At 42.2% G+C, this 121,896-nt stretch overlaps 5 protein-coding genes across 10 annotated transcripts; 3 read left to right on the top strand and 2 right to left on the bottom strand.

The window, feature by feature from the left end:
- Positions 1-3,752: 3,752 nt before the first annotated feature.
- LOC129836222 (zinc finger protein 318-like) lies at positions 3,753-30,060 on the top strand. 4 transcript variants are annotated; one of them, XR_008756632.1, is made up of 12 exons: positions 3,753-4,232; positions 13,022-14,206; positions 14,392-15,610; positions 17,531-17,613; positions 17,721-17,820; positions 17,925-18,244; positions 20,085-20,279; positions 21,047-21,146; positions 22,886-23,004; positions 24,117-26,943; positions 27,057-27,093; positions 27,180-30,060. XR_008756632.1 is itself a non-coding variant. In XM_055902091.1 (10 exons), exons 1-10 carry the CDS (start codon positions 3,954-3,956, stop codon positions 26,649-26,651), a joined length of 6,135 nt encoding a protein of 2,044 aa, XP_055758066.1. In that variant the 5' UTR covers positions 3,753-3,953; the 3' UTR covers positions 26,652-30,060. The 4 variants fall into 4 exon arrangements, 1 of the variants encoding a protein (XP_055758066.1); XR_008756631.1 differs by having other exon boundaries at positions 27,057-30,060; XR_008756630.1 differs by having other exon boundaries at positions 24,117-27,093.
- Positions 30,061-31,201: 1,141 nt separating this feature from the next.
- LOC129836225 (serine/threonine-protein phosphatase 2A 56 kDa regulatory subunit delta isoform-like) lies at positions 31,202-77,456 on the top strand. 2 transcript variants are annotated; one of them, XM_055902095.1, is made up of 17 exons: positions 31,202-31,371; positions 32,518-32,601; positions 40,047-40,218; positions 65,003-65,202; positions 66,527-66,637; positions 66,790-66,882; positions 67,500-67,630; positions 67,999-68,058; positions 68,150-68,258; positions 68,379-68,432; positions 71,177-71,347; positions 71,609-71,736; positions 72,055-72,156; positions 72,335-72,407; positions 75,170-75,208; positions 75,331-75,471; positions 75,893-77,456. In XM_055902095.1, exons 1-17 carry the CDS (start codon positions 31,345-31,347, stop codon positions 76,028-76,030), a joined length of 1,833 nt encoding a protein of 610 aa, XP_055758070.1. In that variant the 5' UTR covers positions 31,202-31,344; the 3' UTR covers positions 76,031-77,456. The 2 variants fall into 2 exon arrangements, with proteins under 2 accessions (XP_055758070.1, XP_055758072.1); XM_055902097.1 differs by having other exon boundaries at positions 31,205-31,371; positions 75,331-75,447.
- Positions 77,457-82,783: 5,327 nt separating this feature from the next.
- LOC129836220 (male-enhanced antigen 1-like) lies at positions 82,784-85,279 on the bottom strand. 2 transcript variants are annotated; one of them, XM_055902088.1, is made up of 4 exons: positions 85,171-85,279; positions 83,729-84,045; positions 83,482-83,587; positions 82,784-83,306 (listed from the first exon to the last, which is right to left on the bottom strand). In XM_055902088.1, exons 2-4 carry the CDS (start codon positions 84,011-84,013, stop codon positions 83,143-83,145), a joined length of 555 nt encoding a protein of 184 aa, XP_055758063.1. In that variant the 5' UTR covers positions 84,014-84,045; positions 85,171-85,279; the 3' UTR covers positions 82,784-83,142. The 2 variants fall into 2 exon arrangements, with proteins under 2 accessions (XP_055758063.1, XP_055758064.1); XM_055902089.1 differs by having other exon boundaries at positions 83,729-84,041; positions 85,171-85,257.
- Positions 85,280-85,466: 187 nt separating this feature from the next.
- dnph1 (2'-deoxynucleoside 5'-phosphate N-hydrolase 1) lies at positions 85,467-87,088 on the top strand. The gene is made up of 4 exons (XM_055902090.1): positions 85,467-85,828; positions 86,050-86,121; positions 86,409-86,519; positions 86,707-87,088. The coding sequence occupies exons 1-4, from the start codon at positions 85,693-85,695 to the stop codon at positions 86,823-86,825; spliced, it is 438 nt and encodes a 145-aa protein (XP_055758065.1). The 5' UTR covers positions 85,467-85,692; the 3' UTR covers positions 86,826-87,088.
- Positions 87,089-94,186: 7,098 nt separating this feature from the next.
- Positions 94,187-111,649, bottom strand: dlk2 (delta-like 2 homolog (Drosophila)). Its single transcript, XM_055902086.1, has 6 exons — positions 111,484-111,649; positions 106,933-107,025; positions 102,002-102,059; positions 98,123-98,253; positions 97,877-98,024; positions 94,187-97,159 (listed from the first exon to the last, which is right to left on the bottom strand). The coding sequence occupies exons 2-6, from the start codon at positions 107,009-107,011 to the stop codon at positions 96,358-96,360; spliced, it is 1,218 nt and encodes a 405-aa protein (XP_055758061.1). The 5' UTR covers positions 107,012-107,025; positions 111,484-111,649; the 3' UTR covers positions 94,187-96,357.
- Positions 111,650-121,896: the final 10,247 nt, after the last annotated feature.

Raw genomic sequence — 121,896 nt, 5'->3', positions numbered from 1 at the left:
CATCTCGAAAACAAAACGTTTATTCTTTCAGTGAAATACGGAACCGTTCCGTATTTTATCTAACGGGTGGCATCCATAAATCTAAATATTCCTGTTACATTGCACAACCTTCAATGTTATGTCACAATTACGTAAAATTCCGGCAAATTAGTTCGCAATGAGCCAGGCGGCCCAAACTGTTGCATATACTCTGACTCTGCGTGCAATGAACGCAAGAAATGACACAATTTCACCTGGTTAATATTGCCTGCTAACCTGGATTTCTTTTAGCTAAATATGCAGGTTTAAAAATATATACTTCTGTGTATTGATTTTAAGAAAGGCATTGATGTTTATGGTTAGGTACATGTTGGAGCAACGACAGTCCTTTTTCGCGAATGCGCACTGCATTGATTATATGCAACACAGGACACGCTAGATAAACTAGTAATATCATCAACCATGTGTAGTTATAACTAGTGATTATGATTGATTGATTGTTTTTTATAAGATAAGTTTAATGCTAGCTAGCAACTTACGTTGGCTTCTTACTGCATTCGCGTAACAGGCGGGCTCCTTGTGAGGCAGGTGGTTAGAGCGTTGGACTAGTTAACCATAAGGTTGCAAGATTGAATCCCTGAGCTGACAAGATAAAAATCTGTCGTTCTGCCCCTGAACAAGGCAGTTAACCCACCGTTCCTAGGCCGTCATTGAAAATAAGAATGTGTTCTTAACTGACTTGCCTAGTTAAATAAAGGTGTAAAAAAATATAATAATAATCGGCGTCCAAAATGACCGATTTCCGATTATTATGAAAACTTGAAATCGGCCCTAATTAATCGGCCATTCCGATTAATCGGTCGACCTCTAATCTCAACATCAACTGTTCAGAGGAGACTGCGTGAATCAGGCCTTCATGGTCGAATTGCTGCAAAGAAACAACTACTAAAGGACACCAATAATAAGAAGAGACTTGATTGGGCCAAGAAACACGAGTAATGGAGATTAGACCGGTGGAAATCTGTCCTTTGGTCTGATGAGTCCAAATTTGAGATTTTTGCTTCCAACCATCGTGTCTTTGTGAGGCGCAGAGTAGGTCAACGGAGGATCTCCGCATGTGTGGTTCCCACCGTGAAGCATTGAGGAGATGTGGGGGTGCTTTGCTGGTGACACTGTGATTTATTTAGAATTCAAGGCACACTTAACCAGCATGGCTACCACAGCATTCTGCAGCGATACGCCATCCCATCTGGTTTGTACTTAATTGGACTATCATTTGTTTTTCAACAGGACAATGACCCAACACACCTCCAGGCTGTGTAAGGACAATTTGACCAAGAAGGAGAGTGATGAAGTTCTGCATCATATGACCTGGCCTCCACAATCACCCGACCTCAACCCAATTGAGATGGTTTGGGATGAGTTGGACCGCAGAGTGAAGGAAAAGCAGCCAACAAGTGCTCAGCATATGTCGGAACTCCTTCAAGACTGCTGGAAAAACATTCCTCATGAAAGTGGTTGAGAGAAAGCATTACACACTCTTGGCAATCATCAAGTGGCGCAGCGGTCTAAGGCACTGCATCTCAGTGCTACAGGCTTCACTACAGACACCCTGGTTCGAATTCAGGCTGTATCACAACCGGCCATGATTGGGAGTCCCATAGGGTGGCGCACAATTGGCCCAGCGTTGTCTGGGTTTGGCTGGTGTAGGCCATCATTGTGAATAAGAATTTGTTCTGAACTGACTTGCCTCGTTAAATAAAGGTTAAAGTCAAAGGGTTGCTACTTTGAAGTGTTTAACACTTTCTTGGTTACTACATGATTCCCTGTGTGTTATTTCATAGTTTTGTCTTCACTATTATTCTACAATGTAGAAAATAGTAAAAAGTAAAGAATGAGTAGGTGTGTAAACTTTTGACTGGTACTGTGTGTATATTTATATATATTACATACACTTAGGTTGGAGTCATTAAACTCATTTTTCAACCACTCCACAAATTTCTTGTTAACAAACTATAGTTTTGGCAAGTCGGTTAGGACATCTACTTTGTGCATGACACAAGTAATTTTGTTTACAGACAGATTATTTCACTTATTATTCACTGTATCACAATTCCAGTGGGTCAGAGGTTTACATACACTAAGTTGATTGTGCCTTTAAACAGCTTGGAAAATTCCAGAAAATTATGTCATGGTTTTAGAAGCTTCTGAAAGGCTAACTGACATCATTTGAGACATCATTTGTGTACATGTGGATGTATTTCAAGGCTTACCTTCAAACTCAGTGCCTCTTTGCTTGACATCATGGGAAAATCAAAAGAAATCAGCCAAGACCTCAGAAAAGACATTGTAGACCTCAACAAGTCTGGTTCATCCTTGGGAGCAATTTCCAAACGCATGAAGGTACCACGTTCATCTGTACTAACAATAGTACGCAAGTATGAACACCATGGTACCACGCAGCCGTCATACCACTCAGGAAGGAGACGTGTTCTGTCTCCTAGAGATGAACGTACTTTGGTGCGAAAGTGTAAATCAATCGCAGAACAACAGCAAAGAACCTTGTGAAGATGCTGGAGGAAACGGGTACAAAATTATATATTTTCCACAGTAAAACGAGTCCTATATTGACATGACCTGAAAGGCTGCTAAGCAAGGAAGAAGTCACTGTTCCAAAACCGCCATAAAAAAGCCAGGCTACGGTTTGCAACTGCACATGGGGACAAAGATTGTACTTTTTTGAGAAATGTCCTCTAGTCTGATGAAACAAAAATAGAACTGTTTGGCCATAAGGACCATCGTTATGTTTGGAGGGAAAAGGGGGATGCTTGCGAGCCGAAAAACACCTTCCCAACTGTGAAGCATCGGGGTAGCAGCATCATGTTGTGGGGGTGCACTTCACAAAATAGATGGCAACATGAGGGAGGAAAATTATGTGGATATATTGAAGCAACATCTCAAGACATCAGTCAGGAAGTTAAAGCTTGGTCGCAAATGGGTCTTCCAAATGGACAATGACCCCAAGCATACTTCCAAAGTTGTGGCAAAATGGCTTAAGGACAACAAAGTCAAGGTATTGGAGTGGCCATCACAAAGCCCTGACCTCAATCCTATAGAAAATGTGTGGACAGAACTGAAAAAGTGTGTGCGAGCAAGGAGGCCTACAAACCTGACTCAGTTACACCAGGAGGAAAGGGCCAAAATTCACCCAACTTATTGTGGGAAACTTGTGGAAGGCTACCCAAAACGTTTGACCCAAGTTAAACAATTTGAAGGCAATGCTACCAAATACTAATTGAGTGTATGCAAACTTCTGACTCACTGAGAATGTGATGAAAGAAATAAAAGCTGAGATAAATCATTCTCTCTACTATTATTCTGACATTTCACATTCTTAAAATAAAGTGGTGATCCTAACTGACCTAAAACAAGACATTTTTACTCGGATTTACATGTCAGGAATTGTGAAAAACGGAGTTTAAATGTATTTGGCTAAGGCATATGTAAACTTCCGACTTCAACTGTGTGTGTATGTATATATATATTTCGGGAATGGAGAGGACGGTCTGTTATTTTACGGACTATTGTCGGAATTAGCATGGCTCTTTTATTTTTTTAGTAGTATGGGATTGGGTAGGACTCGGACGATTTAGGTTTTTGTTGTATTTTGTTTAAAATAACCGTGATCGACCACACACTCCATCACAGTAGGTGGCGGCATGCACCGTTCACGTTTGTTGGCGGACCGCTAAAATATGAAAGAAGAAAACAAGGTTTTTCGGTTCAATCAGGCCGGAAATCGTAACACATTGAGTGCTGTGTTCGTCAAACAAACTGAAATAGCTACATGGTAGTTAGAATGTTATCACTAGCTGCAGACATACAGTAAGTAATATAAAACGGCAATGTGTATTAAATCTATTCGGTAGTAAGTGGCTGTAATTGATAGGAAAAGTCAAATTTAACAGTTAAATATGTATCGTGGACGGCCTCCACCTCGAGGAGGGTATCCGCCGCCGTACGAGGGCCGTGGCCCACCGCCCCGTGGTCTTACGCCTGGCAGGCCGTATCCTCGGCCTCCGTTTAGAGAAGAACGAGGAAGGCCCAGACCGCCGTTTGAGGGTTACCATGACGGACCACCTCCAGACCCATACAGACGTTCTCCACCGCGCAGGAGGTATACTTCAGCTGGTTCAGGAAGTCGCAGAGGACCAGGTGGTGAATACTGGGGCAGCGGCCCTCCCCAAAGAGAAGTAAGTACAATCATTATTTGCACGTTACTGCTACCTGACCAGCTTACCACTAGTTAATTACATTGTTAAACGCAGCTATACATTTTTTGCGTTACTAGGCTAGTTAGCATAACCATTTGATCACTGTTTATTGTTTAATGAATCAGTAACGTTATCTGGTGTGTATTCATTACGTCTCGCAACGGAAACCGTTTAAGAACCAATCGGAAGGTAACTGTGGGGTCGACCTTAATTTGTCCAATAGAAACTCATTTGTCTCAAAACATTTTCCCGTTTGGAGTAAACGGTTTCTGTTTGAAATAAATCAAGCAACAGACGAAACGTTTTGCAACTTAATCGACATAAGGAATATACTCCTGTGTAGGGGAGGAGACAATGAGTATGACAAGTCTCCTCTATCCCAGTTAGCAACCATTCAGTTTTCCATTAGACAGTTCTGCAAGTCAAAGTACGTTTGTTACTCCCCAAATATGGAGTTTCTCTGAGCAACTTTCATCTTTTACTGCCATCATGCCTGGTATGTACTTCCAAAAAATGTCAACATTTACAAGCACCCAAAAAATGTCAAAATTAAAATTTACAAGCACCCCCAAAAAGTATTGTTTTTGACCAAATCTCTTCAGAAAGATTTACTCTAAAAACATTGTCTACTTAATCTATTTAAATACAGGGGTGAAAGTAAGGAGGTCTGGTACAGTGTCCAGGCAAAATCAATAGTGGGTGTACGCCATACCTGTAAAACCTTAGCCTATCCCAATAATGAAAACAATTGCTCATTCATCCCCCCTGTAACTATTCCCCAGGTCGTTGCTGTAAATGAGAAGGTGTTCTCAGTCAACTTACCTGGTTAAATAAAATACATAAAAACAAATGTCAAGAAAACTGTAGGCTATTACTCCATTATTTATAATTACCGTAAGTGTCAGAGGCAGGAAAAATTTCAAATTGAAACTGGTGGACAGCCTACGCTCCAAAATGCAATGTGGTTCGACAAGAACACAACATTTTTGCCAAGGCAGAGATGAATGACGGACACGAGACGTGCACAGACAGCAGTGGAGGCATTCATTCTGGCCTAATGACCATCACCAAATGTCATTACATTTTTGGTGTTTTGTGTAACAGATGTCTCTTTCCATTCACCACTGTTTGGAGGTTGGAAATATGTTGCTTGTGGATGAACATGCGTGGGTAACCTAGTAAAAGAGCCCTTTTGAAGTGATTGTTTGACAATCAAATGAAAACATCATGACTGGTTGGGTTTATGCCACAATAAATGGTAATACATTTTAAAACTCATGTTGTGTATGACTAGGCCCACAGATGCTATTGAATTAATAGGTATTCTAAATATAATTCTCTGATTTAGGCCCCATGGCCGGCCTGCCCATTATGCAGGATCAGGTAGCTGCCTAGAGCGTCAGTTTGACGAGGGTGGCATTGTCTGTGCCCAGTGCGCGCCTCCAGGGTGCTGTTGGAGAGACGCAGCGCTGGGGCACTCCACAAACACTGCATCACGTTCATTTAAACATCAGTTATGTAGCCTACGGTAGAAAGAGTAGTAGGCTATGTGGTTTTTCTGTATCCAATAGACTGGAGACTAAATGTATTACAATGTCATGAGATAATAATAACAAGTGTCTTAACTTATTAATGGGGAGGGAGAGTGCAGGAGAAAGTCAACCAAAAAGGCATGCGGGTGGATGTCAGCTTTGGAGCGGCTGCAGCATAATCAGAGGTGGACAGCAAATGGTGCTAAAAGTAATTAATTTCAACAATTGTTCTTTATTTTAATTTGACTTCACTAACAACATGAGAGCTTTGTTGTAGCCTATTTCTTCCTATGAAATAAGAGGTAGGCCTACTTGTTTGGCAGATGCAGTTATGCTATCCATAGATTTACCAGTATAACCAAACTGCCAATACTGTTACCATGCACTCCGTAAATACATCCGTGTCTGAGAAGGGCTTGATGTTTGGTTAAAACCATGGGTCAAATTGAGTGAGGGTATGCCATACCTAGGGTTGCAAAGGGTTGGAAACTTTCCGGTATATTTCTGGAAATTTTCCGTGGGAAGTTAAGCCCTGGAATTTGGGGAATTTTGCTTAAATTCATCAAAAAAGTTAGCTTATAACAGTAAACCTTTTTTGTGGTATACACACAAGGCAATTCTAGGTTTTGTGGCATATTTTGGTTTAACTATCCCCAATTCAATAGAATTGCAACTCTACATGCACAGTGCATTAATCCATCACATGTACAGTGCATTCTTCCATCACATGTGCAGCTGATTCTCAAAATCTTGCACACTAATGAGATGCTATTGAGCCCACACTACTACACTGTCTGAGCCAAGGACTACATGCTTTCTGGTAAGTTTTGATTACAATTCTGGGTGGGGTGAAATACATTTTATGACATCATTTTTTGTTAACTAGTAAATAGTAGCCTACAACAAAGTGTGTTTAAATAATTTCTAACTTGTTAACAATTTCTGCTAGTTAGTTTTTGCTACCATGTGGGTTTTTAGCTTGCTTGAGCCTGCTAACTGAGTGTTAATTCCCCTGTTTCCATACGTGTTTCATTTTAAAACATTTATCTTACAAAGGAGTTGTTTAATCTAACTGCTGAACTATTTATCTGTACATAGAATTGTATTTGGGTTGTTTTTACTCATTTGTTTCTAATCTTTACAGGACAATGCCACGGGAACTATCTGATGTGTGGAGACATTTCACTGCAGCTAATGTAGAAGGAAAAGCTGTGTACATTTGCAAATACTGTGCCAAATCCTATTTGAAGAATGCAACAAAGCTGCAGAATGATCTGGCCAAGTGTATAAAGTTCCCTCAGCCCTCACAACAAGCAACCTCTGACAAAAGTCCCTCTACTTCTATTCGAGGTGAAAATTATGAATCAGACACCTTATCGATAGCAACAGCTCATTGTCCTCCTGGAATCAGAAGTTTGTTTGATTCAATGGAGTCCTACCCTCACATCACACCCATTGGCTGTGCTGCTCATGCATTGAATCTGCTCCTCAAAGACATCATGGCACTGAAAACAATGGATACACTCTACAAGAGAGCCAAGGAAATGGTTAGGTAGGTGAAGGGTCATCAAGTTATAGCAGCAATCTACCTCACCAAGCAAAGTGAGAAGAATAAGAGCACCACATTGAAGCTGCCCAGCAACACCCGTTGGGGTGGTGGTATTATCATGTTTGACAGTCTCCTGGAGGGGAAGGAGTATCTCCAAGAAATGGCTATATCACAGTCTGCCGATATAGACAGCCCCATCAAGAGGATCCTCCTGGATGATGTATTTTGGGAGAGAGTGGTAAGCAGCCTGAAACTCCTGAAACCTATAGCAGTAGCCATTGCACGGATTGAGGGAGACAATGCCATCCTGTCTGATGTTCAGTCTCTGCTTGCAGATGTAAGAGAAGAAATCAATACTGCCCTGCCCACTTCACTGTTGCTCCAAGCAGAGGAAACTTCAGTTCTGAAATACATCAAAAAGCGTGAAGACTTCTGCCTGAAGCCCATACATGCCGCAGCGTACATGTTGGACCCCAAGTATGCTGGCAAGAGCATCCTGTCTGGTGCAGAGATCAACACGGCCTATGGTGTCATCACTACCGTGTCTCGCCACCTTGGCCTAGATGAGGATACGGTTCTTGGCAGTCTGGCGAAGTACACTTCCAAGCAAGGGCTTTGGGATGGAGATGCAATTTGGCAGTCGTGTCAACATATCTCATCTGCCACCTGTTGGAAGTGGACTTTGTGGATCTGAGGCTCTTTCCCCTGTTGCCTCATCATCCTCCAAATCCCACCAACATCAGCCGTGTCGGAGCGCAACTGGTCCTTGTTTGGGAACACACACACCAAAGCACGCAACAGGCTGACCAATACAAGGGTGGAAAAATTGGTGGCCATCCGGGTAAATTTGAGGCTTTTTGAGCCTGACAACGAGCCATCCTCAACAGGGTTTGAGAGTGACAGTGAAGATGAGGCGTCAGAGTGGACATTGAGGAGGTCCAGGGAGAAGACATGTAGGCCTGAGAGGAAGACAACCAAAGTTTCTAGACTATCATTTTACAGATGTATATTGAAAAAAATTTTGGGAGATGGATCATTCAATATTCCCTTTTGTTGTTCAGTGAAATCATTCCATGGGAAGAGTCGACTTATTTAATTAAAATTCAATTTGTAACTAAATATTTGTTTTCTATTAGAAGGAATTAATCTTAAGTAGACATAATTGTAAATGATAAGGTAACAGGTTTATGTTTCTGTCTCCATATGATATGGTTAATATATCCAATGCAAAAAGCATCTAATTTTAAATGGTATTAATATTAATTTGCATATTCCTGTTAATTCCCACGGAAAGTTTCCCAAAATGGGGTACGTGTGTGTCAGAGCTGTGTGTAAGTAGACCTATGCAAACAATTTGGGATTTTCAACACATTAATGTTTCTTATAAAAAGAAGTTGCGCAGTTAGGCTCTCCTCAACTCTTAGCCAAATAAGTATTTATATCAGCTCTCTTAATTACAATGAAGAGCAAGACGTGCCGCTCTGTTCCAGGCCAGCTGCAGCTTAACTAGGCCTTTCGTTGCAGCACTTGACCACACGACTGAATAATCACAATAAGACAAAACTAGAGCCTGCAGGACTTGCTTTTTGTAGTGTGGTGTCCAAAAAGCAGAGCATCTGTTTATTACGTACAGAACTCTCCCCATCTTTACATCCATTGAATCTACATGTTTTGACAATGACAATCTATGGTAAAGTCAAGTAATTTAGTCTACTCAAGTTGTTCAGCCACACCATTAATTACCAGATTCAGCTGAGGTCTAGAACTTAGAGAATGATTTGTACCAAATACAAAGCTTTTAGTTTTAGAAGTGTTCTGGACCAGTTTATTACTTGCCACCCATTCCAAGACAGACTGCAACTCTTTAAGCATTTCAAAGGACTTCATTACAGACAGAAATACTCCTCAGTTTCATCAACTGTCTGGGTGGCTGGTCTCTGACGATCCCCCAGATTAAGAAGCTGGATGTGGAGGTCTTGCTGGTGTGGTTACACATGGTCTGCGCTTGTGAGGCCGATTTGGACATACTGACAAATTCTTTAAAATAAGGATGCACGATATATCTGTGAACATATCAGAATCATCCGATACCGATATTTGCATTTTTAGCTAATAAAAATAAACACCATGGGACCACGCAGCCGTCATACCGCTCAGGAAGGAGACGCGTTCTGTCTCCTAGAGATGAACGTACTTTGGTGCGAAAAGTGCAAATCAATCCCAGAACAACAGCAAAGGACCTTGTGAAGATGCTGGAGGAAACAGGTACACAAGTATCTATATCCACAGTAAAACGTGTCCTATATCGACCTAACCTGAAAGGCCGCTCAGCAAGGAAGAAGCCACTGCTCAAAAACAGCCAGACTACATTTTGCAACTGCACACGGAGACAAAGATTGTACTTTTTGGAAGAATGTCCTCTGGTCTGATGAAACAAAAATAGAACTGTTTGGCCGTAATTACCATTGTTATGTTGTTAGGAAAAAGGGGGATGTTTGCAAGCTGAAGAACACCATCCCAACCGTGAAGCGTGGGGGTGGCAGCATCATGTTGTGGGGATGCTTTGCTGCAGGATGAACTGGTGCACTTCACAAAATAGATGGCAACATGAGGGAGGAAAATTATGTGGATATATTGAAGCAACATCTCAAGACATCGGTCAGGAAGTTAAAGCTTGGTCACAAATTGGTCTTCCAAATGGACAATGACCCCAAGCATACTTCCAAAGTTGTGGCAAAATGGCTTAAGGACAACAAAGTCAAGGTATTGGAGTGGCCATCACAAAGCCCTGATCTCAATCCTATAGAAAATTTGTGGGCAGAACTGAAAAAGTGTGTGTGAGCAAGGAGGCCTACAAACCTGACTCAGTTCCACCAGCTCTGTCAGGAGGAATGGGCTAAAATTCACCCAACTTATTGTAGGAAGCTTGTGGAAGGCTACCCGAAACGTTTGACCCAAGTTAAACAATTTAAAGGCAATGCTACCAAATACTAATTGAGTGTATGTAAACCTCTGACCCACTGGGAATGTGATGAAAGAAAATAAAAGCTGAAATAAATCATTCTCTCAATTATTCTGACATTTCACATTTAAAAAAAATAGAGGTGATCTTAACTGACCTTACACTGAATTTTTACTAGGAGATAATTTCAGGAGTTGTGAAAAACTGAGTTTAAATATATTTGGCTAAGGTGTATGTAAACTTCCGACTTCAACTGTAGTTAACTAGCTACCTAACTATAGCTATTGAAACAGATGTAGTGATATTTGACGTGTTTTTTTGACATGCAAAGACCCAAACGGCGTTCCATAGAAATCCTGGTTGAAAATGAAACGATTGAACAAATGAACAACGAAACAGCACAGCAAGTAAGTGAAATAAATAGGTTTTGATTATGTTTTATTGGTAATGGGAACATAAATAAATGCCAACACCAACTTTTTGGTGTGTGTGTAACCTTCAACTAGGCAAGCCAGTTAACCTCTCTTGGGTACGTGAGACGTTAGCGTCCCACCTCTTCAACAGCCAGTGAAACTGCTGGGCGCCAAATTCAAATACAGAAATACTCATTATAAAAATTCAGAAAACAAAACATATTTTACATAGGTTTAAAGATTAACTTATTGTGAATCCAACCACGGTGTCAGATTTGAAAAATGCTTTACGGCGAAAGCATACCTTAGGATTATTTGAGAACATAGCCCACTAGGCAAATCATTACAAACAGTAACCAGCCAAGTAGAACAGTTACACAAGTCAGAAATAGAGATAAAATTAATCCCTTACCTTTGATGATCTTCATATGGTTGCACTCAGCAGACATTCATTTACTCAATAAATGTTCCTTTTGTTCTTTAAAGTCTCTTTATATCCAAAAACCTCCGTTTTGTTCGCATTTTCTTCAGTAATCCACAGGCTCAAACGCAGTCAAAACAGGAAGACAAAAAAATCCATATTGTATCCGTAAAGTTCATAGAAACATGTCAAACGATGTTTATATTCAGTCCTCAGGTTGTTTTTAGCCTAAATAATCGATAATATTTCAACCGGACAATAACGTCGTCAATTTAAAAGGTAAACAAGAAAGGCACTCTCTCGGTCTCGCGCATGAAAAAGCTCTGTGACACTTTAGGGTCCACTCATTCAGACGGCTCTTACTTCCTCATTTTTCAGAATACAAGCCTGAAACAATTTCTAAAGACTGTTGACATCTAGTGGAAGGCATAGAAACTGCAATTTGAGTCCTAAGTCAATGGATACTGTAATGGCATTGAATAGAAAACTACAAAACCAAAAGAAAACAGCTTCCTGAATGGATTTTTCTCAGGTTTTCGCCTGCCAAATCAGTTCTGTTATACTCAGACACTTTTAACCGTTTTGGAAACTTTAGAGTGTTTTCTATCCAAATCTACCAGTTATATGCATATCATATCTTCTGGGCCTGAGAAGCAGGCAGTTTAATTTGGGCATGCATTTCATCCAAAATTCAGAATGCTGCCCCCTACCCTAGAGAAGTTTTAAGAACAAATTCTTATTTACAATGACAGCCCAGATGACGCCGGGCCAATTGTGAGCCGCACAATCATGGCCAGATGTGATACAGCCCAGATTTGAACCAGGGACTGTGTTAACTATTTAACTGTACTAGAATGCTTAAGGCCGCTAAAATTGTAAATATCGGTGGCGTTTTTTTTTGGCAAGGGAAATGTCAGATATCGGTAACGGCCAAAAATGTCATATCGGTGCATCACTACTCTAAAGTGACGTTAGAGGCCATCTGTGGCATTGTGTTGTCACAACTGCACATTTTATTGTCCTTTTAATGTTCCCAGCACAATGTGTAATGATTGTGCCGTTTAATCAGCTTCTTGCTATGCCATACCTGTTAGGTGTATGGAATTTCATAGCAAAGGAGAAATGCTTGCTAACAGGGATAAACAAATTTGTGCACAACATTTGAGAAATGAGCTTTTTGTGCATATGGAACATTTCTGGGATCTTTTATTTCAGCTCATGAAACATGGGACCAACACTTTACACGTTGCGTTTATATTTTTGTTCAGTATAAAGCCAAAGTGGTGTGGCGCAGCCACCTGATTGAAAAGTGCTGTGGCAAATGCTGCCTCGCCACACGTTTCCCGGCCAGCCCTGGTTGTAGGTAATGAAATAAATTACCTTTCGGGATACTGTACCAACCTGTGCGTAGCAGTAATGGGTGATTTTATTGGTGCCGAAGAGGTGGATTTTTACACGTGCTAAAAAACAATATATAGATTATTTCCAGACATTTTTTTTGGTTGCTTGTAAATGTTTAACAATTTTTTTGGGAAGTACGTATCGGTTGCTCACAAACTCCATATTTGGTGAGCAACGAATGTATTTTGACAATGTTTGCAGAGCTGTCTAAGGGGGAAATGAATGGTATCTACCTGGGCTCGAGAAGACTTAACATTCATTGTCTCCTCCTACCCTGATACTGGTTAAATTGTTAGCTAGCTAGCTAACATTAGCTACACGTGCAATTTTATTTATTTCTTTACATTGGAACTGGAAGTTAGTCCCGTCCCTTGCACTGGCTCATATTGCCTTTTTTACTGGAGCAATGCATCAATTGCACAAAATGCTGTCTTATCATTTCAAAATCCCAGTGTTATGAAACTGATTACATGTCTATTTCTGTCATTAGAGATCTCCATCTCCCCGTGGTGGCATCCCCACTGACCACAGTCTAGTAATCACTGTGGGCAATGAGTTGACTGGACCACCTGGGGCAGGGCTACCCTCAAGAGACTACCCTCCTTACCTGCCAAAGAGGTCCAGTTATGACGGCCCTGATGACCGTGGCCCCAGGAGGCAGAGTCCCTGCAGGGGGAGAAGCCGTCCTCGTAGCCGCAGCCCGGGCTTCGGGGGACGGAGCAAGAGCCGTCCTCGTAGCCGCAGCCCGGGCTTCGGGGGACGGAGCAAGAGCCGTCCTCGTAGCCGCAGCCCGGGCTTCGGGGGACGGAGCAAGAGCCGTCCTCGTAGCCGCAGCCCGGGCTTCGGGGGACGGAGCAAGAGCCGTCTTCGTAGCCGCAGCCCGGGAATCGAGGGACGGAGCAAGAGCCGTCCTCGTAGCCGCAGCCCGGGAATCGGGGGACGGAGCAAGAGCCGTCCTCGTAGCCGCAGCCCGGGAATCGGGGGACGGAGCAAGAGCCGTCCTCGTAGCCGCAGCCCGGGAATCGGGGGACGGAGCAAGAGCCGTCCTCGTAGCCGCAGCCCGGGAATCGGGGGACGTAGTAAGAGCCGTCCTCGTAGCCGCAGCCCGGGAATCGGGGGACGGAGTAAGAGCCGTCCTCGAAGTCGCAGCCCTGCAATAGGGGGACAGAGCAAAAGCCGCGCTCGAAGCCGCAGTCCTGAAATGGGGGGACGGAGCAAAAGCCGTGTCAGAAGTCGCAGCCCTGAAATGAAGGGACGGAGCAAAAGCCGGGCCCGAAGCCGCAGTCCTGAAATGGGGGGACGAAGCAAAAGCCGGGCCCGAAGCAAAAGCCCTGAAATGGGGGGACGGAGCAAGAGTCGTGGAAGGAGCAAGAGCCGTCCACCAAGCAGGTCCCGAAGCAGGAGTGGGAGTCATGGCCAGAGCTATGGACGGGCCCGCAGTATGAGCAGAGCGAAGACTGCTGGTCAACGCAGGAGCCGCAGTGTCAGTACTAGCAGCACCAGCAGTAGCAGGAGCAGCAGGGGAGGTGATAATAACTTAAAGAAGACGAGTGGGTTCAAGGAGCTGGAGTTGGCCCGTCGCCGCAAAGAGATGGAAGACATGCTGAATATTCCTACAAAGTCCATCCTGAAGAGGCGCATGGACTCTGAGACTGACTCCCCGTCATATGTGCAGGTAGTGGACATGTCATTTTATTACTATGTTAAATTAATTATGTTGCATATAGCTGTGTATTGTGTTACCCATCTCTATACTCACTCTAACCCTGTCATCCCACAAGGCTTTTTTTTTCTTCATCCAAATTATTATTCATGATAAATTTGGTCATCATAGATTATTCTTTTGTTTTTGTTTTGCAGAACAGTGATTCTCCAAGAGTTGACCCTGCTGGTGAGGCTGAGGCAGAGCGTCTTCTCTCAGCTATGAAAGGCATGGACCCTATCATGTTGGCCACAATGCTGGGGGAGCTGAGGGATGACCCACAGATGTCCCAGGGTAGGCTGGACCACAGTGGGATTGCAGGGATCCTTGACCTGTTGGGAGGTGCACCTGCACTGCAGGAGGAGAAAAGGAAGAGGGTACCAGACATTGACGATGAGGAGAAGTTCCTTTATGGAGATGAAGATGATGTAGAGCGGGGCAGGGCTCCAGCAGAAGCTCCCCGTCAGCACAGTCTGTCAGAGCTCTATGGTGATATTATGAGTGAGCCGGCACGCTATGGCACCTCACCGCACCTAGAGAGCCATCCTGGTATTGTAGATCCGAGAAGCTCTCGTCAGCAACAGATGGACATGAGGTATCGGCATCAAAGCAGGTCCTCTGCCATCCCTGACCATAATATCAAGGTTGAAGAGCCTAATGACTACCCACCAGGAACAGGGCCACTGGAAGGGAAGGAGAAGCAAGACGTGGAGGAGTACGAGAAGATCCAGGACCTCCTCAAAACCATCGGGCTGGACCTGGGGGTGACAGAGATCAGCAAGATGGCTGCCAGGACTCAGGAGCGTCTGCATGGAAAGAGGCCCCCTCCGAAAACCCCCTCACGTCGACCTGGCAAGAGGCGGGATTGCCGTGACTCTTCAGGAAGCTCAGACAGGAGCAGGGGCAGGCGTAGGAGCTGCAGTCGTAGCAGCTCTAGCAGTCGTAGCGACAACCACAGCCCGAGCCGTAGTAGCAGCCGTGATAACAGCAGGAGCCGGAAGAAGTCACCCCCATCTGACAGGCACAGCGCCCATGGGAAGACTCGAGGTGGCAGAGAGGTGAGGACTGAGGACAGTAGCTGGGGGCAGAAGGCTTCACAAGCCCCTGAAACTACTCCAGTGCCACCTACCCACCCATCTCTCTCCATGCCTGCCTACGCCCAGGCGCATGGTCTGGTACCACCCAACTATCCACCTCCTGGCTATGGGCAGTATGGGAACTGGCCTTACATGCCCCAACAGTGGCCCATGTACCCACCTCCATCTATGGGCATGCCACCTCAATCTCCTATTGAAGATTTTCCGAAAGCTCCGCCTTTTGACAGACCATACCTTAAAGTTATCCAGCCAGAGTTGCACCAGGGGGGTGATAGAAAGGGTGAGAAGAAACTAATGGCATTGAATAAGTGGATGTTTTCATGACTTGTTCATTCCCCATCAATATATACTGTACCAGTCAAAGGTTTGGACATACCTACTCATTCCAGGGTTTTTCTTAATTTTTACTATTATTCTACATTGTAGAATAATAGTGAAGACATCAAAACTATGAATTAACACATATGGAATCATGTAGTAACCAAGAAAGTGTTAAACAAATCAAAATATATTTTAGATTTTTAGATTCTTCAAAGTAGCCACCCTTTGCCTTGATGACAGCTTTGCACTCTTGGCATTCTCTCAACCAGCTTCACCTGGAATGCTTTTCCAACATTCTTGAAGGAGTAGCCACCCTTTGACTTTAACCTTTATTTATCTAGGCAAGTCAGTTCAGAACATTGCTGTCATTGTTATTTACAATGACAACCTTCACTGGCCAAACCCGGACGACGCTGGGCCAATTGTGCGCCACCCTATGGGACTCCCAATCATGGCCGGTTGTGATACAGCCTGGATTCGAACCAGGGTGTCTGTAGTGAAGCCTCTAGCACTGAGATACAGTGCCTTAGACCACTGCGCCACTTGATGATTGCCAAGAGTGTGTAACGCTTTCTCTCAACCACTTTCATGAGGAATGCTTATCCAACAGTCTTGAAGGAGTTCCGACATATGCTGAGCACTTGTTGGCTGCTTTTCCTTCACTCTGCGGTCCAACGCATCCCAAACCATCTCAATTGGGTTGACGTCGTGTGATTGTGGAGGCCAGGTCATATGATGCAGCACTCCATCACTCTCCTTGGTCAAATAGTCCTTACACAGCCTGGAGGTGTGTTGGGTCATTGTCCAGTTGAAAAACAAATGATACTCCCACTAACCCAGATGGGATGGCGTATTGCTGTGGTAGCCATGCTGGTTGTGTGCCTTGAATTCTAAATAAACCACCTCCTCCATGCTTCACGGTGGGAACCACACTTGCGGAGCGTGATCATCCGTTGACCTACTCTGCATCTCACAAAGACACGGCGGTTGGAACCAAAAATCTCAAATTTGGACACATCAGACCAAAGGATAGATTTCCACTGGTCTAATGTCCATTGCTCGTGTTTCTTGGCCCAAGCAAGTCTCTTCTTACTATTGTTGTCTTTTTAGTAGTGGTTTCTTTGCAGCAATTTGACCACGAAGGCCTGATTCACGCAGTCTCCTCTGAACAGTTGATGTTGATGTGTCTGTTACTTGAAATCTGAAGCATTTATTTGGGCTGCAATTTCTGAGGCTGGTTACTCTAATGAACGTATCCACTGCAGCAGAGGTAACTCTGGGTCTTCCTTTCCTCTGGCGGTCATGAGAGCCAGTTTCATCATAGCTCTTGATGATTTTTGCGACTGCTTTCAAAGTTCTTGTAATTTTCCGGTTTGACTGACCTTCGTGTCTTAAAGTAATGATGGGCTGTTGTTTCTCTTTGCTTATTTGAGCTGTTCTTGCCATATGGACTTGGGTTTTTTACCAAATAGAGCTATCTTCTGTATTACACCCCTACCTTGTCACAATACAACTGATTGGCTCAAACGCATTAAGAAGGAAAGAAATTAACTTTTAACAAGGCACACCTGTTAATTGAACTGGATTCCAGGTGACTACCTCAGGAAGCTGGTCGAGAGATTGCCAAGAGTGTGCAAAGCTGTCATAAAATATATTTGGAATTGTTTAACACTTTCTTGGTTACTACATGATTCCATATGTGTTATTTCATTGTTTTGATGTCTTCACTATTATTCTACATTGTAGAAAATAGTCAAAATTAAGAAAATCCCTGCAATGAGTAGGTATGTCCAAACCTTTGACTGGTACAGTATATATTTTTGTAATCAATGAAACTGCAGCACATAACTGTCTAATTTTGTACATTCTTCCTGTATAGCATCATCCAATATGTCCCCTCTAGATAATGGCAAGGACAGGAGGGTTTTAGAGGAGCGAAATAATGAAAGCCAAAAACAAAAGGTGGAGTATTCAGCTATCCAATTCAATTCAAATGCCATTTGACACTGTTTTGGCTGGTTTTGTTTTCTTTCCATACACTCGTTCTCTAATGATTCTCCATTCTGTAGGTTCTTGAAGAACGGGAAAAACTGAGACGAGACAGAGAGATCCGCATGAAAAAGAAAGATTATCTCATGAAGGAACTAGAGAGATTGCGGAAACAGCAAGGTACTTCAATCATCTCATTCCTTTCCTATATTTCTTTGTATTTTAATTCATAAATGTTCATTAGGTTTTTGTACAGTTGGATATTAAATGCATTGTCTTGGTAGGGGAGCTTCTGCGCAAAAAGCGCCGTGAAAAGGATGGCCACAAGGACCCGTTACTGTCTGAGATCAGTCGGCTGCAGGAAGAGGTCATGACTCAGATTGCTGAGCTCCGCAAAGAGCACGAGGTAGCAGAGAAGAAAAGATCCGAGCTTGACAAGGTGGCTCTCATTCTCGGTCTACAACCAAATGACAAGCCCCGGCGAGAGGGTAGGGGTTCTGCGGACCTTGAGCAGTCAACACACCCACCACCTCCAGAGAAAGAGAAGAAAAAGGAGCGTGCTCACATCCGAGAGAAATCACCTGTGGCCCATGCCTCTGCTAAGGTAGAATTCCGTAAGCTGCTCCAGGCACAAGCCAGAGAGCTGAAGTACTGGTAGAACCTTAACCTTCATTGCTGCAGAAACATAATTATTTTGCTGAAATTGACATGCAGCCTTTGCTTTATCATAGAATATCAGTCTAAATGACTTGTTGAATAACTATTCAAAAGGGCCGGTTTGGATTTAAATGTCTACTTGCCCTTGTCTGATCCATTTAAATATCAGTAAGCAGTATTTACTTTGAATACCTGGCATTTAGCCTTCTGCTTATACATCAGATATGGGGTTAATCAATGTTGGTGCAACTACTCAGTCTAACCTGGACAAACCGTGTGCTCTGTCATATGTTGGTGTTGCTCAAGAGGCAGAGTTGGATCACTCCTCGATTTAAAAGTTCCCTCTTTGTATGCCAATGTCTGCCCCAACTGATCTCATAACTGGTCTGCAAATACATGCATGTTTACAAATGAATGTGTTTTATACCTGCAACCTAGGTGGAACCTGTTCACTTTCATATGGCCAACAGTTGTGATTTAAGCTTAAGCTCTTCCTATATTTTACAATATTTTTTGGAGCTCACTGTATTTGTTGTTTATGAAAGACCACAACCATATCAAACTTTTTCTCTGAAATTGTTTCTGGAGATGCCAAACTCAGTAAGATGTTTGCGTTAGAAGCTTGGATTTAGGGTATTTACATTCATAAATTGAAAGGCGGCCATCTTTTTCCCTAGTTTGTAATTTAACTGTAATTTATTCAAAAGCATTTTTCACAATCAACATGTAGCTAGAAGATTAGAGATTAGTTGGGATGAATACTTTGCATACAGAGAGGGATCCTAATTATGTGGCCTGTTTTAATCATTTTCATTGGCTCTAATTCTTTCAAATATGTGTTTTAAAAAGAGTGTTAATAGGGTGGTCACTCATCTCTAATTTCTCGTTCAAAAAACGTAATAAGGTATTTAATTTAAGTTATTAAATATGGAAACCGTGTATCGTTTGAAGACAAAAAATAAACCAAAATGTAACATTTTCATCTTCACAGTAGAGTGGAGTGGTATCTTAAAAGTCAAATGGATTTTAATGGTGAGGGTGCATACACTTGTAGGAATTCAAATATGACGTCATGGTTTTACCACTAACTCCATGGAGTTTTTAAACTACGGCGCGTAACATGGTTCAGTGCCCCAATAAATCAGCACAATATACTTTTTCCGATTTTTTTCAAATTGCCTGCGTCTTGGCGTTTAACTTGGATCATGTATACTGGGCTTATGACGATACAAAGAAGAGTAACGGAGAGCAACGTACAATACGGCAAACTTGGTAAACAAGGAATTTGTTGTACGTGTGTGGGTGCCGCAATCTTTATGACCTCTGCTATTGGAAACTCGACTCTGAATTTTAGCTGTTTGGTTGAGATGAGTAAATCTCTTTAAATATCATACTTGATGTTTTTCCACTCTACACTCATGGTCTGTGAACAGCACTCATTGAGTCTATTTCTCTCGACTGCTTTGCTCTGCTCACAAATTAGTACTTAATGTGATTGTTGACCATTAATTGGTGGAGATTAGCGTACAAGGATACGACATGAGTCCTATATTAGCCTTAAACAGGATTCTCTGATAACTCACGAGTAACTCCCTCAAGGCTGGAACACAGATCGCCTATGTTGCCAAGGTAAGAGATTTTGAACACTTCAATGTTTGGGGATCATCGTAAAATTCTCTTTATCGAACATCTGTTTTAATTTTTAACACTCAATGTATTTTTTTGTCTGCTTCCTCTAGGCTTATTTAGATATTTTGCTGACTTGTGTAACTTCTGTTCTTCATTAGGCAGCATTGTCGTCCTCAAGAGCCTCTCCTGAAAAAACGAAGAAGAAAGCCCCCGCCAGTACCCAGCCTCCTGAGACTCCAGCAGACCAGTTTGAATACTATGACGCTGGGAACCACTGGTGCAAAAGCTGCAATGTCACCTGTGGTTCCATGTTCGATTTTTTCACGCACTTGCACAGCAAATCGCACCGAAAGGTTTGTGTACTATTTGTAGAATGTCCCAATAAGACTCCAGCTTCAGCAGTTCCGTGCTCAGGAGTTCTGCTGTGGAACCAGTCACATATCATACAGACTACAGAGAACAACCAAACTATCCTTGCTAAGCCACTCAGTAAACAAACGCTGTGAGCTAGCTACAGTGTTGCTGAATGTAGTCTTATTAATATATTTTGCAAGTGGTTAGGAAGCCATGCTGTACTTGCGCTTCAGCCATGCTGGTAACTGCAAGATAAACAATAAGATTGCATGGCCAGAACTACTGCTTTATAATACAGTATTAGCTAGCATTGTGTGACTGGTTTGGTGATGGTATGATAGATAGCTAGTTGAGTTTACATTTTAACTTTATATTTAAATTGCTTTCTGATAAACACTCAGATGGACTCATCTCTTTACAGGCCTTGTTACCTATGAAGTCAGCTAGCTAGCTAGTTAGTTAGCTACCTTGAAAAGGAATGCAGCAGACTCCTGAATATGATGCTGAAAGCCTATTGGCTGTTGTCGGCAAGGATCTCTTGAGAACAGAGCTGAGGGACTGATCGGCTGCAGCTGTACCCTTCTTGGATATTCGATCATACTCAGTGAATTGAAGAGCTTTTGTTTACTATCATGAGTGCTGTCTCCTGTTCCCGTTTTTTGTCCCTCATCACTGGTCTGATTTCCTTTTACCTTTTCATTTGAACTGTTCAGTCCCTTGTATTTTTACAGCAGATTGGTTATGCTTTTTTTTTGCCACTTTGCAGACTCAGGATCCTTACAATCGACCGTGGGCTTCAAGTTCCTCCAACAATGTGAAGAATAAGATTCACTCTTCAGGAGAGAAAATGACTAAACCTGCTAAAGGTACAAACTTCAATCTTTTATATTTTCCCTTTTTCTAAATATTTATTAGGTACTGTTAAATGTTGTTAGCAATCTTTTACTGCCACAGTTTGCAGACACTGAATTCAAAATATGCATAAGAAATAAGCATCGATTTCTATATGCAATGTAAAGGGGATCATATTTTGGGCAACCTTTAGTCAAGTACCAATGTCTACAGTGGGTATCATAAGTATTCACCTCCTTGGATTTCTTTACATTTTGTACTACACAATGGAATTAAAATGGATTTGTAAACATTTTGTGAACGATCTTCAAAAAGTAACATTTGTCAATGTCCAAATAATTATATATTTTAAATTTATGAAAAGTTAAACTAATATTCCTTGATTAGATAAGTATTCGCCTTGAGTCAATACATGTTAGAAACACCTTTAGCAGGGATTACAGCTGTGATTCTTCTTGGGTACGTCTTTATTAAAAGCTTTGCAAACCTGGATTGTGCATTATTTGCCCATTTTTATTATTTTCAAAATTCTTCAAGCTCTGTCAAGGTGTTGGGGATCATGGCTGTACCGCAATTTAAGTCTTGCCATACATTTTAAAGAATATTTAAGTCAACTAACTTGGCCTCTCAGGAACATTCACTGTCCTCTTAGTAAGTGACTCGTGTAGATTTGGCCTTTTGTTGTAGGTTATTGTCCTGTTGAAAGGTGATTCCTCCCCCAGTGTCTGGTGTAAAGCAGCCTGAAGCAGGTTTTCTTCTAGGATTTTGCCTGTGCTTAGCATCATCCCATTTATTTTTATCTGGAAAAACTCCCCAGTCTTTGCTGATGTCAAGCATACCATGATGCAGCCACCACCATGCTTGAAAATAACCAGGCAGTTACTCAGTGACGTGTTGGATTTAGCCAAAACATAACGTTTTGCATTTAGGCCAAAAAGTGTATTCCTTTGCTGTGTTTTCTTGCACTAACTATATAGTGCCTTGTTGCATACATGATGCATGTTTTGGAATACTTTTATTCTGTATATTTATATTGTTCTTTTCACTCTGTCATTTAGGTCATTATTGTGGAGTGACTACAATATTGTTGATCCGTCCTCCGTTTTCTCCCATCACAGCCATTGAACTCTCTGTAGCTGTTTTAAAATCACCAGTGGTTTCTTGGTGACATCCCTGAGCAGTTTCCTTCCTGTCCTGCAGCCCAATTCAGGATGATGACTGTCTTTGTTGTGTCTGGGTGGTTTAGTACATCATCCACAGTATAATTATTAAAGAGATATTCAATGTCTGATTTGTTATTACCCATCTACCAATCACTGCCCTTTATGAGGGTTTCGAAAAGCTCCCTGGTATTTGTAGTTAAATCTGTGCTTGAAATTAAATTCTTGACTGAGGGAACTTAGATGTAGTATTTTTTTTTATTTTATTCATTTGTAAATATTTGTAGAATTTTCTTTCCACTTTGACGTTGAGTATTTTGTCTAGATCAATTACAAAAATAATCGCAATTAAATCTGTTTCATTCCCACTTTGTAATGTCATTTATTTTGAAAAATTCCATGGGGGTTGAGTACTTATGATATATACAAATGTTGATGTTATGTGTATATGTATGCTTACGGAACAGACATAAATGTAATAATCTACTTTTACAATAGGTTTTCTTCCATGGAGAGCATAGTAAAGGTAAAAATCTGTGATTGTTCCCTGTGGCCATTAGGTGTTTTTAAAAATGTCTCTTTTTTTCTCATAGGATCTGAGTTTTTGGTGCCAGTGAGGGGATATTATTGCCAGCTGTGCGAGGAGTTTTGCGGGGATGCAATTTGCGCTGAAGATCATTCCACAAGTCAAACTCACAATGAGAAATACAAGGTAGGCCATTTCTAGTTGGGAGTAGGGCATTATTTCACCATGAGGTACATTCCATCTGAAATTCAGCACTCTGGTTTGGACTCCTGGAGCGTTTGGGAGAATTCTACAAAATGTTTTGTATAATCCTTGAAAGTAACTGTTTCAGGGTGCGATTTGCAAGACTCACATTTAACATGATGTTAGCAAGCTAGCTAGCTTGTTTACAACGGGTAAAAAGTTCCTTGCAACTTGTGCTGCTGCGTCACATTGCCTGGTACTCTGGTCCTGAATCTTGGACCTGCTACTCGGGTACAGGATTCATTTCAGCCAAGGTTCATTTGCGTTTCAAACATGCTTTATAGCGCAGATCAGGGTACCAAACGCTCCAGGATCCTGATCAAACGTGACCTAAGGCTTTGTTTGGGAAATGCTTTTGTCATGCAATGTCCTCAAGTTACGTCTTGAACAGTAGATGTCGACTGATTTTATGATTTTAACGCCGAATACCGATTTATTGGAGGACCAAAAAAAGCTGATACCGATTAATCGGCCAATTTAATAAAAAATAAAAAAAGTTTTATATATGTATTTGTAATAATGACAATTACAACAATACTGATTTAACACTTTTTTTAAATTATTTAATATAATGCATAAAAATAAATTGTCTCAAATTAACATGTTTAAATAATGCAAAAGCACAATGTCGGAGAAGAAAGTAAAAGTGCAATATGTGCCATGTAAAAAAGCTAACATTTAAGTTCCTTGCTCAGAACATGAGAACATATGAAAGCTTCAAGTCATCCCAAAGTCTCCAGATTGTGTTGTTCAATGACTTGGTTTGAAGTTATAAGAGAATTTGGACATGATATTTAAAACATGCTAATATTGGGTACATTGGCTCACAATAGTTTTTGGTTAGAAAATGTTAATGTTAGTGTTTGATGTCAATGGCTAGGTAAACAAACTCAAATTGTATATTGCACTCTCTTTTGTCCATAAACCACTTACAAGGTAAGGAAACAAACATGTTTTTGTAATTTGGGTGGACTGTTCCCTGAAAGTCAAATTTTGGGACAGTTTGTTTACATTTCACTCTAATGACTTGAATATTTCTTTGGTCCTTCTGCCAGAAACGAATGTATGAGTATCCGCTCTACGAACAGAGAAGGAACCTGGATCGTCAGGCTGGACTCACGTTAGAAGTTAGTGACAAAAAGCACTCTGAGCTTAAACGTAAACACGAAGAGGAAGAGTCCAAAAAGAGCAAAGAGAAGGAGGAAGGGAAACCTAAACGCAGCAAAAAGGACAAGGAAAAGGAGGAGGAGAAGTCCAAACACAAAAGGGAGGATGAGGTGGAGAGAGTCAAGTACAGCAAAAATGAGGAAGAAGAGAGGTATTTGTACCGCAAGAGAGAGGAGGAGGAGCGGTACAAACATGGTAAGGAGGGAGGAGAGAGGCCCAAGTACAGTAAGAAGGAGGAGGACGAGAGATACAAGCATGGCAATGAGGAGGAGCGGTTCAAAAATCGCAGGGAAGAGGAGGAGTGGTTCAAAAATCGCAGGGAAGAGGAAGAGCGGCTCAAAAGCCGTAGAGAGGATGAAGACAAGTCTAGGTTTAGCAGGGTAGAGGAGAGACCCAAGTTTAGTTGGAGGGATAATGAGCAGGAGGAAGAGGAAGACCGGTCCAGATATGGGAAGTGGAAAGAGCCCAATCCCAAATGTAGCAAGAAAGAGGAGGAGAGGTATAGATCAGAGAGGGAGGAAGGGAAACCTAAGAATGAAAAGGAGGAAAGACAATCAAGGAAAGAGAAGGGTGGGTGTCAAAGGGAGGAGAAGTCAGGATCTAGAAAGCAGTCTGAACCTGAGAAAGCCAGTGACCCTCCCAAAGTGTTCTGTGGTCCTAATCCAGCATTGAGAGCAAAGCTGCGCAAGAAAAGTGAGGAAACTGCCAAAGTGGAGCCGAAGGCTCCATCTGCCTTCGGTAAGTTCAGCTGGAAAAAAAAACTAGAGAATGAGCTTGCGAAGGAGGCTGAGAGAGTGGCTGTTGAGTTCCTGAAGGAAGATGAGGAGGAGATTGAAGAGGATGACGACCCAGATGCATTTTCAAAGTCTTTGGCTGCAGCCAAAAGCATTGCTATCAAACTGTCAGGGAAGACGGTCATCTCCCCAACTAGCGCGTGGGTACCCTTCAACTCTGGGAAAATACGCCCAAACCTCCCTGCTCCTTCCACGGTCCTGAGAAAGCCCTCTGGACTTGGGCCCTGGGTGTATGCTAAACCGGCCCCTCTCAACACCTTTCTCTCTATCAGACCACCCGGTGACAGTGGCGTGACCCCTCTGCCTGTCGTACAGAACCAGCCTAAAAATGACCCAGTACTGGCAGCAGACATAATTTCCAAAGCTTTCTGTGGTGAGGATGTGGATTTGAAGAAGTCAGCAGGTGGCACTGGGAAGCCAGGTCCCACATCTACACCAGACGAAAAGAAAGCTTCCACAGCAGAGTCTTTTAGTCAAGCCTCCACATCCACTCCTTCAGCAGTGATGCCCGAGTTCAAGACTCCCCTACCTCCTCTGACCATGATGACCATGATGTTTGATGTATCTGCACCAGGAGTCCCTGAGAGTGAGCAGAATGTCCCTGTGATGGTCACACCCCCTCCTTTCATGCAGAGACCCCCAAGTGAGGTGATGAACAAATCAGAAAAACCGAAGTCTAATCTAGCTGCCGCAAAAGCCCAAGATTTATTTGACATATTCTATAGCAGCATTACCACAGCCAGTACCACATCCATCACCAGCACAGCCACTAAAGCAGTTGTAGAGTCCAAAGGTGAAACAAATGACTCAAAGAACAGCGAAGCCTTGGCGACTACGGCCTCACAAATGAAGCAAACCCAACCCGAGCTCCCAGCTCTTGACAACGGTAACACCATTGAAACTGAAACTCAGGAGTCAGAGACTGAGAGTGGGTTTGACCCACAGGCCACTAAAGCAGTCGTAGAGTCCAAAGCTGCACTGAATTACTCAAAGAACGGTGAAGCCTTGGAGGCTACGGCCCCAAAAACAGAGCAAACCCAACCGGAGTTCCCAGCTCTTGACAACAGTAACACAGTTGAAACCTACACTCAGGAATCAATAAAGATGGAGAGTGGGTTTGACCCGCATGCCACTAAAGCAGTGGCAGAGTCCAAAGCTGCACCGAATGACTCAAATAACAGCGAAGCCTCGGAAGCTATGGCCCCACAAACAGAGCAAACCCAACCTGAGCTCCCAGCTCTTGACAACCGTAACACAGTTGAAACCGACACTCAGGAGTCAATGGACACTGAGAGTGGGTTTGACCCGCAGGCCACTAATGCAGTCGTAGAGTCCAAAGCTGCCCTGGATGACTCAAATAACAGCGAAGCCTTGGAGGCTACGGTCCCACAAACAGAGCAAACCCAACCCGAGTTCACAGCTCTTGACAACAGTAACACCATTGAAACCAACACTCAGGAGTCAATGGAGACTGAGAGTGGGTCTGACCCGCAGCCCAAGGAAGAGACTCCTGAGGATGCCCCCGTACAACTGGATAACCCATCAGATTCTCTGGGTATCTCAACAGAGACCCTGGATCTCCCAACAGAAGTGCTGGGCTTAGACCTCTTTGATTTTAATCTTGAGTAACAGACTCCACTAGACAGCAGGCCGTTGGGAATTTGTGTTTTTAAGTAGTTGATGGGATTAGACGGGAACAAGTAGTAACCCACACAAATACTGCTGATTCGGAAACTAAGCCCTGTTAACTTGATGGCCCTAGCAGGCAGCTCGAATTTGAATGGAGTGAAACTTCCACTAAAAGACTTGACCTTTATATTAAGTGATGAATCTTCAGAACTTTAGAAGCTTGTTCTGCAAGCCTTTTGTCTTGAGAATTTTACTTCTTCGTTCAGCAAAACCTTTCTTTACTTCTTAAAAGGTAATGTACAGTACCATGCTTATTGATTACTATGGTTTTTGGTATATCCACCTTCAGACTCTTCAGAAATGTGTTATTTTCTCTTTAAATGATTGAAAGGTATTTTAATACAGGAACAAGAACTCACGTTTAAGAAGAAAACTGAATTTGGTAAGGTAGTGCAGCATGGACCAAAAGATATCTGAACATGGCTTTCTTTGACAATTACACCATGTAATATCTGTCACTCTTTACAGCACCCTCCAGAAAAGAAGATGTGGATATAGATACTCATGAACATAACCTTGGAATTGTTCTTCTTTTTTTTTTTTTTTACTTTTTCCATTTGTTCACTGACTTTACTATGCTCAATGTTATTCTGTGTTAGTTAGTGAAAATTAAAAAAAAAATAAAAAAAAAAATGGTTGTCCTTTACCTGTTGTTGCCAAAGTAGAGTTCAAATAAATTTCAGTGACCACAACATTTTCTCTGTTATTTCTCAGAACTTGTAATCAGACATTGGAAACATAAGACATCATTGTGGTATGCCCAGGGTTGGGTAGGTTACTTTCTAAATGTAATCCGTTAGTTACTAGTTACATGTCCCAGTAATGTAACTTCTGGGTTACCCAAACTCAGTAATGTAATCTGATTACATTCTGTTACTTTTAGATTACTTTCCCCTTAAGAGGCATTAGAAGACAAAAATGTATGTTACCAATTGAATGACATCTATTTAAGCATCAATCAATGTTAAAGTTTACATAGTTGATCCATATATGGATTTAAAAAATGTTCTTTATGGGTTGGTTATGTAGGCTTCTTCTAACCCATCGCGTTCTACTACATATAATACATCTTAACACCAGAATTTCTGTCATTCCAATAAATGTTATACCCCTTGATCTTAATGAATAGGACTTGTAAATATGGATGTATAGATTAGCCAAATTGTTTTACCTGAGCATAACCACAAAACTAAGGACTTTTTAGCCAGCCATACTCTGTTTATGACTTTGTTGTCATGGAGGACTGATTGGGCTCATTGATTCGAGTTGAAAAATAAATGTTGCGCTCATGGAATGGGATGTTTTGAGCACTACTGAAAAGTGCTATTTACATTTGAAAAGTAAATGTCATATGCTACATTTGCTAAAGTTCTGTTTGCCTATTTGTTGGTGACACTTTAAACAGCTGCATATTATCAAGGTATCAAAGGGCAAATCAACAGATGAAACAATAACACGGTTTCCCTGCCTCTTGGTAAAAAGCTGAGTGATGGACCTGGAGAAATGTAACCACTCAGATAAATAGACAGCTATGGATGCAAGAACTGACCATCCTTGATATAACATTTGTTTAACCATGTTAAGAGGATTTATACAGTGTTTGTTTACATTCACAATGTTTACACACATTGGAGAAAAACAAGTTTATATTTTGGGTTCTCATGGAGTGTGACAGTTGAACTTAGCTCATAAGGCATTTCTAAGTTATATTCTTCAAGAATCAATGTGTGTGTATATGTATGTATGTGTGTGTGTGTGTATATGTAGCAACTACAGATAGACTTAAAGGGGCAATCAAAAGTGTGTCGATTAGGCCTATGGATTTATTTATTTTTTGTCAGCATGCATTAGATTGGGCAATAAAAGCCCCACTTGTATTCCATAGGCTGGGATCCGCACTTCGGAGCTGTTTCAAGAGCGCAATTTTCACTGGCTGTCCGCTGGTTTCAAAAACAATGATTTGATAGACAGCTTAAACTTCTTGAATTCAACTATTATTGGTTTCAAAAACACATTTAGATTTGTGAACAGCCATCTACAACCACAATCCGCAAGGCGCAAATAGCTAAATCAGAGAGTAGCAGTGTGAGTCACAATCACGTCAATGCGCTAAGTAGATATCAATAATAAGTGATATCCGTATCGCCGTAGACTACACCACTGCTGTTATCCTTAACTCCAAGCGTTTATTCAAGTTGGATCATCTTTGGATGCCGACAGCAGTCGCACCATTGGAAGACATAGCTTGGACTGTAGCCTACAAAAGCCTTTTCCCGCGTTCCAGTAAACACATTTGGTTTGTCATCATTAGATGGTCAGACTCGCTCAGGTGGAACGGATTTAAATGTGTGCCTTTTTTTTCAATGCTGATGTGAATGTCATTGAGAACAAGTGTCAAAGAATTTTTTTCACTAACATCCTTTCTGAATTTAAAAGTAATCATCTAGTTTTTCAAAAGTATCTGTACTCCGATTACAATTTTTTTTTGCTGGTAACAGATTACAGTTATCGTTTTTCTAATCCCTTACGTGTAAAGTCAGATTTTGTAATTCCTTACATGTAAGGGATTACAAAATGATGTGTAATCCGTTACTCCCCAACCCTGTGTATGCCCATTGCAGTCGAAAGGAATTCTGAAGGAAAAACCTCAGTGGCGGAAATTCTGAAAGGAACAGAACAAAGTACATAGGTGTTCTTTATAATTGTGTGGATGAACTAAATGTTTTTGTCACTTACCTGTGTATGTATGGCAAAGCTGAGGGCAGCATGAATAAGGCTTTTGGCTCATAGTTAAACAATATTACTTTAAGAATTAATTATAGAATTCTGAAAGCAATTGATTGGATTTGAGATCAAAGGTATGGCAAAGACCATATCGGAAGTTTCTGCATAATGTTATGTTCAACAATGCCTGCTGGGAGATCAGTCTTCTCTTCAGAAAAAGGTAAAGCCACTCTAAACAATGAAGATATGATTTTCCTGTGAATGTTCAGTGAAATGTGGATCGAATAAGGCAACACAATCTATACATGAGGGTAATTTATGTACTTGTTACATATGTTAAACCAGGGACAGTCTGCCATAGGATATTGCCGTTCTCTGTCTCATAACAGTCATTACTCTCTCACTGAATAATTATTCAGCTGTACTGAAATGCTAATTTCTATTCATGTATTACACTGACTGTGGTTAATACTCTATCGCCACTGGTACCATATCAGTGAATTATTGCTCACTGTAAGATCTTTGGAGCATGACCTAAACTGTTTGGCTTATTTACTATGTATGTGTTTAAAACCTTGCTCAACCAATGTCATTTCATTTGCCAAATAAATTATTTTGGAGGGAAGCTCATTGTCTAAATTGATAATGTAATGTATGAAAAAAGGGTGCAGATCATTGCCAATAACATGCTTACCAACGTGTTTTTACAAATGTGTTTCGGCATGCATGCACAGATGGGATTCCTCTTTAGCCCCTAAGGAAGTTATGGATCATGTCCAGCAGGTGGTGCTGGTAAAGTGCATTGACAATACAATATGAGGCCACAGCCTTTTTCCAGTAGATATTTTGTCAAGTAAAAGTGCATTGTAAGTGGTCATACAAATTGTGCTATAGTTTTGTAGGTTGTACAGTTCGCCAGAGGTCTGAAACCTTGTTTTGGAGGCATATTTTCAGTGGTGTGCTGCACAAATTGCCAAATTCATGTCAAACTTCTCACTTTACAGTATGGGGTTACTTTGGAAAACCCCAAATCGTCCTATAGACCAAAATATTGTTTAGAATAAAGGTATTGGATAATCATATATTTTATCTTTCATTTCAGAACATATTTTTTTAGATTATGAACAAACTAGTATGGATCATTTTCTGTTACAGAACTGCCTGTATATGTGACTGAAGCATTGGCATCAATGTGCTCAGCTGTAGCGTACATGCCAAAAGTTGAACCATGCATGACCACGGCAAAGGTGGCTCAATGTAAGGGCTGCATCGCCATTATACTGTAATTTACTGTTAACTATATAGCTAGTCATCCTATTGCTATATTTCTGAACAATGTTTTCAATTACCTCACAATTTCGTCCTAATTATGTTGATGTAGGTTATAAGCCTAGGGAGGGATTCATTCATGAATTGTTGCTAGGTATTAAGTACATTTCAGCAACTCCACCATACTATTGTTTTTACCTCCACCCTAGATGGGGTCGTCACTAGTTAGCACAACCACAGTCATAATTATGGCTACATCCCGCCCATTTCTACACTTTCTCTTTTAAAAATTAGATTTGAGCCTAACTTTAACCACAATGCTAACCTTATGCCTAACCCTAAACTTAATATAAGACTAAAAATACAATTTTGACTTTGTGGCTGTGGAATATGACTTTGTGGCTGTGCTATCTAGTATTCTAGTGGAAACCGCTAGACCGGGAGTGCAATACGCCCATCCTATAACCACCCAATGTAATAATTACAGTGGCCCGTCACTAGGCAGTATAAAGTGTGACTGGCCAATGCTGTTTTTCTTGGCCTAGAAGGGCGCAGGGAGCTGAAGGTAACCGAGTGGCAGCGATCGAGTCCCGGCGAAGTCTGTCGCGGAGTCACCGTGAAAAACACCAACAGCCACAAAATGCCGAATAAAACTAAAAAGGAAAAGGTAACGTAAAGATCGCAACATAATGGTAACAATCAAAATATTGTTGCCAAATGTTCAGAGGAAGCGGACCGTATCTCGTGATTGTATTCTAATTCGCCAACTAGATTTTGTATTATTATCGTAAGGCCTAGCAGAGCAGATCATTTTTCAGACCGTGCAAATACCATCAGTAGCCAATACAAAAAATACAAATGTAACCTTATCAAATGGTTTACATTACCCTGAATATTACATTCTTAGAAAATTGACGTAATGGATGTGATACCGATACAATAGCCTAGGCCTACAGCAACAATACGTTTGAACTTTTAAATAATTCATATTCTCAAATCATTTTTTCCCGTAAAATAATGTTTAGTTTTAGTAATGGCATATTGTCGTATGTTTCTCCGAATGTGTTGTCAGAATATGAACTGCGAACATGCATTAGTGTGAGCCTAGGCTGATCTCTGATAGTAAGTTGACAGCTATTCTTGCATGCATTTGGTTAGACTACATTCGTTACATAAACACAAGATAATTATCAAGTTGATAGCTACAAGTTCAATGTCTCATTCTTCCTAAGAGAATGCACTCTTGTCTTGTTATAATAGGTCAGATCGCTTGCTACAATGTTTCAATATCGGCTTGTGCTTAGTCGTTGTCTGAGCGGACAGTATTGACGTTTTTTTCCCACTTAAGGTGTATTTCAAGTCTAGTTCCATACAGTCTGTCTTACAAATGCAGTAGTCTTGGCCACAAGAATGTATTCTTACTGTTTTTGAAGGTAAAGCAATTAAGGCCATTGTAGCTACCTAGGGTGGAACTACCGCATTTGGGGCCCCAGGTCATATACCCTGGTACCTACCTCCCCTATTCGACACATTGTGTCATGAATCTGAGAGATAAGTTTGCAGTTTTAAAACATTTTGCGAATGCTTATGACGTGTTCATGTGCTTTCTGTGGGTCCCCGACCTCCAGAAGGGCCCCCGACTTCCTTTTGGTTGGGGGCTTATGCCCTGCGTGTCTATTCGGCAATATCACAGAAATTAAATCCCTGTGCATTGTGCACTCCAAAGACCAGAGGATGTGAGTTGTGTATGGTCCCATATCAATTGTGTTCTTCTTTATGAATACAGTAAGATAACTATTGTTGTCATTCACAGGAGCCAACCAAATCTGCCAAAAGTAGCACTAAAAACAGTAATGCCACTAGTGGGAAAGACACAGGAACTGAAAATGCAGATGAGGTAAGATATTATTTGATTAACATGACAGTTCCAGATGGTTCTTCGACAGTATTTATTTTTTTCATTTTTAGCCTGCAGTTTATTTCTGAAGATGAATTGATCAAAGATTTGTGTATGTCTGTTAATCTATAATTTGAGTTTATTTTGACTTGCCTAGTTAAATATAATAATAAATGGTCTGTTGCATCAGGGGGCTATGTATGCCCCCATGTAATTCTATTTGACACGGTATTTCCTGTTTCTTAATCTTGTTCTGTAGCTCGTTTTCAATGTTACATAGATAGTAATGCATCAGTGTCAATACTTGTTCCTCGCTTAGGCCAACATTACAGAGAGAAGCTAAACATAATGTCAGGCCTTTGCTTAATGACACATATGGCTTATGTCTGTTCAGCCATATATGCCTGCTGGTTGAGTTCACAGCAGCTCCTTGGGAACATTGTTATGGGGGTCATTATGATGCTTGCGATAGATCCAGACTCCAGACGTTTTATCATGAAGGGAGCGGCTGTCCTCTGTGTACAGACCTCTCTGTATGCAGCTGAGCTCTCTGCATAGACCACCATAGAGGCAGTACATTCTCCATAGTTTACTGCCCAGTAAAGTGTCCTCCTGTCAAAGTAGAATTTAGACCTGCCTATTTTACATTTTGGTTTTTGACAAATCTAAATCAACCTTCTTTAATCAGAACTCTGGTTTCTAGGATATAGTGCCCACAGACTACTCCAAGATAGCAATGTAGGCACATGCTTTATGGCTACCTGGATCCTCACAGAAATAAATGTAGCTTTTCTTACAGTTTTAAATAGATATATTACTTTGATCTTGCAGTGTTTTTTTATCATTATTTTTCAGTGGAGCACTAACACACCTCATTTAACTAATCAACTACCTGATTCAACTAATCCAGGGTTTAGTGATTAGTTGATAAATTGAATCATGTGTGTTAGTCCTCGTCAGAAGGTAAATGTGTGCACAAGTGGATCCCCAGGCACAGGGTTGAAAAACACTGATGTACAGTAAGAGCCAATACTGTATGTGTTGCATCACCATGTCCTGCAACTGTACACCTCATTAACATTGGATACCCTGCATTAGTCGCTGAGTGTGGCTTGTTAACCTCTCGCGTAAGTATTAGCCTGCATACCTTAACAAACGATATTGTTTGCGCTCTCAAAACATCCCACAGTCCAGAGAGCAGTATTGATGACAGGAAACGCAGGGCGCTTAGGGTTTGACGTTGCGTAGGGTGAAAGGCTATTGATTGGGTCTATTTTGAGACTAGCTCAGTCATGCAAACCGGCCATCTCTGCCATGCCTTGGGCAAGCCCCGACATGTGTCTGATGGGAATGGTCCATAACATACACCATCACCACCCAGGTTTTCAAAAACATGCCCAGATGTGTCAATGCACTGCATGCAGACTATGCACTGTCAAACATACATGAAATCATAAAGGTTGGGACAACAGTAGAAAACAACCTTCATCACTTTGTCTTCTGGATCACTGATCGTGATAGGTGAAAGCCATAGTAAAAACGTATCCAGTCACTCCACCTATCAAAAGGTCATACCGGAAAGGAGATATGGGGGGGGTCTGATAAATCAGACTTAATTGCTGCACTTGATCTTTGCAGGCCAATATATAACATGTATTGCTCAGTTTGACGGGTATTTTACACTATCTGAGGATGAGCATTAAGGACTCCCCTTTGATGGTCGTGTTGTTGTTCACTTTTGGATTGATCCGTTCCCGTGGCCTCGTAAGAAAGGGGAAGCCGTTTCAGCAGCTAATCAATCCTACAGATCCTCTTACTGTACTTCAATGAGAGTGCTGCAGTTACTCAATCTGCAACTTTTTACAGTACTTATTTCCCTTTTACCCAGATCTTTTACCCAGACCTTTTGACTAGAGTGAATAGAGACCATGGGACCATGCGTTTTTTATTAAACTTAATTTCAACAGTATACTTCAGTGATTTCATTGAATGAAATACATTTTTAACATAGAGCTAATTTCCTGAGGGAATCCCTCCTGTACTCAATTACACTGGAAATACCCCTGTAAGCATATCTGCCTGTAATGGCAGAGGGTAGAGAGGGGTTAGTGCCCAAAACAGGATGGAGAACGGGCCTTTAGGGGACAGTAACCTTACAAGTGATTTGTAAAGCCAACATGGGTGTGTATTCATGGATGCCAGGGAAAAAAACCCATAAAATAATACATTTTGTCTCTCTTTTTCAACATTTTCCTTAAATTCTGAACATGCTGAATTTGGCCTGGTTCGATTCCAGGCTGTATCACAACTGGGCGTGATTGGGAGTCCCATAGGGCGGCGCACAATTGGCCCAGCGTCATCCGGGTTAGGATTTGGCCCGGGGTAGGCCGTCATTGTAAATAAGAATTTGTTCTTAACTGACTTAACAAGTTAAATAAAGGTTACATTTATTTCACCGGAGAACGCATCTGAGCGAGTGAAACAGCCCTCCTCTGTCTCTGTATGTGTAGGCCATCTATCTGACGCAAACTGGTCATAAAGAGTATGACATCGTTGCAGCCTGTAGCATTGAATGCAAGGGAAGCAAGTGAGCATTTAGCCTCCCTTGATAAAAAAAAAAGTGTCAAATAATAGCCAATCAGCGTTGAGCTAAACTGAGTGAGCTCAACTGTGAATTGTCCTAGCGCACCAAAAAAGAAGTGTCAAGGGAAGACAGTTTGACATCACTCCTATCAAATCGCATTAAGAGCGTACAGTTGAAGTCGGAAGTTTACATACACTTAGGTTGGAGTCATTAAAACTTGTTTTTCAACCACTCCACACATGTCTTGTTAACAAACTGTAGTTTTGTTAAGTCGGTTAGGACATCTACTTTGTGCATGACACAAGTACTTTCTCCAACAATTATTTACAGACAGATTATTTCACTTAATTCACTGTATCACAATTCCAGTGGGTCAGAAGTTTACATACACTAAGTTGACTGTGCCTTTAAACAGCTTGGGAAATTCCAGAAAATTGTCATGGCTTTAGAAGCTTCTGATAGGCAAATTGACATAATTTGAGTCAATTGGAGGTGTACCTGTGAATGTATTTCAAGGCCTACCTTCAAACTCAGTGCTTATTTGCTTGACATCATGGGAAAATCAAAAGAAACCAGCCAGGACCTCAGAAAAAAAATTGTAGACTTCCACAAGTCTGGTTCATCCTTGGGAGCAATTTGCAAATGCCTGAAGGTACCACATTTATCTATACAAACAATAGTACGCAAGTATAAACACCATGGGACCACGCAGCCGTCATATCGCTCAGGAAGGAGACGTGTTCTGTCTCCTAGAGATGAACGTACTTTGGTGCGAAAAGTGCAAATCAATCCCAGAACAACAGCAAAGGACCTTGTGAAGATGCTTGAGGAAACGGGTACAAAAGTATCTATATCCACAGTAAAACGAGTCCTATATCGACCTAACCTGAAAGGCCGCTCAGCAAGGAAGAAGCCACTGCTCCAAAACCGCCATAAAAAACTACAACTAGACTATGGTTTGCAACTGAACATGGGGACAAAGATCGTACTTTTTGGAGAAATGTCCTCTGGTCTGATGAAACAAAAATAGAACTGTTTGGCCATAATGACCATCATTTTGTTTGGAGGAAAAAGGTGGATGCTTGCATGCCGAAGAACACCATCCCAACCGTGAAGCACGCGGGTGGCAGCATCATGTTGTGGGGGTGCTTTGCTGCAGGATGAACTGGTGCACTTCACAAAATAGATGGCATCATGAGGAAGCAAAATTATGTGGATATATTGAAGCAACATCTCAAGACATCAGTCAGGAAGTTAAAGCTTTGTCGCAAATGGATCTTCCAAATGGACAATGACCCCAAGCATACTTCCAAAGTTGTGGCAAAATGGCTTAAGGACAACAAAGTCAAGGTATTGGAGTGGCCATCACAAAGCCCTGACCTCAATCCTATAGAAAATTTGTGGGCAGAAATGAAAACGTGTGTGCGAGCAAGGAGGCCTACAAACCTGACTCAGTTACACCAGCTCTGTCAGGAGGAATGGGCCAAAATTCACCTAACTTATTGTGGGAAGCTTGTGGAAGGCTACCCAAAAAGTTTGACCCAAGTTAAACAATTTAAAGGCAATGCTAGCAAATACTAATTGAGTGTATGTACATTTCTGACCCACTGGGAATGTGATGAAAGAAATAAAATCTGAAAGAAATAATTCTCTCTACTATTATTCTGACATTTCACATTCTTAAAATAAAGTGGTGATCCTAACACCTCAGACGGGGAATTTTTACAAGGATTAAATGTCAGGAATTGTGAAACTGAGTTTAAGGTGTATGTAAACTTCCGACTTCAACTATACGTCATTGACAGAAACAACTTGAATTGTTGCATCTTGTTGTGATGTTGTCCGCCAGTGGCTAGCTAGCTGAAATTGTCCCTTTCCTAAATTAGCCATGGATTGAGATAGGGATTTGGACTGGTTTTACTTAACTCTCCGTCTTGGCCAATGATTATAACAGAGATTCTGATCCAACCATTAATTCATACATTGTGCCACTGGCTTGTGCGGATGGAAGTTCAATATGTAGCTAGATGTAAAAGGCTGATGTTAACTAGCTAACGCTGCCCACTAAAGGAAGTTAGGCTAGCAAGCAAGCATTTTAGCCAGGTAGCCTAGGACAATAAAAAATAAAAGTGTGTACTGTATGACAGAGTGATAGACCGTTTCATCAACATGAAAGAGAGGAGGATGGCATTGGCGTTTGTCTTCACGTAGGGTGAGTCAACATGTTTTTTCTACTTGAGCAAACAAACAAGCAAGCACACACACACACACACACAGAAATCAGAACCGTAGACAGCCACATGATATTTAGCTTACGTTGATTGAACTAAATCGTTTTTGGTATCTTTTAGTTGTCACTATTAGACTAAGCATAGGTGATTTGATGATGTTGAAATGGTGTTGGAATAGTGGAAGCAGCTCCTCTTTTCTTTCTGACTTGCGGTAACTCTCCGTGGTTCTAAATCAATAGTTGTTTAGTGGTCCGAAATTGTCAGAAACATTAACTTGCTTGACCATGCTGTAGGTCATGTAACTGTTTGTTACCTGCAATATTCTTTGTGGACTTCACCGGACAGAGATTGCTCTCTGGTTTTGTGATGAAACGAAGGTGTGGTTGAATTTACTCTGCCACTGTGCCTTATTGTCTCGGCCTTCAAGTATTCAGACCTTGACTTTTTCCACATTTTGTTACTTTACAGCCTTATTCTAAGTGGATAAAACAAACCAAAAAATCCTCAGCAATCTACACACAATACCCCATAATGACAAAGTGAAAACAGTTTTTTACATTTTTGCAAATGTATAAAAATGTAAAACAGAAATATCTTATTTACTTAAGTATTCAGACCCTTTGCAATGAGACTTGAAATTGAGCTCAAGTGCATCCTGTTTCCGTTGATCATCCTTGATGTTTCTACAACTTGATTGGAGTCCACCTGTGGTAAATTCAATTGATTGGACGTAATTTGGAAAGGCACACATCTGTCTCTATAAGGTCCCAAACCAAGCCATGAGATGGAAGGAATTGTCCGTAGAGCTCCGAGACAGGATTGTGTCGAGAAGCATGTCCGGGGAAGGGTACCAAAACATTTCTGCAGCATTGAACGTCCCCAAGAACACAGTGGCTACCATCATTCTTAAATGGAAGACGTTTGGAACCACCAAGACTCTAAATGTCCTTGAATGGCCCAACCAGAGCCTGGACTTAAACCTGATCGAACATCATTGGAAAGACCTGAAAATACACTCCCCATCTAACTTGATGAAGCTTGAGAGGATCTGCAGAGACGAATGGGAGAAACTCCCCAAATACAGGTGTGCCAAGCTTGTAGCGTCATACCCAAGAATACTCTAGGCTGTTAACGCTGCCAAAGGTGCTTCAACAAAGTACTGAGTTAAGGGCCTTAATACTTATGTAAATGTAATATTTCAGTTTTTTATAAATTAGCAAAATGTCCAACTTGTTTTTGCTTTGTCATTATAGGGTATTGTGTGTGTATATTGATGAGAAAAAAAGCAATTTAATCAATTTTAAAATAAGGCTGTAACCTAACAATGTGTAAAAAGTCAAAGGGTCTGAATACTTTCCGAAGGCACTGTATCACGGTCGCAGGGCATATGAACAAACAGGTTATAGAGCAAGCAACGCAATTATCACAATATATAGGTTGTGATTTTGTTTTTTTTCTGGCTTCCCCAGCGATTTTACCCATGCACCGCTACTGAAAGCAAAGAGAGGGTAACTATTATAAAATATACATGTAATACCCCAGAACATACAGTTTAACCTCAACTGAACTGTTTCAGTATTACAAAGGAGTAGTTGACATTACTGCTGAATGGAGCGCAGTGTTACTCATGCATACTTGAGTCCAAACTAAGTACAAAGATGTGATTGTCCACTCGATTCTGGACCTTAGTCAGTCAGCGTGGACTGCATGAGAGCAGTACATTATTCAGTCAACCTATTTACAAGAGCAGCTGCATATCCAATGACAAGCTTGTTCAAGAACATGGATATGCAAATAGTATTTTTTTTTAGGTTAGCATAGAACTACAATTCCCAAGAGGCATTGTAGAGGGAACGTAATAGTGATGTGAAAACCTAAATCCTTTCTTCTGGTCTGTGATTACACATATGTAAGTTCATTACAATCCTTGAGGAGGACATCAATTTTGTCAGGGGAGTTCAATGCTCTTGAGGTTTGTGATGAACTTCTCTGCATGTAATCATGGACGTCATGAAAGGATTACGAATTAGATTTCACAGAATCAGGACATCACTGACAGTACTACTCTATCCCCTCCTAGTCTATAATGTCCCAGAGGGAAGCTTTATAGAAAAAAATATGTTTTTTGGACATGGAATTATAGTGTTTGTAGTGTTTGACAGAATAAAACCCCTCCCCCTCTCATTCTCAACAACATGACCAGTCCTATGTTCAGGAGTCATCTCTCTGTGTGCTCCCTTTAAAACTCCAGGATAATGGTGGCACTAGACTAAGCCAATCAGAGTGTTTCTGTGGAGTCATTTACTGCTCTCTGCATGGTGACTGTAGTATGGGTTAGCAGCTAGTGAGAAACAATGTATACCAGATTGAATGGGTGTTGTAAATCCATCTAGTAGACATGTCAATCCCAAGAAATAGCAGTGATGTTTGAGGGAATGCAAATTGTAATCTTCTCAAATAGAAAAGTCTGTCAAGGGTTCAGGAGGACAGATATCAAAATGTATATGCAATATTATACATTCAGTTCGAATAAAACATCCATCTTGCAATCTATTTTCAGTGGTTCCAACTTTTCCAAGCCTCACCGAACATCAAGCTCATTGTGATTTTCGTGTGTTTGTTGTCCACAGGCGCAGCAGACTGCCAGCAAGCGTCCCAGCAACAGCACCCCACCACCCACTCAGCTCAACAAGATCAAGTACTCTGGCGGTCCCCAGATCGTCAAGAAGGAGCGTCGCCAGAGTTCGTCACGATTCAACCTCGCCAAGAACAGAGAGCTACAGAAGCTTCCTGCCCTCAAAGGTATCACCAGCTAGCCCATCAGCTTCTCTGGTTGCATCCTGATTCTCCACCTTTCTCCTGAAGTGTGCTGTTCCTCTCACACATTTAAAAGCATTGGCATGGTGTAACCATTGGCTGGAGGTGGTTTCCACCATTTGAAATTCATGATGGAAAGTGTGCAAGTGCAAACTTGGAGAAAGGTGGAGAATTGGGACATAACCACTGTCCTATTCTTAGATATCCTCTATGCTACCCTCGCTCCAGCCAGATCTTAAATGGGGGCTGAAATGACTGATTTGACCTCAGTTTCAGTCATCCTCATTAGGAAGTGCGACTGAGAATGACATTTGTGTCTTGGAGGTATGCTTCTATGTGGGTGTCTCGTGTGTTTGCACGTGGGAAGCGTTTGTACATTCACTCTGCCAAAACAGTACACAGTTAGTCACTCAACCTTTTAGATAACTTCAAACAGTCTAACCAGGTTTTGTGTCTGGAAGTAGCCTAGACTAGCTAGGAAAATAGCCAACTTCTTTCGGCAATTAGCTTCAGCCAGCCGGTGTGCGTCCGTGGCAAAATTGGTTTGACTTTGGATAGCATCTATGTGGGGCTAGTAAGGAACCCTCAATAAATGACACAATGTAAATGGAACGATATACACTGAGTGTACAAAACATTAGGAACACCTTTCTAACATTGAGTTGCACCCCCTTTTGCCCTCAGTACAGCCTCAATTTGTCAGGGCATGGACTTCACAAGGTTTCGACCGTGTTCCACAGGGATGCTGGCCCATGTTGTCTCCAATGCTTCCCACAGTTGTGTCAAGTTGGCTGGATGTCCTTTGGGTGGGGGACCACTTTTGATACACACGGGAAACTGTTGAGCGTGAAAAACCCAGCAGTGTTGCAGTTTTTCACATATTCTAACCTGGCACCTACTACCATACCCTGTTCAAAGGCACTTAAATCTTTTGTCTGTCTCAATTGTCTCAAGGCTTAAAAATCCTTCTTTAGCCTGTCTCCTGCCGGTCATTTAGACTGATTGAAGTGGATTTAACAAGTAACATCAATAAGGGATCACAGCTTTCACATGAATTCAGATGAATTCAGTCTGTCATGGAAAGAGCAAGTGTTAATGTTTTGTACATCCAGTGTATTTTTCTTTATTGACAATTTATTTTATTTCTTCATACTTACAACAACAAAAAACACACAGTACACCAAACTATATCTAAGCCCAGTGGACCATAACCAATGCAATCCCAAAACAATAATCAACTAAACAAACCTACATATTAAACTACAAAACACAAATACATAGATTCTCTGGTCTGATGAAACCAAGATTGAACTCTTGGCATGTAGGAGGGTTCTTTTTGCCCCTTAACGCCAACCCACATCATTCTGTGACTAACCCGTCCTGGGTTAGTAACCTTAGGGGAGTGAAATCTATTAAAAACGTTTAATCGTATACCCTTTTCCTCGGCTTGTGACATTTTGCCCAATATTTGAAATAATATACAACCATGTATTCTTATCTATCTCGCATTGTAAATACATTTGCCACAAAATTCAAGTTTTTCACAGGTGTCATTATTAATCTTTTAATAGTATTTTCTAACATAAATAAGCTGATTGTACAGAGCTTGGCATTGAAAAGAACATTGTTGCCATTTGACCTAATGGCACCATGTAGTGTTGACACACAGGTTTTAATTAGCATATTACGCCAAAAATACCAAATTCTTGTGCAGGTCTCCCAGAGTATTACCCATTTCCCCCAAATGATTGACTGCTTCCCCACACAAATAGCAGGATTATAACATTCAGAAGCATATCTTTGTCTATGTGGAGACTCTTTGATCCTTTTCATGTAATGACAACCACACTGTCCTAGAATGGCATAGAATTTGATTGATGCCCTGAATATCTGTATCATTGGCTCTTTTTTGTGATAACATTTGGAACGGTCCAAAAGGAGCTTTTTAAAACACTTTGTAACGTAACCCAAATCTCCTCAACCTTCCCTCAAAATTGTCCATTAAAATGACATCAAATTGATCAGAAATACAGTGTAGACATTGTTAATGTTGTAAATGACTATTGTAGCTGGAAATGGCTGATTTTTAATGGAATATCTACATGGTCCTCTATGCCTATAATCAGCAACCATCACTCCTGTGTTCCAATGGCACGTTGTGTTAGCTAATCCAAGGTTATCATTTTAAAAGGCTAATTGATCATTAGAAAATACTTTTGCAATTATGTTAGCACAGCTGAAAACTGTTGTTCTGATTTAAAGAAGCAATAAAACTGGCCTTCTTGAGACTAGTTGAGTATCTGGAGCATCAGCATTTGTGGGTTTGATTACATGCTCAAAATGGCCAGAAACAAAGATCTTTCTTCTGAAACTCGTCAGTCTATTCTTTTTCTGAGAAATGAAGGCAATCCATGCGAGAAATTGACAAACTGAAGATCTCGGACAACGCTGTGTACTACTCCTTCCACAGTACAGCGCAAACTGGCTCTAACTAGAACAGAAAGACGTGTGTGAGGCCCCGGTGCACAACTGAGCAAGAGGACAAGTACATTAGTGTCTAGTTTGAGAAACAGATGCCTCACAAGTCCTCAACTGGCAGCTTCATTAAATAGTACCCGCAAAACACCAGTCTCAACGTCAAAAGTGAAGAGGCAACTCCGGGATGATGGCCTTCTTGCTGATAATGGGCCTCTGTATGCGTATGTAGATATTCCATTTTTTTTTAAATCAGCTGTTTCCAGCTACAATAGTCATTTACAACATTAACAATATCTACACTGTATTTCTGATCATTATGATGTTATTTTAATGGACAAAAAATATGCTTTTCTTTCAAAAATAAGGACATTTCTAAGTGACCCCAAACTTTTGAATGCTAGTGTATATAATATATATATATATATATATATATATTTTTTTTTTTTACAGAAATACCTTATATTCATAAGTATTCAGACCCTTTACCAAGTACTTTGTTGAAGCACCTTTGGCAGCGATTACCGCCTCGAGTCTTCTTGGGTATGACGCTACAAGCCTGGCACACATGTATTTGGAGAGTTTCACCCATTCTTCTCTGCAGAGCCTCTCAAGCTCTGGCAGGTTGGATGGGGAGTGTCGCTGCACAGCTATTTTCAGGTCTCTCCAGAGATGTTAGATCGGTTAAAGTTCTGTCTCTGGTTGGGCCACTCAAGGACATTCAGAGACTTGTCCCGAAGCCTCTCCTGCGTTGTCTTGGCTGTATGCTTTGGGTCATTGTCCTGTTGGAAGGTGAACCTTCGCCCCAGTCTGAGTTCCTGAGCAGGTTTTCATCAAGGATCTCTCTGTACTTTTCTCCGTTCATCTTTCCCTTGATCCTGACAAGTCTCCCAGCCACTGCCGCTGAAAAATATCCCCACAGCATGATGCTGCCACCATCATGCTTCACCGTAGGTATGGTGCCAGATTTCCTCCAAACATGACGCTTGGCATTCAGGCCAAAGCGTTTAATCTTGGTTTCATCAGACCAGAGAATCTTGTTTCTCATGGTCTGAGAGTCCTTTAGGTGCCTTTTGGCAAACTCCAAGTGGGCTGTCATGTGTCTTTTACTGAGGAATGACCTCTGGCTGGCCGCTCTACTATAAAGGCCTGATTCGTGGAGTGCTGCAGTTGTGGTTGTCATTCTGGAAGGTTCTCCCATCTCCACAAAGGAACTCTAGAGCTCAGTCAGAGTGACCATCGGGTTCTTGGTCACTTCCCTGACCAAGACCCTTCTCCCCCGATTGCTCAGTTTGTCCAGGTGGTCTGCTCTAGGAAGAGTCTTGGTGGTTCCAAACTTCTTCCATTTAAGAATGATGGAGGCCATTGTGTTCTTGGGGACATTCAATGCTGCAGAAATGTTTTGGTAACCCTTCCCCAGATCTGTGCCTCAACAATCCTGTCTCAGAGCCCTACGGACCATTCCTTTGACCTCAGGGTTTGGTTTTTGCTCTGACATGCACTGTCAACTGTCGGATCTTATATAGACAGACGTGTGCCTTTCCAAATCATGTCCAATCAATTGAATTTACCACAGGTGGACTCCAATCAAGTTGTGGAAACATCTCAAGGATGATCAATGGAAACAGGATGCACCTGAGCTCAATTTCAAATCTCATAGTAAAAGGTGTGAAGACTTACATTACCAGTTAAACGTTTGGACACACCTACTAATTCAAGGGTTTTTATTTTTTGGACTTGTTTCTACGTTGTAAAATAATTGTAATGGCAAACTATGAAATAACACATATGGAATCATGTAGTAACAAAAAAGTGTTAAACAAATAGAAATACTCACACTCTTGGCATTCTCTCAACTAGCTTCATGAGGTAGTCACCTGGAATCCATTTCAATAAACAGTTGTGCCTTGTTAATTGCCAGAATTTCTTTCCTTCTTAATGCGTTTGAGCCAATCAGTTGTGTTGTGACAATGTAGGGGTGGTATACAGAAGATAGCCCTACTTGGTATAAGACCAAGCCCATATTATAGCAAGAACAGCTCAAATAAGCAAAGAGAAACAACAGCCCATCATTACTTTAAGACATGAAGGTTAGTCACTCCGGGAAAATTTCAAGAACTTTGAAAGTTTCTTCAAGTGCATTCGCAAAGACCACGTGCACTCATGAGGACTGCCACAGGAAAGGTAGACCCAGAGTTACCTCTGCTGCAGAGGATAAGTTCATTAGAGTTACCAGCCTCAGAAATTGCAGCCAAATAAATTCTTCACAGAGTTCAAGTAACAGACACATCTCAACATTAACTGTTGAGTGGACACTGCATGAATCAGCCTTTGTGGTCGATTTGCTGCAAAGAAACCACTACTAAAGGACACCAATAAAAAGAAGAGACCTGCTTGGGCCAAGAAACACGAGCAATGGACATTAGACCGGTGGAAATTTGTCCTTTGGTCTGATGAGTCCAAATTTTAAATTTTTGATTCCAACCGCTGTGTCTTTGTGAGATGCAGAGTAGGTGAACGGATGATCTCTGCATGTGTGGTTCCCACCGGGAAGCATGGAGGAGGAGGTGTGGGGGTGCTTTGCAGGTGACACTGTCGGTGATTTATTTAGAATTCAAGGCACACTTAACCAGCATGGCTACCACAACATTCTGCAGCAATACCCCATCCCACCTGGTTTGCGCTTAATGGGACTATCATTTGTTTTTCAACAGGACAATGACCCAACACACCTCCAGGCTGTGTAAGGGCTTATTTGAAGAAGGAGAGTGATGGACTGCTGCATCAGATGACCCGGCCTCCACAATCACCCGACCATTGAGCTGGTTTGGGATGAGTTGGACCGCAGAGTGAAGGAAAAGCAGCCAACAAGTGCTCAGCATATGTGGGAACTCCTTCAAGACTGTTGGAAAAGCATTCCAGGTGAACCTGGTTGAGAGATGAAGATAAGTGCAACCTCTCAATGTGATAAAGACAAAGGAGCTGATCGTGGACTATAGGAAAAGGAGGGCCGAACAGGCCCCCATTAACGTGGAACGGGTCGAGAGTTTCAAGTACCTTGGTGACCACATCACCAACGAACTATCATGGTCCAAACACACCAAGACAGTTGTGAAGAGGGCACGACAACACCTTTCCCCCCTCAGGAGACTGAAAAGATTTGTCATGGGTTCCCAGATCCTCAAAGTTCTACAGCTGCACCATTGAGAGCATCCTGACCGGTTGCATCACCCCCTGGTATGGCATCTGACCGTAAGGCACTGCAGAGGGTAGTGCATACGGCCCAGTACATCACTGGGGCCAAGCTTCCTGACATCCAGGACATACTAGGCGGTGTCAGAGGGAGACCCAACATATTATCAAAGACTCCAGTCATCCAAGTCATCTCTGCTACAGCACGGCAAGCGGTACCGGAGTGCCAAGTCTAGGACCAAAAGGCTCCTTAACAGCTTCTACCCCCAAGCCATAAGACTGCTTATCAACTGACCACCCGGACTATTTACAATGACCCCCCCCCCCCCCCCCCCCTTTTTTTTTAATTACTACACTGCTGCTACTCGCTGTTTATTATCTATGCAATAGTCACTTTACAAATTACCTCGACTAACCTATACCCCCGCACATTGACTCGGTACTGATGCCCCCAGTATATAGCCTCATTATTGTTATGTACATTTCTTGTGTTCATTTTTGATTGATTTAGATTTTTTTGTTACTTTAGTTTATTTAGTAAGTATTTTCTTAACTCTATTTCTTGAACTGCATTGTTGGTTAAGGGCTTGTAAGTAAGCATTTCATGGTAAGGTTGTATACGGTTCATGTGACAAATAACATTTGATTTCAGAATGGCAAGAGTGTGCAAAGCTGTCATCAAGGCAAAGGGTGTCTACTACGTTTAAAATACATTTTAAACACTTTTTTGGTTACTACTTTATTCCATATGTGTTATTTTATAGTTTTTATGTCTTCACTAATGTTCTACAATGTAGAAAATAATTTAAAAAATAAAGAAAAACCCTTGAATAAGTCATTGAAATTTTGAGCTACTGACATTTTAAGTACTGTGTAATTTACTCATTGTCTCTGACTAGCCCCATAGAGATATCCAAAGTTAAACCAAATTTACCATGGGCATTGTGATCGGGTTGCTTGCAGCTGCGCTCCAAATTGGTGATTTTACTTGGGTGCTGCCAGCTGTGGGCAAGATTGAAATAAACCCAAACCAAGGAAACTGTGGGGTACTTTTCATTCACTGACATACCATTTATTTCCTATCATCTCGCAAATCTCCGTTTTGGACGAGACTGACTTTATAACCCAAATGATCCTATTTACACTTGTAGTTAATTTTGACACTAGAATAAATTTTTCTGACTCATATCGCTCTTTAAATGTTCCACCTGTAGTGGCTTCGATGCTCAGGCATGTACACGTAAGCAATGTAATTATTTCGCATCTATATGAATGCTTACTGGCAATAGCTTTTGTCTGCATATTTTCATTAGATCGCTTCCACTTGCGTCAGTCATGGAGAATGATGATGCACATTGATGTTGGCCCTTTCATCCCAGTACTTCAAAATGCAGAACTGCATGTATAGTCTTCGCTCAAATTAATCACACACATATACAGTGGCTTCAGAAAGTATTCACACCCCTTGACTTTTTTCATAATTTGTTGTTACAAGGTGGGATGATAATGTATTTAATTGTACTTTTTTGGCAAAGATCTACACAAAATTCGAATTGGAAGAAAAATTCTAACATTTGTAAAAAATGTATGTAAACTAAAATACATCTTGATTAGATAGGTATTCAACCCCCTGAGTCAATACATGTTAGATTCACCTTTGGCAGCAATTACAGCTGTGAGTCTTTCTGGGTAAGTATAAGAGCTCACCATACCTGGATTGTACAATATTTGCACATGATTCTTTAAAATATTCTTCAAGCTCTGTCAAGTTGGTTGTTGATCATTGCTTGACAGCCATTTTAAAATCTTGCCATAGATTTTCAAGAAGATTTAAGTCAAAATTGTAGTTCGGCCACTCAGGAACATTCAATGTTGTCTTGGTAAGCAACTCCAGTGTACACTGAGTTAGGAACACCTGCTCTTTCCATGACATAGACTGACCAGGTGAATCCAGGTGATCTCTTATTGATGTCACTTGTTAAATCCACTTCAATTAGTGTAGATGAAGGGTAGGAGACAGGTTAAAGAAGGATTTTTAAGCCTTGAGACATGGATTGTGTATGTGTGCCATTTAGAAGGTGAATGGGCAAGACAAAATATTTAAGTTCCTTTAAATGGGGTATGGTAGTAGGTGCCAGGCGCTCAACAGTTTCCTGTGTGTATCAAAAATGGTCCACCACCCAAAGGACATCCAGCCAACTTGACACAACTGTGGGAAGCATTGGAGTCAACATGGGCCAGCATCCTTGTGGAACGCTTTTGACATCTTGTAGAGTCCATGCCCCGATTGAGGGCAAAAGGCGTTGCAAGTCAACATTAGGAAGGTGTTTCTAATGTTTTGAACACTTTGTGTATATTTGGCCTTGTGTTTTAGGTTATTGTCCTACTGAAAGGTAAATTTGTCTCCCAGTGTCTGGTGGAAAGCAGACTGAAACAGATTTTCCACTAGGATTTTGCCTGTGCTTAACTCTATTTCGTTTCTTTTTATCCTAAATAACTCTAGTCCTTGCCAATGACAAACATACCCATAACATGATGCAGCCACCACCATGCTTAAAAATATGAAGAGTGGTACTCAGGGATGTGTTGTGTTGGATTTTCCCCAAACATAACACTTTGTATTCAGGACATATTTGCCACATTTTTTACAGTTTTACTTGAGTACATGTTTTGGAATATTTGTATTCTGTACAGGCTTCCTTCTTTTCACTGTGTAATTTAGGTTCCTATTGTGGAGTGGCCTCATGGTGAAATCTGTGAGCATTTTCCTTCCTCTCAGGCAACTGAGTTATGAAGGAAGTCTGTATCTTTGTAGTGACTTGGTGTATTTATACAGAATCCATCTATCAATATGTGCCCTTCTTTGCGAGGCATTGGAAAACCTCCCTGGTCTTTGTTGTTGAATCTGTTTGAAATTCACTGCTCGACTGAGGGACCTTACAGATAATTGTATGTGTGGGGTACAGAGATGAGGTAGTCATTCAAAAATAACATTAAACACTGTTATTGCACTCAGAGTGAGTCCATGCAACTTATTGTGACTTGTTAAGCACATTTTTACCCCTGAACTAATTAGGCTTGCAATAAAAAAGGGGTTGAACACTTATTGACTCAAGACATTTCAGCTTTTCATTTTGTATTTTAGTACAAAAACATAATTATACTTTGACATTATTATTATTATTCTAATACAATGCGATTCAAGGTACAGAAATGCCTTGTTATTCGTATGACTCATCAGGTATGGTCTTGATAAAATGTGTAGAAATGAAAATGGATGCCCAATTGCCTTTATTGCGTGGGTACTTATTACGTTCAAGGATCTGGCACAAAAGATACTGTAATACCCAGGTTCTCAGTGACCACCACATCCCTTTCCTTCTCTCTCTCATTCTCTCTCTCTCTCTCGGCCTGTCCCTCCTGTTGTTGCTCTGGGCTCTCATCGAGTCTCCCCTTGTCTGGCCAGGCAGAGAGGCAGAGCAGACGGATCACTGGCAGTAATTGGATCAGCAGTGCAAGTGTCTTCACTAAGTAGGACAGAAAAACCTTGCCATAACACACCATGCAGGCAGATTAGGCACAGCCTCCTCCTCACATTCACCCTGCAATTCAGGCTTTTTGACATACTGTACCTGGAGGATTTGCATATTTTGGTAAATTATGATTATAGTTCTAGAAGATAAATGCCAAAATCGAACATAAAAAGCGTCTGTTTAACAGCATATAGACCAAGTGCACAGGCTTTAGGGAAATAAATAGGTTTTCTGCCATACCAAAATTCATAGGTGTCGTTTGTAGTAGATGCTTGTTTCTTATGGCGTCTAAAAAAAAAAAAAAAAAGTTTGATGGAAACAGGAAATGTCAGTACAATTTAATACATGTTGACAGACAATTTGTTTGTTCGACATGGTGGGATCTATTTGCGTCGGCAAGTTTGCCATTTATCAGTAGCATGAAAAATGCAATGGAAACACATTCAACTCATGTTTTTTTTATCCGGTACATGAAAACCTAAGCGCAAAAGTTGTTTCAATGTGCACCACGTCCTCACGCACATCCTTCCATCCGCAACAAAGTCAGTTTGATGGAAACACCTCTGGTGGGGAAATGCACATATTTTTCGATGCAGATTTATAATATTTGCATGAAAATCTCTCAAATTGGATGGAAACCTCTACTTCTGAGATTTGTTGTTCAGACATGACTGAAGCCCTTTCCCAGTTCCGCACACACTCTGCTGTCAACATCTATCACATGCTTCTTGACTCAAGCTTCAAAGGTATGTGTCCCAGAGGGCAATTGGTTTTGTAGCAAGAAGCGCATGAGATGTGAAAACATAAAAAACCCACATGAATCCCCATGATACCGAATACAAAGGTAGTACATACAATGCTTGTGCATCAGTCATGGGTTGGCAGGCATCAATACTATGATCAACATTAGCAGTAGCAATAGTAGGTAGGTAAAGTGCGCTATCACATTCTCAGAAACATCACGTCAACATCCTCATTAAAAAAACATGCTGACCAAAAGCAAAACATCCAAATGCTCATTTACATCGTCGTCAAAATCACCATCATCATCATCATCCCATGTAATGACAAGCAAAAGACAATAAAACTAGTCACGACAGATTAACCTACCTCATCCTCTTCCCTGTATTCATAAGGCCAATGGCCGTAGGAGTAAACTCCTAGCTGTAGTCAAAGAGCTGAGTATAATGCATATACTGTTGAGGCTGTGTTGCTGTAGTTACTAGTTAGTGTGAACTTCTTTAGCCCTTCATAAACTCTATTGATTTGATTTTATTGATCGCAAACATCTGCTTTACACTGCAGTGTTATGACGGTGATCTCACAGAGAAAGGTCAGTGTTTGTCAGCTGTGAGGACTATTTCTCTCCCAACAGACAGTCATATTGTCCAGTGGCACTGCGCTGCTGTACGTTTCGGTCTAGTGCTTGAGGCTGTGTTACACATGGCCTTACATACACTCCCTCTCTCTAGCACTATCCGCTTGTGATCAGCACATTTGGCCGAGTGTCTTGGGTAGGTGACCCGTCGACCTCCGCAGCAGCTCGCTTTTTCCGGGAATGTTCAAATTGGAATATCCTGGGAAATGGGATTAACCCCATTGCTTGCACTGTGTGCTGCGAAGTGTTCAAGTGCTTTAGACTAAGATGGATTGTAACTGCTAATATTTCGTATGTTTAGACGTAGATCGCTACTTGCCATATGGATTTGAACCTCTCAGACGCAAATGCATGCGGAGAATGAATTATACGGTCCTATTGGTTGTTTTAGCTAGCCACTTTGAGTGCATTATAAATGTGGGCTGTGAAAGAATAGGTCGTGAACTAGGATAACTGATGATGCAGTAACTGATCCATGCTGCAGATACATAATGTTTGCTCAGAGCACTTGAGACCTCAGCCCATATAGGTCAAAGGTCACATCTATAGGTGGTGGGTGAGTTTCGAGTTAGGGCAGGGGTTCCCATTTTGATATTTAAAAAAATATGTGACCCCACCAAGTAAAAAAAAAGTGATGTAATCAACGGCTAATGTTTACTTTTTTTAACTGGGGCTATGACAATCTATTACAAAATCAGTCTGACAGTACCTTTGACAATATTTCAATCTGACGGAAGTATGGTTTGAAGTGACTGATGCATCAGAAAAGTATTGGGAAGTTCAAAATATCATCAGGCAATAATTCTATAATGTTTTCTGTGTAGAAAAGAACATCCATCATTGATGATGTTCTTTTTCCCCCAGTCAGAATTAGTGCCTGGTCTTGTCCACTTCTAGTGAGTCATGTGCGGCTTGTGGGTATTGTAGAGGGAACAGAAGACACATACTTGTTACTTAGTCTTATCTGTCAGTGATGGTGTCATAATATTTTTTTTTGCTGAAACCGTTTAAAAGATAGAGCCACGTGTATGAAGAAAACAGAAACCGCTCTGTTTATTACAACCACATCTAGCGGCTAACAGATGTTACTGACGTAACCCCGTTTCTATTAACCAGGAGCAAATGTTTTATTTCTGAGTTTCTCTCGCGACTCTATTTTCAAATCGGGCGACCCGTCATGGAGTTGCGACCAATGTTCCTCCTGGACTGCCGCGCACACCAAGTAAAAAATAATTTGTTAATATCAAGCCCTTCATGATGTAAAAACGTTTTTAAAAGTCTCATGCAATGTGGGCCTGCATTGAACACCACATATAGGCTACTGTAGACTACATCATAGAAATCAACATCTATTTCCATGTGATGTTATGGGATTTGCGCCATTGGTTTAGTTGGTAGGCCTACATTATGCTCAAATAGCCACAATAGCCTATTGGCTACTGTCTAAAACGGTAAGAGCACAGCCTCAGTGTTCACTGAATGTGAACACAAAATACTCTCGTTCAAGTTTTCCGCTCAGTGCAAAAAAAATGGGAGGGAACATTGGTCGTGACCCATAGTTTGGGAAATGCTAAGTTAGGGGAAGACAAATAAATAAATCATGGGGAAAAAATCACCTTTATGATAAAGTATTGCATGCATTTATCATCACATTTTCAGACTAAAAGATAGCCTACTATTCCTAAAAGTGATGAGTAGATTGGATAGTCATAAATCAATCCACCTTTTAAGATACTCTTTGAACAGGCAGGATTTCAGATGCTTTTGGAAGATGGGCAGGGACTCTGTCCTAGCTTCAAGGGGAAGCTGGTGCACCATTGGGGTGCCAGGACAGAGAAGAGCTTGAACTGGGCTGAGCGAGAGCTGCCCTCCTGTAATGGTGGGAGAGCCAAGAGACCTGCATGGAGTGCTCGGGTTGGGGTGTAGGGTTTGAGCATAGCCTGAAGGTAGGGAGGGGCAGTTCCTCTTGCTATTCCGTAGGTAAACACCATGGTCTGGTAGTGGTGTCTAGTTTGAGAAACAGACGCCTCACAAGTCTAGTTTGAGAAACAGACGCCTCACAAGTCTAGTTTGAGAAACAGGCGCCTCACAAGTCCTCAACTGGCAGCTTCATTAAATAGTACCCGCAGAACACCAGTCTCAGCGTCAACAGTGAAGAGGCGACTCCAGGATGCTGGCCTTCTAGGCAGAGTTGCAAAGTAAAGCCATATCTCAGACGGGCCAATAAAAACAAAATATTAATATGGGTAAAAGAACACACACTGGACAGAGGAACTCTGCCTAGAAGGCCAGCATCCCGGAGTCGCCTCTTCAATGTTGAGGCTGGTGTTTTGCGGGTACTATTTAATGAAGCTTCCAGTTGAGGACCTGTGAGGCATCTGTTTCTCAAACTAGACACACTAATGTACTTGTCCTCTTGCTCAGTTGTGCACCGGGGCCTCCCACTGCTCTTTCTATTCTTGTTAGTGCCAGTTTGCGCTGTTCTGTGAAGGGAGTAGTACACCGCGTTGTACGAGATCTTCAGTCTCTTAGCAATTTCTCGCATGGAATAAGCCTTCATTTCTCAGAACAAGAATAGACTGACAAGTTTTAGAAGACAGGTCTTTGTTTCTGGCCATTTTGAGCCTGTAATCGAACCCACAAATGCTGATGCTCCAGATTCTCAACTAGTCTCAAGAAGGCCAGTTTTATTGCTTCTTTAATAAGAACAACAGTTTTCAGCTGTGCTAACATAATTGCAAAAGAGTTTTCTACTGATCAATTCGCCTTTTAAAATGATAAACTTGGATTAGCTAACACAACGTGCCTTTGGAACACAGGAGTGATGGTTGCTGATAATGGGGCTCTGTATGTAGATATTCCATTAAAAAATCAGCCGTTTCTAGCTACAATAGTATTTTACAACATTAACAATGTCCACACTGTATTTCTGATCAATTTGATGTAATTTTAATAGACAAAAAAAAAAAAAAAAATTCTTTCAAGAACAAGGACATTTATAAGTGACCCCAAACTTTTGAACGGTAGTGTAATTATGATAGTTCAACGCATCAAATACTTCAGCTTAGGTTTGGTAAATTTACCTGTTCAAATAAATCATAAGTAAATAAAAAAAACAATGTTTGCCTTCAAGGTCAGGATTTTATATGAGGGTATTAAGCATAAGGAGTACATTCACTTGAAAATGCCATCCAGAGTGTGAATTATACCATCACTTTTTTTACAGGACCTCCTATGTGAACTTTTTTACTTGCTTTATAGTAAAGACATGTAATTTAACTGTAAAAACATATGACCTTTTTAATGTGTCATGAACACAACCAGTCATGATGTTTTCATCTGATTGTCTGAACAAATCACTTCAAAAAGTAGGTTAACTTGTGCACGCTCTTCTACTCAAGTCCAGCATCTGAACAGTGCACTGTGCACCCACAATTTGAATGAATAGGGACATCTATTACAAACACCATAAGGGTAATGTATTCATGGATGCCAAATAAAGCTTGGCTTCCCCCCAAAAATGTTACAATTAAAAAGTAAACAAACTTATAGAGGGTTTTTTGTTCATGTCTATCCTTGTTTCTTAATTGTCTTTCAATTCGCAAGAGGCTGAATCTATTTCACCAAAGAAAGCATCCGAGCGAAGCAAACATGTCGTACTCTTTTTGGCCAGACAGCATCAGATACATGGGCTACACATACTAAGACAGAGGGGTGCTGTTTCGCTTGCTCAGATGCGTTCTCCAGTGAGATTGATAAAAGGGAAAGAGGGATACCTAGTCAGTTGCACAACTGAATGCATTCAAACGAAATGTGTCTTCTGCATTCAAACCAATGATGAGTCTTGCTGTCGGGGCCCGTCTTGGTCAAAATTGTCAATATATTCAGAGACGACCTATCAGATCTCAGAATTTCTGGGGGGCCGCTGGAGTGGCCAATCAGATTTCTGGGGGGCCGTGTGCCACCCCCTGGACACGCCACTGATGACCATATAAATTCAATTAACAGATGTTCCCATTTAAGTCAACATTCTTTGGTGTGTGGAACTCCTTTTGTGGTACCATTTGAAAGTCTACATTTCTATTTTATTCTCGTTTTAGTCCATTTATCAGCCAAGTTATGACACCCACTCTGTATTCAAGAGCAAGCTTGTAAGCTTTTAAATGATATCAATCTCAAACGTTTATATTTTCCAGTGATGAAGACATGGATGTCTCATGGTATGGTGGGGTATGCAAAATGGCTCAACTTTTATCACCTTTATTCTCTGAATGTTTTGACATTCAGGTCCAAAAAGAGCACTTTTACAATGGGCAAATGCGTATGGAAGGTTTTGTTCAAATCAAAAGGGGTGCTGTCAAAAAGTGATTGAATTCAAAAGGATTTACCTCTCTACAAAAATGTCCAGAACTGTAGTGCTCTTTCCGTGTTCAAACTTGCCAAGACAGTCTTTTATTTATATCCTTTTATTAATTTTTTTATTTGATATCTATTGGAGATAATAGAAGTCTGTGTATATGAGAGTATATCTTACTCCAGGGAAGTGGGGAATTCTTGGTCCTTAGGGTGGAGGCTTGGTCTCATGACAGCCCTACTGAAAGGCCTTGGGCACATTTTATTGCCAAGATGTTGTTTTTGACCAGCAGAACTGAACTGATAGTACAGAGGGTTGAATGTTATTTAGCTATGTTGTACACGGCTCGTCTGATTCTGCTGTGCTTAGAGGAAGGATGTTGATGTTCTGCTCCATATGCTTGGGTACATGATTATTGATTAGTTCTCGTAAGGAACTCCACTCTTTTGGCACTCCCTAAGTATTTCAAGTCAAGTCAGATAGATATCAGATTCCGTGAGGCCACTGGTGATCTTTTTCAATATAGGATCTACAAGTAAGTGGGCTTATAAAGCATAGATGCACAATACTGTCCAACAGATTGCTCTTAGCTAAGTGAAGGCTATATGGATTCCAATTCATCTTCAGTAAACCTTTTTCCTGAGAAGGTCATGTTTTCTATAGAAAATGTCCAACCTATAGTCTGATGGAAACTTTGAGATATGCTTTGGTATCAGTAAGGTGTACTAATAGATATAGGAGCACTTGCTGCTGTATTGTAAGAGTGAGTGATGTATGCAGTGGTGTCCTCCCCCGTGCTCTCAGGAGGGTGCAGCGGGAGCACTGAGTCTTAGTAGGTCAGGTGTACAGATGTCTCTGCTTGAATCTGCTTAGAACTGGGACTCATACGGTCTGTTTTGTTTTTATGGATGACTGCTGCCCTTCGGTATAAAACAGCCTTCTAGTATATAAGGAGAGAGGATAGATGTAGCCAGAATGCCAGCCTTTTGTGACTCTTTTCTCTTTTTAATTTAGAATACAGTAGGGGAGAGTGGGGTAAGTTGAGACATGTTTTACATTCAACATCACTCTGTCAAGAGAAATATAGTATCATTTCTAATACAGATATCTACATATATTTCAGGATGTTGTGTATCCCTAGAAATAATCAGAATCCATGTAAACATTACAGTTTTGAAAACAGGGTAAGTTGAGCCGCGGGACAAGGTAAATTAAGCTGCCTACAAGTTTCTGTACTGAATTAAGTATTACCACTACATTTTAAAACCATGTCTGTTTATTTCCCAAACACAATTCAACACAATCTCAATCGCTTTTTTTTGCCTTTTTAATCATTTTAAGCATCTTTTAACACAGACTTAACACCTAACAAACACTTTTTACCTTTTTAAAACACGTTTAACATTTAACATACGTCATTTACCAGCGATAATGCCTTGCATTACACCTGGGAAGAAAATGCTTCAATTTGCTCAACTTGCCATTGGCTCAGCCATTGGCTCAATTTACCCCAAGGCAAACATTTTGACTATATTAGCCCACACAGCTACAAGGATGCAATTTCCTGCTAGGTTTAGGACCTCATATCGAAGCTTATAGAGACCCCAATTGCTGTATAGAACGATGTTTAAATGATCTAATTTGGTCTAGATACAAGCATCATGAAACCACTAACACAATCAATTAATTTGACTTCGTGAAAATCCGTTTTTTTATATACCTAATTTGCTTCCTTCACAGACTCCATGAAATTATGACCGCTTCGTAAATATTTGGTAAAAAGATACATTTTGTGTATGGTTTCCTAGAAACAAGGGTGGCTAAACTTACCCCTTTGGCTTAACTTATCCCACTCTCCCCTATTATATATCTCCCATAGGCACTATCACACGTTGGGCACATTGAACAAATTCTGTCTCCGTTCAAGCCTTTCTCCATCTGTGTGAGGCCTGATGATAGTTGTGCTGTTTTGTAACTGGTCTCGCATCACTTCATCGCATGCAAGTCATATGCAGCCACTCTACTAGTCCTTCGGGCCAATAGGGAGCCTCCGCCTGTTGTCACATGCGGCTGGCCTCCTTGGATGATTCATCCTCCATCACAAAAAAAAAACGAATTTGAAATTATATAATCTAGCTTTGTGTCATAGATTCCGTGGCCCTGGCCTGGAGTGAAATGCTTTAAAATGGAGCCAGCGGTTGTGAGGAGGAGGGGTAGGAGGAAGACTGAGGTCAGCAGTATAGCGTAGTGATTTTGTTTGCTGTGATTATACCACTAAGCAGCTTACGTTCCTAGTGGAATAGTGGCAGACATAAGTAGTCAAGTGCCAAACCCGTAGTGTGCAGAATCCCCTTCCACTCTAACCCACCATTTGTTCTCATTGCTATAGACTAGAGTAGACAGAGACATTCTTTGTTGTCTTGAGCCTCATAGCTACTCAGTTTAACGGCTTGTTATTGGGCACTCGTATTATATAATCTTATGTAGGAGGATGTGCCTATGCCACAAGTCCTCCGCAAGTGAAAAGTTTATTTTGTTGTTTTTGTAGGATTTAATTTTTTGGGTCAAAAAAGACTGAAAAATCACCAGGAATTCAGCAAAAAATGTGTTTAATCTTGGAAATTTGTTTCCAAGTATTCCCCAAAATATAAAAAGAGATGTGATCTTGAAATCAAATCAAATTTTATTTGTCACATGTGCCGAATACAACAGGTGTAGTAAACCTTACCGTGAAATGCTTACTGACAAGCCCTTAACCAACAATGCAGTTCAAGAAAAAGAGTTAAGGAAATATTTATTAAATAAACAAAAGTTTAAAAAAAATTATTGAATCATAAAGTAACACATGAAAATTACATAACAATAACGGGGCTTTATACAGGGGGTACGGGTACTGAGTCAATGTGCAGGGTTACAGGTTAGTTAAGGTAATTTGTAAAGTGACTATGCATAGATAATAAACAGCGAGTAGCAGCAGTGTAAAAACACAGAGGTGGGGAGGGTCAATGTAAATAGTCCGGTGGCCATTTGATGAATTGTTCAGCAGCCTTATGGCTTGGGGGTAGAGGCTGTTAAGCAGCCTTTTGGTCCTAGACTTGGCGCTCCGGTACTGCTTGCCGTGCGGTAGCAGAGAGAACAGTCAATGACTTGGGTGACTGGAGTCTATGACAATGTTTTGGGCCTTCCTTTGACACCACCTAGTAAATAGGTCCTGGATGTCAGGAAGCTTGGCCCCAGTGATGTACTGGGTCGTACGCACTACCCTCTGTAGCGCCTTATGGTCAGATGCCAAGCAGTTGCCATACTAGGCGGTGATGCAATCGGTCAGGATGCTCTCGATGTTGCAGCTGTAGAACTTTTTTAGTATCTGGCCAAATCTTTTCAGTCTTCTGAGGGGGGAAATGTGTTGTCTTGCCCTCTTCACAATGGTCTTGGTGTGTTTGGACCATGATAGTTTGTTGGTGCTGTGGACACCAAGGAACTTGAAACTCTCCACCCGCTCTGCTTCAGCCCTGTCGATGGTAATGGGGGCCTGTTCGAACAGCTGCACTATCAAGAGCATCCTATTGCCCACGATCAGCTCCTTTGTCTTGCTCACATTGAGGAAGAGGTTGTTGTCCTGGCACCACACTGCCAGGTCTCTGATCACCTCCTTATCGGCTGTCACATCGTTGTCGGTGATCAGGCCTACCACTATTTTGTCATCAGCAAACTTAATGATGATGTTGGAGTCGTGCTTTGCCACGCAGTCGTGGGTGAATAGGGAGTACAGGAGGGGACTAAGCACGCACCCCTGAGGGGCCCCAGTGTTGAGGATCAGCGTGGCAGATGTGTTGTTGCCTACCCTTACCACCTGGAGGCGGCCCGTCAGGAAGTCCAGGATCCAGTTGCAGAGGGAGGTGTTTAGTCCCAGGGTCCTTAGCTTAGTGATGAGCTTTGTGGGCACTATGGCGTTGAACGGTGAGCTGAGGTCAATGAACAGCATTCTCACATAGGTGTTCCTTTTGTCCAGATGTGAAAGGGCAGTGTGGAGTGCAATTGAGATCGCATCATCTTTGGATCTGTTGAGGAGGTATGCAAATTGGAGTGGGTCTAGTGTTTCCGGCATGATGTCGTTGATGTGAGCCATGACCAGCCTTTCAAAGCACTTAATGGCTACTGACGTGAGTGCTACGGGGCGGTAATCATTTAGGCAGGTTACCTTTGCTTTCTTGGGCACAGGGACTATGGTAGTCTGTTTATAACATATAGGTGTTACAGACTCGGTCAGGGATAGTGTCACGGATCCCTCCGGAACTGTCATTACGCAGACCTTGTCCCTATTCTTATTTGATTAGTAATTGTATAAGTGTGCCCTTTGTTCACCATTGTCCTGTCTATTATTGTTCCAATGGCCGTTGGTCGTGTGAGTACCTGTGCTATGTTTTGGCTTTTGTGCCACGTATATTGGGCAGAGGATTACGGGTCTCGTCCCATGTGATATTCATTGTGCGAGTGTGTATTTATTCGAGGTACTACCCAATCTTTTGTTTTGAGTTTCTACCCTGTACTTTGTATACGTGTTTGTTTGGTCTTCGTCCCCGTGCCTTTACACGGCACGCTGTAATTTGGGAAATAAAAACCCCTATTACGCATTCCTGCGCCTGTCTCCCGATCCATTATACCAACGTGACAGAGAGGTTGAAAATGTCAGTGAAGAAACTTGCCAGTTGGTCCGCGCATGCTTACATGTCCTGGTAATCCTTCTGGCCCCGCGGCTTTGTGAATGTTGACCTGTTTAAAGGTCTTGCTCACATCAGCTACGGAGAGAGTGATCACAGTCGTCCAGAACAGCTGGTCCTCATGCATCCTTCAGTGTTTCTTGCCTCGAAGTGAGCATAAAAGGCATTTAGCTCGTCTGGTAGGCTCTCATCACTGAGCTGCTCATGGTTGGGTTTCCCTTTGTAGTCCGTAATATTTTTCAAGTCCTGCCACATCCGACGAGTATCAGAGCCGGTGTAGTAGGATTCAATCTTGGTCCTTTATTGAAGCTTTGTCTGTCTGATGGTTTGTCTGAGGCCATAGCGGGATTTCTTATTAGCGTCCAGGTTAGTGTCCCGCTCCTTGAAAGCAGCAGCTCTAGCCTTTAGCTCGGTGCGGATGTTGCCTGTAATCCATGGCTTCTGGTTGGGAAATGTACGTACGGTCACTGTAGGGACGACTTTGTTGATGCGCTTCTTGATGAAGCCGGTGACTGAGGTGGTATACTCCTCAATGCCATTGGATGAATCCCGGGACATATTCCAGTCTGTGTTAGCAAAACAGTCCTGTAGCATATCATCCGCGTCATCTGACCACTTCCGTATTGAGCGAGTCACTGGTACTTCCTGCTTTAGTTTTTGCTTGTAAGCAGGAATCAGGAGAATAGAATTATGGTCAGATTTGCCAAATGAAGGGTGATGGAGAGCTTTGTATGCGTCTCTGTGTGTGGAGACAAAGGTGGTCTAGAGTTTTTTCCCCCCCTTCTGGTTGCACATGTGACATGCTGGTAGAAATGAGGTAATACATTATAGTTGTTTTCAAGTACAATCTCTTATTGGGCTTAGTTGTGGTCAATTTGCAGTGTACAAATTATTCATAATACACAGTGGGGCATAAAATTATTGACACTCTTGATAAAGAAAATACTGAGCTGTCCAATTTTTTGGGGGTGAAATTATATTATTTTATACTAATACAATTGCTCAGAGAAAGAGATTTTGTTAAACAGGTAATACACATTTTTTTCTCAACAGCAGGGGTCAAAATGATTGACACCTTTAAATATTAATGGAAATAAAGTTGTCAAAAGTTTATGACTACATCAAACTTGTGACTCTGCAAATATTTTGGTTGCATTTGCAGTTTGTTTAGGTTGTGTTTCAGATTATGTTGTGTCCAATAGAAATTGATGGTAAATAACATGATTGTGCCATTTTAGAGTTACTTTCATTGTAAATACATTCTACATTAACACTTCTACATTAACGTGGATGCTATTGTGATTACATTTAATCCTGAATGAGCCGTGAATAATGATGATTGAGAAAGTTACAGAGGGTCAAATATCATATCCCCAAGACATGCTAACCTCTCACCATTACCAATAACAGATATTACTTGTTAAACAAAATCTCTTTCTCTGAGCAATTGGTATTATTATAAAATAATATAATTTCCCTATTTTTTGCATACAATATTGCTCAGTATTTTGATTATTTATTTTAGACCGTCGTTATTTCTCATCTTTCTCAGGGGTATCAATAATTTCGGACCTCACTGTATATTATTATAATGTTCCGCAAAATCATCCCGTGGCTGAGTCAAATTGCCTACCCCTGCAGTAGTCTGTGTAAGTGCATGCGAGCTTCCCCCAGAGAAACTGTCACATACCAGGGTGATTTGTGGGGAGTGTGACAACATTGAGATAATGAAATGGACCCCTTGTGAGATATTTGACTGTATGGTGTCAAAGTGTCTGTTTTGTGTCGGTTGGGGCAGGCTGTATTGACCGGGAGGTCCTGGTCTGGTCAGTGGAGAAGATGGGACAATACATAGAGATCCTTTTAATTTACTAGAGGGGTTATGTCATAAACCCTAAAGGTTCCATAATGGGGTGAAAATGTCAGCCATATTGGTCAGGGAGAAATCCAAACCCGTCTAATTGGAATGAATGGCAGTAGAGGCATAATCCTGATTATACTTATGCAGGAAAATCAAAGTAAGGCATGGGATATTTCAGAAATTGTGTAATAGAATTGTCAACCTAAAATATTGTCATATAATTATAAATACAGTGTATACTGGTTTTACACCCATTTTCTGTATAAATAGCCTCTACAATATATGTAAACAGACCATACATGTCTAAATGTTTGTTTTCTTAGAAAGCTGTGAGTTATTATATGATACATTTACAATACTTGTTGCATTTACAACTTGTCTAAGTCCTATCATCACATGTAGAGCTAACGTTAATAATATGCCTGTCAGTCTTTCATGGCTCAAAGTGGAGGAGAGATTAACTTCCTCACTACTTGTTTTTGTAAGCAAAAACAAAAAGTGTTGACATGCTGAATGCACCAAGCTGTCTGTTTAAACTGCTAGCACACAGCTCAGACACCCATGCATACCCCACAAGACATCCCACCAGAGGTTTCTTCACAATCCCCAAGAACAGAACAGACTATGGGAGGCGCACAGTACTACATAGAGCCATGACTACATGGAACTCTATTCCACATCAAGTAACTGATGCAAGCAGTAGAATCAGATTTTTTCAAACAGATAAAAATACAATTTATGGAACAGCAGGGACTGTGAAGAGAAACACACACAGTTACAGACACACACATACGCACACTCACTGTATATACACGTACATTGTAATATTGTTGTATGGTGGTATTATACATTTTGTAATGTAGATATGTAGTGGTGTAATAATGTATGATGTACTGTTTTATCTTTTGTTTTATGTGTGATGCAAGTGCCTTAATGTGCTTGGACCCCAGGAAGAGTAATAAATACAAATCAACTGATTTCAGCCAGTGTATCTATGGCTGTGGATTGACTGCATTGTTTGAATAGAATGTTGGCATAATGGCAGTTCATTTGAAAAATGTATGCAATCATCCCTCCAGTATACACACAATTCGCAACTTAGACCCCCTACTTTTATAGTAAAATAGATCCTGTTACCGACTGGTGTTGTGTATATATATATATATATAAACATGTTTTATAACCTTTGATACCAAGTCTTGGCAATTTAAAGCCAGTTTCTCATGTATTGGTACTTGTATTGCCCAGTACAATTGAGAAATCTATGTGCCACTCTCTAAGGCTCTTCTCAAGTGTAGTAGTATTGGGACTGTTGTCTGTGCCCCAGATTTCAGCCTCTCCCTCTTATTCAGTTCCTTGTGTTCTTGGAAAAACAGCTTAAAACAGTCTATGTCCTTGCCCATAATCCTCCTTTGTTTCAAGTGTTTCTCATACCCACTCGATTGCATGGTCTTATCCCACAATGCAAATTGAAAAATGATATTTTATCCCAACGCAATCAACGTCCTTAAACGCACTACAATATAGCTCACATCCAAACATGTTCTGACCCTTTGAAATGGGTCATTCATGTAAATCCTATTCATTTAAGCTGACATGATAGTAAAGCACTCACGCCAAGTGTGCTTAAACATTACGCAACAAGCAACAACACACTAGATCAAGGCTGTTCAATTCCGGTCCTGGAGGTTCCGAAGCACCTATAAACCTGTGTGTGAGGTGGAGTCTGCATGCCTCCATGCCACAGTGTCATGCCATTTTCCTCAGTTCCGTGAGGGGGCTGACAAGTACAGGAGACCTTGATGTTCATTGTCCAGGAAAAGAGGAGGAGGGGTGCTGTATTTTCATGAAAGCCTAGTTGCATAAGGGAGTCTGAATTGTAAAACAGTAGCTAGCTGTGTGGAATAGCAGGGTTTCACAACTCTACGAGTACAATTGAGCCAGGGTAAATAACGTGGAGGTCTATGAATGGAGGTGTATGAATCTGTATGAGTCTCACACTTTATCCCCAATGTTAGCCTTGGACACAAAATGGTGGGATGACAAAATGACAGTAGTATGATGTATATGATGTTTTCTGAAGTTATGAATCACTATCTAGCCCAGGGTTCTCCAACCCCGTTCCTGGAGAGCTACCCTCTGTAGGTTTTTGCGCCAACCCCAGTTGTAACTAACCGGATTCAGCTTCTCAACTAGCTAGATTCGGTTTGGAGCGAAAACCTACAGGGATGTAGCTCTCCAGGAACAGGGTTGGAGCAAAAACCTATAGGAAGGTATCTCGCTGGTCACCCCGAAAGCCAATTCCTCTTTGGCCGTCTTTCCTTCCAGTTCTCTGCTGCCAATGACTGGAACAAACTGCAAAAATCACTGAAGCTGGAGACTCATATCTCCCTCACTAGCTTTAAGCACCAGCTGTCAGAGCAGCCCACAGATCACTGCACCTGTACATAGCCCATCTGTAAATAGCCCAAACTACCTCATCCCCATACTGTATTTATTTATTTATCTTGCTCCTTTGCACCCCAGTATCTCTACTTGCACATTCATCTTCTGCACATCTATCACTCCAGTGTTTAATTGGTATATTGTAATTACTTTACCACCTTGGCCTATTTATTGCCTTACCTCCCGTATCTTACCCCATTTGCACACACTGTATATAGACTTTTTCTACTGTATTATTGACTGTATGTTTGTTTATTCCATGTGTAACTCTGTTGTTGTATGTGTCAAACTGCTTTGCTTTATCTTGGCCAGGTCGCAGTTGTAAATGAGAACTTGTTCTCAACTAGCTTACCTTGTTAAATAAAGGTGAAATAAAAATAAATAAAGCTCTCCAGGAACAGGGTTGGAGTTAAAACCTATAGGAAGGTATCTCTCCAGGAACAGGGTTGGAGTTAAAACCTATAGGAAGGTATCTCTCCAGGAACAGGGTTGGAGTTAAAACCTATAGGAAGGTATCTCTCCAGGAACAGGGTTGGAGTTAAAACCTATAGAAAGGTATCTCTCCAGGAACAGGGTTGGAGTTAAAACCTATAGGAAGGTAGCTCCCCAGGAACAGGGTCGGAGTTAAAACCTATAGGAAGGTAGCTCTCCAGGAACAGGGTTGGAGTTAAAACCTATAGGAAGGTAGCTCTCCAGGAACATGGTTGGAGTTAAAACCTATAGGAAGGTAGCTCTCCAGGAACATGGTTGGAGAGCCCTGATCTAGACATACAGCATATCATTGATCTTCCCATCCTTTCTCCTCCTCAGATGCGCCCCTTATTGACCGGGAGGAGCTGTTTGTGCAGAAGCTGCGGCAGTGCTGTGTGCTCTTTGACTTTGTCACGGACCCTCTGAGCGACCTGAAGTACAAGGAGGTGAAGCGTGCCGGTTTGAATGAGATGGTGGAGTACATCACGCACAACCGCGATGTGGTCACCGAGTCCATCTACCCAGAGGGTGTCATCATGGTAAAAATAGATACATGCAGCTACTGTACATAAACCCTGACAAAGTGTTGAAGGTTTTGGGCCTGTATTTAATCACCATGTTCAGGGGAAGGTCACCTCAGTATGCCACATCCTGACTCTGTGTTCAATAATGACTTCGGCTTGGCCTGGCTCAGGATTCCACCCAGCACGGTAGGGGGAGAGAATCAGCATCAAACCCTTGAGGAGCACCCAAAGGTCGTTATTTATGTCAGTGATAAGTCAGATCGAGCCAAATCCCCCTGGAAGCCTTTAAGTCTCTCCCTCTCTATTCCCCCCTCGGCTATTATCTGCCTTTCTCTTCCCCCTCTATCTTACTTCCTGGGGTATTCTCCCTCTCTCCTCCCCCTGTCGTATTCTCCCTCTCTCCCCCCTGGGGAATTCTGTCCCTCCTCCCCTCTGTCATACTCTCCCTCTCTCCTCCCCTCTGAGGTACTCCCTCCCTCTCTCCTCCCCCTGGGTCATTCTCTCCACCTCCGCTTGTCACAAATTTGAGCATCGTCCTCAACGAGTAATAAGCGTGCACTGGTAAATGTTGAGCAATTATCCATTACAAATTATAGCCCATACATCTGCTCTTCCTTTGAGCATTTCTGAATTGTTGGCCGTGCACCACAACACTGGCCTCATGTGGATCTCCCCCTCTGTATATTGTTCCCCCTTCTTCCTCTCTTCCTCCTACGTCCTCCCTTTCTGTCTCCCTCGCCCCTCCTTTCTCTCTCCCCATCCCACTGTATATCTTTCCCTTCCCCGCTGTCCATTACTGTCCCTCTTTCAAAACTACCACCTCCTGTTCCCTTTCTGCTGCCGTCTCTCCCTCTCCCAGTGTTCTGTAATGAGGCTGAGATTGGGCGATGGAGCTGTGGAGCCAGGCAGGCTATTTCCAGCCTCTCTCTCTCTCCTCAGTGCCAAGGGGCTCTGTGCTGCGGCAGCCTCAGGCCGAGACAAGAAGCAGGTGCTGGGGAAGCGTTGCGTTGCGTCAGCTGCAGGGATGCAGGCAGAGGGATGCTGCTCAACTGCAGCTCTCCCAGTGGCAGTGTTAGCAGGGCTAACCTAAACAGCCTTTAAACAAGAGTTAGCAGGGTTACCTTATAAACTGCCCTTACTAGGGCCTTTCTCATTGGTAGGCAGAGGAGGCCAGGGCACACTGTGCTCTGATCTTATGAAAGTCGTTCCTTTTGTGTGGTATCAGATTATCAGATGGGTTGGGCTGTGCTGTGTTTTCCTAACATTTACAATCGGATGGCAGCTTTAGCGTTGTTGATTGTTGCCATGTTGATTGACATCTCTCCTCTGCCCTGTTCAGTTTTCAATCAACTTGTTCAGGACCCTACCACCATCCTCCAACCCCACGGGGGCTGAGTTTGACCCAGAGGAGGACGAGCCCACACTGGAGGCTGCCTGGCCACACCTACAGGTAACTTGTGTGTGCGTGCACATGTGAGTGTAAGCGTGAATCTTTTCTTACATTTGAAATTTAGATGATACTAGTTTTTTCCCCCCTTCAGTATTTTCAGCCTCAAATCACACCAACCTTTTATCTAAATATCTTATTTTTCTTCCCTCTAGCTGGTGTATGAATTCTTCTTACGATTCCTGGAGTCTCCTGATTTCCAGCCCAATGTCGCTAAAAAATACATTGACCAAAAGTTTGTACTGTCTGTAAGTATCCATCTCCTCCTCCAACAAAACAAGCTGCACTCCCTGTAACTGCTGAGCTGTTGAAATATTTAATTGGCAGTATGTGTAATATCCTGGCGCCCAGGCAGTTGGGAATTATGCTGTGTGTGTGTGTGTCTTCACTCATACCTTGGCCAGCTTCCGTCTCCCACCCACACAGTAGAGAGACATGAGAGCTGAGAGGGAATTAGCAGGGATCACTCTGCTCCATCTGACCACATGATGCTTCGCATCCACCGCTGCTGGGAATGAATGTTAAGGACTTGAGTCAAACTACTCACTTTCTGAGTGCTGTTCTGGGCTCCAAACACACATGACCTTGCATTATGTTATGGCAAAACCCAGCCTCTATCAAATCGCATGGCAGTGTAATTTTGTCTTCACCGCACCACTTAAAACTATGTTCAACATGTTCAGGAACATTTTTGTGTATCAGTGAATGGACTATTTGTCTGACGAATAGTATATTTTCTACCTTTGCCTGATTGAAAAATGTTTTGCCTCTACAATTGCAAGTGTCCCATTTGTATCTATTGTATTGAGTAGTGCTGGTTTCTTGAATGCATATGCCTGATCATGTCCCTCCTCCACCCCCACAGCTCCTGGAGCTGTTTGACAGTGAAGACCCCAGGGAGCGGGACTTCCTGAAGACCATCCTCCACAGGATCTATGGCAAGTTCCTGGGCCTCCGGGCCTACATCCGCAGACAGATCAACAACATATTCTACAGGTGAGATATGGCTTTTACACCAGTTATGTCTGTCCATAGAAATAGAATTACAGGTACACCCAATGTGGCTGCCGGTCCACCTAACACAGGATGCTGACTTGATTGGGGAGATGCCCGTTCTAGTTATTCTGTTTCTATGCGTCTGTCTTGCAAGCAGCTACATCTCTCGCCATTGAAATCTATTCACAGAGTGTGATTGAGTGAGTCTGTCTGTTCTTGGTTGATAGATATGTAACCACAACAAAGAAAAAACTGCAAGGTTGTCAAATGTTGAGGTTGTGTTTGATGTATGTAAGAAGATGTGTCAGTATATCTGTTATCTGTGTAATGTAATCGATAGTTGATCTTGGTCTGGTCTCATATTGCAGGTTTATATATGAAACGGAGCATCACAATGGAATCGCAGAGCTTTTAGAAATCTTAGGAAGGTGAGTGCACACTGCACAGTGTACTATCCCCTCAACACATTCTCTTTTACCATTCATCTAAAACAAATCTTCCCTTGTCCCTTATCCCCAGCATAATCAACGGCTTTGCCCTGCCATTGAAAGAGGAGCACAAAATGTTCCTGATTCGAGGGCTGCTGCCGCTTCACAAAGTGAAGTCGCTCAGCGTCTACCACCCCCAGGTATCGTAGTGCTCTGAAAGGCCCCCCCACACAGCATGAGGGTCAGACGTGCCTCTCATTTAAGTTCCTGCTGATATGCTCTTACTCATATGACTTGTCTCTCTCTTTGTCTCCCCACAGCTGGCATATTGCGTTGTGCAGTTCTTGGAAAAGGACAGCAGTCTAACTGAACCGGTGAGTTTGGCATATATATATATGTGTATGTATGTATGTATGTATGTGTATATGTATGTATGTATGTATGTGTGTGTGTATATATATATATATATATATATATATATATATATATATATATATATATATATATATATATATATATATATATATATATATATATATATATATATATATATATATATATACACTGCTCAAAAAAATAAAGGGAACACTTAAACAACACAATGTAACTCCAAGTCAATCACACTTCTGTGAAATCAAACTGTCCACTTAGGAAGCAACACTGATTGACAATAAATGTCACATGCTGTTGTGCAAATGGAATAGACAAAAGATGGAAATTATAGGCAATTAGCAAGACACCCCCAAAAAAGGAGTGATTCTGCAGGTGGTGACCACAGACCACTTCTCAGTTCCTATGCTTCCTGGCTGATGTTTTGGTCACTTTTGAATGCTGGCGGTGCTCTCACTCTAGTGGTAGCATGAGACGGAGTCTACAACCCACACAAGTGGCTCAGGTAGTGCAGTTCATCCAAGATGGCACATCAATGCGAGCTGTGGCAAAAAGGTTTGCTGTGTCTGTCAGCGTAGTGTCCAGAGCATGGAGGCGCTACCAGGAGACAGGCCAGTACATCAGGAGACGTGGAGGAGGCCGTAGGAGGGCAACAACCCAGCAGCAGGACCGCTACCTCCGCCTTTGTGCAAGGAGGTGCACTGCCAGAGCCCTGCAAAATGACCTCCAGCAGGCCACAAATGTGCATGTGTCAGCATATGGTCTCACAAGGGGTCTGAGGATCTCATCTCGGTACCTATTGGCAGTCAGGCTACCTCTGGCGAGCACATGGAGGGCTGTGCGGCCCCACAAAGAAATGCCACCCCACACCATGACTGACCCATTGCCAAACCAGTCATGCTGGAGGATGTTGCAGGCAGCAGAACGTTCTCCACGGCGTCTCCAGACTCTGTCACGTCTGTCACATGTGCTCAGTGTGAACCTGTTTTCATCTGTGAAGAGCACAGGGCGCCAGTGGCGAATTTGCCAATCTTGGTGTTCTCTGGCAAATGCCAAACATCCTGCACGGTGTTGGGCTGTAAGCACAACCCCCACCGGTGGACGTCGGGCCCTCATACCACCCTCATGGAGTCTGCTTCTGACCGTTTGAGCAGACACATGCACATGTGTGGCCTGCTGGAGGTCATTTTGCAGGGCGCTGGCAGTGCACCTCCTTGCACAAAGGCGGAGATAGCGGTCATGCTGCTAGGGTTGTTGCCCTCCTACGGCCTCCTCCACGTCTCCTGATGTACTGGCCTGTCTCCTGGTAGCGCCTCCATGCTCTGGACACTACGCTGACAGACACAGCAAACCTTTTTGCCACAGCTCGCATTGATGTGCCATCCTGGATGAACTGCACTACCTGAGCCACTTGTGTGGGTTGTAGACTCCGTCTCATGCTACCACTAGAGTGAGAGCACCGCCAGCATTCAAAAGTGACCAAAACATCAGCCAGGAAGCATAGGAACTGAGAAGTGGTCTGTGGTCACCACCTGCAGAATCACTCCTTTTTTTGGGGGTGTCTTGCTACTTGCCTATAATTTCCACCTTTTGTCTATTCCATTTGCACAAAAGCATGTGAAATTTATTGTCAATCAGTGTTGCTTCCTAAGTGGACAGTTTGATTTCACAGAAGTGTGATTGACTTGGAGTTACATTGTGTTGTTTAAGTGTTCCCTTTATTTTTTTGAGCAGTGTATATTAATACTCATCACACAGTGAAAGGCGCCCTCTAGAGGAAGTTGCCGCCCCTATTTTGACGTAATTCCTGTCCTAGAGCGGAAATGCTTGGATTTGGTTCCACCTCAGAAGAATGACGTAGGCTCCTAATACATACATATTCATGAATTGGGGGTGGGAACGTCGTGGTGATTTCCACGTGGAGTGGAGAAACAACAACAAATAGGGCACTGACAGTCACTGAAGCTAGCTAGAATGCTAACCTTATCTAGCTAGCTAATTTTTTACTACACATATTCAAAAAATGAACCAGCTGGCTAGGCTATGGTTGGTTCTGGAGCTGAATTTGTCATAAGCATTAGAAATTGTTAGAAAGAATAAGATGAAACTCCGGCAATATGGATACCTATTGAACGGTTTGGGCTAGAGATGTATTTTTCAACGTTGTATTGGCCACGGTGAAAACCTTATGTTGGGCTGTTGATAAGCTTTTCTGCTGCGGTACGTCAAAGCCAAGTCAGCCCGTGCTCTTGGTTCTCACAGGTGAAGTGAAATGATAGGCTACAATGACTTTGCTCATGATGTACGCCGCAAATGATATCAACACCCTGAATGCATCGGACACTAAACACTAAAACACCAATACAAATGTAACGACAGCACAACAAAACAGATAAACAAGTTCCTTGAATAATTTTTCACGAGTGCCTTTTTCATTATAGGACAGACACTTGTGATTTCTAGCTGCACCAATCAAAGCAGTGGAGCGTGTAGTGGAGCAAAACTTTAGTGGTCAAAACCATTAATCTTGGTGCGACGGGGGAGTGGGGTTGCAAAATGCAATCATATCACGCAATTATACAATTTATTAATGGTTAGATAAAAAAAAAAAAATCCAAACTAGATAAAATATATGGATTATGAAAATGTTCAGTGGAGGTGCAAAAACATAGATTTTTGCTGTTGTGGGCGTTGAATGTTAATTTTGTGTTAATGATTTGACCCTGAGGTGATCATTGGCCTGCTGAAGTTCTGGCCTAAGACCCACAGCCCCAAAGAGGTGATGTTCCTCAACGAGCTGGAGGAGATCCTGGACGTCATCGAGCCCTCTGAGTTCGTCAAGATCATGGAGCCGCTGTTCAGACAGCTGGCCAAGTGTGTGTCCAGTCCACACTTCCAGGTACACTACGCCTGCCTCAAGCTCACTCACACTGCTGTGTTTACTCATTCTGCTTCACTGGCCCAAACATAACAGAATATAAAATTGCCTTCAGGAAGGAAAAATAACTTGTCATGTCAATTGAAAGTAATTAGTATTAGAATCGAGTGCGATATTCTGTCATGAACAGGAACTATACAATACCCACAATAGAAGAAGACCGCTTTGGTAGATGACAAGGGGTATATTGTCTCTGATTGCCTCCTGTGTTGTGCTCTCAAGGTGGCAGAGAGGGCGCTGTACTACTGGAACAACGAGTACATTATGAGCCTGATCAGCGACAACGCAGCCAAGATCCTCCCCATCATGTTCCCTGCTCTCTACAAGAACTCCAAGAGCCACTGGAACAAGTACGACCCCTGCAGCAAAGTCAATTGAAAGATCAATGCTCCTGCTGAACTTGCGTGCATCCAAAACAAGCCTGGCTATTAGGACCCTGGGTTCACATTTGAGAGAAGAAACCAATGAATTGTTGTAATGAAAAAAAAATACAATTTGCAATAGTGCAGAAATATTTTTCTCCCCCTGAAAATAGGACGCTGGATCCTTTTGAATATAATCCATCAAAACATTTGATGTACAACACTCTCTGAAATATGCATTTCAATGATTCATTGTATGTTAACTTGCACATATTACATTGTGTTACATGCCCTTCCTCTCTTCAGGACAATCCATGGGCTGATCTACAACGCCCTGAAGCTCTTCATGGAGATGAACCAGAAGCTGTTTGATGACTGCACCCAACAGTACAAGGCTGAGAAACAGAAGTGAGTTCACTGGGCATGTTCAAAGAGGACATCTGCACAGTCTTCTAGTAAATCAGCACCTTCCTTTATTCCCATCTGGAACTATTGATCCTCTCCCTCAAAGCACAGTAAAATGCCAAGCCAGCTGATTTCCTGGTTGGCTCCAACTCCGTAGTTTTTGTTGCTGATGTGTTTTCAGAGAGAAGTGCAAGCTGAAGGAGCGTGAGGAGGTCTGGCACAAGATAGAGGAGCTGGCCAAGCATAACCCACAGGTGATCCCTATGGCAGGATGTCAAAAACACCACTACCCTATCCCCTTGCATTGTGGAACATTCACATCACGTTATTCCAGGGAGTAGGCTCAGGAAATGAGACACTGCAATTTATTTCCATATACACATTTGTAGATGGACACTGCATAATTGGATTTGCCCCCAAAAAGTGTACTGTGTGTAGTATCAAATGAATGGTCCCTAACAACACACATCCTGTCTGTTGTTCTGATCCTGCAAATACAGGGTAACTGCCAAAATAATGGAAACGCTGAGGGATATAATGTATATTGAAAGTAGGTGCTTTCACACAAGCGTTGTTGCTGAGTTAATTAAGCAATTAGCATCCCATAATGCTTAGGGTCATGTATTTTGGAAAGAAGTAGAGTGTGCTCAACCAACGTAAGTCGAGGTGCAACCAAAAAATGGAATCGTCGTTGCAAAGGAAAAGGCGCAACACTCGCTCACCATAAAAATATTTGTTATTTAAGCAAGGTTAAAAGATAAATGTTTCGGCCTACAATGGCCTTCATCAGAATAATCACACTAAGGGAATGGACAAGTTCAAATAGGGCCTTCAAACTCGGTTTCTGTTCTATCTTAAAATAAATTGCACCCACCTGGTGTTCCAGGTCTAAATCAGTCCGGAGGGGGACAATGAAAACAAGCAGTGGCCACTGGCTTCGAGGTCCAGAGTTGAGTTTCAAGGCCCTATATCAGGGGTGTCAAACTCATTCCATGGAGGTCCTAGAGTGTCTGCGGATTTTTGACCTAGACAACCACGTGAGGGGAGTTATTTACTAATTAGTAGCCTTAATTCATCAATCAAGTACAAGGGAGGAGCGAAAACTTGCAGACACTCGGCCCTCTGTGGAATGTTTGACACGTGTGCCGTATATGTACTTGTCCATTCCCTTTGTGTGATTCTTCTGAAGGTTTTAATCTTTCTTAAATAAAACATGTTTTTAAAGGTGAGTCAGTGTTTTGCCTTTTTCTTTGCAGGCCTGTATTTTGGCCATTATTTTGGCTACCATGGCCCCATAGGATGACAATGCCCCCATCCACAGGGCACGAGTGGTCACTGAATGATTTGATGAGCATGAAAACAATGTAAACCATATGACATGGCCATCTCAATCACCAGATCTCAACCCAATTGAACACTTATAGGAGATTCTGGAGCAGCGCCTGAGGAAGTGTTTTCCACCACCATTAACAAAACGCCAAATTATGGAATTTCTCGTGGAAGAATGGTTTTGCATCCCTCCAATAGAGTTCCAGACACGTGTAGAATCTATGCCAAGGTGGATTGAAGCTGTTCTAAGTAGTGGTGGCCAAGCCCCTATTAAGACACTGTGTGTTGGCCTCCCTAGTGGCGCAGCAGTCTAACACCGTACCCAAACCGGCTGCGCGCAAATTGATTTTGTCCCCCCACACCAAACGCGATCCCGACACGCAGGTTGAAACATCAAAACAAACTCTGAACCAATTATATTAATTCAGGGAAAGGTCAAAAAGCATTAAACATTTATGGCAATCTAGCTAGCTAGCTTGCAGTTGATAGCTAATTTGTCCTATTTAGATAGCTTGCTGTTTCTAGCTAATGTGTCCTGGGATATAAACATTGAGTTGTTATTTTACCTGAAATGCACAAGGTCCTCTACTCCGACCATTAATCCACACATAAAACGGTCAACTGAATTGTTTCTAGTCATCTCTCCGCCTTCCAGGCTTTTTCTTCTTTGGACTTTATATAGCGATTGGCATCCAACTTTCTTAGTTACCACCACGACGACCGACCAAACTCAGTTCATCTTTCAATCACCCACGTGGGTATAACCAATAAGGAGATGGCATGTGGGTATCTGCTTCTGTAAACCAATGAGGAGATGGGAGAGGCATGACTTGCACCGCGTTAAGCGTCACAAATAGTACTGACTTCTATTTTAGCTTTTGGCAATGCAGATGCTTGTTGGCATGCGCGAGCAGTATGGGTGCAATAATTGAATAACATGTATGTTGAAATTTATTTTGCAACGCTCACGCACGTGATGCGAACGGTGCGGTCAGCATGTAATGACAGACCCAGGTTCGATGCCAGGCTGTGTTACAACCGGCGTGATCAGGAGTCCCATAGGGCGGCGTACAATTGGCCCAGCATCGTCCGGGGTAGGGGAGGGTTTGGTCGGGGGGGGGGGGGGCTTTACTTGGCTCATCGCGCTCTAGCGACTCCTTGTGGCGGGCCGGGGCACCTGCAGGCTGACTTCAGTCATCAGTTGAACAGTGTTTCCTCCGACACATTGGTGCATCTGGCTTCCGTGTTAAGCGGGTGGGTGTTAAGAAGCGCAGTTTGGCGGGTCATGTTTCAGAGGACGCATGTCTCGACCTTTGCCTCCCGAGCCCGTTGGAGAGTTGCAACGATGAGACAACATCGAAATTGGGGGGAAAAAGGGGGTAAAAAGCAACCGAAAGGGCGAGAAACTCCTCAGTCCTCAGCAATTATGTTGCTATGGTTGCGTGTGAAATTGTCTGCACATTAAGAGGTGTAGGCAGGGATCTTTGGGTTTTAAACAGGGTCATGCTTTAATTAATTAGACTTTGTAAAGTCCTTTTGTTCCAGACACATCTAATTATCACCGTTGATCATCTCTCATGACTGATTCCTAGCTCCAAGCGCCCAGGCACAAATAGCTGAAGTTTTAATTAAGAGGAATTGTGCTTCAGTGAATGTAGCCATGGTGTAACTTATACTTTCTCTGCAGGTTACCAACCTCCGACCTGGTCTGCACCCACAAGAAGAGGTCTGCCTCTTTTCTTACTGAATTCAATGGGCTGTCTGATGTTGCTCTTGGTACATTCGTGGGTGTATTTCACAGGCCGTATCTAGACCAGATACAACTAATTTGTGTCTGTAATCTTCCAGTACATGATGTACAATGAGAGTCCGGGAGGGGTGCCCTTGTACTCCATGGAGACGGAGACGCCAACTGCTGAGGACATTCAGCTGCTGAAGAAGACTGTCGAGACAGAGGCCACACAGGTACAACTACCAGCACACTCACAGGTACACTGCTCTGTCTAGTCTACATACGCCCACTTGCAGGCTGTTTTTCTAGCCTAATCACTTACTAACACACCTACTAATCAATGAATCGTCAAGGCCTTCATTTGTTGAATCACAGGTATGTCCTCACACCACCCGTATCACATACTGTATGCCCACCTGCAGGCTGTCGTTCAGGATAGTATTAATACACCTACCAACTAATCAATGAATTAAGAACAAACAGCACTGTTCTGTTGTTTCACATGTTTATTTCTTCTTTATTTCTTCTTTTAATCTTTCTATGTTTTTAAAGTTTAAACGTATTCCTCAACCAACTCATGTCAGTTTATGAATTCACCAGACCATGTCTGTCCATTCGAGACATTTCATTACTATATTGGATATGGTCTTGAACACTTTGTTCTATAAACTTCCATAGGGGATGAAGGACATCAAGAAAGACAAGGTGATGATCCGGCGGAAGTCGGAGCTGCCACAGGACGTGTACACTATAAAAGCCCTGGAGCAGCACAAGAGAGCGGAGGAGTACCTGACGGCCAACGAGGAGGCCCTCTGACCAGGGAGCAGTGGCACCCCCTACACCTAACCCCCCGTGTCGCATCCAACCAGTCACCTGCTTTACGCCCCCTCTTCTTCTCCGCTTCTTCTCCCCCTCCACTCCTTCATCTCTGCCGGAGATCCCCATCTGCAGAAAACCAGGGCTATCACAGAGACGGACAAGAACACACATATGCGCACATATAGGAACATACAGACCTACAATAGTTCCAGCTTGCACAAAAATACACACATACTTGCCTACAGTGGGCCGATCATTAGGTTGCACGAGGACAACAATAACACAACTGTAGTATTAAGTGTAAGCATCCGTGAAGCATGCTTCTTTGTTTCCTTTTTGGAACCCAGCATTACCTATAGAGGGCAGTAGATTGTGATTGATTCTCTTGCTAGCTTGCCTGGAGTGAGAGGGTGTGGGTAATCTGAATGGTTTGGTGGATGATGAGGCCATGCTTTAGTCTAGCTGGAAGTCTAGTGAAAGTAGTGGTTCTGCTCTGTAAAAACCCCTAGCTGTCAGGTCATGCCCAGGCAACATAGTAAATGTTGGGGAAGCCAAGTCTGTGACACAAAGCTTACAAGACAACTTAGTGCTGAGCTATTAACCAAAATGTTTTTTAAACAACTAATTGACCGATATCGGTTCTATTATTTGAATTCAATTTCTTTAGAATTTTTTCTGTAACTCAATGTGTAGTTTTTCTAGAGAAATCAGATCAAGCCCAAACTGTACGATATAGTAGGGAGTTGTAGTTGCCAACAGGCCAGTATTCTACATAGTTTAGCGCGGAAAATGTGGTAATTACCTACAAAGACCATAATTCACTCAAAATACATAATCTAAGTAATTGATAGTTGGTATTCAGCAGTCATAAAAGTATGCCTTATTTACTTTGAAGAACTATTAAAATATGAATTTTGCCAGACAGCATAGCTCTATAGGGATGAGATTATGACTTAGAATTAAATAATAAAGTAATCAAATAAAACAAATGTAATATACACAACTGAAATATTTTATTAAAGTAATGTGAATAAATGATGGTTAATAAGTGATAAGCAGCACTGGGCAGTCATTGCCATCATGGGACTTTTATTAATAATTTTATTTTGTGTTACAGCATTCAACCAACTAGTTCTGAGGATTAGTGCTTTTTTAGGTCGGTTCGATTATTAAAAAGTCATCACGGTTTTCAATTTTGGTTCCGATTATTTATTTAAATATTACATTCATTATGAAATAATGACATTGCAATGATTTTAGAGCTTCTTGATGGAAATTCCAAACATTAAATTGCCAAAATATTGAAAACATTCCAGTGTCTCTGTCAAGTCCACATTGGGTAGACATCAATAAACAATAGGACATTTCTATGAAATAATAAAATATTTCAGTTTTTATTTGATTACTTTATTATTTTTCATTCCTTAAAGCAGGGGTGTCAAACTCATTCCACGGAGGGCCTAGTGTCTGCAGGTTTTTGTTTTTTCCTTTCAGTAAAGCCCTAGACAACCAGGTGTGGGGATGTTAATTCATCAATCAAGTACAAGGGAGGAGCGAAAACCCGCAGACACTCGGCCCCCCGTGGAATGAGTTTGACACCTGTGCCTTAAAGTCATCATCTCATCTCTGCTCAGGCAGTAGCAGTCAGCCAGCCAGGCCATCTAGCGTTATCTATGTGCTCCCCATACCGTGCTGGTTTCAGTCATCCTATTTAGCTAGCATGCCTAAAGTATGCTTCAGAGCTGACTGGTAAAAAAAAATGTTTTACTAGTTCTTCAAAGTAGATAAGGCATACTTTCATGAACTGTCTCTGTCCCTCTCATTGTTTTGTTCTGTACATTCCTCTCTCTTAAAAGTGTATTCGTCCAGAGAGCTGTATATAATGACGAGATGCTCATGTCGCCACCCTAACAATGTAATTGTCCCAAAGGCGGGAAAGCAGGCGACAAGCTTTGGTTCAAAATATTGGGCAGATTTTGGCGACAGTGAAACCTTTCATTCCGCCTCTTCCTCTCTGATCCGTCTCTGTCCGAGCTGGGAAAAACAGGTGCAGTGGATTATGGTTATTGTAGTTAATTACCACGTTTCTGCAATGAAATAGGTTGAACATTTGCTTAAGGAAAACTACAACTCCCTTCATCCCAGCGTCCCACATAGTTCTTGACTTGAGTTCTCTCGTGAATGATTTGATTTCCCAAAGAGAAACGGTGCGTTGGGCTCACAAAGAACTGTAATTGAACTGATGCCGGTCAATTAGTTGTTCAATAACCGGAGAAAAAAAATGAAATGTTGGTTAATCGCTCAGCACAACAACCCACATAATGTAAAGAGCATTTAAACCGTGATTATTTTTTCATAACCAAACGGACCTCAAAAAGCACTAATCGTTCAGCACTACAATTTAGGCAAGGCAATTAAATAAAATGAGAGAGCACTAGGAATCAAGATGGCTGACTTTATCTTAATTTAATTATTTCCCGTATGTCAGTCTCTTCCATGAGACTGTTTTGCTCACGTTTTAGTACAGTAATTGTATCTTCGTCACCTCTTTTTGCATAGTAAAATCATGGCCTTTACACGTCTGTTGAATTGCATTCTCCCTGTTGATTAGTCATATGCTAATAACATGATTGTAATCCTGATGATTGGTTTATGTCAGAATCCATGAAAAAACAATCACTTAGTTCAGACCTAGCTGCTCACATGAATAAGTGTAGGTTTTGGTCTGTTTTTGACAGCGTTTTGTAGTTCACAAAACTGATATGGCTTTTCATATGTTAATCCCTAGCCGATCTTCTGAAAAGCACTTAAAGATACAAAACCGTGATATATTAGCAATTGTCCGTACAAGAGAATGAGTTTACAAATGTCTCAACTTGTAATTGAACTGTAAAATGTTTCTTGTATTTTTTATAATTAGAGGTGTATTTGAAAAACGAATCATGTCACTGTGTCAAAAAGAAACCCCCGAAAATAATTCCGTTAGATAGAATGTCAGGTTAATATTGTCCTCAAGAGGTTGGTCTTTAGGAAAAGCAACCATAAACTGGTGCAGAATTAGTCCATCCTTTTCTCCGTTTTCTCAAAGATAACCTTTTTGCACTGTCTACAGACTCTTGACTGCCATGATTGTTATCCCAACTCATCCATTCCTTCCATCAAATTCATGTTAATGTGTTTATTAATGTTTCTGGCCCAATGGTTAATGTCGCCTCAGCCTCTAATTATTCCTCTCTAGCCTTCTTCTTGCCTTTCTTTTTTTTTTTTTTTTTTGTGGATTTATACTGAACAAAAATATAAACGGAACATGCAACAATTTCAAAGATTTTACTGAATTACAGTTCATATAAGGAAATCAGTCAATTGAAATAAATTCATTAGGCCCGCTAATCTATGGATTTCACATGACTGGGAATACAGATATGCATCTATTAGTCACAGATACCTTTAAAAAAATGTAGGGGCGTGGATCAGAAAACCAGTCAGTATCGGTGTGACCGCCATTTGCCTCATGCAACGTGACACATCTCCTTCACATAGAGTTGATCAGGCTGTTGATTTGTGGATTGTGGAATGTTGTCCCACTCCTCTTTAATGGCTGTGCAAAGTTGCTGGAAATTGGCGGGAACTGGAACACGCTGTCGTACACATCAATCCAGAGCATCCCAAACATGCTCAATGGGTGACATTTTCAGGTGAGTATGCAGGCCATGGAAGAACTGGGACATTTTCAGCTTCCAGGACTTGTGTACAGATCCTTGCGACATGGGGCTGTGCATCATCATGCTGAAACTTGAGGTGATGGCAGCGGTTGAATGGCACGACAATGAGCCTCACGATCTATTCACAGTATCTCTGTGCATTCAAATTGCCATCGATAAAATGCAATTGTGTTCATTGTCCATAGCTTATGCCTGCACATACCTTAACCCCACCGCTACCATTGGGCACTCTGTTCACAACGTTGACATCAGCAAACCGCTCACACACACGATGCCATACACGTGGTCTGCGGTTGTGAGGCCGGTTGGATGTACTGCCAAATTCTCTAAAATGACTTGAGGCAGCTTATGGTAGAGACATTAACATTAAATTCTCTGGCAACAGCTCTGGTGAACATTCCTGCTGTCAGCATGCCAATTGCACGCTCCCTCAAAACTTGAGACATCTGTGACATTATGTGACACAACTGCACATTTTAGTGGCCTTTTATTGTCCCCAGCACAAGGTGAACCTGTGTAATGGTCTTGCTGTTTAATCAGCTTCTTGATATGCCACACCTTTCAGGTGGACGGATTATCTTGGCAAAGGAGAATGCTCACTAACAGAGATGTAAACAAATTTGTGCACAAAATTTGAGAGAAATAAGCTTTTTGTTAGAATGAAACAGTTCTGGGAACGTTTATTTCAGCTCATGAAACATGGGACTAATACTTTACACATTGCATTTATATTTTTGTTCAGTGTATGTTTCTTGAAAATGCTCCTCTGTTGAGTCAGCCTCATTGTAGAAAGGTAAGGGTTGTTTCAGTTCAAGTGTAGGGAATCTCTACAAAATATCCTATTTCGTTTTCTCTTCCTCCAAACCGGCTTGATTCAATAGGTCTCTGTCGTAGATTGTGTTCTATTGTTTTTTTCAAGCACTCAAGCAATATTTTTTTTGTTTAGGGAACAAACTCATGCACTTTGTTTTGTGCACTTCCATAAACAATTCATCCTCCTTAAAGGACTATCTACAGATGAAAAAAGATACTTGCTTCACTAATCAGGCACAATAATTATATTGGAAAAAGGAAAGCCTGCAGTTACCATTCCAAATATTTGTGTTACGGTATATTGTAATGTATATTGCTTAGGGTTGCAACCCCTTGTCCTGTAGGTTTATCCCATTTACCACTCCCCCCCTCTTGTTTCTTACCACTTGCTGTACGATGTCATAATTTCTTTGTAAGGGTCTCATCTATTGATTGAGCTTCCTGTCAATCACTCCAACAGTGGGGAACAACTCCCTCTATGGCTGCTGGGCAAAGTGACTCGTCATCTCACCCAGGCAATCTCTTGAACTGCATTGTTGGTTAAGGGCTTGTAAGCATTTCACAGTAAAGTCTACACCTGTTGTATTCCGCGCATGTGACAAATAAAATTTGATTTGCTTAGTGAAAGGTTGGCTGCCAATGTTTCCTCCCCTACAGTAATACTGTTAGAGCAGTCTTAATCCAAGCTATCTGGAGCTGTTTATCATCTCAATTTCCTTACATTTAAATCTGTTTATCCTTACACTTATATTTATCTTGTACTGTGCTCAGTTATCAAAGTAGCGATAACCTCTACACTCACCCTGCGTGGAACAAATCTCATCGGCTCAGATAGCAGACAAGATTTGGCAAATCCAAAGACCCATACTCTAAATTGTATTTTTCTGTTGAGGTTTGAAAAGGTTAGCTGTGCATGAGACGTTTCTATATAATTTAAAATATTAGTTCATAATAATAGAATGAATGTAACTGTTCTCTTACCTGACTGAACAAGGCACATACATTCCTGCTGACCATGCTTAAAAGTAATTGTTGAGACATTCCAGACTCGCTAAGAGGTAGCATTGTTACTGTACACTAAATGTCATTGCTGGGTGTCAAGTGATGACATGGAACTGTGCTTAGTTTGACCAGCAGCCACACGAACTGAAGATTACATTTTGAAACAAAGGGTCTTGCTCCACTCCCTCCTCCACTCTGTCCAGTTCTGACACTAATCTTAAATTGCCTTCCAGGTCATATGTACATAGGTTGTACTTTAATTAGTTAGAGCATTACATAATATGAAAATCATTTTGTACAGATGTTCATGTATGTACAGAAAAGAAAAAGGCAAAAAATAAAGTGGACATGTTTGACATCCATTGAGTTTGAAAATATGTTGCCCTCACACACAAAAAGTCAATATCCATCATCAATTGAACAGCAGTAGCTTAGTGTTTCTAGGGTCCAGAGGACCGCACATTTGTGTTTTTACCCTAACACTACACACCTGATTCCATTCATCAGAAACATGAGTGGAATCAGGTGTCTAAAATGTGCACCCCTTTGCGTCCCCAGGAAATTAACACATGTTACGAGACAGGGACATTTTCATTTCTTATGGATGCCCATATATATATATATATATATATATATATATATATATATATATATATATATATATATATATATATATATATATATATATATATATATATATATATATATATATATATATATATATATATATATATATATATATATATATATATATATATATATATATATATATATATATATATATATATATATATATATATATATATATATATATATATATATATATATATATATATATATATATATATATATATATATATATATATTATGCTCAACAAAGAATGATTAAACAGTATTGCAATATGGTAATCACCACCCAAAAATAACAAAGGCGATCTGGTGTTGGAAAGGTGGTTTGACTGTACACTGGAACGTTTCAGAAAGCTTAGGGTGGGGGAACTCCTAGTTCATGTAGAGGAGTATTTCTGTTCTCAAGGCCAATTGGCTGTACCTGTCATAACCATTGAGCCTCATTATACTTTAAACTGCGGTACACTGATTCAAGTTCTTCCTTCCAGAAGCAGTAAGAGTTTGCATGATCTGAGAGACAAATATACTATACTCATTAATTTGACCTCATTCACATTAAACTTTACAAATGACAAACACCAAGTAAAATGTTTACATTTTAGTCATTTAGTAGATGCTCTTATCAAGAATGACTTACAGGAGCAATTTGTTTTAAGTACCTTGCTCAAGGGCACATGGGCAGCTTTTTCGCCTAGTCTGCTTGGGGTTTGAACCAGCAACCTTTCAGTTACTAGCTACCTGCCGCCCTTAGAAGTAGTGAGTACCCAGAGGCTCCTATCAAACACATATTTAGGAGAGATATCTTAATCTAATAGGAATTGGGAATTGAGACACCTAGGACTCATGACCCGCTCAGAGGAGCTCAGCTCAGACTCCCCTGAGGTAAATGTGATGGTGAAATGCATGGCACAGTTAAAGACAGACTGTGGGAAGGATTCAGTCTTATTTGCGCTCTAGCATCAGGCCTCCAGAGCTTTGGCGAGTCTGGAGTGTCTGTTGGACCATGTCCTTCCATTGGTCGTCAGAGATCTCCTGAGCCCAGGTCGGGATAGCCAGAGAGGGCAGGGCCACTGCTGCCATGGTCCTCTTCACCAGCTCCACGTGGTCTTTAGGAGGAGTGGACATCAGTACAATGCATTACATTGAGAGTGAGCATGACATGGAGACTTAATAAGCAACACCATAAAGGAGTAGTAATAGCTATGGTCAGTTCTAAGGCTGTATGAGCGTCCCCTGTATGTTTGGGTACTGTGGATGAACTAAGCAAGACTGGATCCTCACCTTCATCCATGGGGATGGAGGCTGCGCTGCTCAGGGCAGAGGCTCCTTCTGGCTCCTCCTCATCACTGTCTAGGGGAGGGGGCTGGGGAAGATGTAAGCCCATTGACTGTGGAGGAATCAATTAAGTTTCATCAATGTCTCAACAAGCAATGACAACTGACATTTTACTGACTTTTGTCCAAATGATAAACACATGACACTGATTGAAATACTGCACAGATCATATTCAGAACATAGGGTTAGATACCTCTATTCTCTCCTGGACTTCATGCAGTTGCTCTGCTACTGGGGGCATATCCTCAGGCTGGTCCCCGGGTGCAGCATTTAGTCCATCAGGGTCCTGGTTTAGTGGCTGGTAATAGTAACCTCCATCATCCCCCTCCTCCTCATCTCCCACACCGCCCTCCTCCATGTCCTCTCCACTCCACTCCCCGCCCACTCCACCATCCGACGGCCGCTCCTGGCCCAGCTCCTCCTCAGAGTTTGGTAAGATTCTCTCAGGACCCATCTCGAATGCTATCTCCACTTCCATTCACGGACGCCGGACTCAGGCACAAGCCCTGGCTGGGGGAAGAGTGTGTTATTGAGAGGTAGAAATGGAATATCAACACAGCAGTTATATACCATACTTGCTGTCTACCTGTGGCTTATCTTTTTGCAATGGATGTTTATTATGGAACTAGGGACGTTTGGCTTGTATTAAAGTTTGTAACACACAAGTCATTGACCATTCTCTCTGCTACTGCATGGCGGGACTGATGCACTATCTGCATTGACCTTTTTACTCATTACATACGCTGCTACTGTTTTATCTATACTGTTGCCTAGTCACTTTATTCCTAGATATATGTACATTTCTTGCTCTATTACCTCGTAACCCTGCACTTCTCTACCTTTTTGCCCTTTGTGCTGTTGTCTGTGCCCAATAATGTGTGTACCATTTTTTGTGCTGCTACCATGTTGTCTTGCTACCATGTTGTCTTACTACCATGCTGTGTTTTCATGTGTTGCTGCAATGATATGTTTTCGTCTTAGGTCCCTCTTTATGTAGTGTTGTCTCTTGTCGTGATGTGTTTTGTCCTATATTTTTTATTTTTAATCCCAGCGCCCGTCCCTGCAGGAGACATGTTAATAGGCCGTCATTGTAAATAATACTTTATTCTTAACTGGTTTGCCTAGTTAAAAATCGACTCGGCACTTGTACCCCGTGTACATAGTCAAGTTATCGTTACTCATTGTGTATTTATTATTTTCGTTATTTATGTATTTTCTTTCTCTCTGCATTGTTGGAACGGCCCGTAACGGTAAGCACTTCACTGTTAGTAAACACCTGTTGTTTACGAAGAAAGTGACGAATAAAATATGACTTTCAAACGAGGTAACGTTAGCTAGCTAACTACATTGACACGAAGCGAATAATGCACGAACATGGAGACAGATATATAGTTTAGAGTAGTATATCTCCACCTACCTGTTGTTATCTAATAGCTAAATACTGATTTAGATAGCCTGCAAACTAACGACGTCAGCTAGCTACCGTTAGCAATTTAGCTAAACGACTAGCTAGCAAAATATATCGATACAGACTGCCCGATGAGGGACACACCCTATGCTTGAGGTGAGAGTATTATAAACCTTTTGAACATGTATATCGGCGTGTGTGTAACAATAACATCTAATTTCACTAACCTTGACAGTTATATTTTTCTCAATGTTTTGGCCCACCAAGTCACTGTCGACGTTCCTGTTCCTGTTCCTGTTCCTGTATATCAACGAAACGGAAATCGAGGCGGATTTGACGTATTCGCGTTTTGGCGCCAGCATGTGTGACACGAGATGGCGCCAAAAGGCGAAAGGACACGATGCATGGGCTAGCGCACTGCAGCTAATCACACACTTTGGGTCATCACTAGTTACCATAGCCACAAATGTATAAACCCCTCCCATTTCTGCGAAGAATCTTCTTAAAATGTAATTTAAAAATTAACCCTAACCGTAACTTAAACCTTAACCACATTGCTAACCTTGTGTCCTAACCTTAAATTAAGACAAAAAGCAACAACAAAAAATCATACATTTTTACGATATAAACTATTTTGACTTTGTGGCTGTGCTATCTAGTGGACACTGGATTTTTTTAAGGCATCATTTTCACTCGACTCAATCAAAACGTTTTCAGACACCTATAAGTTAGCGAGCTAAAAGAAAGCCATGCAAATTTACTTCTGTGGCAGTATTCGTGGAGGAAGACAGGATGTGGTTATTTATCAAAAAATTGTGCAGAAACTACAGAAATATGGAGAAGTTCTGACGGAGCACGTGAGTCTCTGTGATCTGTCAGAGAAAGGTGAGCCACGGTCTTTATCACAGACAGTGTCTGACACATCTGTTCTTTATTTCCCTATAAGAATTTGTACATTTGGCTACCAGCATGAGCTCAACTTGCTTGTCGTTTGCTGGACTGTTACGTTTTATAAAACGATTTTTTGGCATTGTTACTAGAATTTGTACTGTGGTGGTCATGAGCTTGTCAACATTTACTTGAACCTTGCATCTTGACTGTCCTAGGAGAGGTTGCTGTGCAGGACGGGGATAAACGTATCCATGACCGAGATATGGAATGGCTTATGATGTCTGATGGTGAGGAAGAGTCAGGATGAGTTTGCCTAGGTTGAAAATATTTAAACGTCTGTTGTCTTGTTTATAATATGTGCATCTACTCTGTCACTATTAATTGAAAGCGATTTATTTCAGAATAGCAAAGGTGTATAATGCTACTCCTACTGTATTTACATATTAGTCTTGTTCTTGCTAAAAAGTTACCCATTGCTGAAAGTTACTAATCTATACCCATGTTGCAAGACAAGTTAGTAGTGTTTGCTACAACACAATGTTTCCATCTAAACATTGCTCTTCTCTAATGTCAGTGATAATAGCTGAAGTGACACAGCCCTCTCTTGGAGTTGGGTATGAGCTGGGAAGGGCACTGGACATGCACAAGAAAATCCTCTGTCTTTTCCGGCCCTCCTCTGGAAAATGTAAGATTACAGTTTGACTTTGAGAGAAATTATCATAATACGTGTAATTGAATTCAATAACACATATCACAGCAAGCTTTAAACAATCCCACATTTGAGACAGTCACAACTTGATGTTGATTTGATCATATTCCAGTCTTTTAAACCTACTGACCTTGTATGATATGGCTTCTCTACCCATGTCCAGCACTGTCTGCCATGATCAGAGGGGCGGTTGACGGGTCCCTGTTCCAGGTGCGAGATTACAAAGAGGAGGAGGTGGAGGGCATCCTGGAAGAATACTTCAACGGACTCGTCAAAGTCTGAGATGCTCTAACTGCACATCTATGGTGCCTTCAAAAGTATAAGAAGAGATATGGTTATGATTCCCACTTTGCTAATCTACAAGTTTCTCAATTAAGGACCTATGTTTGTCAAAAATGGTTATGAATCCATTTTTGGGGAGAGATTTTATAGATATGACATGTTTTGAATACATTTTCTACATACACTGTAAGCAAATGTCTTGTCTTTTTACTGATTTCACATCAGTTTGTTGAAGGCTTATAAAGCTATATCATAAGGTCACATCCATGGTGCATATGCTGTTTTGTTAATTGTACTTTGCTTCATGAGGTAGATGCAGGTTCTTCTGTCCACTGGGTGTCACTGGCTCCCTTTAAAAACCAAGTAGGGCTCTTTTCATATAAAAATGATATCCTCTAATTGACAGATGGTTGACACATTGAGTTAGTGAGCTATTTCTCACTGATGCAACAAGAACGTGTGCTCTTAGTACTAGAGCAGGTGAATGAATGAGTTATATCTCTTTAAGTCAATCATAACACTTTCTCTTATACAGTATAACTCTTGGGTTCTATTTAGACTACTGCCTTATTGCGCTGTATGCCTATAAGGATATATGGTATAGTGGAGTGGTGCCAGCTTGACTTGAATGATAACAGGCGGCAGAGCTGTGGAAGGATGGCAGAGGCTGGTCTACACAGGCATACATTTTTGCCATCCTGTCCCTAAAGAGGCAGCTGCCGTTGTGACACAAGCGTTGTTGCCCACACAGGCCCAGCTGTTGGCACTTGGCACTTCCATCACCTCTGAAAACATATCAAAATCCTCTCCCAAGTCCTTTTTTACCACTGAACTGTGACAGGTGACCAGGGAAAAGGAACCAGTCAGCCTTAGAGAAAGAAATAGTAAATAGTTATTGGTTCACACTAGGCCCATCTCTGGCAGTATTGAGTATCATAACTGTCTGTGTTCATTGCAAAGTTAGGACAGTCATTTTCATTTCTGCCAAAAACAGGCCATAGAGGACTAATATCAACCAAAGAGGGATGTTGCACCTCTCCTAAAACAACCTGATGGGTTTCCTCAGGCTCACTATTTTATCAGATCTGAATGCATGACTGTTTATGGACCATCATACATCAGTAAACAGTTCCCATTTGTTTCACATCAGTACCAGTTGACAGAGCACAGCTATGATGATGTTGAACCGAGTTGGAGGCACACCATTAGGCTTCCAGAGCAAACCATCTGCTTCAGGAACAAATTCTCGTCGGCAATGATTAGGCACTGAATACCTGGCCAAAGGTCAGTGAAAACCTCAATGAGAGTATAGACAACTACATTTCCTTGTGCTGGCTGCTGGTTTAAGGATCATGTTATCTTTAAAAAAAATTATTTCACCTTTATTCAACCAGGTAGGCAAGTTGAGAACAAGTTCTCATTTACAATTGCGACCTGGCCAAGATAAAGCAAAGCAGTTCGACACATACAACAACACAGAGTTACACATGGAGTAAAACAAACATACAGTCAATAATACAGTAGAAAAATAAGTCTATATACAATGTGAGCAAATGAGGTGAGATAAGGGAGGTAAAGGCAAAAAAGGCCATGGTGGCGAAGTAAATACAATATAGCAAGTAAAACACTGGAATGGTAGATTTGCAGTGGAAGAATGTGCAAAGTAGAAATATAAATAATGGTGTGCAAAGGAGCAAAATAAATAAATACAGTAGGGGAAGAGGTAGTTGTTTGGGCTAAATTATAGATGGGCTATGTACAGGTGCAGTAATCTGTGAGCTGCTCTGACAGCTGGTGCTTAAAGCTAGTGAGGGAGATAAGTGTTTCCAGTTTCAGAGATTTTTGTAGTTCCTTCCAGTCATTGGCAGCAGAGAACTGGAAGGAGAGGCGGCCAAAGGAGGAATTGGCTTTGGGGGTGACCAGAGAGATATACCTGCTGTAGCGCGTGCTACAGGTGGGTGCTGCTATGGTGACCAGCGAGCTGAGATGAGGGGGGACTTTACCTAGCATGGTCTTGTAGATGACCTGGAGCCAGTGGGTTTGGCGACGAGTATGAAGCGAGGGCCAGCCAACGAGAGTGTACAGGTCGCAGTGGTGGGTAGTATATGGGGCTTTGGTGACAAAACGGATGGCACTGTGATAGACTGCATCTAATTGATTGAGTAGGGTATTGGAGGCTATTTTGTAAATGACATCGCCGAAGTCGAGGATCGGTAGGATGGTCAGTTTTACGAGGGTATGTTTGGCAGCATGAATGAAGTATGCTTTGTTGCGAAATAGGAAGCCAATTCTAGATGTAACTTTGGATTGGAGATGTTTGATGTGAGTCTGGAAGGAGAGTTTACAGTCTAACCAGACATCTAGGTATTTGTAGTTGTCCACATATTCTAAGTCAGAACCGTCCAGGGTAGTGATGCTGGACCGGCGGGCAGGTGCAGGTAGCGATCGGTTGAAGAGCATGCATTTAGTTTTACTTGTATTTAAGAGCAGTTGGAGGCTACGGAAGGAGAGTTGTATGGCATTGAAGCTAGTCTGGAGGGTTGTTAGCACAGTGTCCAAAGAAGGGCCAGAAGTATACAGAATGGTGTCGTCTGCGTAGAGGTGGATCAGAGACTCACCAGCAGCAAGAGCGACATCATTGATGTATACAGAGAAGAGAGTTGGCCCAAGAATTGAACCCTGTGGCACCCCCATAGAGACTGCCGGAGGCCCGGACAACAGGCCCTCCGATTTGACACACTGCACTCTATCAGAGAAGTAGTTGGTGAACCAGGCGAGGCAATCATTTGAGAAACCAAGGCTATTGAGTCTGCCGATGAGGATGTGGTGATTGACAGAGTCGAAAGCCTTGGCCAGGTCAATGAATACGGCAGCACAGTATTGTTTTTTTATCGATGGCGGTTAAGATATCGTTTAGGACCTTGAGCGTGGCTCAGGTGCACCCATGACCAGCTTTGAAACCAGATTGCATAGCGGAGAAGGTGCGGTGGGATTCGAAATGGTCGGTAATCTGTTTGTTGACTTGGCTTTCGAAGACCTTAGAAAGGCAGGGTAGGATAGATATAGGTCTGTAGCAGTTTGGGTCAAGAGTGTCCCCCCTTTGAAGAGGGGGATGACCGCAGCTGCTTTCCAATTTTGGGAATCTCAGACGACACGAAAGAGAGGTTGAACAGGCTAATAATACGGGTTGCAACAATTTCGGCAGATAATTTTAGAAAGAAAGGATAGCCAGGGTAGCAAGGGGTAGCCAGGTGGAAAGCATGGCCAGCCGTAGAAAAATGCTTTTTGAAATTCTCAATTATAGTGGATTTATCGGTGGTTACAGAGTTTTCTATCCTCAGTGCATTGGGCAGCTGGGAGGAGGTGCTCTTATTCTCCATGGACTTTACAGTGTCCCAGAACTTTTTTGAGTTTGTGTTGCAGGAAGCAAATTTCTGCTTGAAAAAGCTAGCCTTGGCTTTTCTAACTGCCTGTGTACAGTGGGGCAAAAAAGTATTTAGTCAGCCACCAATTGTGCAAGTTCTCCCACTTAAAAAGATGAGAGGCCTGTAATTTCCATCATAGGTACACTTCAACTATGACAGACAAAATGAGAAAAAAAATTCCAGAAAATCACATTGTAGGATTTTTAATGAATTTATTTGCAAATTATGGTGGAAAATAAGTATTTGGTCAATAACAAAAGTTTCTCAATACTTTGTTAAATACCCTTTGTTGGCAATGACAGAGGTCAAACGTTTTCTGCAAGTCTTCACAAGGTTTTCACACACTGTTGCTGGTATTTTGGCCCATTCCTCCATGTAGATCTCCGCTAGAGCAGTGTTGTTTTGGGGCTGTTGCTGGGCAACACGGACTTTCAACTCCCTCCAAAGATTTTCTATGGGGTTGAGATCTGGAGACTGGCTAGGCCACTCCAGGACCTTGAAATGCTTCTTACGAAGCCACTCCTTCGTTGCCCGGGCGGTGTGTTTGGGATCATTTTCATGCTGAAAGACCCAGCCACGTTTCATCTTCAATGCCCTTGCTGATGGTAGGCTTTGTTACTTTGGTCCCAGCTCTCTGCAGGTCATTCACTAGGTACCCCCGTGTGGTTCTGGGATTTTTGCTCACCGTTCTTGTGATCATTTTGACCCCACGGGGTGAGATCTTGCGTGGAGCCCAAGATCGAGGGAGATTATCAGTGGTCTTGTATGTCTTCCATTTCCTAATAATTGCTCAAACAGTTGATTTCTTCAAACCAAACTGCTTACCTATTGCAGATTCAGTCTTCCCAGCCTGGTGCAGGTCTACAATTTTGTTTCTGGTGTCCTTTGACAGCTCTTTGGTCTTGGCTATAGTGGAGTTTGGAGTGTGGCTGTTTGAGGTTGTGGACAGGTGTCTTTTATACTGATAACAAGTTCAAACAGGTGCCATTAATACAGGTAACGAGTGGAGGACAGAAGAGCATCTTAAAGAAGAAGTTACAGGTCTGTGAGAGCCAGAATTCTTTCTTGTTTGTAGGTGACCAAATACTTATTTTCCATCATAATTTGCAAATAAATTCATTAAAAATCCTACAATGTGATTTTCTGGATTTCTTTTCTCATTTTGTCTGTCATAGTTGAAGTGTACCTATGATGAAAATTACAGGCCTCTCTCATCTTTTTAAGTGGGAGAACTTGCACAATTGGTGGCTGACTAAATACCTTTTTGCCCCACTGTATATTGGTTTCTAACTTCCCTGAAAAGTTGCATATCACGGGGGCTGTTCGATGCTAATGCAGAATGCCACAGGATGTTTTTGTGTTGGTTAAGGGCAGTCAGGTCTGGAGAGAACCAAGGGCTATATCTGTTCCTGGTTCTAAATTTCTTGACTGGGGCATGCTTATTTAAGATGGTGAGGAAGGAATTTAAAAAAAATAACCAGGCATCCTCTACTGACGGGATGAGGTCAATATCCTTCCAGGATACCCGGGCCAGGTCGATTAGAAAGGCCTGCTTGCTGAAGTGTTTCAGGGAGCGTTTGACAGTGATGAGTGGAGGTCGTTTGACCGCTGACCCATTACAGATGCAGGCAATGAGGCAGTGATCGCTGAGATCTTGGTTGAAAACAGCAGAGGTGTATTTAGAGGGCAAGTTGGTTAGGATGATATCTATGAGGGTGCCCGTGTTTACGGCTTTGGGGTGGTACCTGGTAGGTTCATTGATAATTTGTATGAGATTGAGGGCATCAAGCTTAGATTGTAGGATGGCTGGGGTGTTAAGCATGTCCCAGTTTAGGTCACCTAGCAGCACAAGCTCTGAAGATAGATGGGGGGCAATCAGTTCACATATGGTGTCCAGAGCACAGCTGGGGGCAGAGGGTGGTCTATAGCAGGCGGCAACGGTGAGAGACTTATTTTTAGAGAGGTGGATTTTTAAAAGTAGAAGTTCAAATTGTTTGGGTACAGACCTGGATAGTAGGACAGAACTCTGCAGGCTATCACTGCAGTAGATTGCAACACCGGCCCCTTTGGCCGTTCTATCTTGTCTGAAAATGTTGTAGTTAGGGATGGAGATTTCAGAGTTTTTGGTGGTCTTCCTAAGCCAGGATTCAGACACAGCTAAGACATCAGGGTTGGCAGAGTGTGCTAAAGCAGTGAATAAAACACATTTAGGGAGGAGGCTTCTAATGTTAACATCCATGAAACCAAGGCTATTACGGTTACAGAAGTCATCAAAAGAGAGCGCCTGGGGAATAGGAGTGGAGCTAGGCACTGCAGGGCCTGGATTCACCTCTACATCGCCAGAGGAACAGAGGAGGAGTAGGATAAGGGTACGGCTAAAAGCTATGAGAATTGGTCGTCTAGGACGTCCGGAACAGAGAGTAAAAGGAGCAGGTTTCTGGGGGCGATAAAATATCTTCAAGGTATAATGTACAGACAAAGGTATGGTAGGATGTGAATACAGTGGAGGTAAAGCTAGGCATTGAGTGATGATGAGAGAGATATTGTCTCTAGAAACATAATTGAAACCAGGTGATGTCATCGCATGTGTGGGTGGGGGAACTGAAAGGTTGGATAAGGTATAATGAGCAGGGCTAGAGGCTCTACAGTGAAATGAGCCAATAAACACTAACCAGAACAGCAATGGACAAGGCATATTGACATTAAGGAGAGGCATGCTTAGCCGAGTGATCATAAGGGTCCAGTGAGTAGTGAGGTTGGTTGGGGTCACAGCGATTCAGACAGCTAGCCGGGCCATGGGTAGCAAGCTGGCAGAAGATGTTTATAGCCACCTCGTGCGTTTCCGTCGGTAGATTAGTGGGGTTCCGTGTGGTAGAGGGGACCAATCCAATTGGCAAAATAGTTATAGTTATAGTGGCCCAAGAAAATTGTCCGATAGACCTATTCAGATAGCAGCTGATAAGACCGCTAACAATTAGCGGGCCACAGATGGGCGTTCAGGTTACGTCGCGACGGAGGGGCCAGTTGGATAACTCCCACGGGCAGATAACGTCGGTAGTCCAGTCGTGAAGGCCCGGTTGGGCTCCGCATCGGCAGTAAAACGGGTCCGAATAGGTGATTGTAGCCCAGGAGTGGCTGATGGAACTCTTCAGCTGGCTAGCTCTGGAATAATTGATTGATGTTATTGATCTTATTGTGTGTTTGGTCCAGGGCCTGACTTTTCAATTGGTAAAATGGCAGTAATTTTGGTGTGTTCTAACATTGATTCCAACAATGCTATCTTACGGTAACTTGTGTTGTGATGACATGCATGTTACAGAGTAGCTCTATCATTCCTGTGTGGTGAACCTGAGGAGGGAAACTGTCTGGAGCTCTTTCCCACAGGAAGTGAGGACTCTAGTTTCAGGTTATTCTTGGGATCTCCGTAACTTCCTCTGCTGGATATTATGTCAGGTTGGGGTCAGGTCACATTTCACCCCCACCGGGCATTATTTGGTAAATTCAGGGGCTTGGGAGCTGAGCAAATGTTGATGGTGGGATAAGAGCACAGAGATTCAGGGAAACTAAAAGGGTAAGTCTCAAATTATGTAGAAACAATTGCTTCCTAGAAAAGACTGCAGGTCTATAACAGTGATGGTATAAAGTGCTAAGTCTGAACCATTGGTGTTTGTCTCCTGGAAAATAGACATTCAGAATGCTTTTTTTATATAGATTTGACACCTTGTAGCAAAGAAGGGACAATATCATAGGTAAATGGACGATCAATGTGTTGTTTTCAATTGTTTGATTGAATTGACCTGTCACGCTGCGGTCATGTAATTTAGGGATAAAGCCAGGTATGTGTTCTTAGATCTTCTGTACTTGTTATCTGTATCCTGGCTCTATCTACACTGAAGTGGAAGCATTTTGGCAGTCATTACGGCACTTTGTACAGGAAACAGTTCACAACTTTATTGCAGACAATTCAGTATAAAAAAAATAAGACTCATTGCAAATAGACCACATTCTACAAATAAATTACAGAAAATAAATAAAATGTACAACTTCAAAATACTGTTGAGCAAATCCATATTGTTATTCGCTATTAAACACCATACAGAAGTCAACAGGTCACGAATACATTTTCAGTGTTGACAGAATATTACTTTTTACAAAATGATACAATTATAACTTAAAGTAACTGTCCAGTGAAAATCTCACTCTTAAAAGTTCATATTCTGTTAACTCATACCCAAATAATGTTGTTGACTCATCCTATACTCATGTGGCCAAAGCATAAATCAATTAAAAAAACACGAAGTCCCCACCTCAAATGTGTATCTCAAACAGAATATTTAAAAAATGCTTGCTATTTCCTCATAGAGAAGGATGAGCTTTCCAATCAGCGGTCTACACATTCATATTTTTAATGACCGGTATACACTCACATCATTCTGTTGTTGGGTTACTCCACAGTGATAGATTGAGATATCATCTTTATAAACACTGAGTGTACAAAACATTAGGAACATCTTTCCCTCAGAAAAAAATCAATTTGTCAGGGCATGGACTCTACAAGGTGTCGAAAGCGTTCCACAGGGATGCTGGCCCATGCTGACTCCAATGCTTCCCTCAGTTATGTCAAGTTGTCTGGATGTCCTTTGGGTCTTTTGGATCATTCTTGATACACATGGGAAACTGTTGAGTGTGAAAAACCCAGCAGTGTTGCAGTTCTTGACACACTCAAACCGGTGCGCCTGGCACCTATTACCATACCCAGTTCAAAGACACTTAAATCTGTTGTCTCGTCCATTCACCCTCTGAATGGCACACATACACAATCCATGTCTCAATTGTCTCAAGGTTTAAAAGTCCTTCTTTAACCTGTCTCCTACCCTTCAACTACACTGATTGAAGTGGATTTAACAAGTGACATCAATAAGGGATCATAGCTTTCACCTGGATTCACCTGGTCAGTCTATGTCATGGAAAGACCAGGGGTTCCTAATGTTTTGTATACTCAGTGTATGTCCCATGATGGCATCTGTGAGCGCACAGGCAGCACCATTAAGGCCATCTTTATTTTGAAGTAGTCCATTTTCTTCTGCTACGTCTATGAGTTGACAAACAAACCGAAAAGGTACATACGGCCACCTAGTGTTTTCTCACAAGTATAATTCATTGGCTGATCCCTCCTGATGACCTGGATGGAATCATGTGATCCTTCCGTAACCCATAGAAAGTACAACCCTGTTGACTACCTTAAAATGTTGAAAGCCCTAAATGGCAATGCCCGTGCCTCTATCTAACTCTATGGGGTACGCCCACACCATTCCAATACAGAAAAGCAGATGTTTTTACATACATAATTACACTTTTTTGGAAGGAAAACTATTTGACTCATATTGTAATTAAGTATAGGTCATATTTCATAGACATCTGGAAACACTGGACAGTTACTTAAATTAAGTAGGTGTTGAGGTGTTGCAGTTCTTTAGTCTGTGGTATAGAAAGTACACTGTTAAAACAACATGAACTCAGGCAATCATTTGTCTGCATGTCTGAATTCTGCTCACTGCAGAGCTTGTTCCGAGGTCAGAGCCCATTTGGAAAAATAAGGGTAGATTCATTCATGTCTAACATTTTGGCCTAATATCGTGATGAGAACAGCAGTGACAAATACCAGTAAACCAATTAGGTTGACATAATAAGGGCATTGTCTTGGCTTGCATTCCAAAGCTGTCTGTCAGTAGGCCTGTCTTACATGCAGTTCATGCCAAGAAACCGAATCAGCTGATTTTGAGGACGGACAAATGACTTGAGTATATTTCTCATGATGTACCTCCACTTTACCCCTGTGGTCAACAAAAAATCCGTCATATTCCTCCTTTTGTTAGGAGAATGTGTTTGACACTCCTAACATTTACCCTTGAACAGACCCACTGGTCCCTTCTTGGTCCTGCGTCTCTTTAGGTATCGATACCTAGGTCGGTATGTTGTCTGTATTTTGACTGTCAGTACTGAAGAAAATCAGTCATGGAGGCAGGGCTGGGATAAAAGCATGGCTTTCCCTCTGCTGAGAGCAGTCTGTGTCCTATGTTCAGGGCTGTGGAGGTAGTAAACATAACCTAAATCACCTCAGTGTTCAGTTTCTTCTTCTCCAGTTCTGGGGCTGTGGGCGTGTGCAGGAAGCTGATCTTACACTCCTGCTCCACTGTGACTAGGTGGCTCTGCGGGGGCGGCTGGCGGTCTCGGTGTTTCAGCGGGTGCAGGCGGGGGGTGGGGCCGCACCGGCAGCTTGCACAGTGGTCCTGCCAATGCCCCCTCAGCACCAAGCCAGCTGTGAGCACCACCACGGCAAGTGTCATGCCCCCCAGCACCAGGAGGGTGATGAGCTGCACCTCTGACAGGCCAGACGACCCCCACTGGGTCACAACCTCCTTCACAGAGATCTTCAGCAGCCTGTCTCCACTATTATTGTCCCCCCTCGTGATGTCCTGGTCTGGCCTGGACTGTGTTACCCTTCCCCAGCCCCCACCTCCCCCAGCCCAGTCACGGGAGCTGCTGATGGGCGCTTGGCTCTCTGGGCTCCTTAAGGGCACCTCGCAGGTCCTGCCAGTGAACCCAGGCTTGCAGAAGCAGTGGAAGGTGCTGGCACGGTCCAGGCAGCGTCCTCCATTAAGGCAAGGTTGGCTGGCACAGTCATCCAGGTTGACGGTGCAGAACCGGCCCGTGAAGCCCTCGGGACAGAGGCAGGAGAAGCGGTTGATGCCATCCAGGCAGGTGGCACCGTTACCACAAGGGCGCATCAGGCAGTCGTCCATGTTGTTCTCGCAACGTGGCCCGGTGAAGCCTGCCAGGCAGCGGCAGGAGAGCTCTGGAGCATAACCGCCACTGTCCTCACACTGCCCGCCATTCTTACATGAAGACCTGAAAGATAAAGACAACATAAGCACTAAAAACCCTGAGGTAAATGATCTGAATAACTGAATAGATTTTCAGTGCTGAATTGATTACTTAACCCAAGCCTGTTCATATGGGCCTGGACATCCAACTGATTCGTAAGTAAATGTGTGGCGCTTACTCTGTGATGATCACTGATTACATTCAATCAGGCATTGATTTGGCACTTTAAGACAAATCTGCCCCAGAGTCTGTGCCTTGGCCTGTATCGTTTCCCTGGTAACCATTTAGCCAGTGATTTGGGAACTCAATGGGGGCTGTAGTGTAGATGCCTGGCTTCAATGTGTTTGTTAGCACTAGAGGCCACTCACTTGGCCCATAATGATCCCATTAAATCACATGATTGCTCTCCAGTGGATACAAATTGACCAGGCTGCTACGTGGCCCGCGCCAGTCTGCATGTTTTTGACTGCCATCAGGGGACCAGCTGGGACACCACACAGTCAAAACCCCCACACACACTGAAACACACTCATTGAGAGAACAACTGATTTATTGTAATTTACACACACTAATAGTGTAGCTAGTTTCCCGTTGGAAAGTCTAAAATGACCACTCATTCCTGTATGTTGAGTCACTGGTTGGGGTTGAACTTGTGATTTGTTTTGATTAAGGCAGAAGCAGTAGGCCTGAGACAAACTTGTTCCATAGATTGTTTTCGAGTGTGTTGCTAATTGAACTGACCTGCCGGTCTTATGACAGGGTCCTGTCTTGTGCTCGCAGTTCCTCCCGTGAAATCCCTCGGGGCAGAGGCAGGAGTATTCCCCTGAAACGTTGGCGTAACAAGTGGCACCGTTCTGACAAGGTGCCTCATTTGTACACACATGGATATCTGAAGCAGAGGAGAGAAGCGGTGAATACGTACCGCTCTACCACTCACTGAACAAATACAATTATGATGGTCTGATACATACAAATATGTTCTGTCACCTTTGTCGCAGAAGCGCCCTGCCCATCCAGGCTCGCAGGTGCATTGCCAGGGTTGGTGACACGATCCATGGACACAGCCTGGCATTCTCACACAGACGTCGCACTGCTGCCCCTCCCAACCCGGGTCACACCTGGAATACAGCACAGCCAGTTAGATCAGCTCTCATCTCTATAGCCAACACAGCCTCATGATGGAGATATACAGCACAGGAGGTTGGTGCCACCTTAATTGGGGAGGATGGGCTCATGGTAATGGCTGGAGCGGAATCAGTGGAATGATATCAAACACATCAAATACATGGTTTGATGCCATTCCATTCACTCCATTCCAGCCATTATTATGAGCCGTCCTCCCCTCAGAAGCCTCCACTGATATACAGTTATATACAGTGGCATAATCAAAAATTGCAGGGCCACTCTTACCCTCCGCAATGGACACAGGAGGGCGCCCATACTTAACAAAATAACTTTTGCAATGCGCTGCTCTGTACAGTATCTGTGAGGCACATAAATATGAACATTAGAATGTTCTTTCGTAGAATGCACTCCATAGATTTTGTGAGTGTGACCCGCTCTAAAGGACATAATCGACACCAGAATATCGTGGGCCTGAATGATGGCTTTATATGTTTGTCATATACAGTTGAAGTTGGACGTTTACATACACTTAGGTTGGAGTCATTAAAACTCGTTTTTCAACCACTCCACAAATTTCTAGTTAACAAATGATAGTTTTGACAAGTCGGTTAGGAAATCTACTTTGTGCATGACACAAGTCATTTTTCCGACAATTGTTTACAGACAGATTATTTCACTTATAATTCACAATGTCACAATTCCAGTGGGTCAGAAGTTTACATACACTAAGTTGACTGTGCCTTTAAACAGCTTGGAAAATTCCAGGAAATGATGCCATGGCTTTAGAAGCTTCTGATAGGCTAATTGACATTGTTTGAGTCAATTGGAAGTGTACCTGTGGATGTATTTCAAGGTCTACCTTCAAACTCCGTGCCTCTTTGCTCAACATCATGGGAAAATCAAAAGAAATCAGCCAAGACCTCAGAAAAAAGAATTGTAGACCTCCACAAGTCTGGTTCATCCATGAGGAATTTCCAAACGCCTGAAGATAGATACCACGTTCATCTGTACAAAAAATAATACGCAAATATAAACACCATGGGACCACACAGGCGTCATACCGCTCAGGAAGGAGACGCGTTCTGTCTCCTAGAGATGAACGTACTTTGGTGCGAAAAGTGCAAATCAATCCCAGAACAACAACAAAGGACCTTGTGAAGACGCTGGAGGAAACAGGTACAAAGGTATCTACAGTAAAAAGAGTCCTATATCGACATAACCTGAAAGGCCGCTCAGCAAGGAAGAAGTCACTGCTCAAAAACCGCCATTTTAAGGCCAGACTACGGTTTGCAACTGCACATGGGGACATGTGTACTTTTTGGAGAAATGTCCTCTGGTCTGATGAAACAAAAATAGAACTGTTTGGCCATAATGACCATCCAGTATCATGTTGTGGAGGTGCTTTGCTGCAGGAGGAACTGGTGCACTTCACAAAATAGATGGCATCATGAGGAAGCAAAAGTATGTGGATATATTGAAGCAACATCTCAAGACATCAGTCAAGAAGTTAAAGCTTGTTTGCAAATGGGTCTTCCAAATGGACATTGACATCATACATCATACTTCCAAAGTTGTGGCAAAATGGCTTAAGGACAACAAAGTCAAGGTATTGGATTGGCCATCACAAAGCCCTGACCTCAATCCTATTGAAAATTTGTGGGGAGAACTGAAAAAGCGTGTGCGAACAAGGAGGCCTACAAACCTGACTCAGTTACACCAGCTAACTGGTGCGAGCTCTGTCAGAAGGAATGGACCAAAATTCACCCAACTTATTGTGGGAAGCTTGTGGAAGGCTACCTGAAGCGTTTGACCGAAGTTAAACAATTTAAAGGCAATATTACCAAATACTAAATGAGTGTATGTAAACTTCTGACCCACTGGGAATGTGATGAAAGAAATAAAAGCTGAAAGAAATAATTCCCTCTACTATTATTCTGACATTTCACATTCTTAAAATAAAGTGGTGATCCTAACTGACCTAAGACGGGGAATTTTTACAAGGATTAAATGTCAGGAATTGTGAAAAACGGAGTTTAAATGTATTTGGCTAAGGTGTATGTAAACTTCCGACTTCAACTGTATGCTTGTCATAGGCAACACATTAAGATATACAGTGCATTGAAAAGTATTCAGACTCCTTGACTTTTTCCACTTTATTACGTTAATGCCTTGTTCTAAAATTGATTAAATAAGAAAAATCCACAGCAATCTACAGGTTTTTAGAAATGTTTGCAAAAAAAATAAATTAAATACCTTATTTACATAAGTATTCAGACCCTTTGCTATGAGACTCGATATTGATCTCAGGTGCATCCTGTTTCCATTGATCATCCTTGAGATGTTTCTACAACTTGATTGGAGTTCACCTGAGATATTTCAATTGATTTGATTTGGAAAGACATGATTTGGAAAGGCACACACCTGTCTATATAAGGTCCCACAGTTGACAGTGCATGTCAGAGCAAAAACCAAGCCATGAGATCGAAGGAATTGTCTGTAGAGCTCCGAGACAGGATTGTGTCGAGGCACAGATCTGGGGAAGGGTACCAAACAATTTCGGCAGCATTGAAGGTCCCCAAGAACACAGTGGGCTCCATCATTCTTAAATGGAAGAGGTTTGAAACCACCAAGACTCTTCCTAGAGCTGGCCTCCTGGCCAAACTTAGCAATCGGGGGAGAAGGACCTTGGTCAGGGAGGTGACCAAGAACCCGATAGTCACTCTGACAGAGCTCTAGAGTTCCTCTGTGGAGATGGGAGAACCTTCCAGAAGGACAAACATCTCTGCAGCACTCCACCAATCAGGCCTTTATGGTAGAGTGGCCAGACGGAAGCCACTCCTCAGTAAAGGCACATGACAGTTGGCTTGGAGTTTTCCAAAAGGCACCTAAAGACTCTCAGACCATGAGAAACACGATTCTCTGGTCTGATGAAACCAGGATTCAACTCTTTGGCCTGAATGCCAAGTGTCACATTTGGAGGAAACCTGGCACCATCCTTATGGTGAAGCATGGTGGCAACATCATGCTGTGGGGGTGTTTTCCAGTGGCAGGGACTGGGAGACTAGTCAGGATCGAGGCAAAGATGAACGAAGCAAAGTACAGAGTGATCCTTGATGAAAACCTGCTCCAGAGCGCTCAGGACCTCAGACTGGGGCAAAGGTTCACCTTCCAACAGGATAACGACACTAAGCACACAGCCAAGACAACGCAGGTGTGGCTTTGGGACAAGTTTTTGAATGTCCTTGAGTGGCCCAGCCAGAGCCCGGACTTGAACCCGATCGAGCATCTCTGGAGAGACCTGAACATATCTGTGCAGCAACGCTCCCCATCTAACCTGACAAAGCTTGAGAGGATCTGCAGAGAAGAATGGAAGAAATTCCCCAAATATAGGTGTGCCAAGCTTGTAGAGTCATACCCAAGAAGACTCGAGGCTGTTATTGCTGCCGAAGGTGCTTCAACACAGCACCGAGGAATGGGTCTGAATATTAATGTAAATGTGAAATTTCTGTTTAAACTTTTTATAAATTAGCAAAAATGTCTAAAAAGCTGTTTTTGCTTTGTCATTATGGGGCATCGTGTGCTGATTGATGAGGAAAAACAACAATTTAATACATTTTAGAGTAAGGCTGTAAACTCACAAATTGTGGAAAAAGTCAAGGGGTCTGAATACTTTCCGAAGGCACTGTATCATACTTTAGACATGTTAAAGATGGATGCATCTTTCATCAAGTTTCTCCTTACCTGCACACCACATTCCCGTCACACCGACTATTGGTCACATTACACGTGCAGTTTAGAGCTGTAAGAGAAAGGAAACAGTCATTTCAGAGAAAGATCCCAGATGTGCCAGTAATATCCTGACGTTCAGACGCAATACTTGTCATTGATTAGATACGGCTATTACCCACGGAACAGATTCATTTGCTTTATCTGTGATATTTCTGCTGTTTGTAAGCATAAACCCCACAGCTTTATTCCTCCAGCAGTTGATAATAAATACATTTGATGCTCTATAAAACTCAATTGAATTCAGTGAGTTAATTCCTAATATAATATATACTTACAGTCATGCGCGCATACATTTTCTACCACAACCATTTCTAACACAACAGTATCTGAAAAATACACTCGCGGTTCGATAATTGTAAAGTCAGAATAAGCTTATCTGAATGACCTCTGTTTGAGTGATGCTTGAGGGATTTCAGGGCTCGATGGGACGCTGATGATACTTTGACCTCTAACCCTAGGCAGTCGGTCGTCCGTGTGCGCAGTGTTTCTTTACAAGAGCGTGTCTTCCACGGAGACTGTGCGATGACTCCTCAGTGCAACTGCTCGGGAACTTTGAGCTGCTGCTCAGACAGACAGACAGGCATCTGAGGATCTGCCTTACAGGGCGACTCATTTGTTATGATGAAACAACAGTGAAAAAAATGTCAGTCGAAGCCAGCCTCGTCCACCAGACAGATTTCGGGGGAGTGGTGACGAGGTTAGACGAAGCCCACATGATGAGGCACACAGTTTGATTTGACTTGGGGTTTTATATGATTGTATCTGACTATGAGTTATATGCTATTGGTTTCAGAAAGGAAAATACAGCTGCATTGCTGAGTTATTAAACATCCCCTTGAACTGGCAAGCATTTGAACTACTGCTAAAGGGATATGTGAGTTATCTGTTATTGTCCTCAGTTGTTACTAGTGGATTTGGCTGGCCTTAGGCATACCAATGTACTGTCTGCATTTGGCTTTGGTAAATAATGGGGGTTTGCCAGGTAGGGTGTGTGGGGTGCGTGTGTAGCAGTAAGCAGCACGAGGGGAGCGTGTGCGGTGGGAGGAGAAGAATGCCGTGCAGTCATGTCTCCACCCGCACAAACTCTGCCCAAACCCCACTGGAATTCACAAACACTCCCACACTGTAGTACTATACACATCCTAACCCTCTCACTATAGAGAGGTGGACTTTGAGGGATTTTTAGAGCAGTGTTCTTACAACAGCCTATATTACATTTTGTTCCCAAACAGTAACTTATACAAATTCTGTCTTTAATATACAGTAGGAAATGTTTTAGTATAGCCTGTGTTGTTAGCTTTAGTTTCTCAGCTCAACTGACTATATTTCGTCCTTTTGTTCCGTTTTCACATCTCAACATTTAGAATAGTTGTAACTTTGGCAAAATTATAATCTGTACCAGAAGACAATTGGTTTATCCTGCGGTTGCGTATGCATACAATGCAGACACTCATTGGTTTGATGTGGAATGGCAGGCATTTTCCATGAACAACACGACAGTGGGCTTGAGGTAAGCCCTGTGTCCGTGGGAACATAGCGGACCTTGAACAATGAAAGGCTTTCCCATCGCCATCGCGGGAACAGCTGAGAAGTACTAACTGTTATCTGAGAATGGTGAAGCAGTTCAGAAACCGTCATCTCTTAAATGCGGACAGCTGGGAAAGCCCAGTATTAGCTCATCTATTCTAAACAGGCAAGTTATTAAAACAATAAATCCCATAGACAATGGGGAATACTGCAGTGAGCTGTTATATTTTCAGAGACCTTATTTATGTTTTTGGCATTCAAAAATGAAACTGTGCTCTTTTAAAAGCATGTTTCATTCAATATAACAACAAGCATTAAGAGATGTGGCATCTTATATGACTTGGGGCTGAATCTAATTAAACCTGCCCATACATATGCATGTCTATCTAGAAACATTTAGCAATTTTATAGGACCATAGGAAATAAATTGGTTTAAATGCTACTGTGTACGCAAAGCAAAGCAATTACAGTTGAATTGACCCGTGATCCAGCCATTTGCCCGGCCTGTACAGTGTCCTGAAATGGCACAGCGGATGTCACAGTACACACCATCAGCAATCCTTCAGATGCCATTTATCCCATGCTGCCAGTGCCTCAGGTTAGGATGGGAGCATATTTCTGTTGTTTGCTGAAGAGCAGAGAGCTCTCTGATTTCTCATCCTCCCTAGTGTTAAAGCTACATGGAGGCCATTCTATTTCCCTTTTATTAGAATAAACTTCAAAGCCTCTTGATGCGCTGTGTGAACTGTGTTACATCTGGCGGGAAGAAAGACACATTGAGAGTTTAAGGGGATGGAAGAGTTGGGCCACAGTGAGCATCACAATGATTGAGAAGAGAGTGAGAGGGACAGAGAGGAGGAGTATGCAGGATGGGGGTGCGTCAAAGGCACACATCATGCACATGTCCATAGGGAGGGAATGAGCAGGCCATGGTGCACAGACAGACAGCCGTCTGATCACTGCAGAGTGTGGATAGACTGATGAGACAAGTCAGCCTCCTGGCATGGACAGCAGCCTGCCTCTCATTCCTGCTGCTGGCCCTGCAGCAAGTCAGAGTGGCCCAATCCCAGCCACTATTTGCCAGGGAAGCCTGTCTGGTCTGCCCCATTCCCTGTCCCTGTGGTGAGCTCTGTGTGCTTGTAATAAGTTCCCTCCAGCTCTGCTAAGCCTGGAACCATGAAGGCACACACGACCCCAAATAGGCCCAGGGCTCAGAATCAGCAACAGACTGATTCCTGGAAGACTTGGAATCAGGATAAATAGTCCTGAACTAATCAGGACGAAGTCCCCAGCTGCTTGATTATTGAGCAAGATAACAAAAAAAATCTGTATAATATAAGCATTGTCAAAATAGAAATAATGACAACTGTGTAACGTTATATACAGTGTACTGTAAGTTGTCAACTTGTCATTCATAGAATGCTTGTTGGTGATATCGTACGTATCCAGGCCTTGGACAGGGCCTTGTCACCAGCTTATGTATCACCATGATAATCACGGAAATAATGACTGGACCACCAACTGTTAAACACAATGCCCTTTGTCTGGAGCAGTGTTATTTAAGAGCTTCTGATTTGCCATCTAATCATGGGGGGACAGGTGCTGTTTTCTTCCCTAGGCTGGCCCCCAGGGCCTGCAGGGCTCCCCGGTGCTCCTCTGGGGGGGGTAGTTCACACGAGTCTCTCCGTGTTGAAACCAGGGGGATCTAAATTTAACCCTGGCCATGAAACTTTATCCCCCCTCCCATCCTCCCCTGCTCGCGCCGTGGCCAGAGCTCTGGTGCCAGTCATACACACAGCACAGGTTTGGGTTTCTTCCATTTTGATCCCCAGACAGGCAGTGTGCCTGCCACCAGCCCACGCTCCAAGGAGTGTGTGAATGTGTGTGTGCCCTAAGTTCAGATTGAGGAGGAAGGGGAGGTGAGGAGGGACGTGCGAGGGGCCACCAGTGTCTGAAGGAGATGAGGGAGTCGTAACCAGATCCCTGAGAAATTAAGGATCATTTAATCTCTGGATCCACTCAGCTGCTTGCGGCGCTAGAAAAATATTTAGGCAAGACGGCCGAGTAGGGATCATCAGCCGCCATCCCCTGGCTCTGAGGCTCCTGGCGGGGCCTAAAGACGCAGACGGGGTTGGGAAAGACTGTTCGACCCTTTATCCTTAAAGCAAACCCCATGGCTAGTAGCTACTGCTGTGACAGAGGGCTTTCCTGCCGCTCGCTCTAGGGTCAGACATCTGTTCTCTGACACGTGTCACACACCTCTTGACACAATGCCTCATACCACATCACGGTTCCCCTTCTCTCCCCAAGGGGCCAACGCAAAAATTAATCACATTCTGTAACCCGACAGGAATTTCACAGTTGAGTTCACAAGGGAGGGAGAAGGAAAGAAAAACTTCTCTGCTATTGCACTCCATACTGAGGGCAGATTATGACTGATTCAACATTTTGATTTGTTTATTAGGATCCCCATTCACTTTTGCAGAAGCAGCAGCTACTCTTCCCGGGGTCCACAAAAAACACAAAACAAGTAACAAAACACAGATAGACAAGGAAAATCCCAGAAATGTAAAACAACAAAATACAAACAACACAACAGTAAAAAATAATACAAACAATACAAAAAAATGTATGTGTATTAGAGTGTGTGTGTGTCCCCTCACAGTATATATGAATAGTGTGTAAATAGTATTACTGTTGTCTCTTGGTGTCTTTCCTATATATATATATATATGCTTGTTTTTGTTTTTTGAATGTAATGTCATATCTTTTGTTTTTCTTGTCTATTACTGTTCTGTACTTTGTCATGTATTTGAATGTTTTATGTGGACCCCAGGAAGAGTAGCTGCTGCACGTGCAGTAGCTAACGCGGATCCTAATAAAGTTAACAGTCCCTGCCGTTCCATGCAAGCCAGCCATGTTCAAAGTTTAAATTGAAATACAGTTAAGAATCTTTGTACTTCAAGCTTTAAACATTGTTTTATTGAGTCGGATCTAAAACATTCGTTTTTGCACGCAAAAATATATATATTTTTTTAAATTATAAAGTGTGCTCCTTTTTTAGATTGACTCAGATTTTATTTCAAAATTATTTATCAAACTACTTCTGATGCATGTTTTTAACAGAGTTTTGTTTACTTTTATCAACAAGCAGAAATCGTATTGCGCCTTTGGCTTCAATCTGATAGTTACCCAGCATACAGTATCAGTTGCCAGGGCTCTCTGTCTATTAGTACTTATATGTACTATAATAAGTATATACCGGTATACATCCACTTCTGTAGTGGATGGGTACTGGCTAGCATTGAGCCACGGACTACTTGAGGGCACCAATTGACATGCAGCAAATACCTTACCTTGAGCCTCGCATTGGTGGATGAGCATTAGTACACAGCAACTCCAGAGCAGCAGGGTGACTGAGTCTCTCAGAGGCATGGTGCAAACGGGATCTGAAACCGAGCACAGAAGATTCCTCTTTAGGCTGTAGGGGGTTACCTTGTGCCAATACACTCGAATGTAGGGACATCTATCTTTGGCATGACATAAATCTCTACCATAAGGCAAACGTGATTATGACCACAAAGGGGTCTCCAAAGGTTACAGAACAGGAGTGAGAAATTCCGTCACGGAGGCCTGCAGGGTCATTACATCTTGGCTCATAACTCTTATTCTGCTGTCATCGTTCTGATAAAGGACACTTAACCAGGTGTCCCAGTTATAAATCAGCTCGGACATGATGGTATCCCACGGCAAGTGTTGGTCCTGGAGAGAGACACCTACAACTGCTGATTCCAACAAAACCTTGTATCAGCCTAGATCTCTTTCCCCATATTACTCAGCTCTATGTCTCAGTAGTTCCAGAGCTCAGAAGTGGGGCTTTGCTTGCTCAGTCTACCAAAATGAAGCGTGCTGTTAGTCAGGAGTTAGTCAGGAATGCGAAAATACTCCTCCAACTCCCCCCAAAGATCAAACTGAGAGAAACCTGATCTGCTCGACAGGCCACAGACACTCACTCAATAATTTACACTGTTGTGTGAATCTTTAATACTGGACATTTACAGCAAGACCGCACCACTCCAGTGCCACCTCTCTCTCTCAGGGCCATCATACACACTGTCACTTAACTTCCGTTAGAAAGATAACTGATCATCATGGCTTCTTGAGAGCAGTGCAGTGATACTGCATCTCAGCTTAGTAGATAAACCTGCTCCTCCAACTGTGTTTATATCGTGTTGCTATTAGTTACCTATGTGACATGTGAGCGTGGTCTCTTTGCTTACAGTGGTCTGTTAAACCATTTAGATGGCTAGAGTATGCAGTGACTCAGGTATATCACATTTGCATTGCCGCCACACAGCACTTGAACTTACATTTTTGATATCCACTTGGTAGTCGGCCGACTCGACCCTATCCAGGTCCTATCTAGGTCCATCTAAATGCCTTATCCAGATGAAGGCGCTGTCCTCACTTTTCTATGCAGTGGCAAGTTGACCTTTCCAGCTCTTTCTGGAATGGAGCAAACTAAGAGCGAGGAGCGAGGAGCTATACTTTTCAGCCATACCCTTGGATGGAGTTTTCATATCCTTCACAGTAATCTCCCAATTGTCATTCTGAGATTCCATTGAATGGCTGTTGTGAATGTGGCTGTGGGCACCAACTGGGCCCTTCTCTGTTCCTGCTACAGCCTAATGGAGTTCTGTGAACTGTTAATGCGAGCCAACATGGGCCCTGCTTTGAACGGGAAACCTGAGAGGAGTTTTAATTCCATATAAGGAGGGCTTTCTCCCCATGCCACATTTAATAGCCACAGTCCATTGTCCTTGACGCTCTGGATTCCATGTCAATTATCAGCTATGCTGTCTGTTCTGGCTCAAGTGTTGACAAGAATGTTATACAACCCCAACAAATGAATCATATGGGTTTGTTTCCCACGCTCACAAAAACCTGACCAACTATGCCAAATGTAACATGCACTGGCCTTTCTGACACAACATCTACATTATGACATTGAGATCCTTCCATTTCTCACCTGTTCTCCTTTCTGAAGATACATTTTCCATGTGTCTTATGTCAGTTTGTTGATAGAAAATGGCAGAGAGATCTGAGGGTATAACTGCTTGAGGAGGAGACATACCAACAGCAGGCAGCACGTCTCATCCTGGGCCTGGCTCTTCATCAATCAGATTACAGGTCTGACTTCAATAGACCTTCCACAAGATGCACTCTGTTACCTGGTTTAAATAGAGACTTGAGTGCAGCTCTCTTCATTAATAATAAGGTGTACCTTCTGTCCCCTTTCTCCCTTGGTTATAACATAAATGTTTTGTGCTCTACTGCTGAATCAAGTTATATTTCAGATCACAGGAATCATAAACACTTTGACCTGTACTTCACCCCGCTCCTGTACTCACTTATAGTCTTTTTAGCTAAATGTCGCTCTATCACTGTGGCAACTGTAAATGACTGATTGTCTCTATGGTGTATCTGTAGGACATAGCCGGTGTGAGTTTAGGGTCTCTTGTGATTTTCTTGACACCATCGTTTTCTTTCTTTCACAAGCCTGCCACCATTTACACATTTCCTGTTGAGAAACAGCATTCACATTTTCCCCAGAAACTGTTTGAACATAATTGTTCAATATTTGTTCCTGTGGGAATTGGTCTCATAATTAACCCTTTATTGGAGGTGCTATTTGTGTGAGGCTACAGTTGAAGTCGGAAGTTTACATACACTTAGGTTGGAGTCATTAAAACTCTTTTTTCAACCATTCCACAAATTTCTTGTTAACAAACTATAGTTTTGGCAAGTCGGTAAGGACTTTATGCATGACACAAGTAATTTTTCCAACAATTGTTTACAGACAGATTGTTTCACTTATAATTCACTGTATCACAATTCCAGTGGGTCAGACGTTTACATACACTAATTTGACTGTGCCTTTAAACAGCTTGGAAAATTACAGAAAATGATGTCATGGCTTTAGAAGCTTCTGATAGGCTAATTTACATCATTTGAGTCAATTGGAGGTGGACCTGTGGATGTATGTCAAGGCCTACCTTCAAACTCAGTGCCTCTTTGCTTGACATCATGGGAAAATCAAAAGAGATCAGCTAAGACCCCAGAAAAAAATTGTAGACCTCCACAAGTCTGGTTCATCCTTGGGAGCAATTTCCAAACGCCTGAAGGTACCACGTTCATCTGTACAAACAATAGTACGCAAGTATAAACACCATGGGACCACGCAGGCGTCATACTGCTCAGGAAGGAGACATGTTCTGTCTCCTAGAGATGAACGTACTTTGGTGAGAAAAGTGCAAATCAATCCCAGAACAACAGCAAACGACCTTGTGAAGATGCTGGAGGAAACAGGTACAAAAGTATCTATATCCACAGTAAAACGAGTCCTATATCAACATAACCTGAAAGGCTGCTCAGCAAGGAAAAAGCCACTGCTCCAAAACCGCCATAAAAAAGCCAGACTACGGTTTGCAACTGCACATGGGGACAACGATCGTACTTTTTTGATAAATGTCCTCTGGTCTGATGAAACAAAAATAGAACTGTTTGGCCATAATGACCATCGTTATGTTTGGAGGAAAAGGGGGGAGGTTTGCAAGCTGAAGAACACCATCCCAACCGTGAAGCACGGGGGTAGCAACATCATGTTGTGGGGGTGCTTTGCTGCAGGAGGTACTGGTGCACTTCACAAAATAGAGGGCATCATGAGGAGGAACATTATGTGGATATATTGAAGCAACATCTCAAGACATCAGTCAGGAAGTTAAAGCTTGGTCGGAAATTCTATTGAAAATTTGTGGGCAGAACTGAAAATGCGTGTGCGAGCAAGGAGGCCTACAAACCTGGCTCAGTTACACTAGCTCTTTCGGGAGGAATGGGCTAAAATTCACCCAACTTATTGTGGGAAGCTTGTGGAACCCGAAACATTTGACCCAAGTTAAACAATTTAAAGGCAATGCTACCAAATACTAATTGAGTGTATGTAAACTTCTGACCCACTGGGAATGTGATGAAAGAAATAAAAGCTGAAAGAAATCATTCTCTCTACTATTATTCTGACATTTCACATTCTTAAAATAAAGTGGTGATCCCAACTGACCTAAGACAGGGAATTTTTACTAGGATTAAATGTCAGGAATTGTGAAAAACTGAGTTTAAATGTATTTGGCTAAGGTGTATGTAAACTTCCGACTTCAACTGTATTTGGAAGCATGTCCTCACGTCACTGAAACGCTAATGGAGTGGCAAGGGCAAGGGTAAAACATCCATCTCAGTATTCAGAATACTGACTGTAATCCAACAATTATAATTGTTGATTGAAAAGACCATGTACACACATGGTAACGTGAACGATAACAAGACCATAGAGGCTGACTTTCAAATGCTAACAGTCACCACATTGTGTCGAATTCAATCAAACCCACACTGTACAAATTTGCACTGCTGACAAATAGCATCTAATCAAAATGAAGATGAACTTGGTTTTGTTTCATTCAGTAATTACCGTCTTACTTATTACATTACTGTAATTGATATGTGCATTTTCCATGTAGGTTCGTGGCACAACATGTTTTTTTATCCCATTTTAAGTAGAACAAGAAGATGCAGAGATGGATGCAAATTATAGGCCACAATTTTGCGTAAACATAAAAGCACCATCCAGATGGTTAGATAACTCACCAAGGTGCCTACACACATTTTCATGCACTGTATCATCCTAATCAGCAATCCCGATTCTGGTTCATTTGCAAAACAATGCAAGATATTGTCTAGAAAAGGTTACAATAATTTAAACACACACACACACACGCACACGCACACGCACACACACACACACACACACACACACACACACACACACACACACACACAGTATGTATGTTACACACCTGAGCTGAAGGTGGTCACCTCACCGCTGAATAAGAGTCCTCAGGTAGAATGATTAAGAACACATGCTCTCACAAACTATTAAAAACACCTAATAGAGCTACACAGACACATGTTCAGGAGCAGGAGCAGGCAGACATTACGGAGGGGATTGTTGATCAAAAAGCCTGTCAAAGAAACAGAAGCAGAATAAAGACAGGCAGGGATCCACCTCCTCACTTAACAACACAGACCTGCCAAGGACCAGCTCTTAAAGGGACAGGCACAGTTTGTGTTTATCTCCATTAGACAGTCATCACTTCTGCCAATAACCTTCCTTTCTATTCCACACAGGACTCACAAACTGATTGTGTGATCAATTCCTGGCACTGTTTCTCAAAATCTCAACCTCCCTAGAGTCGAGAAACATATTTGAGATGAATATCAATCAAGCACCCTTATGTGTGCATGCTGATATTCTGTGCCTCCTGGAAATGTGGAGCTAGTCAATGGACGGCTGTTGCTGTAGCGACAGATTGGGCTCCTGAGGTTGGAGGGCTGCTGTGCCCACACGTTCCACTGCAGGCGATAGTAAGAAAAGGATCATTTTTTCAAGGGATTATCTCCACAATTTCATGGCTGTGTGCCTTAGAAAACAGGCATCCACATGCCTGGACGACTGCCTCCCGCAGACACTGTGTGTGTGTGTGTGTGTGTGTGTGTGTGTGTGTGTGTGTGTGTGTGTGTGTGTGTGTGTGTGTGTGTGTGTGTGTGTGTGTGTGTGTGTGTGTGTGTGTGTGTGTGTGTGTGTGTGTGTGTGTATGTGTGTGTGTGTGTGTATGTGTGTGTGTGTGTGTGTGTGTGTGTGTGTGTGTGTGTGTGTGTGTGTGTGTGTGTGTGTGTGTGTGTGTGTGTGTGTGTGTGTGTGTGACAATTGCCAGTGCCTGTTGTGTCTTTTTACTGAATATTGTGAGAAAACATATCTTCATCCAGCTAAATGTGGCAAACCATTGTTTTTAGTACACAATAGTTACAGGTGCTTGTTTTTCAAATTGGCTGTAGTCCCATTTCACTTGTAAGAAGCCCTGAAAACCTGTATAAACTAGCATCTGTCCACGAAATAAACCATATTATAAAGCTTTGCCAGTCACCCTGGGTATACAGTTTGTACATCTGCTGTAAAATGGGAATTTGACTCTTGGAGCCCAACCAGCTCCTGAAACACATCAAGGACTTCCATCCACATCACTCAACCCAAACAGCCTTAGAGCTGTTCTTGTGTGTGCCTACTTGACTCCCTTTCTGTGTACAAATAATGTCCTTCCAAATTCTGATGAATGGAGAAGCACACTCAACTGTGCTGCTTTCTGCTGCCTGCCTATCTGCCTGCATGTGTTGTGTTTATATTGGGATAATGGCATGCTAATTATTCTACCCATCTGACCAGGCAATTTGATGTTTACATTTGTGTGACTCGTTTCAGACTACATGATTATGATGCATATTTTCCACATGAAAAACCAGCAGCAAAATAATAGCATTCACTTTCCTGCTTTCAGAGAGTGTATGGCTTTTGTTAGTCTTTTATTAATATATGGCTTCTGCTAGTCTTTTTACTAAGCCTGCCTAACCCCCTTGATTCTAAATTGCTATATTTGATGTCAATGACTGCAATTTAGAAAATTGCTAAATGAACACTTGTATGCATTACATACTACAAAAAGAGAGTTCAGAAAAGGTTGATGTCATTTGTTAGTTTCTTTCATTGTAATGCCTTCCCAAAATAAATATGGTCAAGTTGTCATTCTTAATCAAATGAAAACATTTGCATCATATATGTGGCCAATTTATTGTGCCATTTCCTGCTTTGATTCTGACTGCAATCACATTGCTTTACACAAATATCAGGGACAAAATGTATCACTGAGAGAAGTAAGAATCAAGGGTTTAAAGTTTTGGCCTGAGTTGAGCAAATACTGTATGTGTGCTTTTCCCATAGTCGTCTTGGACCTGAGCTCCTTCACATGCTATCATCCTATTATGTACTTGACTTTATTGAATACCTTTTCCCACACGTTCTTAATTCATTAATGATCTTTCTGGTTCCCTTTGTCTTAGAAAGTTTTACTATCGTCCCAGAGCTTTTCCACTCAAGAAGTCAAATCAAATCAAATCAAATGTATTTATATAGCCCTTCGTACATCAGCTGATATCTCTAAAGTGCTGTACAGAAACCCAGCCTAAAACCCCAAACAGCAAGCAATGCAGGTGTAGAAGGTCCTCTAGTAACACATGTACTTATGCTCAGGGACAGGGAAAACAATTTGTCAGGCCTCAAAATCCTCTAGGCATTACAAAAGCAACAAATACAAAATACAAATAAATGTTTATGGATGACATACTTTATGACACGCTCCTGCACCACTCCCATTGGCCCAAGTGTCAATTTCCTCTCCAAGGCAGAACATGCATTGGCTCATAGGGAAAAAGATGCCACCCTTGAAGAGTTTGCCTCTCCTTTGTCTTATCTAACTGCATAGACCTTCCCTGTTACGCATACAGGGCTGTTGTGAAAGGTGACTCTAGCCAGCCAGTTTTATAGTATGAGTCACTGCACTCGGACTCCTTCGCCTGTCTTTAGAATTAATTACCAATCTACCTTGCCAAAACTCTGTCTAGTATTCATTAGCTGTCACCGTTTTTTTTCTTTATTTGTGGCTTTGGAGGGAAAATACAGCGTCTGAAAGAGGAAAAGTCTTTATGCATGAACTGAATATCTGTCTTTATTGTTTGTGCAATGTGGCACATCCTTCTTTTACCAGAACAGGAGTACCTTGAAAGGCATCTCACATGCTATGTGCCCTGGAAGTGAATAATCCAGTTGCTAACCCCACCAGAACACTGGTTGATTGCCACAGGGGTCAACGGCTGCTACGGCAACAGAGGAAAGAGATGGGCTTTTCTGGAGAATCTCTACAAGGGTCTTTAACATAATATTGCCTCATTGCAGGGCATATTGTTCATGTTGAGTTGTTTAGCTTTCAGCGACTTCATTTTCATAAAGCTGTTATACTAACGGCTTACAGTCAATGACTTGGAGTCTGACTTGCAGATAGTCAATGACCGAACCTGAAAATCCTTTGGGCCTGATGTTGCCAATAACAACCCCTAAGTGTGTTAGATACTCCCTACATTGGGTTTTGCCAGCTCCTACAAATCACTAGGAAGCATCTGTAGAGGACAGGAGGCAGAGAGATAACTGTGTGACAGTGAAGGAGGACAAGGGATCTCGAGTCGAGTCCTGCAGTGCTGCAGCCAGAAAATAACACGATGAAGCCTTGGCAGATGAGTCTCACTGATACTGGGTTCCTGTCGATGTGCCCAGCATGTCTACATTGGTGTTTATTGAAGGACCTTAAATCAAAAGCAAGTGGGCTAACATAAGATGGGAGAGCCGTAATTGTCATTACCTCACGTATGCTGTAGACTAAGTATTTTCTCATAAATACTAAACTCTTACTCTCAACAGCGGAACTTACAAACACCCAAACAGACATACGCTTGTGTAGGCTACACACACACCTGCTACAATAAGCCGTGTTGCACGTTCCAGTCTGGTTGCAGAGAATGCCTTCCAACTGGGCACACACGTCAATTTAATGTCTACTCCACGTTGGTTAAAGGTAATTTCATTGAAATGAAGTGGAAACCACGTTGATTCCACCATTGTGTGCCCAGTGGATTGTGAGGGCCAGTGAAATCAGATTATAGACTCTTGTTGGCTTTTTATTAGGAAGTTGTGGTATTTATTCACTGATTTAAGGGCCACTGTGGTCCCCTTATTATGGAGACCACATTTGTTTGCCTGTAGCTTTTCATCTGGAAAATGAATCTCAAGTGAGCAGAGCAAGTCAATGGGCTTAGAATATAACTCAACCCCCAGGAACAAAAAGCACATGTCTCAACAGGGTAAAAGACTTGAAATATTAGCATTTTCACGCTTCATGTCCAAATCATCGATAAGTAACTTCATTGAGTTACACAATACATTTTTAGATCATTTAGGATGACTTGGACATGAAGCCAAACAATGCTAATATATTATAGGTACCATTTGATACAGTGGCCAGGTAAACAAAACCAAAGCATGGATTGCTGTCATACCTTGTCCATCAACTGCTTACAGGGCAAGGAAACCAATATGTAATTTTGTTATTAGGTATCTTTCCCTTTATGTACTTAGTAGCTTGCTCTTAACTTTTTCGTCCAAAAACACTTTTTCAAGCAAACACACATAATCATCTACATTAAATGTGTTCATGTATTCTATGTAAAATAATTTCAGTTCCTACCTTGCTTGGCAAGTAAACTCCCCTCAGTCCACTCTCCTGTAGTGTGCTCTTACACTCCAATCTATCAGTCTGGCGGTGAGCTCCTCTGCCCTTGAAGTGTGTCCAATCCTCACACCCGCTGGGCAACAGCCTCCCTCTTGTGGGTGTTGGGTTATTTTAGTGTGGTGAGCTGCAGACAGGCTGGAGAAGCCTCTGCTCCCCCCTAGATGGACGACAAGGAGACACACTCGTCCACCCCACTTCACACCCTCTCTGGCTGCTCCACGCCTCGCCCTCTCCTCTGGGTGCAGACCTGACCCCCCGGGCCACACACTCTTTTCACTTCCTCGTTGAGCTTGAGCGAGAGAGTGAGGGAGTGTCTGAGGTTGTAACCTATCGCCAAGTACTTTGTCGGATAAATTGCTTTGCGGCAGTGTTGAATTAAGCTTTGATTAGATAGCAGCTCCACACTCCGCGAACTTGTGGCTATTTATTGCCCCTCCAAGTGCAGTGGGATAGATCGAGATGAGAAGGAGAGGGAGAAAATAGACAGCAGCCACTAGCTCTCGGGGTCTTTGAACAGAAGTTGTTGGGTTGTGCTGGTGGTGCTCGCTCACTGACTCCACGCTCACTTACTCGCTCTTCCTTTCCAGTGCACAGAGAGACCTCAAGCCATCCACGTGTTCTCTGATTGATTCTGTGTCAGACTGCCGTGGCTGCTGTATGGCATATCAGGTAGCTAAGCTTGTCGTGTGAATATTTTATTGTCCATAAATCAACACCCGGCAAGTGCTTTTCTGTCAGCATCAAACCACAGAAAAATCTCTGTATAAACCTCTAACATTGTCCAAAGCCAGGTCCAGTGTTCAGGCAAGGAAAGGAAAGAAGTGCTTAGTATCACCTCAACAGAGAGGCTCAAGCTTGTCTTACTGGCCTGCTGGGAATCTCTTTTTATTACATCGGTAACTCAAAGAAAAAAAGCCAAAGTCTGGAAGCCCTCTTAATCCGCCGTTAATCTGACTACCCTTCTTTTTCCCGATCCCTCTGTAAACCCTCCTCGATAGGTGTAACCACGACACTCTGTTCGTTGAAACTCAATAGACAGAGAGAGAGAGCAGCTGAACTCACCCTCAGCCGCCCACAGAACTCAGGTAAAGTCCTCTTCAGAGAGACGCACAGCCTTAAGTAGTCCCCTGACTTTCTGAAAAGACGCTGAGACACAGTGGCCAAGTCCAAGCAGAGAGTTCTCTGTCTTCTTTGCTCTTTACAGATATTTGTTTGGTAAGGAGATATCACCAAAGATTTGTATAACTAGCTCATTGTTCTATCTGTGATATCAATCTAGTCATTAACACCCTTCGTCCCCATGTGTGCTACAAGCAGGGAGAGAGAATTAACGTTCCATTGCTGGGATCCTCCGCTCATGTCACTTTGAGGTGGGCGGTTACGAAGGGTGTTAATTCATATTTGCCAGAGTCCCCCTGCTGCATTCTGGCAAATATGTTGCCTGTCCCCTGGCCGAGGCAGGTGCGGGGACGGTGTCCAGGGGACATGGCCAGGTTGTTGTAACCTAATTCCCGGGGCTCATTGTTACGTTTGTTGCGGGGCGCTAAATTAGACCATGCCCAATGGTGAATTTGAAATAGCCGCTCGTTTGGGGTTGGGGTTGAGAGGTAGCACATTGAACTGGAAGGTGCAGCTGTGAGATGCGTTCTTCCCTAACTCCTAGTAATCTGCACACAATGCGGGGGCTATCTGTCAGCATGGAGAGACCTTGATGGTGGAGGTTTTGAATGACTCTCAAATAATAAGGGACAGATATGGTGGGAGGAGCCAACAACAAACATTCCACACAAGCAGCAGCCTTGACCTGGGAGCAGCTGAGGGTTGTGAAGAAGACTGCAGGGCCAATAGGCATCCAAACGGCCGAGGTCTCCGGATGGCTGACACAGACAGACAGCATGTTACGTGCAATGGCTGTACAAACCCAGGAACTCTTGACTGTATGGATTCAACACAGAGATCCTATAAGCACTTAAGTCCTCATAAGCTTGTCCCATGTATTATGTCTGTACAGATGTAGGATCATAATTTAATTCTCCTGTTGCAGGATAACTTTCCTGCAATGCAGTAAATGTAAAACTCGTAGTGTATTTGAGGTTTAAAAGGGCTTTTGAAGTTTGTAATTTCCTATTTGAAATGTCAAACTTGATTTTCCCTTGTATCAATGTATCAACCCCCTAAAAATATGTTCATTCATTATAATCCACATTTCTTGCTGTAGCAAACCGGCTCAAACCAAGATCCTACATTTGTACAGTTTTCATCATGACCAATTAGATGGGTTTTGAAAAGTGTGCATGTGTTTGTCTATGTTTGGGTGCCAGGATGCTTGCGTGCATGCCTCTCTGTGTAGTATGTGGGGGTTAAGGGCAAGGTTATGTGTTGTGAGGTCCGGGGCTGTGGGAATGCCATTTGAACAAAAATATAAACATGTAAAGTATCCCTTCTTTCATGAGCTGAAATAAAAGATCCCAGAAATGTTTCATATTCACAAAAAATTTACTTTTCTAAAATGTTGTGCACAAATGTGTGTACATCCCTGTTAGTGAGCATGCAATTGGCATGCTGACTGCAGGAATGTCCACCAGGGCTGTTGCCAGATAAATGAATGTTCGTTTCTCTACCATAAGCCGCCTCCAACGTCGTTTTAGAGAATTTGGCAGTATGTCCAACCAGCCTCACACACGCAGACAACATGTATAGCGTTGTGTAGTGGGCGGTTTGCTGATTTCGACGTTGTGAACAGAGTGCCCCATGGTGGCAGTGGGATTATGGTATGGGCAGGCATAAGCTACAGACAACGAACACAATTGCATTTGAGCTATGGCAATTTGAATGGACAGAGATACCGTAAAGAGATCCTGAGGCCTATTGCCATGCCATTCATCCGCCAGCATCACCTCATGTTACAGCATAATAATGCACGGCTTTATGTCGCAAGGATCTGTACACAATTCCTGGAAGCTAAAAATGTGCCAGTTCTTCCATGGCCTGCATACTCACCAGACATGTCACCCATTGAGCACGTTTGGGATGCTCTGAATCGATGTGTACGACAGCATGTTCCAGTTCCCGCCAATATCCAGCAACTTCACACAGCCATTGAAGAGGAGTGGGACAACATTCCACAGGCCACAATCAACAGCCTGATCAACTCTATGCGAAGGAGATGTGTCATGAGGTAAATGGTGGTCACACCAGATACTGACTGGTTTTCTGATCCACACCCCTACCTTTTTTGAAAGGTATCTGTGACCAACAGATGCATATATATATTCCCAGTCAAGTGAAATCCATATATTAGGGCCCAATTAATTTATTTCAATTGACTGATTTCTTATATGAACTGTAACTCAGTAAAATCTTAAGGACCTGCCTGAGGTAAACACAGTCATGTTGCTATGCTGTTGAGTAATTACTGGAATCGAAGATGAGGATTAAAAGTTATGCTTCTGTTCAGTGTGTGTGTGCGTGTGCGTGTACACATGATGTGTGTAGAAATGAAGAAGGACGAGTTGGGGCACTGAGTGACGGGGCCAGAGAGCAGTCGGCGTGGTAACCTGAGACCCCACTCCCAAAACACAGAGACAAACGGTCTGATGGATGAACAATGTGTGTTTGACCTCTTCACCTTGACATGCGCCATTCCACTCCAATATAACTTAATCATTGGAACAAACTAGTCTTGACATTCAAGAACCACTCATACTGTTACTGTGTTTCAAATCGTAATCTTCCCTCTTTGTATATCAACATTTACATGCCATATACAGTATTTTACATACCTACTGTAGCTTAAGAACTCAAGGTCGGCCCTTGAACAAAACATTATGCCCCCTGCAAAACTAGAATAGTCCCAGTAAGGCGTATTTTCCAGACGTTGAAGTTAAGTTCAATTTAGGTTCTGAATGAAAGATGAAAAGGTATTTTCCGTATGTTTAAAATATATATTTTCCCGGACGTTGAAATCAGGTTCATTTTCTGTTCTGAATGACAGTCAAAAATAAGTAATTTATAGATGTCTATGTTTGGGCCAAATCAAAGCTGGTCCAGACCTGACAAAATTTGAACCAAACATAGACGTCTATGATTGGTTCAGATTTGGTCCGGACTGGACTAAAAACCAATGTCAGTGGATGTGGAAATGAAGGCCGGTCCAGAACTGCACCAAAAAAAGAAGTCAAAAAGGCGTTGGAGTCAGTCCATGCTTACTGAAGTGTAACCTCCAGTGTTGCCTGAAATTGCATTTTATGAATGCCCATCTATGTGGCAAGCCTACCGTTTGTAAAACACCCAAAAATGTCAAAACAGGACCAAAAAAAGACATCCAAAAGACTACGGCTTGTGCTTACTGGGGTGTAGCCTTACATGTCCCCCGCAATGGAATTTTATGAATGCCCATCCATGTGGTAGGCCCACCGTTTGTAAAATAGGCAGTTGCATTGGCTTTAATAGTCCTGATTCCTGTGAATAATTAATTTGGTTATTTAAGCTCTGAATATCAGCTACCCAACTTTATCAGGAGTTATCACAAGCCTATTTGCAATGTGTTTGCACAGCGGGAAATGACGCAGTATTTTCTTTTTCGCTATGATTAGCTTGTCACAGATTTACGGATACAAACTTGAAACCACTGAAAACGACAATGGGATGAAACTCCTGGACAACAGTTGTGATTGTGCATTCCATATTGTCCATTTTACTTTGACCTGTCCTGTTTTTAAGATATGTTGCTTGTTAATATGACAGTTCATTTTTAAATCCGATTGAGCGCCATTTAGGTTAGGATATTTGATCGGAGAAACCTGCATAATGTAAAAAGTGTCCTTCTCATTACATTGTCATACATTTCATCTCCAGCCTGTAGGCTACAGAAAATGATACATACTCTTTCTACCATATCCTATATCTGCTATATGATTTATGTTTTTTTTTACAGAACGTTGGTGGAGCGCTGCAGAGATGCGTCTCTCCAACAGCACCCCGGAGAGGCATGCTGGGAATGGACAAGCAAAATACTTTGCTCCCCTGCCTTTGACAAAGTGAGCTTTGCTTATCAAAGGGTGGCATCAGCACTCACTTAAAAAGCTCATATGCCACTGGTTGAGAGAATTTCATTGTTTTTCGGCAGAATTATGTGAGGTTTTATGTGTTGATGGTCAGTTCAGCTCAGAAAATGCCAGCCAGTCAGTCTGCCGCCATAGACGGCCGCCTAATGACCAGGAAGGCCGTGTAAGAACTGTCTGAGAAATACCTCAAACCACAAGAAACTACAGAATGTAAAACTGACTGAGTCTTTCATTGGAAAATGCTTCACTTTCATTGTTCTCTGATACCTTGTCAGAGTCGTGTGTATAGGTGGCAGGGAAGTCAGGCGCAGGAGAGTCAAACGGAGTATAAAATGGAGTCTTTTAATGAATGTCCAAGTACATGCTCCATAACACTAATAAGAAACGAACATAAACAAATATGTGTACGAATCCCCGTCGCGCACCTATACACATAAAAAACAACACTAACAAGAAACAATCTCTGACAAAGACATGAGAAGAAACAGAGGGTTAAATACACAACATGTAATGGATGGGATTGGAAACAGATGTGTGAGAAGACAAGACAAAACCAATGGAAAAATGAAAAATGGATCAATGATGGCTAGGAGACCGGTGACGTTGACCGCCGAACACCGCCCGAACAAGGACATACCTGCTGCCGAAAAACCCCTGCCAGAATCCCCCCCCTTCACGTGAATGCGCACGCACTCAATTTTTCATTGCTGCCTTGCTTGCCAGTTGAGATTTCTGATCTCGTTAGGCTGCGTTTCCTTTTATTTTTTATGTCGGCTTGATTGTGGGGGAGGCACTAATAATGTCTGCAGTTTTCGGTTTGGCTATTTGTTTCAAGTGTATTAGTCTATAAATAAATATCTTTGCCAAAATTCATAATCTCGCCCATGGCTTATTTGACTCGTAGTTGTTCTGAAATGTTTATTGCTTGCTTACATTTTACTCCCTCCTCTATGTTTAATACACTGCTCAAAAA

Source organism: Salvelinus fontinalis, chromosome 37, assembly GCF_029448725.1.
Source record: "Salvelinus fontinalis isolate EN_2023a chromosome 37, ASM2944872v1, whole genome shotgun sequence".
Taxonomy (NCBI): Eukaryota; Metazoa; Chordata; class Actinopteri; order Salmoniformes; family Salmonidae; genus Salvelinus; species Salvelinus fontinalis.
The sequence above is the reverse complement of the archived record's forward strand: the minus strand, read 5'-3'. Positions and strand labels throughout refer to the sequence as shown.

Coding starts and splice junctions, on each gene's coding strand:
- LOC129836222 (XM_055902091.1), top strand. CDS start 3,954: ATGTATCGTGGACGGCCTCCACCTCGAGGAGGGTATCCGCCGCCGTAC. Junction 17,821..17,924: donor GAGATTGCGGAAACAGCAAG/GTACTTCAATCA, acceptor TTGTCTTGGTAG/GGGAGCTTCTGCGCAAAAAG. Junction 20,280..21,046: donor ACAGCAAATCGCACCGAAAG/GTTTGTGTACTA, acceptor GCCACTTTGCAG/ACTCAGGATCCTTACAATCG.
- LOC129836225 (XM_055902095.1), top strand. CDS start 31,345: ATGCCGAATAAAACTAAAAAGGAAAAG. Junction 66,638..66,789: donor CTGCCTGGCCACACCTACAG/GTAACTTGTGTG, acceptor TCTTCCCTCTAG/CTGGTGTATGAATTCTTCTT. Junction 67,631..67,998: donor ATCAACAACATATTCTACAG/GTGAGATATGGC, acceptor CTCATATTGCAG/GTTTATATATGAAACGGAGC.
- LOC129836220 (XM_055902088.1), bottom strand. CDS start 84,013: ATGGAAGTGGAGATAGCATTCGAGATGGGTCCTGAGAGAATCTTACCA. Junction 83,588..83,728: donor AAGTCCAGGAGAGAATAGAG/GTATCTAACCCT, acceptor ATTCCTCCACAG/TCAATGGGCTTACATCTTCC. Junction 83,307..83,481: donor CTCCATCCCCATGGATGAAG/GTGAGGATCCAG, acceptor CTCCTCCTAAAG/ACCACGTGGAGCTGGTGAAG.
- dnph1 (XM_055902090.1), top strand. CDS start 85,693: ATGCAAATTTACTTCTGTGGCAGTATTCGTGGAGGAAGACAGGATGTG. Junction 86,122..86,408: donor ATGGCTTATGATGTCTGATG/GTGAGGAAGAGT, acceptor CTCTAATGTCAG/TGATAATAGCTGAAGTGACA. Junction 86,520..86,706: donor CCGGCCCTCCTCTGGAAAAT/GTAAGATTACAG, acceptor ACCCATGTCCAG/CACTGTCTGCCATGATCAGA.
- dlk2 (XM_055902086.1), bottom strand. CDS start 107,011: ATGCCTCTGAGAGACTCAGTCACCCTGCTGCTCTGGAGTTGCTGTGTA. Junction 98,254..102,001: donor GACGGGAATGTGGTGTGCAG/GTAAGGAGAAAC, acceptor GCTGTATTCCAG/GTGTGACCCGGGTTGGGAGG. Junction 98,025..98,122: donor AGGGCGCTTCTGCGACAAAG/GTGACAGAACAT, acceptor CCTCTGCTTCAG/ATATCCATGTGTGTACAAAT.